The sequence below is a fragment of the Teleopsis dalmanni genome, chromosome 2 (assembly GCF_002237135.1).
Source record: "Teleopsis dalmanni isolate 2A chromosome 2, ASM223713v2, whole genome shotgun sequence".
Taxonomy (NCBI): domain Eukaryota; kingdom Metazoa; phylum Arthropoda; class Insecta; order Diptera; family Diopsidae; genus Teleopsis; species Teleopsis dalmanni.
In genome coordinates, this window is record NC_051847.1 from 75960868 (window position 1) to 76099155 (window position 138288).

A 138288-nucleotide genomic window follows, 5' to 3' on the forward strand; every position below is an offset into this window, starting at 1 on the left:
AGACATTGTTTCTTCCATGCACTATTCGTAATTACTTCAACGGAATTTCCTTTAAGCAACTTAATCTAGTCCAATTCTTAATAGCAAAGTATTTTTTCTGTTGTGGTAATTTTGCCTTCATATGTGGTAAGTTTCTTCTATAAGGTAACACCCAACATCCTCTGAATCCGCCCCAGCTATTGAGGGGTGGATTGATTCTTGGATTCTTTTGGGCTATTAAAGTAACGACAACTATATAAGATTGTTTTATTAAAATACTCATTAACTTATATCTGCCTTTTTAGTATTTTTTTGTTGGATTAGGCTCTTTAAAGAGGAGACGGAAATGCCTATATTTATTTATATTGTTCAAAATGTATGCCGCGCCTGACCAGTATATTGACAGTATAGTTCTTTTCAATATAAAACTGAATCTAAAATCAGATTAAATAATCTTTGAGACAAGATAATAATTGCTTTCGTTAACTATCACCTCTTATAAACAGAATTAAAGAATATAAACCCTTACCTATGTTGTGTAATGTACAGTGCATTATCCACCCACTTAATTTCATCACTCTATCCAGTTTTAATAGAAGCGAATGATTTTTTAGTAATCTTAAGTTATTTAGAAAAACTAAAGATACTTCTTATAGGGTTTTAACAATAGATTTAAAATATTTTCGTTCCGATTTTGTTTTAAATCATTTATATTTAATACAATTTGAATTTAAGTAAAAACTGAATTTTAAGTAATGTACTTCAATTCTTAATTGTGTTTTCTTTGATTTTCTAAGCCTAAATGTGATCTCAGGGAAAACTAATATAAAAATACTAAAACTTTATATATTTTTGCACTTGAGCAATTAATTTTAGTAAATATGTAGATGATATCTCCTACAAATAGCCGAAATCGGCTACAAATATATTTAGTCGTGGAAAAAATATTTTGAAAACAAAAAGCACATTAAAGGCCGACATTTATATAAAATTAAACATTTGTTTCTACTTAATAAACTTTTAAATGAATAAGTTAATGTCTAAGGGTAATTGTAATATATCATAGATGTTGAAAAGAACAGTCCTATGATAATAAACATATACTTTTATGTACTTCCACGCAGTCTACTATATTGATTAAAATTATCTAATTTTGCATGAGAGCGATTTCCGACCTGGCCTTCGCCGAGTTACTTCTTTTAGTGAAATAAAATTTTTATCATGATTCCAGAGCACTAATAATCTATTGATATACTTTGTTCTGTTAATTCCATAAATTCATGAGTGATTTTTAATGGTCGTTATAAATCCAAATTTACCAATGAGCAATAACAATGATGAAACTTACTTCATATTTATTAATATCATATCTCCATAAAGGGCTATATCCACTATCGTTAATGATCATGTTGTATATTAAGTGCTTATTTATTTTAGAAACACCATAATAAACAGTATCCTTCTTTCTTAATGTTAATTTTTTTTTTTCGAAACTGACGCGTCTTATGACGAAAAGAAACTATTTAAAAGTTAGAAGGGTTCGAATAGGAATGAAAAGACAACAAAAATTTTCGTTAATCTATTGAAAATTGGTCAACCCTACAACGTTGTTTCGAGTATTGATAAGTACTCATCGTCGATGGTCTTAGGAAATATTCGAAATTTTTTTTAATTAGTTTCTAGTCCTGGCACATGCACTCCAAACTGCAGACTTCTTCCTTTCCTTTTTATTTCTCTCCTTTTTATTATATGATATTACGTTAACAATTCTAAGTCTATAGTTTGGATTAAGTACTTTATGTGTGGATAAATTTCAATCATGTATTGTTGACCTAACGATGACATGTTTAACCAGTATATTGTCTGATTTGCAGATTACTTGTTGCTTCTATAGTTTTGTTATTGAAAGACCGTAAATCCGCGTACATAGCCTTAGTTTGTGATCCTTACCATATAAATATTGTGCACCTATATTCATCATATGTAGTATATATGCAGGTATATACATATGTATATGTAATTCGCACATCCATTTTTTATTTATTGAAGAAGTGTATCTTTATCAAAGTCTTTTAAATAACTTGTTATAGAAGATCCATTTTACTATAAACTCGGGGCAATAAACTACATCTATTCAAGTGTTATATGTATATGAATTTAATATACATATGTATGTAAAAGCTTCATTTTTATTCTTACATAAAAATACATATATAATATATGCGTATATATATATTAAAATCATAAAATATTCTGTTTTCGTTAATAATTGAATTTAATTAAATAATTTAAAGAAGCTAATTAATAAATTAATACAACAACAACCATAAGATGTTAGTTTCGAATAAAATTTAGAGAAAAAAAAATTTAGTAATTCTTAACTGGTCTATCTTTTATTATAACTGGTCGAATAACTTTAAAGATAACATGAATCATCGAAACCAGTTGTAGATATTTAATAAAAGCTTTATAAAACAATAAATTGATAAATCCAAAAAATATAAAAATAAAATAAAATTTGAAAATGTAAAAAATTAAATTTCACATTCGGTTGGAAATTAAATTATTGTTAGTTAGTTACAATGTTTGCAATGGAATTATTGTTTATAAACAAAACAAACATTTAGATTTATTGATGACGACAAACCGAATATTCCATTGGAAAAATTTTATCTCACGTCACAACACAAACAAAATTATTAGCGCACGAAAAATTATTTGCTAAAACAATAAATCCGTTTCGATACGGAAGATTTAGTAACAAAAACAGGGATGACTAATTACATATGCTAAATGATGTGGAATATTTAGAAAATAGAGGAAGGAAGAAAGACTGTTTGTTGTTCCATTAATTAAGGCAAGGTTGAATATTTTCCATTAAATGTTATTAAATTCTTAAGCTTATTTACAAATCAATTAATTGTTATTTTTACTTTTCTAAACTAAATATAATAAAAATATTTTTTTTTTAATTTTTTTTTTTAGTTTATCCCAAATAATGTCTGCACAGATACCAGTTTTGATTTAAAATTTTTGTCTGACGTATTAATTATAGCTAAAGATATACTAGAAATTCTTGTTTGGAACGTTTAACGAAATTATAATAAATCCAATTAAAATTAATTTAAATACTTATTTAACAGTTACGGCTAAGATGTTATAACCACGTAGACAATGGTATGAATTTTACATGGGCGTACTTAAAATAGTGAATAAGGGTAACACATAAATACCAGATATGATACCCATTTTGGGGTTCTAGAAGTAAAACGTAAATTAAACATAAATGATCTTAAAATTTCTATTAAATTGTTATTTCAGTATGTTGGTTCCACTGATGCCGTTAGGTATCAAAAACAACACCATTAAAATATTTTTAATAGGATAAAATAGTGTAACAATAATAAGTATACTACATATAATAATATAATATTGTTTAATAATCAAATCCTTTTGAAGTAATTTTTGATGACTTATTGTCAAATAGCTGACATAAACTCTACAATAATACGAGTATTCATTTAACTTGACAGTTGTTCGTATTTCAAGATTCAAGAATTTAAGAATTCTCCATATAAACATGATCCTATGTATGTATAATCCTACATGAAAAGTCCAGTAAGCGAATGATGACAAATCGAATGATTTTCGTGACGAATTCATATAATCAAAACAGTACGTGTTAACCATATCCTACATACCCATATTGTATGTTATATCTCACGAGATTAAAAAATAAGTAACCACGTTTAATACCAAATCCTTCTAATGTTAAAAAAAAGTTATAGGGCTATTACTACATAACACAGTGACTTTTTTATATTTCAGATTATCGAATCATATTTCAGAAATCACGTGTAAGTTATTACTGCCTCAGATTTTATTTGAGTTCTCTTTCGTTGGCTGCTTCTCTTGTGTCAGTAAGTTCTCTCCATATAATTTAGTTGAGGCCTTTTTATATAAATTGCGCAAGCTATTCCTAATTCATTGCAGTCGAAGTTTCTGTACAAGTATACTTGGCCATAGATGTCACATCATCACAGGTTAATGGAACTAGGTTATATGTTAAATGTTCCACATTCAAATTTATGAAAAATAGTTTTCTTCAAAGGTCATTAATTATCTAGATTTAAAGTCTTTTAATAGCCATAAATGATTTCTGGTCTTAAAAGTACATATTATCATTTATTATTTGAAACTTGCTTTTCATTAGAGTACCAATGCTATGGTAGACTTTACGAGCTACTTTTATTCTATCATAAAGCATTAGCTTTACAACACTGTTGTGTATAAACAGAACTTTAAGGTATTTAAAGCTGATTTACTTTCAAGAGTTCATTAATATATAGTGGATAGAGAACTTTTTTTTTGGTATATTTCTTCCTTAAACTAAACTCAGTTACAGTAAATATACTCATCCATTTTAATAACCAGTAAATCTTCATCCATTTTAAAACCAATACTATGATACTGATTGTTTTGTTAGTACTCGTACACTCTATTAAGTAAGTAAGATAAGAAATAGTTCCATTGACTAGTAGAATTTAATTCCATCAAAAATAAGATATTAATATGTTAATTGCTAAATTTTCTACACTGATACAAATCTTTTTTTGAAATAAAAGATATTGTTATGCATCTAAGTTTATGCTTCACTATTTTTAAATTAGATCTTCATTAAACATCGAGGGCAGTAAATATACATACATTCTTACATAGTCTACATATTGTATCATTATTGTTTATAAAGACGGTTTGATACTAGAATTTTACTGACATAAACACCGCTTTATAGAAAGATGATATATTTCTTATATTAATATTAATTATATTTATCTTGTTTTATATTAACTTTTGCTTAAAATTATAATTATTACTTAAACTTTTATAAGTAAATTTGGTATGGTTTAAAATTTCCGTCGTTATAAGGCACCAAAGATATCTCTCATGTCACTCCACTACAGCTTCTATATTCATTCTCCATAATTCTTCCCTTTCAACATTTATTCAGGTATTTCTTGAACTAGATTTTCTTCGACACCTTAAATATTTAAATTTGATTTGGCCAACGTGAGATATCTACATAAAATCTTATTAGTTAAGGTTTAATAAATTATTTTATTGTATCTTGATTGTTTTAACTTGCATATATCTAATTTATCATTATTGCTGACGTCAAGCTATCTTCATTGCGTAAATACTTTACCAATTACTTTTCTTTCCAATAAATTAAGCTATTTTATATCTCTTATATTTACTATCCCTACTGCACATACGTATATAAGAACCGGCCTCTCAATAGTCTTATTTATAGATATTAAATTTAGTACTCATAGAAAGTTGCTTTGATTTAAATAATAATACATTAGAAATAAAATTATACTCTTAATATTAAAAAAATTACTTAAAAAATATATATAGACGTCATAAACAACTTTCATATTTTTAAAACCTGAAGTTATAAAAATTAAATTCTAATAAAATTAATGCAAACTAATCAAAACTACTCTAATATAAATCAAATTATTTAGTTTATAGTTTATTTAATTATAAATATATATAAAAAAAAATGTCCTGAAACTTTCATTTGATTAGTTCTATATCAGTTTCCCAATCAACGCTTTATGCAAAAGTGCAAACTAAGTTTTGGACAGATAATATCAGGAAAATATATATATACTATTAAGCGATCAAATCTTTCTGAAGGTCACTAATGATTGATATTGAACAATGCCGAAGTGCTATATAGTCAACGAAAAAAAAATCATTTAATTCAAAATGAACTTTCATAAATTAAAATTTTTTTTACTAGGAATCACAAAGAGTTTGGTCATATAAACATACATTATTTAAATAATAAAAATTTGAATAAAATAAAGTTTAATAAAAAAAATTATAAATTAATAAATAAATTAATTTTAAAAAATAAAGTATCATTTTACCATATTTACATACGTCATGAACAATTATACTAGAGAAGTTTCATTATTTTCTATTGTTACAAGAGCTGCTCACCCTACTTTGATAGTTAACAGACACCATTGGTGAACTAATTAAAAAAAATGCGATTGAATTACACCTAGAAACATGGACCGTACATAATTATAAATTCAGGTTATCTGTTCCACGAAAGTTTTCTAAGTAAGCCTATATTAAATTAAATAATGCGTTAATGATTTAACCCACTATCTTTGATGGCTCTTCTAATTTAATTGAATAGCTATATAAGAAAAGGCGTCCCTAAACTTTATTTGGGTCTTCTGGCGGGTGCCAGACAATAACCAGTAATAGTGACAGTTGAGTGTCTAATTAAAGGTTAGTAAAGGTTAATTAGGTTTCTATTAACAACATTTTTTTATATTTATAGTTGAAGAGAAAAACAGGTCCAAACAAAGCTTAGCATATAATTTAATTTGTATATTCATAAATTTATTTTGAATTAATGTCTAATAAATAATATTTCTTGATCTATTTCAACCATTTTTTTTTTTTTTGACAATGACACGTGATGAAAAATCCGCTGGATATTAGTTGACTTGCCGCATTGACACTTGGCAAAAATCATAAAACTCGTATTTTTAGTTAAAACAACTCGTTTATGTGATGACAAATATTTTAGTATAATTTTGCATATTCTAAAAACAAATTATTTAATATATTTTTTTTCAAGAATTCAACAAAAAATAATTGACGAGATATTAACGTTCTTAAATCATTTAAAAAATTAAACAGAATTCTTTAATTGCTTTTGAGATTTTTAGAAACCAAAGCCTCTGAGCTATGGGCAAATTTTCATTTTTTCCAGTTTTAACCAACATAAAAATGAGGCTTATCGTTAGGAAAATATTTTAAATATTTAAATAAATTTATTCTGAAAATTATTTGAAATAGCGTCATTCTTCTTATCAACAATTTAGTTTTTTTCTTTTTTAATTTTAAGTTTTTATAAGTTTTTTTTTTAATTAAATATTGTTAAATATGTACTATGTAGTACTATGTAGTAAACAACACAAACTCTAGCACATTTATATAAAATATTATATTTACATTGTGAAATTCTTGCAGTAAATAACTACGAATGATGTGAATTTTATTAAAATTTTGAAAATTATTTAAAATAATTTTAATTATCACATTAATAATGAATTTTCTTAGAAGATTGATATAAAAACTAATATTAGTCATATTACTTCTTTCATCAATTTGATAACCTAATACTAAACTAAAAAAACGGAGACGATTTAACATATCACATCTGGTATAATATCCTTGCTTCCTTCGAATACAATCACATATCTTGGCATTGTTTTCTCATCCAAGCATAACTTTATACCACATGTTGACTATGCCATCCGTAATGCCCGGTTTAGGCATACTCAACTTAAAACTGCACTTCGAAGACATAACCAGCTTAACTGCAAAGTTAGTCACAAAGTCACAAAGTATATTGTTGATTCAACCCCCGCTAGATAGCCGTAACCCATTTCCCTTCTATACCCCCCTTCCTACCTAGTTCATGCCCTTGCTTTCTGATTTAGATGAGCCTAGTTCACTAGCTAACTAGCGTTTTTCAATTATTTTTTTTTATTATTTTATTTTCTTTTACCTTTTTTTAGATAATCAATCAATAAAACTGCTTTAGCATCCCAGAAAACTGTTTCTGACTTCATCGGTTTTGGAGCTGAACAACCAACTTTAGTCCACTGCAAATATTCTTATTTCAGTTTATTATCATAATGGTAAATCTAGGTCTAATCCATAGTTATAAAACGACGACCAAAATGAGTTTCATTCTGGTCAACAGAATATCTGGTCTTCTGATTTTCATTTGAAAGGTTGAGTGTCTTTATAAGTAAGTGTTAGTTGGTGTACAAAAGATCTACTATTGTGGCTATAGTAGATCTTTTGTTCTTCTCATCTGAGAGCCATTCACAAAATATTAGAAAAAAATTATGATTAAAGCTCTTTCTTATCAAATGAGGAAGTTAATAAAAGTTACTGGTAATAAGATTTTATTGGTCTTAAACTATTTGGGATAGTAAATATACTTAATGAAATTTGTTATTCAATCTCATAAAATTTATAGACTCATAAATACTTTACACATTATGAATTAGCATTACGTTAAAAATTTCCTAGAAAATGTATTGATTTTCGTTTTAAATTTGCTTGATGAATTATTTTGAAACATGAATTATTTCCGTTTAAAGTTATTTCACAAAAGTGCTAAAAAATGACGTATTCCCAATCTTATGAACTTATATTGTTTCGCTAATTGAGGCGCAGCTTTCCAAGACCTTAAATCTGAATCAGTTTTCTTATAATTGAAATACATGCTTACATTTACAATGCGTGCCTATATATAGTATGAAAGAGGGTTCTGTAAAAGATCTAATGAATTTATTTTTATTAAATGTTAATTTAATTGTATTTTAATTATTTTGTTAAAAAATTCGAATTTTTCATTATAACATAATGTTTAATTATTTACTAAAGATTAATTAATTAACTTCATAAGATGAGCAGACAAAGATTTTTATCTCCCTATCTATATTATAATTAATTGTATAAGTCAGTATATAACTAACTCTTTTGCATAAACTATATCCTATTTCAGCCAGAAAACCGACATGATCAAAATGTTTTCATTATTCATTTACATATCTTTTTGATTAGTGAAAATAATATTTAATAAATGTATATACCCTTTTTTGATCATATATGAACACAGCTAACCACCTTACAAACTGGCGATATAAATCCACGTAAAAATAGAAAAATCTCCTTTATATATTCACTTGTTATCATACCATAAATATTATAACTTAAATATTGGATATTCCAATATTCAATATTGGACTATAAATCTTCAACTATTTTACTTTAGTCGCATAGTTAATAAGTTAAAGATTTAAATCCAAGATCTTATATGGAAACATGATTTTCTCAAAATATATTTAAGTAAAAAATGAATTTTTTAACAAATCTTGTTATTTTGAATATTCCGAGATATTTTTCATTTATAGCCTTTAGAAATATTTTATGGTTTAGTACCTTTTATATTCAGGTTTATGAAAACCCTAATATGATCGATAAAATCAACTAGTATTAACACAATAGATCACCTGAACGCAGTGTATAGTATTCCTCACTTAATAATTCAGTTATTTCTTTAGACTCATAGGACCAGACTTAAAACTTTGAATCTATGAAATTTATAACATTTATTTTTATATTAACCCCTTATATGTGCCACTTAATCCAATTGGTGTTAATTTAATTTGAGCTAATTTACATTGCTCACATTTCAAGTTCTGCCAAATATACTTCTATTAAAAATCAAATCGCTTGATATGTTATTATTAAACCAAGCACAGAAACCACAGCTATATATAAATCCAATTAAAAATTATAAGTGTTATAAACATTTTCTACAAAAATTTTTACTTGCTATATAAAGGTCATTCAATTTTATCAGTCGTATTTATTATTTTTATCATTATTATTAGTTATATTAATTATAGTTTTACATCGTGGGAGAACACAGGATATTTTAACTCTAGTGCACATTAATCATTATATCTTAACATAAAGGAATTATTATTTTCTCATACCGATCCCAAAATTTATCTCATCATTATCCCATTAAAAGGATATGTCTAGTTTTAATTAATAGATATTGTACTGTCGAGATGTTTACATCGTATACAAAATCAAATGTGTTAATTAGAATAAATAATATTATAAATAGAATGCTTATCTAAATGATAAGCAGAAACTTTACCATGACCGTTTTTGCTTGTAGTTGTCGCCTTAGAAATGAGTCGATGTTGTTGCGACTCAGCAGTGATTCGCAAATTCAGTCCATGAGGTTTTTTTTTGCGTTGGATAGTGTGACAGCCATACATCGCTTCAAACTTCTTCTTACATTAAGCCTTATTCGAATGGTTCCAAATGGTTTATTTTTGTAATCTTTAGCTCATGGGGAATTGAAACAGTGCTTACATGACGATCGATTTCCACAATTGGTCTTCTACTGCGCGGTGCATCTTTGACATCGAAATTGCCGGAATGAAAACAACGAAACCAAAATGGCAACCATAACCAATAATCACATTTTCAGCCACCTGGCTTGCGTTTTCATCTTAACGAAAGAAAGACTGTAAAATATGGCTAGTGTCCATCTTTGCGAGCTGAGTCAACCAGTTACCAAACTATGAAAAGTTTTTTGAATACTAAATCTCATTTTTTTTCGTGCTAACGCCATCTAGCGTAACCCATCGGACTTATACAATGCAGGATACAGATAACTAAAGTCATCTATTGGGAAAATAATTGATTTCTTTTTACTGCACTTAATTAAAATGCACTAATAACACGCGGGTCCTTCATGATGCACACTATCGCTAAAAATTAAGACTCTGATCTAGTAGGACCTGATGTATGCGTGGCCTTTTTGGTCTTTTCAGCGTAACCTAACCTAATCTACTACATCTAATATTAGTAAACATATGCTTGTGTAATCATGCTGAATTAGATTCATCTAAAGGTCTTTCGCTGTTATTCTACATAAGTTGTTTATTTTTGAAGGTAATGACTCAGTGGTGTGTATATATTATGAGAAAAGATTCTGTCAATTAAGTAAATGCCAATTTTTTTAAATAAATGAATTGATTGTGTATATCATTCAAAATTTCATCATATCCGATTGTGCATGCTTTTGTTAAAACCGCAAATAAATTGGAAATGAAAAGTTCATATTCAACCAGAAATTTATTGTTTATAAAACAGCTTGTATAATTTTCAAAACCACAAAGTAGGTCATTCAAGTCCATTAAATCTGCGAAATTAATAAAAAAAATTTATTGATTGTTTTTAAATCAGCTTTTTATATTAGTGTCTGGAACAATATATGTGGATTTGTTTTATATTCCAACAAATTTGAAAGCAGTACTTCTATTCTATTATGGGTTTGTTAATAACAATTAATACACTTAAATATCAAAACTTATCTACCACCTTTTATAGTTGAACTCAATTATTTCTTCAGAATGTTGAAAAAATCTGGAGTTTTATCTTCAAGAAACTGGTGCAGGTATTATTCATAACCCTCCTTTGCGATCGATTTTATGCCAACAAGAAAATATTACCGAGTGTGAAAAAAATTACGAACTAAGAGTAAAAAATCAGAATAATGTAGTGATTGCATTAAAGCTTAATAGTCATAATAGACCTTTGTCTTGATATTGATCCAATCACGCCTATTGCATATCACAGCTCGAGATTGGATCACGGATCGAGATTGTGTCACGACACATAATCATCTTACCCACAGGAGTTTTTATATATTTCAAATCCTCAATCCCCAATTCTGAGCTATATTCCAAAACTTATGTTTCGTATCTGCTCATATTTAAGCTCGTATTATAAGTCGAGATTAGCGCAAAATCTAAAGTACCAATTTTTTTCCTGATTGTTTCTGAATTTTCTGTTAAGCAGCATTATAATTGTATAATTAAAATTAATAGCAAAAATCGCGCACTAATCTATTCAATATCTTCTCTTAACTTTTCATATTAGTCATATTAATAATAATAATAGTCAAAAGCTACCTGACATTTTTAGATATTTTCTTTGGACCCAAAAAAATATTTCTTTAAAACTTTTATAATTTAAAAAATAAATTTTAAATGACAAGAGAACAATGCAAAATGGAGTCTGATGGGGATGTGAGAAGCGAGAATTTTCAAATCTCATGGTATCAACAATAGACTTCAGAATCTAGGTTTTTATGAGACACCAAACTAATAACTATCTAATCTAGTGTCTAATATATACAAGGCCAAGTCTTTAAATTATTCTGTGTTATTTCTACTATAAGTTAGTTATTGACTAACAAGAATCTATTATAATATAACTTTATTGCACTAAAGTTGAAATGATGCTTCCATGGGGTCTTATTGGCACAAGATCCCTAAAACTTATCTGCATTTATGAGATCATCAATATGCAAAAAACGTATACGACTACTTATAACTTTTATGACCAACACCTGGCACCGATTGTCTTTCATTTTAGTGTCATAAAAATATCTTATTTAATTCCTTTCAAAACATTCCTCTTATGAAAATAAATTAATTTGTGAAATTTGTTAAATAATTAACACTAATTAAATTTAAAAATTAAAATGGAAAAGTATTGTGCGTAATACTTAAAATTATTTTCCATAATTAAGATGAATAAGGATTTGATATTGTTTTAAATATCTCAAAATTAACAACATTAAATATGAAACAAAAATTTTTTTTGATTAGATTAATTATCGCGAAATTAATTTAAAAATTAGCAAAATTAAAAATTTGTTGTTTTGTTTATATAATGAAAAACCAGAGACTTTTTAGCAAGCAATTCATTTCAAAAACAAACACTATATGTAATCCGATATAGTATTTCTCAATTCCATTAAAAAAATTTTAAATTAAAATTTAGAATTAATTCTTTCAAATATTTATGACTAAAACTTAATTTAATATGACCGGGTTGCCAACTACCTCTTTAATTTACCAGTATTCTAATAAATTAATACTTACTACTAAATCATTTGGCTAAAATCAGTTTAATCGAACTATACTTCTGGATGTCTTGAATAGATCCTTTGCCAGAGTGTTTAGTTAATATTAAAAACGAATGGAATAACGTATATCTCCAGATTTAATACTAAAGTTCTGATGGAGAAAAATATTAGTGATATACCAATGTGCTTTTGTTATTATTCTAAGAACTTTTAACTACAGACGTTGAATAATGTCTTAATTTGACTCAACAGCTGAATACCACAATTGAATCCCATACATCTATATAGGTTTCATAATAGCTTTATGGAAAATGCAATACTTATCAATAGCAATGCTTATCAAACAGAGATCTTATTAATCAACGATGTAGCCGTTTACTTAAATAAACATGGGATAACTAATACTATTATGAATAAATATAAACCATGATAAATAAATATAAACCATGTTAAATATAGGATAGTCAGGCAGCCATCAAATCAAAAATCTCGATTGTACTAAAATCAAAGATTACCGGAACACAATGACATCGAATATAACTGTAGAGCTACTGAATTGGCCAGAAGTGTAGTGTTGTTCAGGAGACCAATAGATCTTAAATAAACTAAAATGCTTGTGTAACATAGTTTGCAACCATGGTCAGTACCTTAGTACCAAAATTGGTACTTTTTTTCCGTATTCGTTTAGAAAATAGTACTTTTTTGAGACGCGAACATTATTGTACATATTATTATATTATCCAATTAAATTTACTTATAGATTCAACTATGCACTAAGTAAATAATTTAATTTTATGTATTGATTTAGCAAAAAGTAAAACAAAATTTAGATAGGAATGGATTTTAAGACCTTAAATAATATTATGCTATGCAAAGAACTATTTGATAAAAAGATATGCATTATGTATGTCAGAAAAAGATAGTTCGATTATTTAGTTAATAAAATTGTTATGGATGAAAAGACTTCTAATGTTCTATATCATCCCACCATATAATATATGTTCTATTTTCTTATTAAAAGATAATAGAAAAAAAAGTGGACCTTTTTAAACCAATTTTGGTACAGAAAAAAAAAATTTTAAAGGGACAACCGTATATACATACAACAGTAAAAATTCTAAAATAATATTCCCTTTACAAATCAGTTTTTATAACTCTTTAATTCAACGAAAGCAAGCAGTTATATGACTTAAATATGTTTTATTTAGAATTCCATTTCGAACGCAACGAAACTTTTATGAAACTAATTTCGTATATTAAAAATACCTCAAATATTTAATGTGTACTTGTGGACAGAAATATTAAAAAATCATTAAACTAAATGAGAATTATAAAAACTTAATTGAATTAAAGTAATTTAACACTATAACCAGTGAAGAATGTGAGATTTGATTGTTTTTTTTTTTTGTTAATTTGAAGTTACAAATTTGGCACCTAATCCAATTCATTCAAGGTTATTTAGGCACTTTTACTGAAGAACACACTTATATAAAATATGATTTCATTTAAATCTTCATTAAAATATATCAAGCTACATTTGTACAGAAATCCTAGCATTATACTTATGCTAAGCAGTTTACGGTTTATATATATTTTAGACTATTTAGTACTTCGTAGTATTAATATAATAAATACTATTTTAGCAAACTTTTTTAATTTTTAAAATGCATATAACAATTGATTTTGAAATGTTTTGTTTTTCCTTAACCGGTGTTGATAGTAACATCCATTTCTTATTGTTATTTTACTCGATATTATCCAATACTTGCATATATAACAAAGAAATAATTCTTTATCAAAATATGTCTATATTAACCTAATATAACAGAGGTTATAATAATCCCCAAATTCGCAACTAAATAAATGGACTAAGCTTTTGTCATTTTGCTGTTGTGATTTTTGTTTAAATGTAGAAAGGATATACTCATATCCTTAATAAACTCATAGAGAGAATATGGCAGTTGTGTTTCAGGTTTACACAGAAGGCCATAGTGGCGGACTGCTCTTCATTCCATGAATTTCTTTTAATTCTGTTTATTAACAATATTTACAAAAGTTTGTGCCCAGATCATTTTGGCTTACTAGTCTAGTATATTGTAAGTATATTTTATTTGCAATCTGGTATTAAAGGTATTTTATATTAATAGTTCTTTAAAACACCTTCAGTACCCTGAATATAGATTCTAAAAGAACTTATCATTATCACATCTCAAATTCTTTTTCCACCGACTTTTTCGTTTTGCTCTGTACTTCTGTGTAAGGATTTGTAAAAGTATCCCGTATGGCAAACTCTCTCCCCATGTTCATGAACTTTCTTTTATAATCAGGCGTAAACAATTATGGAGTAAAAATTATACAGACAATCCCGAAATAGTATTTTTTATAATCCTCACTGCACAAGTTATGGAAATCCGCAGGAAAAAGAAACCATAATATATTTTCTCCATAAATGCCCTGGTTTGGCGTCCAGAAGAAATAGGTTTTTAGGAAGATACTACTTTGACAGTCTATCAGGCTGTTCATCGGTGATAAAGAGAGACCTATTAAATTAACTAAATTCGACGGGATGAATTTAGTGTCTACTTGTTTATACTAGGGGTTCTTGCTGGCAAAACGGCGGAAAATCGCTAATTGAGGTACATGGAAGTTATCCAATGTTCTACCGCTGCAATCAACCAACCATCCCGATTTAGAAAAATATGTGACTAAAAATATTTTAGTTTACAGGTGTTTTTGTCAAGACGGATATAAGGTACCAAGCAATTAACGAATATGTGCACTTAAGTACTTAATTAACTGACAGAGAATCGTATAAATTTTTTTTGTTGTAAAGCTAAAATTACAGCTTTGATAAAAACGTTAAGAGTCGTTTCCAGTCATAAAAAAACTGCTGAAAGAGTTCAAGGCATATCTAAACCAGCCTATATAATTTTTATACTATAAATTTTGTTCGATATCTCTTTAAGTTATTTTTAATAAGTACACGGCTATAGCTTTGTGTAATGAAATTGTGGAATTTATTTAGGAAATTTCTTAAATAAGAGAAATATAAAAAACTATATAGAGTTATCTTCCAACAAACTGCATATCTTGAAAGCTACTACCTAATAAATTAAAAACACTGTATTAATATTATACGGAATCTGAACATTTATTACAATATTTGCTAAAATATAATTTTGAATTTTTTCTAAATATATTAAAAATTTTTCCAAAACTTTTGCCAAATATTTCATCCAAAATAATTTTCATGATCAGATTGGTATACATCCGGATAAATTGAAAGCATGTAATTCATTAAAACTTTCTATACCATATTTTTTCATGCATAAAAATAGGTTTCTGCACACTAACATTAGTCAAAATCAAGGAAAGTAAAACATTTAATATGCCAAATTAAATCATGCTCAAGGTATAAAAGGAATCTTCATTATGTGAAATTTACAAAAAATCCAAATTAACTGCATCTGTTCATAATTTTTTTAAATGTATCTGGAACCTCTATATTCATCCAAGTTTACTTAAAAACATATTATACCACTAATCGAAATGGTTTTTCCACACATAATCAACTAACCCACTAAAGTTGTCTTATGTTTCCAGTCCTCAACTTTAATGAACTTTGAGCTGAAATTCAAAACTAATGCATCATCTTTTCTTATGCTTAGGATGACATTATAAGTGAGATTGGTGCAAAATCCAAAGTACTAATTTTTCTTCCCGAATTTTTTCGATCGTTCTGTTAGGCAGTATTATTATTGTAACCATAATGAACTGCGTTTTTTAACATCTTCTCGCTATTCTTCTTTAATATCAGTCGACTATTATTTAGCGATTAACAAAAAGTCAAAGAACTCTTTAAACATTTTAAACACGTAGCATTTGTTAAGTGATCGGTACTCCGAACCGCAAAGTAGAAATGTATATATTTCAGAATTTTACACCATCAGTACTAAGATGAATTTTACAGAACCCAAAATCAATCCGATTATTTACTTTTGCAAACATGTAGTGCCAGTAAAAAAACCTCTCCAGTACTAATATTACGTTTCAGGTTCTGAAACCGGTTTTCTACATATTGCAAAAGTATCGAATCAGACAAGATCGAGTGCTTTAAAATCCAAAAGTTCATATACAATTGTTCAATGCTTACAAGCAGTAGTACCGAAATGTGTTATCCCGAATACATATTTTATACACTGCAAGCATTTAGAAGTAAGCCCATGGGATTGCATTAAGATCCAAATACAAACATCGTATTTTCCAGCACTTTAAATCAGTGACATCGTTATCGATTGGTCAGGATCTAGAGTGGAAACATATTTTAATTATTCCAATATAAGATATTAATTTAAATTGAAATAATACCAACTAAATTTTACTTCTAGATCCCTGCTTTATTGATAGCTCAGAGACTGCAGTCTTCTTTTTTAACTCCGCAGCAGCAGTCATATTTTTGTATTCATTGTATTTTGAGATATTTTCAATAGTTAATGGTTTCTTTCTTGTACTTGGTTCCAATTCTTTAATTGACAAGTAGCTACCGTCAGCAAATGGCCTACATTTCCAAATGCTAATCATCGATTTGAAACACTTACGAAAATCGAAATCGCACAAACCAGGAGAATACTGAGCATAGTCAGGTTGATAAATATGCAGACCATGGCCGGTGTTTATTAAATATCCATTACTTAGCAAGATTTTGGCGTCTTTCAAATTATCTTCGAAACGATAACTGAAATCAATATTTTTCCTCTCCATGTCCAAGCAAACTTGGTTCAATATATTTAATTGTGTTGTTGGTAGTTCGCCATTTTTATTTGTAACCAAGCGAATGCAACTAACATTTGCGCAATTTTTCAATATCATCTCGAAGAAATTAATCAAATTTTTTATATGACAACCCTTACTAAGTTCTGGTTCAAAGATAAGAATATCTTTGACAGCACCAGTTAAATAACGACCAAATAAGTTTTGATAACTATACCCGACTTCATCCTCTTTTATAAAAATTTGATCAACCATTTTACTTTGTGTAATATGCCCATGCAATTGATCACTCAGATTTTCCATATATCCCTCAAAGTGTTTCAAATGAAAAGTCCACCTCTTAAGTAATTCACCTTTGAGTGGATGTCTTTTATCATCAAGAATGGCACGTAACTTCTCTGTTGCTTGTTTATAGAGATCGTAGGCTTCCAAAACACAACCACTAAATTGACGATTTAATCCTTTGCGAAAGAGATCTTTGATTTGCGAAAGAACTTCTTTTAACTGTGAATTTCTTGTAATTTTTGTTTCACTACCCAATATAGACATTTTCTATTGATAAATTTAATACGGTGGATGGACTGAAATTTTGAAAAATTTTTATGGAATAATTTTGCCAAAAAATTACAAACAAAGAAATGAAACGGAAATTGTTGATATACCAAATAATTATGTTGAAATTTTATCTTAATTTTTATGTCATCAATTCAGAATATTATAAAATATTTTTCTATAATATTCTTGACATACTAGATCAGGTTAGATTACCATAACCTGACTAGTCGTAAGCCACACATAGACGTTTTAGTTCGTAATTATCTATCGTGTAGATCTAACAAATGTAAATTTGTAGTAAGCATCATATAAAATATCAACGCTTTGCGAATCTTGGAATAACTTGAAACTTCGTTCCTGAGACATTCACTTAATTGGCAAACTGTTAAACCCCCCAACAATTTTAATCGGGTCCCTGATAAGACGGGACATTAATATAAACAGAGATGTTCTAAAGTCTCTTGTGTTCCGAGGTCTTTTTATTTTCTACATTCAACACTATTGACAATTTCTATCTTAGTTATATGCATATGCCGCTAACAAACAGGGGTCTGTGGGGTCACCAATAATAATTCTGCAAACTTTCGTGTTTGCACTTATACAATTCGAGTGCACTTTTCTTTATTTCACTTCAGACAGTGAAAGGAAACATATGAATCTGTCGTTAAATCTGTTCTCCCTCACCATGAAGAAGAATCAGAGGTTAGATCTCCCCCTAATTATTAACCAAAAAAATATTTCGTGATGTATAAATTCTTGACATAGACCTTGCTACGTTACTGAATTACCGTCAATTTCGTTATATGTTTCCTAAAAAGACTTCTCAAGTAATTCAAATGCATGTGAATACGTTTCTTGTCACTTTCTTCTGCTTCTTCATACTTCATTAAAATCGTTGTACAGATTTTTAGGAAGGCTTAGAGTTTTTATTTCCAGCTAGCTGAGAAGCACTAAAAATCACGGTACATAATTCAAACCCACTACAAACATCTATTAAAAAAACATACTGAATAAACTTTGGCTACCGTTACCAGCAACTAATAACGATCCAATTTCGGTGATCAGAAGGGTGAAGAATAAATTAAAAAGCTAAATATATGTGTATATTAAGGAAATTTATTTAATCTATTAACGACAATAAGGTTTGAGTTTACATTTTAATTTATTTAGTTTAAAGGACGAGACTCTTATTAGGAGTATAATCTTTTACGCCGCATCCTTTTTACTTGATTGCTGCTGCTTTCCAGTTTGCGTACAAACGTCTACAGATTGAATTTCCTTGATTTGTTATAGCCTCCAATCAAAACAAAAGAAGTAAAAAAAATTTATTTAAAAAAAATTTCCGTGGATGTATGATGAATATAACATAAATTATATATACACTATCTTGTGTAAACCAGTAGAACAGCTTGACTATAAGGACCTAAAAAAGTTCAAAACTTAACTTCTCAATTCGAAGTAATTCAAAAACCATGTTGCAGTAACTGTTGCGGACGCGATTCCGATTTTCCGGATGCAGCGCTATAACGGAGGATACTAGTAGAGTTAACTTTTTAAGCTGACGCTGCTACTCAGCTGATATATCAGCTGTATGCTGATGTAGCTAACATTTTAAATATCGAAATTTAAATTAAAAATATAAAAAAATATTAATTAATTCAATTATTCTACAGCTAGTTTATGATTTGGTTCTAATATAACACAGTAAGTGAATTTGTTAATGAACTTTCGCAGCAAATTAATAAATCCCCAAATTCGAACATGCAAATCAAGTAAGGCTTTGGGTCAGTTGGCCAATAAACACTGACTCTGAGCTTCAAATTTGGCAGCATACGAGTTCAACCCTTGGTACCCGTAATCTCAGAAATTATTTACAAATAATTAAATACAAGAAATAATTCCAAGACCACTAATGATGGGTGTTAGGCAATACACGAAAGAGCTGTATGGTCAGTCAAAAATTGATTTAATTAAAAAATAATAAAAAAAATTTTTTGTTGTTGCAATTTCACTACTGTTTGATAACATAAAAACCTTTCTATCAAAAATAATAATATATATTAAGAATTTAGTTTCTTACGTCAAAATTGTAAGTTAAAAAACCATTTAATATAAATTTATAATTGTTAACTTTTAACTTTTATTATACTAACAAAAATCACACATATTATCTAGCGCTAACTATGTGACACGTCTGTTGGTTATGTTCATTTAGAGATTTCCAAATTTAAAGCTCCATATCTCAAAAACTAAGCTATATTGGCATATAGCATTCTAAGAAAAACGATTCAAAGCAGTTATCTTTACTGAAATCCGCTGTTAATCGTGTTCGTAGAATTTAAATCATGTCCTGCCAAGATATCTACTAACAGGAGACATAAAATTATGATCGATGCTATATACTTTTATAGGCTAATAGAGCACAATGTAAGGAAAGTACCGGCCAAAAGATTGGCGCAGCAATTCTTCATCACTCCATTTGGCTAGAACTGGTTAAGAACCCTATGGCGAAAACAGGCAATATTTTTCAAACATAAATTTAAATAATATACAAATATTCTATACGAATCTTCAATGGACTCTATGAGCATACTTTTAGGCATGTTACTTGCTTTACTATAATGAATTTTTCTCAACTCAAAGCTTAACATAATTTTAGGCCAAAATAATAAAATAAATTATTTTGTTTCAAACTCCATACTCTGAGCTTAAACCTGCGCATTAAATTTAAAGCAAATTAATGTGAATTATTGAATTTCTTTTTACTACGGATTTAATATTTATATTATTAATAATATTTGTAGTAAAAAATTTTTGCCTTAATTAGCGAATTTTTTGTTGATTCCTCAATTGCTGCGTGCGAGCACGTACTGCGATATTAGCAGCTGAACAGCTACCCATTTCCTAGCCGAACAAAAGTTCTGAGAGATATCAACAAATATTTTTTTATTTATTATATATAATTTTTTTTAAATTAGCATTTTTATGCCAAATTGAAAATCTAATAAACAATTTAACGTGCTAAATTTATATGAAAATTTTTAATTTACATATTTTTTAAATTTAAATTATTTAAAATGCGTCAAGAGTAAATAATCGAATTACATTAAGGCAAATTAGTATGTGTTAATTGCCGGTGTAGTAGTTGTGGCAAATCTGATTTATTTTACATTTTCATTTATTTAATTAACTCATTAGGAAGCTATTGTAATGTAAATGTTCTAGCATTGACCTCCGAAACCAAAAAAATTGTTATGAAGTATCTGGAAACTATAGAATATTGCACGTCCAAAATCACGTGACTTAATAACTAAAAAACAATATAATTAGAAAATAAATTATTAATTAATTAGAAAACAAAAATTTAATTATGAACTGGATATTTTACAATTTTATTAAAATAGTAATATTATTATAATACTTTAAGGAACATATTTATCATATAATGTGATACATATATGACATCTTTATATCATGCTCTGAGGTCAATGATATCATAAATTATCGTATAAGTCCATTTATAAGTCAACAGCTGATAAATGGAAAATTATAACGCATACTTCCATACAATATATATCAAACTTCTTATCGAAGGGCATTTGTTTAAAGACCAATAAAATAAATCAGCAAAAACTTGAAATGAACGAGGCCTCAAAATCAACAATATGTTTATATGTGAATGGCTCAAGATCTTACAATGATCAGACAATTAAAGCAGGGTAGATCACAGTCTAAGAGACATTCAGATAACAAAATAAAGATTAATATATCTGACCAATTTAGCAAGTGACAGTAACTGCTCGTAATAGTTAAGCGGTATTCAAGTCGATGGACGTGTAATTAACGTAAACATGCTAGTCGCACATTATAGCTTATAGAATACAAGCTATAATACAAACATATAGGTATATGTTGTAGAATATAAGAAACATCATTCAAAATCACATCGAAGTACTTTAAGTACCTTTACTTCTAAAAAAGAAAAAATGCGCATAAACTTTCATCCTCAGGAAATGATTACATGAAATAAGAGAACACCCCCAAAATACTTAAGCCATGCCTTTGGAAACAGTTGAAAGACGACATCAAACGCAATTGTATAGATCGCTCTTTGGATTTATTTTTAAATATTAAGACCGACTCTTTTTCTTACGGCTGCATAACTTATAATAAGCCTACCAAATCATGCCGATTCAAAACGTTCAAAAAGCTTATGAAAGTACCTGGGCTCATCACATTTTCACATTAACATGGAAATCATCATATCGAGAACTTAGCAGAATTCATGTGCAATCTTATTAAGGCTCGCAAAAAGTTCACTCAAACTCCTACAGTCATGCCGATAATATCAATCTCAGAGACTGCGAAGGCTATATCTTTATAGGAAGTCATCGCACTTCGTGAATATAACAAAGTCCTTACCAGTACACAGCGGGGTGCTGTGCGGCTGACACAAACCAAATTTCAAAGAATACGCTTAAGAATAAAATTTCAAAGACTACGCTTAAGGATAAAATTCAAAGACTACGCTTAAGAATAAAATTTCGAAGTCTACGCTTAAGGATAAAATTTTAAAGGTTGCCCATAACTATATTTAAAACTTTATTATGCCATATTTTAACTAAATGTCTTATCAACTAGGGTAAGTACATAATGAAAAATATAGTGCAATTTAAATAGATTACCCACAGTGACAGGATCTAATGCAGTGATTGGAAAATTACACCAGAAAAGTCATTTAAAGTGGTCGTTCCTGATATTATAGTCCCTACATATTTTTAATAACTCTCTCTCACTCTCTCTCTCTTACAAAAGCGCGATGGCCAACTTACATACTATGAGTCCTGATCTGATATGCTGGTTACATATATAAGAACTTCAAATATTTATACATTATTTATGCATTATCGTTCTATGTGAATATAACATACTATAAATAAATAAATTAACAAAAAATTATAACAAATTATAAAACAGTTAGTAAATCGCTAAGAAATTATAGATCAACTTCAATATTCTTACATACTATATCCATAAAGCTAACCATAAGAAATCTCGATGTCTGTATGACTTATAAATTAAATAAAAAAAATTTAATAGATCATGTTTCTATCTAAAAATTGGTATTCTTTCTGCTTAATGAAACGCTAATTAGTGTCCACGTTTACTCAATAGTATCTCTCATCACTTGGTTGATCCCCTGCAATAAGAACTCCGTTAAATTATAATAATAAATAATACCGATGATTTTATGAAAGTATACTTGGAATTAATATTAAAACAGACTTTTTAAAGCATGCAGTGATGTTTAAATAATAGAATAATATTTTTTTTCCTATTTCATAATAATAATATTAAACTTTGTAAAAGATTTTTCCAGTGACACTAATGAAATAAAAATTGTGAGAATGGTATGATTTAAAAGGTTTTGATATTTTTATTTTAAAAGAATTAAATCTACTTTATAACAAATAACTTATTTTGACAACTTATTTAATTAATATGTACATTTTTTTAGTTAACAATATTTAACAAATACCTATTATTTATGATTTTATTGAATATAACTCCTTCTTCTATAAATACTATCATGTCATCATTTCGTCCTATTCATGATGGTGGTTCGTTGACCTCACTGTCCTTTCCTTTCTTTAATGATTAATCATTAATCATTAAGTCTTTAATGACTATGAATTGTCTATTTCATCAATACATCTGCTTTATATTTTTCTCATTTTTCAAAGTCATTTAGATATCACAGATTCATCATATACTCTCGTTGCCAATGTTATCAATTCTGCTTCAACAGTGAAAGTCAGAAGCGTTAACACCTACCTCAGTTAAAATCAGACTGAATTACATCCGTATTGTATTTGCCGGTTTTATGGTGCAGCATATAATCATAGATATTATTTTTCCAAAAACATAATATAACATGTACTATATAATATACCTATAACAATATCTTAATTAAATATTATTCATTTAATATGATGTATTAAATGAATAATTTCTTTATTGAGCTAACATGAAGATTCTCATAAAAGTACTTGGGTATTATAATTTTTTGATTTAAAAAAGCACTTTTGTGAGAACTTAATGTGAAATATGTTATTTTATCTTATTAACTTAAAAATATGCGAAGCCTAAGTTGCTAGGTTTTCAAAAAACCTTTCTACTTCAGCACAAAAGATTTCTTTTGGACGCTAAGTCCCTTACTATACATTAACTGGGTATCAATTATTATCTCTTATGTTGAAATATAATAAAAAATCTATATATTATATTTTTTATTTCTATACTATTAGTTCTAATTCAATAATATTTAATATAACCGGCTATAAATGATTTCCTTTCATGTTTTAGTATAAGTAAAAAAATGTATATATTGTTCTATTTTAATATAAAATAAATGTATTTATTTTTTGTTTTACCGATTTTGGTTACATTAATTGTTTCTTTTTAAATGTATAAAATTTTTTTATGTATGTATATGTAAATACAGGTAGACATGTTTCACTTATAAATTAATTTTTTTGACATCTAATATAAAGGCAGGCACGTGTTTGCTTTGCAGACTTATATAAATAATCTTAAAAATATAAATATTTAAAAATTATATCTAAAAATCACTTTGTACTCTTACAAATACAATCACGTGAACACATAAATTGTTCTATGTTCCCCAGTTCTATGATCCCCCCAGTGCTATGCTTTTGTCACTTTTGATGACTTTTGAGCAGTCATGCTCTTCCATACAAATTTAACCAAAGAAATTTGGTACGAAGAGCTTCTTCTTCTTGGCACGTGTATGCTTGTATTTGACAACAGGAGTGTATTGCAGACTGTTCCGTGTTCTATCCTGACGCCGCTCAGCTGCGCGTTTTGCAGCTTCCGGCACATATGCAACTGGCACCTCATCGACATAGTCGTCGTCCACATAGTAGTAACCACGTCGTAAGCGTGTTAAGCGACTATCAATCTTACTTGAGGTATAGGCTTTATCAAGGCGTTGAACGTTGGATGCTGCAGGTAAGATCACAGTATCTGAAGATGCTGGCTTTGCCTCGATGTGTAGATATTTGATGCTGATCAATGTAAATAAATACATCCAAAACAGGAAATGCTGCAAGTAAAATAAAATACTATAATTAAGTAATGCTTATGCATATATGTAAATATTTATCAAACTATAGCACGAGTATATAAGCACTTAATGGCATAAATATGTTAATTTTTAATACAAATCGTTTGAATGGAACTCCAAAGAATTTGCTAGATTCAAGCGATTTGAGATAAATTTTATGATGAATGCGTTCAACTTACCATTTGCGTCATTTTGTTAGTTGATGCACGATTGACTTTTCTGTTATTTAATCAAAATTTAAATTTATTAAAATTTTGTAAAATAATCCAATGAAGTTCTTGTAGTTATATTCTTCTATATATATAGTTTGTTTAATCCTTTAAATCCTTTTTAAAAACACTTTTGTGGTTTTGGTTTTTGTGACTAATTTTAATCCAATTCTTTCTCACTTTGCGTTGTTAATTCTCTTATAGACAGTTTGATTCTGTTTGGTAAACTCCGAATTTCTCTCCCTTATATACTACCGGAATATTTCATTTATTCGCACCCATTTGCGAAATTATAATGTATATATATTTATTAAGATATGTGCGTGCACAAATTCGAGCCAATAAAAAATTTAAAAATGAAAAGCATTTTTGTTTTTATTTACAAATACAAGATACTAGATACAATATATCGTCATAGTTAATAATACAAATTCGTGTGTAACGTGTTGATGAATCTTGTCCAACTCATAAAATTTTTTTTAACATTTAATTAAATTAATAATTAATTTGTTGAACTGGAATACCGTTTGCAAATGTACGATTAGTTTAAACTAATATAAACAAAGTCTATATACATACACATACAAATATGTAATAAGTAACAACGTCTAATAATGTTAAGGTAACTTCCGTTACAGAAACCTAGATTAATTTAATTAAACTAGTTAAAATTAATAACTCTAATAACATATATTTATGCTAGTTATAGTGAATTGATTTTTAAGCTCCATATTGACGAAAGAAACCAAAGTTTTAATATAAGATATTGTTTTCAATAGAGAGGCATTTTGAACAGTAGTAAATAACAACAACAAAATTTTATTATTTAATTTCTGATAATCATAAAATTAAGATAATCTAATTTTGACTTAAGCAACAACAACTACTTCTCCGAACATGCAGAAACAAAGGGAAATATTTTCAAAAATCGAGGAGCACTTTTTAAAGTTCAACTACGCTCCCAAACGAACTCTTCAGATCCGAGATGCACACTATGCAATATTGGAGAAAAGAAGGATGTTAGTTTGTTATATCGGAATCATAAAGAATTTCTGTCACTAGACCAAATTAAGAACTCTTCTCTAGATTTAGTTCTAGACTTTATTCACAAAGCTTTAACGGGCTTTGTTTAATCAATAGTGACACTGGTACAATAGGACTCTTCTGACTGCAGTACCGGCTGTTGAGCAAGTTTCACGTCTACTCTTCAATAATAAAATAATAGTTATATCGGTAAACAAACGTTAGACCAAAACGAGTCAATAAAGCTGCTGAATGGTGAAAATTGGTATATCTTATCGATTTATATGAAAATGAGAACTATTTATAGAGAAAATATTATATTAGAAGCATTTTAACAACCATAGGTTGAAGCTTTCAATGTTCCATCTATATCAGCAAATAGATTGCAATAAAGAATAATCAATAAGAACGTATTTAAATTTCCGAGTGACGGCGAAAGCCATAATCATATAATAAATAATAAAAAACTATTTATGTGAATTTAGTTAGGTTATATTTATTTATAGTTAATGTATAAAGTAAAATTTGTAAATTTAAATAATCTGTATATAATAAAAGAAAATTCTGCTACTACTATTACCAGCGATTTAGCCAATTCTTCACATATTTTTCACAGATTTATTTTATCGAAGCATTTAAATCGAAAACAAAGTACCTTTCATCGTCAAATACATCTTCCCTATATCTTAAGCTCTACGTTACTGTTAAACCTTTAAAAGAATTTGTCTATCATGATATCAGTACTAACGTGAATCTCGAGATCAACTGAAAATTTACTTATATATAAAAAATTATCAATAAGTACTACTATGGGCTCAGTGGGAAACTGAGACCATAAACAAAACTTATTCTCAAACAGTGGCTCATGTTATCAGTCCACTTATATGGTGAAAAAATGTGAACCATAAATATCAACAATAAACGATCCATTAGAGTTTTTCATTCAGAAATTGTACATAAAATTTTAAGTTCTATCCACGTTAATATTGATCATCTGCAAAAACTGTACTATTATATTTAATTATGTTTACTCATATCATGTAATAATAAAAATAATAATAATAATAATAAAAATAACTTCACACACTTGGCAAGTTTAATAAATACTAAAATTTCTATTAATATTAATATTTGTTTATTTATTTTTTGTTTAGAACAAAAACTTTTTAAAATTTAATTAATATTTCACAAAACTACAATTTTGTATTCAATTTTAGGTATTCGAGTTAAAAATAGTTTGTATTAATAATACATATTTTAAAAAATATATAACTAATAAAATTTAATTTTGTTTAATTTCGTGATAAAATAATTTAGTTTAGATTCAACATAAAATAGAAATTAATGTTAATTTTAATAAACAGAAGTAAAATGAAATAAAAAACTTTTTTTTTTTTAAAAAATGTTTATGCCTATTTATGATATAAGATTTATGTCATATGATTTAAAAATTTCACATGGTTTTGTGACACCCACGCTCCCACATAGCAGACTTCTTTAAGTGTTAATATTACATAAGATATACTTTAAAATATATACGATTTTATAAATTAGATGCTATCTAGTGAGGTTCGATTTGAAGTTAAATCCCATTTCATATACCTAGACCGCCAACAACGGATTCATTGTGTTATCCCAGGATTTTTATTATGAGATGTCCTGTCTAAGGCTGGTTTCTATGATGCATGTATTCCTTATTCTAAACCCATTTTGAGCATCTTATCCAATTAATTTTTTTTTAAAATTTCGTAAGGATTCCTATATCAGTTTTTAATAATACTCCAAAGTTCTTGAGGAAAAATTTTCCAACAATTATATAAGCATAAAATGTGGAAGCTTGATAATTCTTCCTCCTTTTCTTGACAGAACTATCTTAGGATTTTTATTAAGGGATGAATTCTTCATAGTGATTTGGTTTTTCATATATAAAAAAAATTTTTATAATACATATATTCCTATCTATATCACTTTTACCAATTCAAATTTTTTGAGAATTTTATGTTTCCGATATCATATGTAATAATTTTTCAGAAAGGTTTCTCAGGAATTATAGCTCTCCTGCTTGCTAGGATTGGGCAACTGCATGAATCATGAAAGCTTGACTGATTCTAGCCGATTGAAAAACAGATTATGTTACTGATTAATTTTATTATTCCAGTTTTAGTTGGGTCTATTAACGGCTAGAGCTGTTCAGTCTTTTGCACAACTGATCTCATTTTGCCGCCAAGTTTGTGTTTGTTTGAGTAAAAATCCGTATATCCGTATATATTTACTGTTCATTATTGTATATCTTTTTATTATCCAAATGACAGAAATATTATTGTGCCTATTGATTTAGTTCAGATATGCTATATTAATTGCATGGTATTCACTTTGACATGTGCTACTTCGCTATAAGTCAAAAATATTATATCAGTTTCTGTTACTGGCTCCTCGAGGAGATATGCAGATCTGAGGTCAATTATTAGTCTTAGTCTGGTAAAGTGATAAACAATAATCCAGTCAAGGCGTAAAATGGGGTTTTGAAGATACTTCGCAGTTAATATAGAGTAAAAGTGCTCAAGTCAAAAATATTATATCAGTTTCTGTTACAGACTCCTCGAGGAGGTATGCAGATCTGAGGTCAATTATTACTTAGTCTGATAAAGTGATAAACAATAATCCAGTCAAGGCGTAAAGTGGGGTTTTGAAGATACTTCGCAGTTAATAGAGAGTAAAAGTGCTCAAGTGCAGTGGCTTCAACAGAATAAATAAATAAATATATAAGATATTTAATAATATATATAGTATATTAGTGTCGACCTTGAGCCCTTTCACTTCCGCTGAGAATGCATTTGTAAAGCTAAGTATACTCCATTTCTAAGTAAATTCCAAAGCAACCTTTATCATATAGCTTGAACCGTTGAATTAATATTTAAATTAGTATAATTAATGGAATTAATAATTTAATATTTAATATCTTTTTCAACTTAGAAACATAATACGAGTAAAGTTGCTAATAATTTTACAAATGATCTTCTTATACCTACTCGTATATTCGATTCACAGAATAAAAAAACTATATATAAAATATATTTTCACCTGTTTTTATTTTAAGACTTATATGTACATATAAATGTATTTCAATATTTTTTTTATTGCTTTTTTTATATTCTTTTATTATAATTTCGTGTTTAAACAATTTAATTTTTTTATTTCTTTGAGGCTTACGTGCGGAATCCTGTTTCAAAATGTGTACAAAATTCAAATGACGTTTAATAGCAAGTCCCGACTTTTTTAATATTAATATAAAAATATTTATAAACACTTTTGTAAAAAATAATAATAATAATATAAACATATATTTGTTTATAGTTTTATATATGGTATATGTGTGCATATTTCGATTTAACGGTGAAAAAATATAATTACAAACTGGTATTTTAGACTGAAATTAAGCATTCTTAAGTCATTAATGTGGATTGTTTATTTATTGTTGGATATTAATTAAATTATCTTAATTGATTAATTTACACATATGTAATTATTACAATTAATATATTTTAAATAATTAAGGATGTATTGTTTTTGTAAAAGATTTTGTAAAAGTAAAAATAGTTTATATATCACGACTATCTCTGATGATCGGAATATTAGGATAAACAATTTAATTGAAAAATAACTTTATAGTGTTTTGATTATATTTTATTTATACATAAATTAATTTTACAAAAATAAAATTTATAACATAACAACATCATAAATTGTAAAAAATTGAAACCACGTCACAAATTTGTGTCGTTAATTTAACAAAAATTAAAGCCTATCAAAATTAATGTACGCTGATACAAGAGTTCTTAATTTATTTATTTATTTTATTACATGATACTATATGGAAGATAAGGTTAGGTTAATGTTGCTGCGCTATAAGCCACTGATATACCAATTTTCGTGAATTTATGAAGTGCTTAAGATTCTACTGAGACATAACTACCAATTAATTCTTCAAGAATTCTTAAAACCTATTTTTAGATAAGAACTTAGTGCGATCTGAATCCCACAGGAATTTCTCACAAGATCTTGTAATAGAGATCTAAAATTAGTAAACATATTCTGACGAAAATTAAGCTTATAATTAATAAATTTATGTTTTAAACTTTACAAAATTGTTTATATACTTAATATACGAGGATTTTAATTTTTGCTTAATATGAAATTTATTTTTTGACGTACAATCAGAAATAGCACGAAGTCAAGTCATGTGTATACCGTAGATTATTTACCATCGCTTTAGTCGATTCTTTTTTCACAAATTCGCAAATTGTACAGAAACTAGCTACCTACATCTAGATATTCTGGTCATACTCATCGAGTTCTGACCTTTAATATTTGTAAAACTGTCAGAGAACATTCTTTCACTTTGACTTTCTAATCTTCAGGGACGAGGTCACTACAAACAAGTCTCTTTGAATCGAAAAAAACTAATTGTACTGATGGCGTACTCAAACGACTGAACTATATTGTCTAAAAATTAAACTACTTGACATAATCCTCTAATTGTAATTATAAATAATAAAGTAAACTAATTTGATTTTCTTCCCAATACTTTCTAGACCCTAGTTAGCGGAGTCTTCATTTTACTTTTCCAAAATAATGTTCGCTCTTTCTGCGCCTCTGGTCACTTCCATGTAGCATTCTTATGTTTTTCTCTTAAGTCATATTGGGTCATATAAACACACTCTTTATTTGCCAGTTACAATAGCAAACATGTTTGAAAAATTATTTTTAATTTGTCTTTCTAATTCTGGACTCTTCTATTCTGCTAGTCGTCTATCAGATTGTGGCGCACATATAGTGTATAGACTTTCGTTTTGCCAAATGTACGATCAAAATTCGATAGGATTTGCTTTAATTTTCTCTGCTCTTATTCTTATAGACACACATCGGTTACTACGAACAATTTTTTTAACTCTATTAATATTTTGTTAGTAACGGCTGTGCTCATTGTCTTCAAAGTCCTCCTGACTGTCACCAAATCAGCACAAACCAATGGAAAACCAATCTTTCTCTCTCTCTCTCTGTCTTAGTCTCTCTTTCTACTGAATCATCCCTTTCTATGTGAACTTTAAGTTCAAACCATGTCTAGACTATTCATGACAAAACAATGAGTCTATCACTAATTTCGTAATATTAGCAAGTCATCACATAAGGTGGAAAAATACTACAACTCTCATTGCTAATTTTAAAACTTCAACTATTTATATTATAGTTGGAGTTGTCTGAGGTTAGGTTCACTGTCAATGACACAGCTAATGATAATGTAAATATAAAATTTAAATATCTAACTTGTGCTCTTAATTAATTCAATTATCTCAAATGACAAATGCACCTAGCAACTAAACAAATCTGTCACTTCTAACAATAACTGAAGTTCGTGAATATCGGCTTCCCCAACCTTGTTATAATCCATCATATTGATTAAAAAAACAAATATTTCTCGAATCATTTGTAGACAAACAAAATAAGCAATTTTTTTTTTGTTTTTGTAATATATTTTTTATATAATAAAAAAAATTCGTCTGGTTCATAGGTGCTAATAAATTTACTACTCAGGAAGTTTTATTGCCAAACGTCACCTTTGAGACTCTGGAAAATACCAAATTTTTCGCGTGAAAGACTGGAGTCACCTATCGTTTGTAATATAAAGATCTTTGAGTTTATTTAAATAATATAATTTTTTTTATTTATGGGCATTGATTTTAATTCAAATATAATTCTTAAAATATTATAATATTAATATAAATTTTTTTTATTTATATTCATGTTGTTATTCTAATATTTACTTTTGATTTCGCATAACAACAGGTGTGAATAAAATTTCCATCCAGATGAATAAGTAAATTTTATTTATGTTTTATTATTGTTGTAAATATTTACAAGATTTTGTTTATTTATATTATTATATACTGTATTGTTATATATTTTACATATTATCAATTTATTTCCTTAATATTTATTTTATTTTCTGAATTTACTTTCTTTATTAAAGAAAGGTTATTGAGTTTCTGTGCCATGCAAAATACAGGTGGACTGTGAATTAATACTGATTTTATTAAAATTGCTTAGAACCACGGAAACATTAAGATTTTTGGGACAAAATTAAATAATGGGACAAAAGGAAGATAAAACGAACATACATGAATTAAGATATTTCATATCATGTTTCCACTACAAGTAAAACTGCTTATGTTAATGAAACTAAGATTTGATCGTTTCCATTGGAATGAACTGATTTATACATGTGAAATAGCTTGTTTGCTTATATTTTAAATATTTAACATAAGACAAATACATCATATTTTGGCGATTTCTTTTATGGGAAATTTATTTTTAATTGTTGCAGTTGATATTTTTCGCCTTAAATCAATTGATTTATTCATAATGAGCTCATTTATATGAAAGTTAAATTATTATCATTAGCGACCTTAACGGACAAAACTTCCAGTAAAAACATGGTTTTTACTACGTTATTAAGATTCTAATCAATTCATTTCACATACAATTGTAAAACATTTGTACATTTCTTAAATTCACGATAATTTTACGATTTTTTAGTTCATATATTATTTAGTTAATAATAAAATAATAATGAAAAATATTAATAATTGTATTCAAATAATAGAATTATGATTTAAAATTACAATTTTTTTAATTCATAATAATAAAAAATATAATAATAATTGTATTTAAATAATTTAATTATGATGATATAAGTCCCTCATGTTCCATTTAATAGAGTTCATAGAATGTGATAGGGAACACATATTAATAAACTTTAATTTTTTTCATACAATTCGATTATATTTCTAATTATTTTATATAGTATATATAATTATATATATATATATTATATATGTAGTATATATAATTGTTAAATATATTAATAGAAGTTTGTAAAATTACATTTCCTGGCTTTCCAGAAATTAGATCAGGGTATTAGATCGCTTCTAGTTTAACTACACCAAACCTAATACTTAAGGTTAGTAATGAAAAATTGGGTAAATAAGGACTAATCAGATCACAAGATCCATCTTTTTCAAATTGTATTAAACTTACACCAGTTGGTTTATTCCCCAAAATGAAATCAACTTAGTGCTACAGTATCATTACAGAACTGCTTACAGGCCACTGCTTATTAGACAGGCACATTATAAATTGTGGTACATCCTTGACCAAATCTATCTCACTTATAGTGAGGTTTTTAATTCTGCACATAGGAAGGAAACACCATCTCATATCTTGACTACTAGGCCATCATCTTTTAAAATTCAAGACATTAGACCCCATTTTATAGCACCCATTTTTTGACTACTATCGTCATGCCTTAATATTACGCACATAGTCAAATTCATAGACTCAAATTATTTCCTTTCTTACTTAAACAGAGGAGTCAAGACTCGTCTTTGACATATACATTATATTAATAGTTTATTACAAGAAATCACTCAATTAAGAATTTCATGTGTTATAACTAGAAATCTATTTCGAATAGACAGGAGAGATATTAAATTAAATCCTTGTGCTGACCACACAAATGTTTCGGACATCACCAAATATCCATTGTGAGTAGTTTTTAGAAAAATTCGTTGGTTTAATTGTCCATATATGTATAAATTTTGGGCTGCTAGTGTCTGGAATATGAACCCTGTCAACTTTGAACTGTGGACCCATGGACACAAAACTAAAGCACATTTAATAAGCATTATACGCAATAATAAAATTTTAAAAGTGATGAAATAATTTGTGAATATAAGTTGTAATTTAACTTCATTTTTAAGACGCAAATAACTATTATATTTAATAGAAACTAGTATATTTCATAAAGAGGTTTTCAAAAAGTAGTAAACTACAACAACAAAAATTTATTTTTATATTATTTCAATTAATTAAATTTTTGGCTGACCATACTATCTTAGACGATCTTAGAAATAGTTCTTGTATTTAATTAATCCTAAAGTGACCAACGATTTGGGGGCGCTCGGTACTACCAACTGGCGTCAGAAAGCAACTAATCGGGCTGACTGTCAGAGGCTACTCGACGCGGCCAAGGACGTCCCACGTCTGTAATGGCCAACTAAGTAAGTAAGTTATTTTTTTTGAGACTGCATGTACCACCAATCGAACTCGTGCCCTGCCAAATTTGAAGCTCAGTGTCAGCGCCCGTTAACAAATTGACCCAAAGTAATACTTTTATGTTCGCACATTTTTCTTTACGAAAACTTCTTTATGAAATAATTTATATATTATAATTTACTTTAAAATGAATGAATATCAAATCTTGTACATTATTTACTTTCATACACTTATTTCGTTTATTCTAAAATTTCTTTTAATGACTTTACTCATATATAATCGTATGAAGACTGCCTTGAGGTCTTTCGTTTTCAACATTTCTTTAATGAAAAATTTTCCTTAACAAAAGCCTTCTTCAAAGACATCTTAAAACACTTTTCTTTATTAAATTTAAATTCGTAAATTTCTTATATAAACATATATTAATACAACGCTTTGGATCATATTGCATGAAGTGGGTTGAAGAAGGTTCATTGGCGTAATTTTTTCCGCCAGTCACAACTTGATTGCATCCACCAAATAAAACGTTTCCAAAATATTTACGTTTCAAAAAGTTTTCGCTAATGAATTTGCAAATATTTACAACATTTTGCATTTTGACACTTTTTAACTTTTATAAACATATAAGCAATTTTTTACGCATCTTTTGCTATATAAATGGTTATTTATTTTTATTTTTATTTTTATTTTCGCTCTAATTATACTGAACCCAACACGGCACATCTGAGTGAAATATTTTGTTTTCTTCAAACAAAAATTTTGGTAAATTGAAAAAAAAATTATTTTTCGATCATAAGCGTGAACAAAATTATAAACAATAATATTTACTGAAAATGTTCACCACAATCTAGCTGGTCTAGTCTGGTTCAGTATCTAAGTAGTATTTTTCCTTATAAACATCAACAAATGATTCAACTTGGTTGCTCGATTGCAGTTGTTAAAACCTTGACTCATCCACAAAATTTCCAAAGAAATTTTGATAAAATTGGTAAATATAGACTGTGACACCTTTTGTTGTTATGAATAGTATCCAAATAGTAATAGTATCCAAAAATGTTGTTGTTTTATCTCTTGCAATGTGAGATTTGTCATCAAATCGGTGCCTAGCTCAATCTGCGCGCACCGTGGCGTATGAGTTACATCAATGCAAAATGCTTTAGAAATTGGAAATGTGTTAATTTGTCCGTAATTTAATTTTTTACTTTTAGTTGCTGTGAATAACCGATACAGTCTTTTTTTCTTATTTTGAAATTATTTTGTTTTTTAATTAAATATTATTACTTTTTTAATTTTCGAGTATAAAAACTTAAAGCGCATTAAGTTTCGGTTTCGTGGTGAGGCCCGTACAATATAATTTATAGTAATTTGCGGATAATTAATAAAACGTGAGTTTGTAGAATTTAGTAATTTACTTCAGTTAAAATTTGTGTGAAAATCGAACTAAATTAAACTAAAAATGTCATATGAGTAAAACGTAAAGTTGCACGCTTCCGTTTAATTAGAATTTCGCTAATCATTTTAATTAGTGAAGATTGTGTTTCATCATTAAAATGACTACTATTTTTTAGTTTTGTTATAAAAGTATATTTTTGTCGAAATTCCGGGCTGTCCAACCTGTGTATTTTAGCACATATTGTTTTTCACAAACTTCTAATAGACAATTCTAAGTTCTATCTGACAATTTCTCAGTGTGTCTATAAAGTCCAATAACGTCACCCTAGACATTCAATAAAGAAGTACTCTTGCCAACAGCTGTTGCTTTGGCTTAAGTATTCAATTAAGAAGTAAAGCGCTCTCTTGACAAACAAAATAATCGCGCTCTACAAATCTCTTATCATAGTCTGTATTGAGCCAATTAATCCCGAAAATATAGTGAAAAACTTTAAAGCGAACCGAGAGAACTATCGAACGATAAAGACATATGTGATTCAAATCCTCAAAGCAAGGAAATTAGTTCTAGAAAAGAAGAAGCAAAGACTAGGGTAATTTAGTTATTTGCAGACACAAAAACATGCAGTGAAAAAGTGGTGGTCTGAACGCAGACCGAAAATAAAAAGACTAGGGCTACAATATAAAAGTAACGCTCGCCAAAGTAATAAGAAAGCGGCTCCCTGGGAAAATAAGTCTCTCCGAAGCGTGGAAGATTTATTCCGCATACTACATATTAATATGTTGGAAAGTTAGACAAACCATTCCAGCGACAGTCAGTTTAATGGTGCATCAAGCATACCACCTCCTCAAAAAAAAAATCTCTTATAACGCCTGTCCTGTTGTATAATGCAGACGCTTGAACAATAACCAATAGTGATAAGAAAGCATTAGAAGTAGTTGATATAAAAATTCGTCGGAAGATCTATGGTCCTTTACGCGTTGACAATGAGTTTCGAATTATATAGAACTATAAGCTGTATGAGCTGTATCGTGACACTGATGTAGTCAAGTACATACTGACTACATACACACTGGCTTCGATATTGTCTAAGCCACCAGCTTAAACTAATCAAACTTAAATTATTATCATAATATATTTTCCTAACAAAAAAGGTTTGTAACCCAAGATGAAGCGCTGTTATCATATTAGAATATTTTTCATATTCTCGGCCGTTTTTTATAAACCATTCGGAATTATTGCAAACTGTAGAAAATTCGTCAAATCAGCCGTATCTGGCTTTATCAATTTCACAAAATAAAAATCTCTCAAGGAATTAAGTCTTTGTCTAGAGAAAACCTTACTGCGACATAGTAAATTCACGAATGTGTCTTCCATTTCTTTATCTTTCCAGCTTCTGCAGAAGCTTCTGCTAGAAATACCCAATCTAGCTTACCTAACAAACAATCACCAGTTATGACGGACATATACAGATGACTTTAAACAGTCTTTGAAGACTTTTGTTCTTTTGTACCAAATCCTTAGCATGTGAAAGGCTGTATTGGAATTATTACCAAGCAGGTGTATAATCCAAATCCAAAGATAATAAGAATTTCTGACATATATTTGATGTTATATTTCAATACGAATAATAACTAAAAATGTTGATAATGGAACCTTAGAAACATTCTTCAAGTTGTAAGATTTTAAAAAACTTCACGGGAAGAAATATTAGTTTTATAGTTTTTAAGCGAAGTATATGCTCAGAATAAAGCTCTTGAAAATAATACCAATGAGAATATTAGTTTTTACAAATACATATTTATATGTATATTTAATACATATTTACACCTTCTATTTACTCTTGCCACAATCTATTTGATGAACTACAAAAAACACTCAACCAAAAGCATTTTCCAATAAATACTTTAGCTACACCGTTGGACATGCTAGTTCTATTAACCAGTTATTTCTGGTCTATGACTACAATTTTCAAAAGCTATTGAATTGTTATATATATAAGTGCAATATATATGTAGACCTTTGTACGATTTGAACATAATTTAATGTCCTATAAGACAAGACAGACGATTTAGAGTTTTTATCTACTATAGTTTAAATATTTTCATATTTGCTTATTGCCTTTACCCCTAAATCAAAACTGTTACACCAACAGGTTTTAAATTAAAATCTAGTAAAAATTTTAGACCTTCTACACTAATTTTATAAAATAAATATTTTTGTTAGTTACCAATTAACAAATCACTGTTCACACTGTTTGCTTATAAGATAATTACTCTATTCATTACAAATTGGATAATTGTTACTATTATTTAAATCATTATATAGAATATTATGAACTTTTAAGTAAATAATTTTTATACTTTTTTCTGTAGAGGTGGTTTGCTATAACTATTGCTATATTCTCTGCAAGCAAAACAGTTTTAGTCCTCTTTAAAAGTGGTTTTACTGGGTAAATGTCTCATGCTATGACTATTGCTGCTTTACTACCCCAAATAAATAGTTTCGTTATTAACTATAAATTAATTGATGTTTAAACTCGAAGGGAATTAATAACTTACTACGAAAAATAACTTACTACTACTTACTACTAACTTGCTACATATAATTATTTTCATATATTGAAGTCCAGGAACTGTTTCTGTTTATAAAGAACCACCACTTCTTATCCTACCGAATCTCCTATCTCATCAAACTTATATTGCTTTACACATTTTCATAACAACGTACGTATAATTTTAATTTTGTAATTTTCTTTTATTTTTTTATATTTAATTGCCAAGTAATTTACTACAAGTAAGTCTTAATCTTTTTTTAAAAGCAGATGGCCTTTTGGTTTAAGTTTATTTTTTATAATAGACTCTTTTTCAGCACTTTTCTCTGCCTTGAGCCTTGCATGCCTCTCCTTAGCATAATTCAATTCTGAAATCTGTGTTACCATTTTTTCGGCGATCTGATGTTGTCGTTCTAAACGTGCTTTTTGGTTAGACTAAAAGTAAATACATTATATATCGGTACTCTATTAATTAAGATACAATAGCTTACTCCTAATGGTGTAGGACGTCCATCCAAAAATGTGTAGTCAGGTAGATTTGTAAGTGGACCAAAAGCATTAGAATTCATTGGCAATCCTTTATCTTCACGCCACTTTTGATCATAATAGCAACTGGCAGTAAGTGATATATTACGTTTAAGTACGCCTATAAAAGTTTAAATGAATACAAAATATATTTAAAATAATAAATGTAACTAACCACTTGCAATTTGTGTTATATTTCTAAAAGATTTTGTTGTTTTAAGCATATTTGAATAATCACTTTTTTGTTTTGTAATAAATGGCAGAAATAAATTTTAATGTGTATCGAATTGTCAAAATCAGCTGTTAATTTGACTTATGCCGGAAAAATATATACAAAGCTGGCAGCACTCTTGTGTAGAGTTTTAAATTTACAAACATTTGATTTTATTTATCATTTGTAAACAAAAAGTTCGAGGAAATTTAATAAAAATATTTTGGCGAATGTATTAAAACACGTATTTTAAGTGCTGATATTATTTTTTATTAATTGTTTAAATAACATTATTATTTTATTATGTCTTTTGAGTCGCCTGCTGCAAGTGATTTGCCCGCTCAACAACAACGTTTGGAAATTACATTGAAATGTCCAAATCCTTTATTTGAAAAATGGCTGGAAAGCTGGCTACATGATGCCGAACGACGTAATAATAAATCTCAATACAAATTAAGAGAAGCTTTAATAGCTTTGCGTAGTTATCCACTACCATTAGCCTCTGGCCGCGAATGTGCTGTTCTACGCGGCTTCGGCACAACATTGTGTAACTTCATTGATGAAGAACTGCGTCAAGTGCAACGAATACAACCGCAAATTGTAAAAAACCCCATGTCTACATATGAAACAGAAGTCAAGCAAATCGTTGCATCAGTTAAAAAAGCCAAACAGAAAAAGAAGATAACAGAAAAACCAATCAAAATAAGTAAAAAAGTACAAAAGGCTTTAGAGGAGGAGGAAGAGCGCAATCGCCAAGTCTTAATGCAACCAGGTACATTTAAAATTTTACTCTTGGTGGATATACAAGAGACAAATGGTAAAAATAAACGTTTGTTGGATCAAACCCGTAGTTATTTGGAAACACTTAATGTGCAGTATGAAGTGAGGCGCCTGACAGTGGGTGACTTCTTGTGGATAGCACGTGATGCAATAGGAAATGAATTAGTCTTGCCTTATATTGTTGAACGTAAGAGAATGGATGATTTAGCCAGTAGCATAAGAGATGGCAGATTTCATGAGCAAAAACATCGTTTATGTCAATGTGGTTTACAGCATGTTGTTTATTTGGTTGAAGATTATGGTGACAATGAACATGTTGGCTTACCCTTAGACTCTTTAAAGCAAGCCATGACTAATACACAAATTCAATCCAATTTTTTTATTACACACACTGAAAATCATTGGCGTTCCATGTCTTATCTACAAGGCATGACAAAAACACTTATCAAACTATTTAGGAATAAAATACTTAAAAATACCACGAAGGAAAATTTACAAGAGTTCAATGCAAAAGATGATTTAGTTGGGTTACTTAAATTCCGAGCTCTGTATGATGATTCAGCACGTAATGCTCAACTTACTGTTCGTGAAGTGTTCGTCCAACAATTACTACAACTTCATTCATTATCGATGGAAAAAGCTTTGGCAATTGTTGACGTCTACGCCACGCCCAGACAACTTTTCGATGCCTATGAAGCTTGTGCCAGTAATGGGGAAGCACGCTTACTCCTGGCAAATATACGTTGTGGTCAATTACAAAGACCGATTGGAGAAAAATTAAGTCAAACTATATATGACTTTTATTGTACAGAATTTTAAACTTATAATTTACTCTTAACCATAATTTAATAATAGATTCATTTACATTTACATTCATTTACATTAAAACTTTGTGATATATCATAAATGTAATTAATAATATTTTTATAAATTTCTTATTTGAATACGAAAATAAATTTAAATTCTTTGTCATTCCAATTAAATAATTAATATTTTTAAGTTGATAGTACTGCATTTGATAGGAATAAATTACAGTTCTGTATTCTATATATTCTCTATATTCTGTTATCTACTAACAGATTTAGTGATATTTACGAATTTTAAGAAGAAAAGTACATAACTTTTGGGAACGCTAACTCCAGGATACTCACTACCACCAAACCAAATATCCTGGGTGACGTTCCCGATAGTGTGTTAACCTTTTCTTCACATGCAACGGTGATGAGCAGTCGGCTGAAATCCCGCAATTGATTAGTAGTAAAAATTGTTTTTATCTTCATAAACATCCCTCCAATCCTCGAAATTATGTGCATGATGGACGAATGTTCTAAAGTCCATCTAAATTTTAGTTTTCCTCAAATATTAATGGGTTATGTGCGACTTATGTGTCGATTTTATGTGATTATTATAATTTTGTCATTATTATTATTAGATTGTATCATTTATCATTTAGTTTCCAATTTTTAAACATTTTATATATGAGGAGTGATAACTTGCACCGAGAGATATTAAATAAACTCTTCAGTTATGGCTAAATTTATTTTATTTATCTGAATGTACCATTGTCCTTTTCTTGCTAATGATAAATAAATCTCTAATTATGCGTTAGTTAGACTTTAGAGATCAAAACTTTAGACAAGGTATGTCAGTCGTTGTTATATTGGTGTAAGCATTGTGACAGAAAAGTATCTGAAAACGTTTGCTTAATATTAGTAGTTGATATTCGCGTTATATCAGTATGTTTTAATTTCTATAGTAATCGGAAAAATGTTAATCAACTACATATTGTATGTAATGTATATATTAACTACATATTGTATGTTATTCGTGTTAAAACACTGTGTATAGGATTCTAAAGTAGTCGGGCAAATACTATTTAATTATCCAGTAAATTGGCAAATGCAGGTACGATGCATAATTTCGGATCCCATTTTAAATATGGTCTACTAGGTTATGCTACGTGTCGGTGATTTTTGAAGAAAACGTAACTTAAGAAAAAGTAGGATGTAACCACTGAAATCCGTAAACTTAGTTAAAGCAATTATTTTGATCCCGTGATAGTATCTTATTGCCATAGTATCTTATTGTCGTTATAAAAATTTAAACCAATAATAAGTTGATAGATTATACCGACGATTGCAAGGGATCCACCAAGGCTTATAGACCCATTGTGTTACCGTATATTTAAAAACTCACGGGAACCAATAATAGACTCTTCTAACATTTTTCTGGAAATGGAAATCTGGTTTTTTAGGTAATTATTTAATTATTCATATTACGCAGCAGATGTAAGAGGAATAATTTTGTAATAATAATTTTCAAACTTAAGAATTAATTAGCTTAATTCTAAATTATACAATTTTATTATACAATATTGACAATACAAAGCTTGAATATACATAATATATGAACACAGAACTATAAGAACGTGATATGCGTATGACTTCAATTTCTTAAGAGGTGATTGTATATAATATATATAAATATTTTTTTCGAAATTATCTTTGTAATACAATATATAATATTAATATATATTTATAACGCTATGCCAATATTTTGATATTCAGAATGTACTCATATTTGACACTTCATAGTTCAATGCTTTAGGCACATCAATTTGGCTTTGCTTAATCTCTCCAAATATATTTCTCTACACACTTTGATTAGTAGTAATTTGACATTGGGGTCTTAATTAGTATTACACGTCTCAGTGAGTTATCAATTTTTTTTTTGGTATTTAGTGCTTCGTTTTATTTATGTTGAATTAAATTAAAACTATAGTTATAGTTAAATAGGATTGAAAGAAATGACTTCAAGGGTACAAACACATGATCGTAGCGGTAGCACAAAAGCCACTCCACTCAAAGAGATTTGTTCCCGGGCGCTAGCGCCGAAATCAGAATGGCCTGATAAGGTAAGTAAACGAAAATGTGGGTCAATAAATAAAAATACTTTTAAGTAAAAAAACGTGATTTAAAATGCATATATTATATTTAATTTAGGATGAATTTCTGGATGTAATTTATTGGTCGAGACAAATTTTTGGAATATTACTGGGTATAGTATGGGGCATCATACCACTTAAAGGATTTTTAGGTTTAGTGCTGTGAGTATAAAATAAATAAAACAAAATGACGATTAAACTGATAATTATTATATTTTAGTTTTGCTGGTATTAGCTGTGGTGTAGTGTATCTCTACGCCATCAATTTTCAAGCAATAGACGAAGAAGCTTACGGTGGACCATGGGAATTGGTTAAAGAAGGATTTATGACATCATTTGCAGGATTTTTGGTGACGTGGATAATTTTCTACACGGGACTGCACTATGATGCTATAATGGCCGCGAAGGCTTAATAACTAGAAAAAAGTGCCAAATTCCGTTTCGTAGCTGACAATTAAATTTAATTACTATTCTTCTACCCTGTTTGTGAGATTAATGTTAACTTGGCACCCCATTCCTATACTCATTTTTGTTTGATTTATAATTATTCAACTACTACTACTAGCAATAAATATCTGGAAGTTGTGAAGTGTTTAGTCTTTTATGCTGGAGACTATTTTGTACCCCCGACAAATTTTATTGTTGCATTTAGTAATTTTATACATTTAATAATTTAAATTAGTTAAAAATTGTGGAAAACTAAACATTTGAAAATGTTTTCTTTTTCTGTGAAAAATAAGACAATTTTATAATAAAAAACAATTTAAATGGGTTTTACAAATTGCTTCTTTAATTGCATTTTATTACTGTTTGACTTTAGAGCATTAAAAATATAAAATTTACACGAACTATTTATTGTTAAGCGTCTAAATGTTAGTGTTCCATAACTTCGATGCCCCCTCCTCCTTCGCTACCGTTTTGTGTAACACCATTCTGTAAGTCTGTGAAGAAATTCTCTGGTAGCTGACCACTTTGTAATACGTGCGATAATCGCTCTACTTCGAGCAATGAACTGGCACGTTTTATAGCTTCGCGTATACGTTGTAAATCTTCAGGATTTGCCATTCTAGTGCCACTGCTATTGCTTTCTGCTGCAACTGCAGCAGCATTTAGTTTTGTCTTTTTAGCAATTTCCTTTGCAATATCTTTGCCTTGTTTTGTACGGAAGAAATCATGCGCTGCTTGACGATCCTTTTGTTTAATCTTTCTAAAATCCAGCAAACGCAGGTTTGGAAACTTCCAAGCCATATATTCACGATAATACTGTTTAGTCGAAACAGGATTAATTAATAAACAAATTGTGTCTAAATGCTGCAAATATGCTAATGGTTCAAGATCTCCTAATTCTTGTAAGTTATTACCGGTCAAAATAATGGAAGTTAGATTGGGCACAGCCTCGTGCAGACCATCACCGATGCGTAATATGCGGTTATTATTTAAAAGTAAACACTTTAAGCGCGGTAAATATGGCATTCCATCAAGTTTACGCAGATCATTATCAGATAAGTCTATGGTATCAAATTGATCTAGTGTCGCGCCAAGGTTTTCTATTTGAGGTATTTTATAACCACGTAAATCGAGTTCACGTTCCCGGCATGGATTAATGTATTGCATTGACTGATTTATCAGTTCAGGCGTTAGCTTAACCATTTTTACTTAACAAAACTTTAGGAAATTATTTAATTTAAACTTATATCAAGTATTTTTCATTAAAAATCTTCAAAATAAAACACTGAAATAATTTTAAAATAAATATTCAGCCACAAGCGTCGAAAACCAAATAGCAATTTGACAACAAAATGAACTGTCAAAAGCGCAATGTATGCAGTGCTGCCACATAGTTCGGATCTTTATACAGGTTTTACACAATGCATACTTTTGGTGCGTTATAAAACAATTATATAATATATATAAAATTATAATTAATTATTATTTATTTTATAGAATTACATAAAATTATTATAAAACATTTTTTATCTACATTTGCATTGAATTTTATACTACGGCCGTGTACGAGTTCAAATAAATTGAGGTAAAGTAAATTGAAATTTCCTAGAGATTTTTTGCACTGCATTTATGATAATATTTATATTTTATCACTGCATACAGTTAAACTTTTTAAGTTCAAAAATAAATTAAATTATACCGATATAAGGGATAGAGCACTCGTAAATTAATCAATTATAATAATTAACCAACTGTTGAAAAAGTTATTCGGCAATATACATAACCTAAATTCCATTAAATTGCATTAAATCGCCTTAAAAGAAAATCATTTATAAATATGAATATTCCGGTTCAATAGCATATATGTTAGTTTAATATTTGCAAAATTATTGTCAATTTCTATTTAAAAAGATTCAATAAATAAACCAATGTAAAAAATAAAATTACGATAATTTTTGCTCACATTTCAAACGACTAGTCTATTTGTATAATATTTTTCTTAACCTCTGAGCAAATTGTTATTACGACGAATAAAAAATCCTTTCTATAACTTTTACCGCATCTGAATATGAGAAATGTGTTTCTAACTTTCCTTTTCATTATGCTTAAAATAGCAAAGTTTAAACTTCATATCCATTCCTGCAAAAGCATTCATCATAACCTTAAAAAACATATAATTTCTTTTATGCAACTTTTTGACCATAACCTTATAATCGTTTTAATTCTTGTAATGTTTTGTTAAAAGCCACTCAACTTACCTCTCAAATCAAAATTAATACAATTATAAAATAAATAATGTTAATTTTTTTTAATATCTTTATTTTAATTTTCTTCGTTACAACTTTTTTATTTTAACTCGTAAATTTCACACAATTTCGATTTTTAATTTGAATAAGTAACTGTAAATGCAGAAATTTATTTTTGTATTGAAAATTGATATTTAACATTTTGTATTTGTAAATTATTTTCTTCTCTCAAAATGGATGGTGGGGGGCAGTTTGAACCTTTAGCATTTGTTTCGTATTCGTATTTAAATTATTTCAAATATTGAGATTTTTTACTAAACCTACAAAAACCCACAAAATTATTTATTTTATTTTTTATTAAATTTCACTTTTAAGTTTAAGTGTGAATATTTGTTTTTTGTGCATTCGAAAAACTCGTAGTTATTTATTTTTATATACTTAAGTTTCGTTTAAGTTCTTAATTATAAAATTAATTTGGTTTTAATGCATATAATTTATTTTTACTATTACTACAATAATTTAATTATTTATTTTTTTAAAGTAAGTTTTACTACTTTTACATTTTACAAAACATTAAAAATGTAAATTATAAATATTATAATAAATTTGAATTATAATTTTTGCAGAAAAATATTAAATTTATTAATATTATTTATTTTTAAACTTTTCATCAAAAAATATTAATAACAAAATTTTGAACACATTACATTTGTTTAAGTTATTAATTTTAATTAAATTATTATATAAAAATAAAAAATGAACACATTAGTTTTTGGAATATTTTGATTTTATTAATTGCATTAATTTTATTTTAATAGATTGTCATTAAAAATATATATAAAATTAAAAAAAAACAAAGAATTTAAAATTAAAACATCAAATTATTATGGATATCAAAATATCCATTGCAGTCTAAAATGAATCTAAAATAATAATTATATGTAAATATGTAAATAATATATAAAAAACCCTAATTACTATTTATATACATAATATATAGAAATATATATAAATATATGTATGTATATAAATAATAAAAAGATTTATATATTTTTATATATAAGAAAAAATATTAATTTATAGAAATTTAAGATAGAGAATTCTAAAACTGAATGTAGAAGTGAGAGCTTATAATGAAGTCCACTAAAATGTCACATATAAGGCATAGAATCAGGGCTTCAAACTGATCATTTATTCGTTCCGGTTCAATTAAAAAAAATGTATCTGAATTGTATCGGGATTTACTCAAAAATATCAGATTTTGACATTTTTTCGGTAATGGTTCTACCTTAAAAGAAATATATTCAATTTCTTGTCTTCAAACTAAGCTTCAGGGCTTCAAACTGATCATTTATTCAATCCGGTTCAATTAAAAAAAATATATCTGTATTCGGTTTTTACTCAAAAACACAAGAATAGTTCTACGAGTACAATAAACGAAATATATTCAATTTTTCGTTTTATTGCTATAATATCTGTTAGCTCTAGATTAAAACGAACTTCTAATGCTTAGGAAGTTCTAAAATGGAACGTCGTTCCAATCTACAAAGAACGGATCTAAGATAAAATAATAAATTTTAGAGACATTTGAGGACAATATTATTAGTTAATTTTTTTTTTTTTTGCAGTCTTTATTAATCGCCTTTAGAAGTAGATAAATCAAATCCTATAGATACCGATACGAGTACATGGGGTTCGAAATTAATAACGAGAAGAGATATTAAATCTAGTTACATGTTTAGATTCCTTCTCTTTTCACTAATATACATAAACGTAGTTGAATTAAAGTGCACAGGTAAAAACTGAAGGAATAATTCTTTACGAATTGAAGAGCTTAAACGATTTTCTTCATCTAAATAGAATTCAACCATATTCTCACTGACAATGTAGTTCTGTTTTTGTCTTAAATACTGTAGACAATTTTCTGTTTAGAAATATATTACATTAACAAATTCAGTAGCGCGGATGGTACTCCATAAAATTAAAGGTGTATGGAACTTAATCTATAGTTGATAGAAAATAAAATTAAGTACACAGTAGACTAATCTGGTCAAGCGATGAAAGCAGAGAAAAGAGGTTCAGTTAAGAGGGTTTTATAATACTAGTTATTACAACCGGGTGCGATAATGTAAATAACAACAGAGTTTTAAGGGAAAATATTAATATAGGGATTACGTTACATTCACAATTTTTAACTAGAATTTGGGTTTAAAAACATTGTTACCGCTCAATGCAAAATTAAAAATTTTTTTGAAGAAGAATATATTATATATATTATAAAAATCTTTGTAAAATTATATAGATTTTAGATATATTTATGGTATCTATAACAATATTGCAATATGATATTACTCGCAATATTCCTACGTACTAAATTGTATTTCCTTATAATTCCATTATAAATCCTTCAATCTGGCTCCAAATCAATCCGAGGTAACGTTTCTATTTATTCGAAAAAGGATTTTAGCAGACCTTGTGAATACTATGTTTGTTTCTTTTTGTTGTTATGTAAAGTACTTTTTAAATATTAATTGCCTGGCAACTCTGGCCTGTCATTATTCTATATTCCTTTTGTAATTATTATTCATTTTTAGTATAGTTAATAAAGCGAAGTAAAGAACATGTTAAAAATATATCAGACCGTGTGTTTCACTTTTGCTAAAAATATATAATAGGTTATGGGCCCAGCACGCTTCCACTGCGAAGTAAAAAGCACGTGCACATAAAAAGTAGATTTAATACGTGTATAAAAATGTCGGGAACGGTGATTCGAGTTGAACCGCTTAACGCGGAAAACTACGATACATGGAAATTACAAATGAAAGCTATTCTCATAAAAAACGATTTATGGTCATATGTCGAAGGTACTGCGTCGTGTCCAACGGGCGAAGGGGCTGCAAAATGGATCAGCTTTGATCAGAAAGCGTGTGCTGATATAATGTTATCAGTAAGTGCATCAGAATTAAGATTAATTGCAGAATGCACAAATTCAAACGAAATGTGGATGAAACTACAAGCCACATATTCATCAAAAGGGCCTGCGCGCAAGGCGACGTTGCTGAAAAAGGTTGCACTTTCGCGCATGAAGGAGGGTGGAAAGGTTAGAAAGCACCTCAACGATTTTTTTGAAGCCGTGGCAAAATTAAAGGAAATTGACGTCACCATCGGGGATGAGCTTCTGGCCATACTGCTCCTATATAGCCTACCCGACTCTTTTAATACTTTCAGGTGCGCGTTAGAAACGCGCGACGAGCTGCCAAAGCCAGACATACTTCGAGTGAAAATATTAGAAGAAGCTGAATCGCAAAGGACAAAAGAAGACAGACATAGTGATGAAAACTCTCTATACATAAATCGAAATAAAAGCCGAAACGCAAAACAAAACAAACGATACAGTGATTCTAAACGAAACAAACAATGTTTTAATTGTGGCAAAATCGGACATTTTGCACGTGAATGTAAAAATAAAGCAAAAGCTGAAAATAACACGCAATTGAAAAATTCGGAAAAATCTGTAAACAATAATTTTAGCTATCATGTTGAAGATGCATTTATTAGCTCAATAAAAGAAAATTATTGGTGCCTAGATAGTGGATGTACTGCCCATTTAAGTGCAAACCGTGAATATTTTACAGACTTTCAAAAATCGAATAAAGTGCTTAACTTAGCAAACGACAACACAACAAATATAAACGGCGTCGGTAAAATGAAAATAACTGTAGACGTATACGGTCGTGATAATAACATTGATCTTAAAGAAGTTCTATATGTCGAGGACTTGCGTACAAGTCTACTTTCTGTATCAAAAATAGTAGACAGCGGATATGAAGTGCATTTTCGCCCTTCAGATGCAATCGTATTGGACAAATATCAGAAGGTTATAACTCGAGCGAAAAGATGTGGAAATCTTTTTATTGTTGAAAATAAAAATCATTTTGCACAAGTTGTTGAAGAAAAATGTGACATTGAAAAGTGGCACCAGAAAATGGGCCACATAAATGAAAACGATCTTAAAAAATTGGCTAGTAATAACCTAGTACACGGATTAAAATTAAATCCTAAACAAAAACTTCCGACTTGCGAAATTTGTATTAGTGAAAAACAAATACAAAAACCATTTCCTAAGAGTAAAGAAACTAGAACAAGTGATTTATTAGAGATCGTGCATAGTGATGTGTGCGGACCAATGAGAACAGCATCAAATTCGGATGCAAAATATTTCGTAACATTTATTGATGACAAATCACGCTATTGTCAAGTATATTTTATAAAACAAAAATCCGATGTATTAAATGTATTTAAGCAATACAAAAGAGCAGTAGAAACACGGGTAAACGAATTAAGGCTTTACAATCAGACAATGGTAGAGAATACGTTAATTCTGAATTTAATTTATTCTTGAGGAAATTTGGTATACAAAGACGCTTAACTGCTCAATATACACCGGAGCAAAATGGTATTGCTGAACGTAAAAACAGAACTCTAGTTGAAATGGCCCGTTGCATGATGAAACAAGCTGAAGTTCCGCCAAATTTTTGGGCAGAGGCCATAAATACAGCGTGCTATATTCGGAATAGGTGTCCTACAAAAGCATTGAACGGTGTAGTACCGCACAAGTTGTGGACTGGTAAAATGCCAACTATTGTACATTTTCAAGTATTTGGCTGATGGATTTGGAGATCCATCAGATGGATGTCATTACAGCATACCTAAATGGAGAGCTCGAAGAGAGTGTCTTCATGGAAATTCCCGATTATCTTATACCATTCCTGAACAAAGTTGTTTCATTAAAACCAGTGGGAAAAACTTCAACAATATTGTGTGGAAAAGTTAAAGAAACAGCGCAGCATTGGTTAAAGGCGATTAAATCAAGTAAGTCACCTGTATGTTTATTAAAGAAAGCTCTTTATGGACTCCGTCAGTCTGGGCTATCATGGTACATGAAATTGACAAAGAAACTACAGAATATGGGTCTAAGTGCAGTACAACAGGATCCTTGTGTATTCACTAAGCGTGAAGGTAACGACATTGTTTTGATGACAATATATGTAGATGATTTACTAATAGCGTCCAATAATAAGTTTCGTATAAAAGAAATAAAGGCTGCACTTGCGAATGATTTCGAAATGAAGGATTTGGGAATAGTAAGTAATTGTCTTGGCATCGAGTTTCATCAAAATTTAAGCAAGCATCAAGTTTTCCTTTCACAAGAGAAGTATGCAAAAAGCATCATTGAAAAGTTCAATATGAAAGACTGTAAACCAGTGAAGACTCCCATAGAATTGAACATTAAGTTAACGAAACCAACAAAAATTGATGAAGGTGTTATGAAGATGTATCCCTATCAAAGCTTGATAGGAGCATTAATGTACTTAGCTGTTACAACTCGACCTGATATTGCGTTTGCTATAAACTTTCTTAGCCAGTTCAATTCAAATTATAACGTGGAACATTGGAAAGCAGCAAAACGAATTCTAAGATACCTTAAAGGTACAAGCAACTATGGTCTATTGTATGAGAAAAACAATGAAGAATTGTATGGTCTGGTTGACGCTGATTGGGGCGCTGACTTAAACGATAGACGTTCATATTCAGGGTATGCGTTCATTATATCAGGAGCAGCGATATGTTGGGAAGCTCGAAAGCAACGTACAGTAGCGCTTTCAAGCACTGAATCAGAATATATGGCCATATCTGAGGCCACAAAAGAAGCGTTATATCTAAAGGCAATCCTTGATGATGTTGGCATTACAAGTAAGACAATTGAAATCTTTAATGATAATCAAAGCGCTCAAAAATTAACGGAAAGCTTCAGGTATCATCCACGGACAAAGCACATTGATATTCGTTATCACTTTATTCGCAGCAAGGTTAACGACGGCACTGTTAAAATCAAATATATGCCAACAGAAGAAATGCCCGCAGACGTCCTTACCAAAGGACTCACTACAGAAAAGCATGTTAATTGCTTACGGAAATTAGGAATGAAATATTAAAGTCATATTTTATACATAAATAAAAGCACTTTAAGAGGGGGTGTTGTTATGTAAAGTACTTTTTAAATATTAATTGCCTGGCAACTCTGGCCTGTCATTATTCTATATTCCTTTTGTAATTATTATTCATTTTTAGTATAGTTAATAAAGCGAAGTAAAGAACATGTTAAAAATATATCAGACCGTGTGTTTCACTTTTGCTAAAAATATATAATACTTTTTATTGAAACCTTTTTTTCTATAAATATTTTATATTTCTGTAATAAGTGAATAATTCCACCTATTACTTGTTTAAAATAAATATGTTTGTTATGTGCCTTGACTATTTTTTTCCAAAATATTTATTGAATAAAAAAGATTTTGAAAATAAAGTAATTTGAAAAAAGGATAAGTTCTTGGTGTTCCCTTCATTAATATTATAAAATTTTGGTAAACTTCTTTTAAGTTCTCAAATGGGAAAATAAATACTTTCGTATAAAAAAAAATTATTTGATCAGAATATAATGTAAATTCATTTTTGCAAGATTTACAAAAACAAAGAAAAAAATGAAAAGATATATTTAGGTCTAATAAAACAACTTAACAAAACTAGAAACCTAATATTTTACTATTGTAAATATTTTATCAAAATAATTAATTTAATATTTTTTAAGAAAATTAAAATTTCTTATATTAACACATAAAAAGGACCTAGAAAAAAATTATTCAAAATGGAAGCAGTTATAAAAAATATGTTTAACTTTTATATTTTTTTAAATTTTTTATAATTTAAAATATTTATATTTATTTTCACAATAATTTTCGTGTATATAATATATATATATATATATATGTATGTTACAAATAATCATGTTTAATTATTTTAAAATTATGGTGAAGATGTTATAGAATATGATTGGCACTTATTAAATAAATATTTAAAATATATATAGTATATATCTTTAGTATGGTATATAGTATAGTAAAGAAAATATATATATGCTTATAAAAAATAAATACTAAATAGTAATAAAAAAATAATTGATTTATATATTATATAAAAACATTGTGCTAAACAAAATAAAATATACAAGTATGGAATAAGTTTAACAATTAAAAATTTTTTTTTATGTTAAATTTTAAAAAATGAATGCATTCAAATATATTAAAGTTAATAACACATAATGCAAGAGAATATAATTTTTTATAATTAAAAAAACTGCAGTTGTATATTTTAATATAAATAACCGAAAAATTGCACAAAAAATTCCAGTTTTGTTTTTTTTTCTAATTTAAACAATATTATTTTAATCTAAAATGAGTTTTTCTTTTACTTTGAAATTTCAGTACATACTATATAATCTGATGAAAGATTTTATTTCATAATTTTCGTTCTTTGCATACTAATTTAATTGCATTATTTAAATTGGTATCATTTAAATTTTTGTAAATTTTTAACTTTTTATATTTTAAATCTTAACTCTATGTTAATTACTTTTGCATTTTATATATCAACAACATCTTCTTCCGTGTATTGTGTATCCTTAAAGGTGCGACGTATTGAAGATCGTAATAGCCCTTCAACTAATGTCTCCTAAAAAACACATTAATATATATACAATAATTTATACAATAATAAATTGTATATAAAATCTGAACCTTTTTTGCTTTAAAACTAATACAAACATGCAGGAAATAAATTTTTAAAACACAAAGTTAATAAAATAATATTGGCAAAGTAGCGTTAATACAATTATTATGTTATGAGTACGTTACATTAAAAATTAAAGCTCGTTAATCACTTTTTAAAAATATAAATGAATTATTAAATTAGGACAATAACTAAAAACATTATATGAACATAAAATAATGAAATCTTTTTTTTTAACACAAACAATGCTAATTATGATAAATACTTATTGTACATATTACAAAAAGTCATATAAGAAAATTATTTCAAATATAGGTAACAATATAACAATAGTATAAAATTCTTGTTAACAATATTCTTGCTAAAATGATTTGTCCAGAATACTATTTAATATTGATTATTATATATTGTTTTTATTAAGTCAAAAAAGAAAAACAATAGAAATATTGTAAAAAAATTTTAGTTTTAAATTTTAAATTTAAAATGTTAACATGAAATCTCAACTAATATTTGGGATTTAAAAAAATACTATATAAACATTAACATTAACTTTAAATAACAAATAAACATTAATATTAACATAAAATAGTGTTGTAACTAAAATCTGTTTTTATTAAAATCTGTGCTTACTAACATCAATTTTTGTAAAAAAAGAATTGGCGATAATCACAATCTTAACGCAAAATTTCACAGCGTAAAGGCTGAATTGGTTGTGATATAAGAAATCAACTGATCTCTTTTTCATTGCATTCGAATATTCGTGCCGAAGTGAGAATAGGAGAAACCGTATGAAGCAACCATAAGAATTTCAAGAAACCTCTTGACGGGTTTATTCGTAAGAAAAATCTTATGTGATCTGATACAAACAATAAGCAATTGCATTGCATTTCTTTGTGTGCGAAGTATTTTGTGATCTGATTAGACTTGTGTTGTTTGTATTTTTATGTTGTTTTGCACCATGTGTACTTTATCAAAAATAATAACCTTTTCTGCATTTTGCCGTTAACATTTTCTACGTTCCCTACATCTACCACAACTGATTTAGCCTTAACTGTTTACACTGTGTGCTTTTTTTTTTAAATAAAAAAATTTACATATTCATAAACTTACGATAACAAATAAATATAATGAAACAAGATATTAAATGTAAATATAAAATCAAATATTTCAGATTATTATTAATATACTAAGCGTTATTATACTATAAAAAATATTCTGGTATTTCAAAATTTAAAAAAAAAGTGATCAAAAAATAACTCTGGACATAATTCATTTTAACACTGAATTAGCATTTATAGCAACAAATAACGTTGCATGGAAGCACCCTACATAATGATAAATTTAATATTATAATAATAATAATCTTCTTTCACACCAAACGTTATGATAGCTTAAATAAATGGTATAGGAAGAACATTTCACAATACAATGCGTATGCTTTAAAGGCGAAGCAAATTCATATGACATGTTGGGTTTTTGTTAAAACTTCTTCAAACCTCGAATAATGTTGAAATTTCTTTGCCAGCAATACGTTTAACACCATCACTACTACAACTATTTGAACCTATCGCAGAAGTAGAACTACTACTGCTTATACTGCTACTGCTGTTTCTAATGTTGATTATTTCATTTCTGCTACTGCTAGCGTTATGTGTACTGGATGTTACCTTGCTGCTGCTGGAATTACTACTTCCGTTTTCAGTGATAATGGTTTTGGTTAGATTTTCGCTTGTTCGACTACTCAAATTACTGTTGGTGTTTACAATATTAGATCGATTTGCGTTTAATACTGTGTTTATTTTATTTGTGGTCTCTGTAGTACTTGAAGAGGAGATGGAGGAATCGTTAAATGAATGACTTTTTGTTGCAGTAACTGATACTGAATTTGCAGATGTAGTGCCTTTTGATGTTAGTAATGATCTGGGCAGTACTTGCGGTTTAAGTGGTAGATCTATATTAACATTTTGGTAATCAAATGAATGAAATTAAAATTAAAAGAAAAAAATATAAATATTAAAAATTGAAACCAAATGTTTAAACTAAATAATAATGTTAAGAAAGAAATATAGATGTATACAAATAGAAAATTACTACAATAATAAATTTATAAACTAAAAATAAAATTATTAAATATTACACAAATAATAATATAAAATACAAAAAGAAGTTATAATTATTCTTTATATAGCTATTATTGCAATATACTTTACGCGTATGTTTTCACCGAATATTTCAGAATAAAATAATTCGAATTGTTAGGAAGATTTAATGATTTACAATTAATTTTAATTTGATGGTATAAAATGTCAAAGAAAAGCCTGTCCAAACACATACTGGTTTACTCTTCCAATAATCGTTCTTCATTAGCATAATATTGTATACATTCTATATGTAAAATGGTATTTCTAGCTTTTAAATTGAAACACTAAACTATTTTTTTCAATAAAAACGAACAAATCTATAAATTAATGCTCTTACGTCCTAGCATAAATATATAGACATCGAAAATATTCAACGAAATTTAAAAATTATAATTTTATGAAATATCAATGGACGCAATAGAAGATAGCCAAAAAATAATTAATGTAAAATTAAATTTTTAAAATTGTATTAAACTTTTTAACATCACATTTTTCTAAAATAGAAAGGAAGCTTTTAATATAGATATTTGATTGAAAAAATTAAAATGCTATAAAAAAGCACTTACTAGAAACGCTTTTCTAGTACTAGACGTACTAGAAATAGTACAGTGAGACTAGTTTCAGGAAGCATTTTGAAATTTCTTCCATGTGAAAACATTTAATTGAAATAAATTCATTATATTTAGTGTAAAAAAGACCAAAATATTTTAATGGGAAGAAAGTAAGTTCCAACTACAAAACCTTCCTCTAGTATACGACACTACATACTAATGATTGATATTAATTGATAAAAAGTCAAAGTAACAAAAATACAATACAGAATTAAAATTTTAACTAAAACTACAATAAATTTAAAATATTAAAAATTAAAAACTTTATAAATAATTAATATTTAAACAAAAATTAAAAAAAATTAATTTTATAATAAATAAATGAAATAAAAATTTAATTAAGATAATTATATGATAATATGTTAAATAAAAAAATGTTTTAGAAAATTTAGAAATCAACTAAGGTTTGGCTTATAAACCAAGTTCTTTTATTCTCCAAACATAATTATTGAGAACTTTTAAACGTTTTTGGGATTAGACTTTTTAGACATATTTTGTACCAATAAAGTTGCAGTCAGTAACCCAAATTGATAAAATTAAAAAATTAATATAGTAATGAGACTTGAATCGTATAGTCTCAATTGACTATATGATTGACTAAATAATAATCTAAATTAAAATATATCTTTACTATAATTTAACTGATTTCTTAACTTAAGTAACTTAATTTTTGAGATATCAACAAAAATAAAAAATATAATTTGTTATATAGCTTACCATATAAAAAAATCAAATTTATATAAATTTATATATACTTATCTTCTTTATATTATTACTATATAAACAAATTAAATTTTTACTATAGCATCATCAAACAAATGATATATTTTTATGACAAAAGTTCTTATTTTGATTAAATACATAATAAAAAAATTTTAATAATATACTTATAACATGCTAAATGCATTCTCGAAAATATATAATTGAAATTTTTATCTAGTTTAAGATCTAAATATGTTTATATAGAATAATTTGAAATCATAATAATAAAATTGCGCTTTAGAAAATAACAATAAAGCTTTCTGCTTATTATATTTTAATAAAGCAATTATATATTATATTTTATTTTAACGTAGTTATGAATGTAGTGATTATGTTACTTAATAAAAACTATTGTATTTAATAGAGAGGTTTCGAACAGTAAGGAATTGTCACAACGAAATTTTTATTTGTTTGTAATTAATTTAATTCTTAGTTGGCCATACAAAATTTGTAAATAATTATTAATTATTATTGTTATTATTAGTTATTATTACTATTATTAATTATAATTTAATTAATTAATAATAAAAATAATCAATTAATAATAATAATCAGTTAATAATAAAAATAATAAATTAATAATAATAATAATCAATTAATAATAAAAATAATAAATTAATAATAATAATAATTTATTAATAGTAATAATAATCAATTAATAGTAATAATAATCAATTAATATTAATAATAATCAATTATTAATAATAATAATAATCAATTACTAATAAAAATAATCAATTCATAGTAATAATAACAATTAATAATAGTAATAATCAATTAATAATAATAATAATCAATTAATAAAAATAATAATCAATTAATAATAATAATAATCAATTAATAATAATAGTAAGTAAGTATAAAGTATTTGGTAGTACTCGAAACAGCTGTATGGTTGGCAAAAATTCAATTAATAAAAAATAAATAAAATTTTTTTTGTTAAAATTCACTTCTGTTCGACACCTCTATAAACAAATTATATAAACTAAATGAAAATATAATTACAGTTTGAGTATATATAAATAGATTTTTATAAAATAATACGTTTAGTTTCAAGTCATGACAGACTATCACCAGAGACATATATGTCTCTGTTATCATCTTGAATTTATATATCTTACCCATGCGATTCAAACCAGCGGCAAGTTCACGCACGGATTTCTTCTCCAATGCAGCACCTAACAAATTAATATATATTTTTATATTTAGAAAAAAAATACAATAACAATAAAGCTAACCTGGTGTTATACCAACAATACTGCCACCTCCAGTGCCACCAGCTGCAATTGCAATACCGGGTGTTATGCCAACAATAGAACCGCCTGAACTTTGCCCAAAAGGTACAACAATCTCGCAATCTTTAATTAAAACTTTAGTTTTAAATGCTATTATTAATTATTAGCAACTATTTTACTAACCGTCATCTAATTTTTCAGGAGTTGTTTTATTAGAATCATTACCACTGGCTGAGTTATTAGTTTTTTGATCAGTGCCCACAACAGACCAGGGTCTTGGTTTTTGTAGTACAATTGGTGTGCGAAGTATGCCATTGCCAGTCTTTATAATCACACTGCTATCGCCACCAGTATGACTTTTAATAGAATCGCTACTTGGTGAGCGCATTTTATCTTCTCGTACGCCTACTGAAGACGGTGCTTTAAGTAGCCGCTCGTTAGCATTCACTTCATCAACAGCAGCGCCTTCTGTACGCATTTTAACAAGTGGAGATTTACGTCCAATTAGTGGTGAATATTTTTCCAAATTATCAGTAGAACGTGAACGTGTTGCCCATGCTACACCTAAATAGTTAAATAAAATAATTTATTAATATTTAAACAATAAAAAGTGCACAAATAGTCACAAAATTACGGGGAGAAGTACGGAAAAGTATGGCTATGGAAAAGTGAAAACTATCATAAGACAGGTGGTGAAAGTATAAATATGTATGAACACAATACTCTTTAACTATTGTGTTTAATGTATGAAAAATGAATACTTCATACCCCTTAATAATGGTGAACTGCGTTCCAATTTTATAGGCTTACGTTCTTCTAATATAGGCGTAGTTTCCTCGGAAGTCATTTGACCATTACCATCACGACTCATTGTTGGACTATCAACAAAAGATAAAGAACTGCACTCTTCCGATGTGGGCGACACCAATGGAGTGAGAGTTGTTGGTGTTACAGAACCTGGACGAAAGAATTGCTCTAAACCTTCACCAATTTCTTTCGTTGCACTTTCTACACTTGCTAATGGACGTGTGGGTGCACGAGTTTTTGCTCTTTTAGGGCGTCCTTTAACCAAATGCTGTAGTTGAAATGAGGCGCTTGGTAATTCTGTAATTGAATCACAACATTCATCACCAACACCATCATCCAAGCAGCCACCATCAACACCAACACCTATAATACTGCCACCAACCATGTGGCTATTAACTGTAGAGTCACGCGACATTTGCGATGTTGAACGATGCGAGGAGGGTGATTCCAATAAGTCTGGTATATGACCTAAGCTCAAATTCTCCACTACAGACTGCGGGCGAATCTTACGTGCAATAGAACGACGTTTGGTGGGCATATGTGGTGTGGCCTAAAGGAAGTTAGTTATATGGAGGAGAAAAATAAATACAATGACGGTTAAAATATTTCATTTTATATATGGTACGAGTATAAATAATACATTTAAAATAATAATAAGAAGCAAGCAAATGTTAAACTAATAGATTAAAATATTTATTTATTTATTTATTTATTTATTTTTAATGCAAACTTAAAAGTTATTGTTATGACAATATGCAAAATTAAATGATTAATGTGCTTTTATTATAATCGAATCACCAAAATAAACCAAAATATAAAATATAAAGACAACATAAGATAAATATATATAGAACGGTGTTTAGAATGAAAGAAATTAGTATTAAAATAAAAAAATTAAATTAGTAATTATAAATAATCAGTATTACTACAGTATAGAATTAGTATTACTCTATTAAGTTATTAAAAAATTTTAAAATCCCAAATGAATAAAAGGAAAAAGTCAACTTAATATATTATACAAATCAATAGATACTTCAATGAAATAATAGACACACACCTAAGCAGACTACTAAGGATTTTATATATTATTGATAGACATATGATTATTTATGAATAATAATGATATGCGTTCCATGACAACTACTTACAAGGTTCAGATATTCCAATTTCTGGTATATAAATATGTGTAACAATTTGTGATACGTTTGAATTTTTGTATATTTGTACATGAAGAAATTTAACGTATGGGAAGTTTATTTTGTTTTACATATTTTTTGTTTTATATGTTTGCGTTTGCATGATGAAGGAAAAGGGGGAAAGACACAAAATAAATATAAATGATTTAATTTTGTTATTAATAAAAATCAATATTTTATGTATATTTTAAGTGTAGCTAATCAACTAATTTCAATTTAATACACATGTACATAAGACACATACATACATATATACATACATACATATATATATGTATATATACATATATTAATTATATATTATTTATGTTGTAATATAAGCTAAGTGTTTATGTTACTACTAACTATTTTATTTGAGTGTAATGTTTTTTCAGTGCATAATAGCCAATTTATAAGTAATTTAATAATTGTATTTTAAGTTAATTAATTAATTATATTCGTCACTTGTTGTATTTTGTTTAAAAATAATGGTAAAAGCGCCAATTGATTTGATGAATGATTTAAAAATGCGACGTGTTTGTCATAAAATAATTTAAAAATTATTTTCCTATGAGTTAATAAAAATAATTAGCTAATTATGCTTTTGAAAATGTTGTTTATGTATTGCTGATTTAGTGCATCCATTTTGTTGTTTATATTGATAATACACAACTTACAGTGGGTGACTCAAGTCCTAATTTTGGAAGAATAGAGCCTCGGCCTGGTCGTATAATCATACCATCAGAATCCTAAAATCAAAAAATATAGATAAATTTATATTTCATCTTTTATATTAAAAAAAAAACAGAAATATGAATATAAGCAATTTTAAAATTTCAATGTAATAGAGATAAAAACTAAACTGAACTTATTTTTGGTTGTGTTACGTATTGCAATGATACTCTATTCTTCATTAAAAAACATATTTGAATATTGTACTGATATGTATGCGAAAAGCTCAATGATATATCAAAAATAAAGATGTACACATGGACTTGAGCATCTAGAGTGTGCAAAGGTATCTCAAAACTAGAGAATTGAAACTGCTTGATTCTGTGGATGCTCACAGTAACTTAAATCAAATACAAGATATATTTCATCAGAAAGACATGCTGGGCTTCAAACTAAACTATTGTAACTTTATCTGAATAACTCGTTAAAATTATTTAACGGAGCTTTTATTACAGTGAATCAATCAAGTGGTCACAGACTATTGAGTAAAAGTGCTTTAAGCACTTACACGCGTTTCATCAAGCAAAGAAGAGGAAGAAGATAAAAATAAGTAGCATCGGTTCTAATATTCAAGACTATCAAAACCACACTCTAAGAATTCAAAATAATTACCCTATTGGGAATACTTAAAATACCGTAATATATCAAAAACTCATAAAGATCAACTTATAGACACCCTCTCTGTTAATGTTTTTCGAATGTCCACAAGATGTCAAGCATAAGCGCTTGTTAGGGGGGTTTGGGTGGCCGTAATGATCGATAAACACTCTCCTGGTTCCAAAAACGGTTGAGTTCACGTCCTGGAGTCTCTCATCGTTAGTGAAAGACCAAGTTCGTTTCAATATCTTCCAAAAGAACTTCGCAAGCAGGTTCCAGCTGGTTACCATAACAACATAATAAATCTCCGTTAATGTTTTTGGATCGAAATATCAAAGTTAATACAACACTGGTGGACAACGAAATATTTTCATTAAAATTTTGCACTATCACACAATTCACGCGTTAATTAGTAATGGACTGTGGCTTATACAGTATCCAGATGAAATCGTACAAGACTACTCGGTGTGAGACATTTTACAAGCCAACATTAACATCAACCCCAATTCATTAGCACAGCCCCAATTCATGAAATCAGAAAGACTTTAGGTTTTATATAGTTATACTTTATATAGAATGCGACTGCATTGTCGGTCGATTTAGGTAACATCGACTATAGTTCGTGCTTAAGGCGATCATATGGAAAATTCCAATAATTTAATTATTTAAAATTTTTATTATTGCTTTATTAACATTTAATTTTAAATAAAATATAATAGCATTTTAAAAAGTTGCAGTTAAATTGAGCTGTCCTGTCTTCATTTAAATGGACTCGCGTTATTGTTATAGTTTTTGTATTTACTCAAAAATACTTTATGACTGACCGTACACCTTTTTCGGATATTATCAGTAAAAATAGTAATCTTTCACAATATTTATATTTAAAAAAATTCTTTGACCAAAAACATTTCGTTGAACATCATTGTAATTATTATTATTTGTTTTTTTTTTATTATTAATTTTTTTTTCTTTTAATATTAAGTAGTAATAATAAATAATAATAATAAATAATAAAAATAAATAATAATAATCATAATTAATAATAATAAATAATAATAATAAATAATAAATAATAATAATAATAAATAATAATAATAAATAATAATTTGGCAGGTATGAGTTTTAAACCTGGCACTTGCAGTCCAAATTTATTATATACGGATCTATAAATTAATTAAAAAATTCAAATATTTCCTAAGAGCACTGATGATGAGCACTTGGCAATACCCAAAACAGCGTTGTGTGGTCAGTCAAATTTTAATAAATTAAAAATAAAAATTTTTGTTCTTGTCTTCTCTTTGCTATTCGAATCCTATTCGAAAACTTTTAAATAGTTTCTTTTTGTCATAAATACGCGTCACTCTCGGCAAAAAAAACATTGTATTACCGCCTTTTACGTATTATTACTCGTAGTTTACATAAACCACATTGCATTATTTTAGTTACTTTATATCCTACTTAGAAATGCTAGTATTTATTCATTCAAGCAAAATCTCTTCATATATAAAATAATACTTCTATAACCCGATAATAAGATGAAATTTTTAATTGATTTTCAGTAATGAACTGATTGATACTAAATAAGTAACCAAATCAAAAATGTAATTGTGTCTTGAATAAAGGAACAAGAGCTTATTTAGATTAGATACATATTTATAGATCTCTTGAAAATATTTTACTAGACCAAGATAAGAATCGAAAGGGGAAAACCATAGTGAAAGTAAATGTACCATTGGTGTTATATTTCCTTTAGTCGTAAATTCATTAATGACTCGCCGCTATATTCCTTCCTCAACAATTGAAAGTTACTTATGAATTCTGATTAGAAAAGTAAATAGCTTTATTCGTAGAAATATTCTAAAGTATACGCATTATTTCGAAAATCAATTAAAAATTATTACAACAAAACTTAAATGCACAAATATACATATTATATATTATATATAATAAACACAAAAATTAATTTATTCACTTCACATATTCTTTACGAGCAATTTGAAATAATTATTGTAAACTAATTATCGCATCTACGGTTTGCACAAATATTTCAGTGGCGAGTCAAATAGTTAAGATTATTGATAAAAAAAAAATTTCAAACATGACATCATTGATATAAATCAATATATTTGCATTTTTGGCCAACGAATTTTTAATAGAAACCCAAAAGTTGAGAAATCTCATTTGTACAGCTTTTGTTTTTCGTATACTTTCTTGGAGTAAAGATAGTAAAGCAAAGAAAACAAAACAAAAATTGATAAGCGCATTAATTTGTTTTAACAAAAATTAAATAAAAAAAAAAAATAAATATAAAGGAAAATTAAAAAAAATAATAATAAAAAAATAAAGAGAATTAAAAAAAAAATTACACAATAAATATTTATAAAAATGATTATCAACGCGTACGCAAAGTTTATGTATCTACATATGTGCTATATATAATATATATGATGTTTTTAAGTGTAGTTGAATATGTGGACTTTATATATATCCTATAGTTAACATTAAAGCATTTAAATTCAAATAAGGGATATAAAGTACTGAAATCTAAAAAATTGAAGCTTGAATTAAAAAACCTCTTAAGGAGTACGAAAATAAGTTCTTAAAATAGTTTATGATCTACTTTACATCACTGGCCTCAATTTTTAGGCCAACTACTATATTAAAAATTTTTTAAATTATAAAGTCAGTAAATCTAAATCAGTGGTAATCAAATTTTTTCGATGACATGTTTACGCAAGGTTTATATACTACACCTCTTCAAATCAGCATTCAGAATATAGAAGTAGATTAATCAAATATTTAACCCTTTTCACACAGATTTTACAATAAAGCTAAAGTTAAGCAACTTTAATGCGGATAATATTAGACAATTTTTATTACATTATTTCTTTAATGTGTAATTTAAAATTGTTCCTCTTAACAATTAAATTGCCCACATATGGGACTCAAGTCCCACGTTGAGAAACAGTGTTCTAATAATAAATATTATTATAAGTTTAAAAACGATTAAATCATTATCAATCATACATAGCTAAAAATAGTTAAAATATAGCACCGGAAGTAAAAAAAAGTGATGATGACCTCATAGTTGGCAGCATTATGAGCAACAAAAACCTCTATTGATGTATTAATAGTTTGTATTAATTCTAAATGTAAGCAATAAATATTTCCAAGGGCCTTACAAAATAATCTATATTTTGAAGAAAAAATTCAATTATAAGATTGTATATGAGAATTGAAAGAGAGGGGGTGAGATTAACAGAGACTGAGAACAAAAGACAGTGAGATTGATCGAAAGGGAATGGGATTAAAGGACAGATTAAAATAGATATTAAAGAAAAGAAAGTGAAATCAAAAGATGAATAAAAAAAGCGAGTGGGATTAAAAGAATAAAAGTAAGTTAAAAAAGAGAAAGCATCTTTTTCTTTCTTAAATTAAAAGAAAGGTAACCTTTATTGACTTATTAATAATTTGTATTAATTCTAAATGTAAGCAATAAATGTTTTTAAGGGTCTAACAAAGATGTTTATATTTTGAAAAAAAAAAATAATAAAATTTAATTAACAGAGTGTGAGATCAAAAGAGAGTGAAATTGATCGAGAGAGAATGAGATTAAAGGACAGCTTAAAATAGAGATTATAATAGATATTAAAAGGAAGAAAGTGAGATTAAAAAAGGAATTAAAAAGAAAAGAGTGACATCAAAAGAGAGTAAGTTAAAAAACTGAATGTATCTTTTTTTCTTAAGTTAAAAGAGAGACAAGAGAGAGTGAGATTAAGAGCGAAATGAAATACGATTGAAAGGGTGCAAGTGAAAGTAAATAAAATAGCTCAATAGGTCAGGTCAACAGGGTAAAATATAACTATTCAAGTTTTAACAAAATTGCAAAATATGCCCTTGCTTTTATTCATAGCAAGATAATGAGATTTAAAAAAAGGGCGTAACAATATAATTAAATAAAATATGACTATTTTAATTTTAACAAAATTGCAAAATTAATATTTGGTTTTCTTTTGTTTTACGTTTAATAAAATCCATTAAAATTATTACTTCTTTTCACAAAAAACTTTTATTTTGAAGTATATTATTTCTAATATTCAAAATTTCAATGCACTAATTATTGGGTTGAATAAACAAATTACTAACGAATGAAAACGCACATATGTATCAATATACCTATATAAAATATAATTATAAAAACAATCTTCAGTACAAATTCCAAGCTATAAAGTTTTTGTTGTTAACTTAGTAAATATTTAACGAAGATTACACAGTTTATTGCCTAATACTCGTAGTAAAAGGAACATGATTTTTATCAGTAGCTACTTCAGTTAATATTTGTTATGGTTTTATATAAAAAGAGATAAACGACCTTCAGAAATTTGTGACAACTTAAAGGAAGTATTAATATATTAAGATATCACTGACTTTTTAAAAAAATATTTGTGGTGCACTTAATATAAAAATAATATAATAATTAATATAAGAAGTTTCTATGAACCTACATTCTATAAGTAATAATAAAAATCGGAATATACTTACATGACTCGAACGACTGCGTACAATATCAGGAGTTTGTGGTTCATCAAGTAGCACTGAAGGTGAATCGGCAATACCTAAACCACGCCGGTAACGTGTAAGAGCTTCCAGCACCTCATCAGTAGCACGATCTGATATAGCAGCAGCCAAAGATTGTTCAATTTCACTAATTAAAAAAAAATAAATATATATTAAAATTTTATTTAACTTAATTAAATAAAATTAAAGCAACTTTTTATTGATTGTATCATCTGCATTTACTGGTACAACTTCGTTTAATAATTGCAATTTTTCAGATTCCTCTGTTCCATGTTCAAAAGCTTCATTTTTATCTAATGACTGGCTCGCTGGTTTAACTTGAATTTGGGATTTCCGGCTTAATCTAATATTATCGTCATCGTCTTCATTTTCGATTTCTTTTAAACGTTTTTTAGATATTTTTTGATCACCACTAAAACAGGCACATAACGTACGAAACATTGTCTAATATTGATTAAATTTTTCTATATCTTAATCCTCTAAGACCGATTGTTGAATAAACTTGCGAACCGTTTGAAGTCTCTGTCATATCATACTGAATCTGAATGTATCTTTTGTATAAGCGCAGCTTCAGCAAAACATATGTGTTTGCTCTTTTGTTTTTAATTTGAGTGAGTACTAAGAAAAATGTTTTAATCACAATACGAAGCATTCAACGCAGTTCTTAAAACTTTTAAATCACTTGTGTTGTTTTTGTTTTTCTGGTTTTTTTTTGTTTTTGTTTTTGTTTTTGTTTTTGTTTTTATTTTTTGAGAATACTTTTTGCGATATCGCACGAAAATTCATTACGCTTTTGAAACGAGTTCCATTGTGTCTATGCTTGATATTTTCGTCTTATTCCCCATATGCAACGCGTCGTTTCTATTAGTTTTGAGTTTTAATCTTATCTGTGTAAAGCATTTCGCTACTATCTACTCTCGCCTATGATATAAATGTGTACTTGTGCAAAGTTATTAGCACAGTGGAGCAAATTGAGATTTGCATGATAATAATTGTAATTATTTACTATATTTAGGCGTTTCATAATATCATCAAAATTTATGAATGTCATTAGTATGTGACCTTAAATATGTCAAAATTAGGAGTGACTCTATTACATCTCTTGACACACATCTATTTTATCTCTCATAAAAATTTGTTGTAATTATTCCCTGATCAATATATCTTTAGAAATAAACTATGAAGCATTATTTAAAAAAAAAAATTTTAAAAAAAAAATCATACATTACAGAACTACATTTTATACGATTTTTAAAAACATATCTAAACTTTTCATATAAGTCATATTTTTTATCCAAACATTTTGGCTTCTTATGACATCCTAGAAGCGATCGTGACTAAGTCTAGGGACGTTCATCTACACAAACCGTGCAGTACCATCAAACTAACATATATTCAACGGGTATAATATTAGTAGTTCGGGGACAATATTAGCAGGTCGCTCGGGCTAAAACAACATCAATAACAACTAACGCAAATATAATACTGTGAGAAGTCACAATTTTATGACGGTCATATATTTATGATACCATTATGGCGATGTTAAAAAGTCCTTTAATTCAAAATGGTTATATATTATATATATATTATAATATAAACAGAATGGCATGTTAGTTTTCCATTTATTACTCTGCTGCTATATGATCTGTAAACATTATGAAGAAAAAATATAAATGATCGAAATGATCTGATCAACCTTCTATTTCACACACATCATGACAAAAAATGTCAAACATAATCTCTCATAATCTATCAAAACTAAAACCCCATAAATTATTTAAGTACAGGTAACTCACTATACCTCCAATGGAACATTATAAAGAAACGTTGTGAGATATATATATATAGTAGAAAATGGATTTCAAACTACATATGTGTATTAACAAAATTATTATTATTAATAATTTTATTTTTAAAATTCACAAAAAAAAAACCGTTTTTTTTAATTCTGTAAAACTGGAGAATATTTCTAATCATTAGAAACTGATTAGAAAGCATAAGAAAAGACATCAGGAGTATATATGTTAAAAAGTTTATTGATATTAATTTATATCAGAAATATCCTTGACAAATGCTAAGATTGTTTTAATTATCGTAATCCACATCATTCTATTTCTCTTGGGTGAATTTACTGGGTTCATTTTTCTTGCAGACTATGAACTTTGCCATCGTAAACGAGTACTTCTTAGACAAAGAACTGTCATTTGTAAAAACAGCTGAATATTGTTATTTTATGTTATTGTTACTGTGACTCTTTTTAGATATAATAATGACTTTTTTAAATTATTTTTAGAACTTTGCAGATGTCGAGGATTTAGTCTTATTTTTACTTTTTCAGACTTTAATACCAAAAAAATTTTGCAAAATTTTATATAGGACATAAACTAAATTTAAAAAATTATTTTTTTCTTTAATGATTTGAAGACACTTTGATTTACATAACAGAAAGAAGAAATTAAAAATAATTATTATACTTATAAAGTACAGACTTTTAATTATTATCTAGTGATTTTTAAAGACAAAGAAATGATTAAATGGTTATAAAAATTTTTATCACATAAGAACGAACAAAGGCTCTATTAAACTAAGTTATTTATTTGGCAGATAAACGCATTTGTTTTATAACATTCAAATTTTATAACATAATTAAAAGTTATATTTTAGTCATTTCAATCCGGTTGGAATTTTAACGATTATATATTGAAACAATAAGGAATATATATACATATGTATATGAAATGAAAAAAGTAACGTATATTGCGCCAGTATTTAAAATAATATTTAAAAATTAAAATTAAAATTCAGACTGGCTATATAACACACATTGTTGTTGTTTTAACCGAAGTCGACCTGGAAAGCAAGCACACCTGAGGATGACAAAACTTGCACAATATGATGGAATAGAGAAAATGAGTAGGTATAAGTAATCAGAACTAATAGAAATGTAGTTGAATCTAACCAGGATACAAATGAAGAAATCTTGTAAGTGCTCGACACACATTAGGGATAGTCGTATTTATGCGTGAAAAATACCTATTTAGCAAGTGACTATGTCCAGACTGCTCAAATCAGTTCCTTCCACACGTAGTAGACTTCTACCATCTACTGCTACACCAATCAAAAAAAATTTGTATTAGTTTTGTATCCGTAAATAGGTACGTAGGTAAGTTAGAGTGGTGTCTTTGTATCCAAGAAAGCGCACTTGAACTCAAATAATGGCCCATTGCGGTGCTACAAGAATAGCGTTGGTACGTACATAGACTGAGAGGTCAGTATAAAAGCAACGATCCGAAAATACGTTAATATATTATGTAAACACAAATAAAATTTATTTTAAACTGTTACCAGTTGTTAGTGTTCTTTCATCTGTTATTGTATGATTTTATCGTATATAAAAATTTTTTACAGCTTATTTCTTTTTTTGATTGAGAAATAAAATAATAAGGTACACTTAAATGCGTATCCAAAGTACAAAAACATCAATTCACACATATGTTTATCTATTCTAATACGCATACGATTTAAGGTCATATTGATTTTTGAATAGCTCATTTAGGTAGAGCGGTTCGTTTACATCTACCTGTAATATTTTCAATACTATTACACCCACATTCCCACTATCTACTCATCCTATTCTATACATATTTCACCAAAATCTTCTTTCTCCCCATTCCATCTCGTATTTTTGTCTTGCAATTAATTTAAAACTACAAAGCTACCAATTTGGTATAAAATTATTAAATATCGCATAAATATTATTATTTATTTATTAAGTAAGTAACAGTAGCATGTAAAAATTAAGTAAGATATTTCAGTAATATAACATTTTTTTTAGTATTATCAAAGTTTTTTAAAGAATAAAGAACTTTTTTGGAATCTATGGAAGCCATATAAAAAAATTGTATGTAAAATAATTTTAATAAGTATAAGTAAATTTGCTCAAATCACTGAATATTTATAGTTTTTATTAAAAATAATCAATGAGTGCAAGTAAACAAAATAGTGATTTATATTTATGTAGTCGTTATCTGCTTCAGTAGCACTACTAAGCCAAATACCTATACTCAAAATTCATGTAAGCTTTTAATAGTAATTTAAATAAATTACAAGTAAAAGTAATTTAATACTACTGTAAAAGTATACCCTTCTGTCTATCCTTAATTTATACCATACATCTCATCGAAAATAAATATTTATTTAATTTTTTTATCATTCAAAAAATTTTTTTGGCCCACTGTTAAACAGCGCATTGAAATACAATATATACCAACTGTTTATCGTTAGATAAAAAAAATATAAAATATATTGAGTACGCCTGTTTTGCAATCTTAACAAAAAAGAAATAATAAAATAATAATAATTCACACTTACTAGAACAAACAAGCAAATCCAAATTGCAGTTGAGAGTAACACGAAATGTACAACAGCAAATAAATTGCGCATAAACAAAATAAACTGAATGAATGACTGGACTTACCCGACTTTATTCATAATTTCGCTTCCCGCATTATTCAGTAAGCAATTTTGTAAGAAGTCTTCCGGTATAACCAGACGTTCGCTTAATGCTTTTCGCAAATCTTGCACTACTATTTGATTTCCCAAAGTTTTAGGACATTGTTCCACTGCTGTGCGTATCATAGTCTCGAGAGTTTCCTCCAAATAACTTTGAATAGTGTAACTTAAATCACTGGCAATGCGTGTTAACTTTATCTCAACCGGATGTGATTCGCAACGTACAGCTTCCTGCAATTTTGGCATCAACTGTTTACAATTTTCTGCATCATCGATTAGACGTTGTACTGCAGACATAGAATCGCAACCTCTTGCAATTGAAATTGTATCCTGAGTTTCAGCCACTAATTTATCGACCAACTGATGTGTAGAAGACAGCATAAAACCATGTTGTAAACGAAAACCTTGCCCAGCAGCGCGTTTTAAACCATTACAATTACGTTGTAAAAGTTCTTGCATTTTACGCATAATCCCATCGGTTTTTTCGGGATGATTTTTTAAATGTGGTGCTATATCAAACACAGGAAATGGTATGGTGCGCATGCTATGATTATTTTCTAAAGCATATACAATATCTGCATAACCTTGTAACGTTATATTATTTTTATCCATATAAATAGTACGTAATTTATTGTTTATCTGCAGTGCTTTGGCTAAGAGACGTGCACCGACATCGCCCATGTAATTACCGCTAATATCTGTAATTAAGTAATTTATATATTTTAATTATATCATTAGAAAATATTTACATTTTTGCTGTCCTACTTACCCAATTTTTGTAGGCTTTGATTGCTGCCTAAAGCATTTATGAAGTCATGTATATCATTTTTCAGTTTATTCTCAGAGAGCACTAATTCCGCAAGAGGAAAATCATCTTTTTGTATTAAATTGACAAGTGCATCCATTACAGTTGGAATGTGTTTCATTTTCATGCCTGTAAGACTGCGGCACATATATAGTGTTCGTATAGATGGATTTTTTGATATCGCTGTTAAAACTGGAGCTAATTCAGCATCTAAATCTATACAAACAAATAACAGTTATAAGATAATTAAGTCTTAAATCAGAATTAATTAAAATACGGAAAGGAAATTACTTAAGCATTGAACTATGCTAATAAAAACGTGAATTTAATATATTGTTTTTCAAAATAATATGTATTCAAAGTTAGATTTGTGCATTATTTAAATTTATTAATTTTAAAGATCTAAAAACGTCGAATCTGTACAAAATATATATATATGAATTCCAAAAAAAAAATTATCAGAAGTATTCTCAGCAAAAGAACAAATATTAATATATACTAATATTAATATATCCGTGATCATTTTTTTAAAGGAACAATACGTAAATGGAACAATATAATGAAATGAAAAAAAATTTAAACTAAAATAGGCAAGCTACAATTAATCAAGTTTAAAAACCCTACTAGGCAAAATCAAAGTAGAGGCAGCAAATTTCTTGACAGTACTGACAGACCACTGACCGATCAATACTAGAAATTTCAACTAGATATACAGCAGCTGTAGGAAAGAAGAAGAAAAAGAAATAACAGAACAGTTTCTTTGCAATTTTGCAATTGCCTAGGCCTAACAAGACTAAGACTTTATAATATGCAAATCCACAAACTAAGGAGCCTAGCGGTTATCTCAAACATAGATCTTCAAAAAACAAACTACTTTAACAATCGCACATGTTAGTCTTAAAACTGAGATTTTCATAACCGGTTTGTATAACACGATTTTGCGTTCCTTTCACCGAAGAGAGAGCTCTGTCACTACTAAAACCAACCAATCAAGTGAAATCTTTTTACTTTCTGATTCTAGCAAATAAGCTATGGTACATCGTAGCTACATCGAATAAGAGACTAAGAAAGATTTATATTTATATTTTATTCGACGTTCCTTTCATCGATGAGGAAACTCTGCCACTACTATAACCAACAGATCAAGTGAAATCGTTTTAGTTTTCTAGCAAGTTAGAATAAAAATACTTGACTCCGCTTTTCGCAAGGTCATCACACTCTTTTTTGAAATTGATTATTCAAATAAGAAGTCCTTCAAATTCTTGGAAGAAACCATGACTTTTTTCAAAAGAATATGCTATTTTCTTCTAAGAATTTCGACGACTTCTCGTTTGAATTACCTGTGTATTTCAAAAAAGGTTCGATAATCTTACGAGACGGAGTCAAGTATTTTTAACATAATTTGCTAGAAAAGTAAAACGATTTCAATTGATATGTTCGATTTAGTAGCAGAGCTGAAAGGATGAAAGAACGTCGAATAAAACATAAATGTTTTCTTGTTCTATTATTTGATGTAGCTATGACCATAATTATGAAACAAGGCTTTTAAATCAATTGACTAAAACACTTTACATCAAAATTTTTCTTAATTACTGATAACAATTACTAAATTGTTATTTTCACTTATTTGTTAGTACTTACTATTGTCACTAATATCTAAACTTTGAAGAACACGAACACCATGTATGCATGATTCCAAAACGTGTGCGCCCTGGGCACCTAATGTATTGCCACTTAAATCTAAGTACAGCCCAGCTGTTGACTCGTTGCATGCTAAGCCAAGTAGTAAATTTCTGCAAATCACAAATAATATTATTAAATAAAAAAGGAATTAAAATTTATTAATTATTACTTCAATGCCTCCATTGGTAATTTACAACCGGCAATATTTAAATGTTTTAAACTTAATGTACTCGTAAAAAATTGCTTGAACGATGGTGGTATCTCTTTGCCTTTTTTTGTGCTAAATGAATTGTGTGAAACATTTAAGTGAGCTAAATGCGTTGCACAACCACGTAAGAGGGCACCAAATAACTATAATAAAAAAGATTCATAGGTTATAAGTATATTTAAAAAAATTTTAAATTCTAAATACTTACATTCTCTAAAGTTATATCAGTCGAAGAGAGATCCAAATATTCTAAAACATTTGGTTGTGCCAGAAAGTTATGTAGATTCTACAAAACAAAAAAAAAAAAATTTTATTATATTAAATATGTTTATTTAATTAATTAATACTTACAGTAATATCATCCTTGAGACTATTGCCACTTAAATCTAAATATGTGAGCGAATTCGAAATACTTTGATTTAAAGATAACGAATGTGACATTTGATTGACTCCTTTCGATGTTAGACCACAATGTGCAAGTGCTAATTTGCATAAGCCCTTGGATACTTTGGCAATGGGACCGGCAAGGTGTATAGCACCTATTAAAATTTTGCGTACAATTTAATTACATATTTGTTTTTTTATTTAATTTAAAAAATTTAAGGCAAAACATTCAAAAATGTTAAATAATGAATTAAAGAAGAATACTTTATAATGTTGTTAATGGATATATACATATTGAGTTTTAAGTTGTGCCAATGATATGATATCTTCTTAATTTCATTAAAAATAAAAATGAATTTTTAGTTAAAAACGCTATAAAAAAGCATATTTTATCTATAATATATAACATTAAGTTATCAAGCAAAGTTTTAAGCGTTTTGGCATATTTAAATTATCCGTGTTTTATTTGGAACGCATATGCGCTTAATTACGAAAAAAGTTGCCAATTACATTTTCAATTTTTAAAGTGTTTCCACCAAAGTGTATTACAAGCGTTGCCAATATATTTTTTCAAATATAATATGTTTTTTTTTTCAAACAACTATTGCATGATTTTATACAAATATTTAAAGATAATAAGATTTTTAGTCTCAGTTAATTTAAGATATAATAAATTTCAAAAATAAATATATTTTTTATTTCATGTTTAAATTTAGCCAAAACGCTTTTTAATAAAATATTTAGGAACAGCTATTTTATATGCTACATTTTAATTCATTTTTAATCTTCTTATTAGAATTTGCACTAAATTAGTTTTTAGTATTTATTAGTATTGAAATTAATTAGTATTAGTATTAGAATTAGTATTTATTACATAAAATATTACATAAAACGCAGTATTCTAATCAAACTCGTATCTTTGTAATAACACTACCTTTAATAGGACACTACGTATTATCTTTCAGAAAAAAAGACAACAGCCTAGGATAGCAAAAATAGTGCAGTATTCTAATGCAGTATTCTAATCAAACTCGTATCTCTGTAATAACACTATCTTTAATAGGTCACTACGTATTATCTTTCAGGAAAAAAGACAACAGCCTAAATTGTGAATTGTAAAATGTTTCATTACGAATTATAACCAATATTCTATTCATCTGTGACTCCAACTAACCAGATTGGCATTAAACTCTTGTTACAAGTTAGATTTAATCTCTAAATACACTTACACCGAAAAATGGTTGCTTTCTCATTACTTAATTGTATCTAATCCTAAATCTCAACATTTTTCCTTATTCCCAAGTATTGATATAGGGCTTTCTGTTTGCTGCGCCACCACAACATTATGAAATTATATTCATAAGTCTCCAATTACATTTTTTTAAAAATACTTATTAGTCATAGTCTCCAAAAGTTTCTCTACCTAATTAGCTACAATGACAATGCATAAATAAAACTCCACATAAACTCGTCTAGAAGACTTTTCAAGGTACTATGATACAATAGGACGAATGACATCTTCAGGGACCTCAAGATTGATCCGATCAAAAAATACAAAAACGATAGAGCACAGAAATTATTTACGAATACTGACAGATTTACCAACACCGCGTTTTCGAGTCTCAGAAAGATTACAGGCTCCTTGGGGAGATATGCAGATCTGAGGTCAATTATTGCTTAGTCTGATGAAGGAATAAATAATAATCCAGTCAAGGCGTAGAGAGGGGTTATGAAGAAAATCTCGCAGTTAATAGAAAGTAAAAGTGGTCAAGTGCAACTAGCCTCAATGTAATATTATATATTACATATATGTTATATATATATCATTATAAAAAAAATTATACATATATTTTGTAGTACATATTATATATATACTATATATTATATATATATTTCATATTACATATATTCACCTCCAATATATTTATATATGTTATATTTTAACTAATTAATATTTATGGGGAGGAGTTCAAAAACTATACGAATACCGAATAAATCATTATTTATAGTAATGCAATTTACTAATCCCAATTAAAAACTTTTAATAAATAGCTGCCATTACAAATTTATTTAATTGTAGTAGTTCAGATAAAAATGTTTAAGAGCTTAAAATGTAGCATATAAAATTACTAAAATATAAAATCTAAATTATACAATTATACAATCTATATATGAAGCTTTAAAAGAATTGAAATCAAAATTCTATTTAAAAGACTTGAAGCATTGATAATAAGAAATTTAAAATTTGGTAAATTTTTTACAAATATTTCTGATTGATTTCATTTAAATGATTGACACAAAACGATTAAATCAAACCTTGCACAATTTTTCCAAGTAGGGCGCACAATGAGCTTGCTCCTACATTACAAATAAAATTCAATTTAATTGGATTAAATGGATTTAAGGTTAGTAAAAAGTATTTTAACTGTATTTACAAAAGCAAAATTTTATGATAACAAATTATATTTTGGGGCACATACATATAAATTGAATATTAGGTTACTGTATATATTAACTTTGTTATATATTTAGTAATAAAATAAATAGACAATAATAAGTATATAAGCAATTATTTACCTTTGTCTTCGATTAAATTATGACTTAAATCAATAGTACGTATAGCGGGATTGTTGTTCGTAATCACAGAAACAGCTAATTTATGTAGAAAATCCGATCTAAAACAATTATAAAATAATATTAGTATATTTTCTAAATAAATTTAAAATAATAAATAAACAAAGAAATACCTTAAACCTAAGGCTTCCAAATGTAGCTCCTCCAGCCACATTGAACGCTTGAGCACGTGCAGGATTCGTTCTAAAGTTTCGTTTGAGAGTCTCATATGTGATGCTTTTAGGCCACGAAAAAATGTGTTATATTCCAAAGCCGAAACGATGGCCATTAAGTCTCTATGATGATATAAACATTTAATAATTAATTAATTATTTAATTATTTTTAATTATTTATTATAATTACTTTGGTTCCAAATGATCGAAATCACGTAAATTTAGTATGCGCGTATCATGTGACAAATATATCGTATCAATATCCCAGGCAACCTCTTCTCTGTAATATAAAATAAATGATATAATTATTATTATGATATTTCTCAATAGATGCTACACTTATAGATACTAACCTATAGGGCACACCATGGAAATCACACATGCAGGCATATTGTGTGCTAAAACCTCCGCAAGGACCAACATTACGCGGATCTGAGGGTCGAAATTCTTCTGAAAATATTGTTTCCCGTTCAGGTGGTTGTATATCAATCTATAAAATAAAGAAAAGTAAAAATTATTTTTCGTTTTGGTTTAAATTATTTTTTTTATAAATAATTAAACTTTTAAATTATTTTTTTAAATTTAAAATAATTGAAATATTTATATTTAACTTTAAATATGTATTAGAATTTCTTCTTAAATTTTAAGACTTCATAGTAAAAATTTGTTTAAAAATTCCATTCGTATAAAAACCTATAATTGAAGAACACTGTTAAAAAGCTAAAAAGAAGAATATAGTATAACTGATTAACCTTCTTTATAGAGCTATTAGGTAAATTTTTTAATTTTATTAGGTGACATAAATGGTCATTTAAGTTTTTTTTTATATATTAGTATATAAATATACAAACATTTATTTGTTTCAAAAACATCGATTTCATTTTTGGAAGAAACCATTATCTTTTCCCTCAATCCCTAAAGTATTCCCTTTCTAAATATGCAATTACACGATTGTAGTTTCCAGTTTAAGAAATATTGTTGGATCACCCTATGAAGAATAATCTGAAACTCTGTGATTTCATCGTTGTTGCATCTATTATTAAAAAATTTTGTTCTTAGAATGTCTTTTTGAATTTGGAAAAGTCGCCGGGTGCTATGTCTAAAGTACAGAGTGTTTGCGGGATTTTGGTAATGTTCTGCTTTGGCACGAAATGCTAAACAAGCCAAGCGAGATATACAGCAACTCCAAAACAAGTTTTACTGTTACTCACTTCATATGCAAAACATTCGTAAAAATGATTTCGCTTAAGTAGACATTCCTATTTTTCTAGCAACTTATTTTTTTTAAAGATCATTATTCTATTTACAGGTATAAATTTTATTAAATTTTTTATTAGTTAACATATTAGGTTGCCGATATTATTGTACTCACTTTCAACTTAGTAGATTTTTTAATAAGAAAAAATCCAAAATCTTTTGATTTTGTTATAAAGATTCAAACGCAATCGGACTATCAGATACCAATAGACTCTGGAAAATGCGATTTGATGCTGTTTATGGACTTGTACTTATAAAAAATGAAGAAAATCGTAATATCGCCGTCAATGGTAACTGAACAGAGCATCTTTGGAACAGAGCCAACGATTTCACAGGTTTCAAGAGACTGAGCTATAAGATATTGTCAGAGAAATCTATGAAAATTAAAGTAAGTATTCGATAACTATAGTATCTCCAAAAATGGAGTTTTTTGGGGTTAAATGTCTCTAGAAATATTTGAAATCATTGATGCATGCGAACGATATTTGTTAAATAGTTGCAATTATAGTTATTAAATAGTTGCAAGCAGACATTAAGTGCATACTTCGAAAACACAAGGGTATCTTTGAAAAAATTATAAAAAACTATGGCTCCATAACGCAGAGTCTAAGAAAGATATCTCATCGATAATTTACCGAACTTATTTTTAATGACAAAAATTATATATCGAATAAAAATATACAACTCGTTTGCGTATTTGCATATTTATAAACAATGATAGTTCACCACTGTTCGAAAAATCTCTTTATGAAATATACTAGTTTCTATTAAATATAATGGTCACGTCCGTCAGAAAAATATGATGTTAAATTTACACTTATATTCATAAAATTTTGGTCTCGCCCGTGCGACTCGTGGAGTAACATTAATATGGCTTTCTCCGTATTTCGTTCCTAGATTAGGTTCATTAATATGAGAGAATATATAAATCATGCCACAAATAATGCCCCTACAAACAGAATAGTATTGACATTTAATAATTAAAAATAAACATATAATTAATTAAATTAATTATTCTACAGCTGGTTTATGATTTCGTTCTAATATAAACACAGCAAGTAAAATTGTTAATAAAACTTTCACAGCACATTAACAAAACTTCAGAAGAATGTGCGAACATAAAAGTGAAGTACGGCTTTGAGTCAGTTGGGTAAGGAGCGCTGACTCTGAGCTTCAAATTTGGCAGGGCACGAGTTCGATTCTTGGTACTTCCAGTCTCAAAAAATTATTAACAAATAACTAAATGTAAGTATCATTTTGGAATAGCACTGCGAACACTTGGGATTAATTAAATTTTTTTTAAATGCATTATTAGGTTTACCCATATACGAGTAATATTTAAATGCAAATATTCTCTTAAGTAGGGTGTAGTGTGCATTTACAAAGTTATTGCATGTACAAAACTATTTTGATGTTATTGTGTACAACTGACAAGAAAACTTTTAAGGCATTATTTTACTAGACACCAATTGACTTTTTAAGTAACTAAAACTTTTAGATATCAAAAACTTAGAGTTTCATGTTATAGCTTAGATGTTATACAATCGTTAGCAGAAAAAATTGTTGACTTAGTAAAACAGTATAAAGTTTTTCGATAAATCGCAATATTAGACACAAACACAAAAAACATTAAATATAAAAAAAAAAAAATTGTAAACAAGTAGTTAAAATATATTAAATTACTTAGCGAATACTTGTGCTCACAATTGCACTTAGATTAAATCAAGTATAAAATATCTCTACATGCCACTAATTAAAAATATATTCTGCTTGTATATAAGACGATAAAGTTATATATAGAAATTCCTAAAACAAAATATGGATGGAATTACACACATACACTGCATGCCCTTAGCTCTAATACTACGAATTTTGTGAGTCAAAGTCAAGTCAACATTTGTGCAAAGTTTTATTATAATTGGTTTCTAAGGACATTATTTCTCATTTGTGGATATGTGCAAATTTGACCTTTGTGTATATTTGCGTATTTGTATTGGTAGGACTACAATAATAAGATTGAATAGCCTCAAGTCAATTTCCAAGCAATAGATAAAAGTATGTTAAACTAAACTTATAAAAGTTATTATTGTTACAAATATACGAAAATAGAACACTGCAGAAAAACATATACTTTAAATATACATAAATATGCGGAAGCGATAGAAATTTGTTACAAAAAAAATTAAAAATTTATCAAAGTATTTTTTTAATTTTGACATATATAAGTACTTTTACGCCACCAACTATACAGTTGATTAATGGGTAGAGTTTAGATGATATCGAAAACTTTACTTGGTTTGAAACTGTCCCCTATTTGGAAGGAGGTACAAATAAAGACATATTTAGTAAAATTAAGAAAATGCGATATGAATTTAAAAAAGTTTAGAATATTTGAACCGTTAGCTTGCCATCACCATTACGAAATATAAAGCTTTTGACGCATACATAAAATCTATTTCGATATATGGTTTACAAACTTGTTTGAAGATTACCATAACATAATCAATCAATACCCACTAACACCCACTCATCCTACAGATTTTATTAACAATAACTAATGAAGAGCTGCGAGTACTTGTTTATGAATTATGCATGCTAAATATTCTATAGGTTTCGACCTATACCACTAATTAGCCGTGAAGATTCTTTTATTAATCAATGCCAGCCAAATAATCTACAGATCCAGAGGCAAACAACAATAACTACTGAATAGCTATGAACGCTCTTTTATTAATTGACACCTACTAAATATTCTGCAAATTTATTAAAGTTATTGGTCAGTGAGATGGATAGACACACTGGATTAAGTTTTGAGACAAGGTTTCTGCGAATTAGTTTGCGCTTAGGGCCACACTCTATAATTTTTGCATATTGGTAAGAAAATGAAAGATCAAGTAATTTTTGAATGTAATTGTGCAAACTCTTTTTCAACCGTTTGAAAATTTTAAGCAAAAATATAGTTTAATATATTATAAAAATTGATTAATTTTCAGAAGTAATTCAATAAGCCTACAATAGAAATAATAATAATTCTGTCTAGTTCTGTTAATGATTTCTCAAAAATAAGCAAAACTTCTCAGATCATAGCAAATTATTTTATCAATAGGTTTCGCGTTATAGACTAAAATGTGTACTACAACAAAAAAATACTACTACTATATAATAATACATAACTATACAACCGACATTCTTGGAAAAAGACTCGATGAGCGCAAATAAAACATGTAGTAGAGATAGCAACAAAAAGAAATGCTGCCTTAAGCAAACTAATGGCTAATACAACAGGACCCGTTGCGGAAAAACGAAAATTGCTGATGGCAACAGAATCGCCATCCTGCTATATGGTAGCGAAATCTGAGCAGACGCACTCGATATCGAAACACGTAGAAAAAAAATAATAGCGTAGCATAGAAGGGCGGCTCTACGTATCACATCAGCGTATTGCACTGTCTCGTCGGAAACAGTTTTTGTAATAGCAAGTGTAACTCCAACTGGTCTTCAAGGGAGTGCCAAGGACTATACAACAACAAAATATACCATAATATAATAATATAATATAATACTGTAATATAATACTATAATATACTATACTCAACAATTAGCAAGAGAAGATCAGGAGCAAATCATCGAGATGTGTAAACAAAAATGGAACTCAAAGAAGATGAACAGCTAGATTGATACCAAATATAGTCATCTGGCTCAAACGAAAATCGGGAGGCACAAATTACTATTTCATTCAGATACTGACCAGACTTGGATATTTTTGTAAGTACCTAGAAGGCCGACTGCATTTATGACGACGTAGACTGTGACACCTTCTTTTACAGTAATAGATGGCTCATCTAGTAAAAAATAAGACGAGAGCGAACTCAGAGAGCTGGCGAAGAATATGTGACATTGCAGATACCAAGAAATTGCAGTGAAAAAGTGGAGGTGTGGATGCAGATCGAAAATCATAAGAGCATGACATTAAAGAAACCCTCCTCGAACTAATGCGTAAGTCTTACGTGGTGCGAATCTTAAAAAGGGTTAGAAAACACTATTTTACCAACTTGTTGTCTTGTGTTAAGTTGTTAGGCCTGTGAAAGGAGTATAGATATTAATTATTATAATAAAAAAATGAAAATGTCATAAGTTGACCATTATTAGACCATTAACAAATCAAAATCTTTCTTAGTAAACTCTTACTTATACTAAATATTAGTACATAATATGTTAATTTTTATATTATATGAAGATATATAAAAAGTTTTCAACTGAACTACTTTTATTAAACCCACCAATAGTAGCAAAAACTTATTTTTAATTATAAACAAATAAAATTGTATCTCCGTTTAATGCTTGAATACATACGTGATGATATTCGACCTAACTTTCATAATAATATCTTTTTTATTTAGTTGCTATTACTTTTGTTAAAATAAGTATCTATAAATTTGAAAGCTAACAAAGGGGTTTACCTTTATTAGCTCGTACTTCCATATGACGTCATATATGTATAGACGTCTGTTTCTATGAAAATATATTTTAATATTTTGTTTTCATAATGGAAAATCGAAATAAAAGCTCTAAGCTAAGTTCTCTTAATATCTAAATAAATGTGCGAACGAACCATTGTTGATTGTTTTTTGTACTCATGGCAAAAATACAATAATGCGCCGTCTAGAGTACCATATGTATGGGTATGAGGTTGCTATTGTTGGTTGTCGCTGTTGTTTATTTGTTTATCTGAATGTTGTTGCAATTGCCATTGTTTTCATGTTTATGTTAAGCTATTTAAAAAGCCTCAACACCTTTGGAATAATTAGCGTTTGCGTGGGTTAAGCATTAACGTTACAAGTTGCTTTGTAAGTTAATGGGTTAAGTGGGAAAAATGTAAGCATATTTACATATTTGTTTACATTTATTAGTTGTTAAAAATATTTAAAAGAATACTTAGAAAACGTTAAGAAAACAGATTAAGCTAAGAAGACATTGCAGATAATCATGAATAATTCATTTTTTGTAATGAAATACTTTTCGCTTTTAACATAGATCGAGACAACTTTGAGCAACTACTTAAATAGAGGTTGCTACTACTATATACTAATAGTTTTTATCTTCATATTTAAAAGTGTTATATTTTAATTCAATTATATTTTGATGTTAACTTCATCTGATTCATTAATAAATTTTAAACAAATTTGTCTGACAAACACAGATGTTTTAACTATTTATTAAAACAAACATAAAAAACATCTTCATAGAAAATTTAAGATGCGATTTGTCATTACAGATTAGCTGAATCAAATAAGGTATCCATATCTTAGAACAAACGAAATATACCTATATATGTATTAGAGTATAAACACTAAGTAAAACAGGAAATAAAAAGCATAATAACACAAATGGCAAAAGACCACAAATGCCCATACTATAAACGATTAGATCGTTACCTCTATAAACCATTTGACGTGCTGTTGTAATAGTTCAAACAGATAGAATGACATCGTTAATAGAGTGTTATCTCTTTTTAAAGATTTATATGTAATAACAAATATAATAATCAAACTAATGCCTGAAGAAAAAATAATCAATCACGAATCATTTTTTAATCTATATATATATATATATACATATATAAAATAAATAAATAAAGACCTAGCTACTCCTAGATGTATTAGACTTAAATTCGAGAGCACGGTTGCATTGCAGCAAAATTCTAAACAGACCTTCATCTGATATCTCCAGTGATCAGCGAAGCCTTCCTCGTACAGGAAGAACTGCCCCAATTGAGGCCAAAATATAGACATATGTAAAACAGGTACCTGTCAAGCAAAAATGCGTCAATTGCCAATGTGCACCGAAAATGCAAACCAACCTCCAACAATGCAACCCAATTATTGTCATACTTCAATGAAACATCTCTCAATTGATCACCACTTTGAGTTCAATTGATGTTTGACGCCGTCACATCAAATTGGCTACATTTCTTTACTTCGACCTAGACTAATCACAATAAAAATTCCACTCACTCCTTTACCTTACTAACATATTTCCTGAGCTGTGTTCGTATTTGTACACAGAATTTTTATTCACAGCTTATTTTATCCAAATTATCATTTACACTTAGTCGCCAGTACATAAGAAAAAAAAATCAAAGAAGTCGACTTGCTTATGCTAAGGAGGATGTCCACAAAAAATTAGACTTCTGGAACAGCGTCATATTCTCAAACGAGTCTAAATTCAATATTTCTAGCTTAGATGGCATGACTTACGTGCGGCGGAAACCTAATACTGAGCTCAAAACAAAAAATTTAAAAGCTATAGTAAAGCATGGCGTTAGAAGGGTTATAGTTTGGGCCTATATGTCAGCCGCTGGCGTTGGGAATCTGGAGTTTATTGACGGTAACATGAACAAACCAATGTACCACAACGTTTTGAAAAAAAATTTACTCCAGAGTGCCGTGAAACTGGGAATTCTTGAAACATTTAGCTTCTACCAAGACAACGACTCAAAATATAAGGCCGGCATCATACAGTCTTGGTTGATTTGGAACTGCCCACATATAATGAAACCGCCGGCGCAGAGTCTAGACATGAATGTCATTGAAAATTTATGGGCAATATTAGAACAAAACATTCGGTAATATACTATTTCCAACAAAGAAGACTTAAAAAAGGCAATTATACAAGAGTGGATGAAAATTACTCCAGAAACAACCCAAAAACTTGTAGGTGCAATGGCGAAGAGACTTGACGAAGTGATAAGAGCGAATGGGTATCATACCAAGTATTGACTTTGGCACCAAATTAAATTTCTTTTTGTGGATGAAATAAGCTGAAGCATGTAAAAATAGGAGTAGTTTTATAGTTTATGTTTATTATTTATTAAAAGAACATTTTCGGTATTTTTGAAGTCTCTAAATTAATAATAAATATTTTTCCTTAAAAATGGCATTTAAATATTTTTAATCGATGATATAGTTTTTCAGTAATAGCGTAAAAAATTTTAAAATTGGCATTGGATGAAGTAAGCTGAGAGCCACTGTAGATCTTTCCTGCATATTTTAAGTTATCCAACCTTCTTTTTTCTTCCAATCAAAGATTTAAAAAAAAGGCTCGGTCTAAATTATTATATTTACCAAATTAATATAAGGAATCTTAAGCTAGTATGTGAAGTAGGTGAAACACTATGTTAAACCCATATTAATTGGCGATAATCAATAAGATGATTTATATCAAATTAACAGCAAAAATGATAATAGATATCAGATTAATTGATGACGCAGTATGTGAAGTATGTGGACGATAAATTGTGACAAGATCCAAACCAAATTAATACTAGAAATTATCCCAATTCTTAGATGAATTCATCACGCAATATGTTAACTATGTCAAAGACTTTGTGTACGAAGTGAGTAGAAAGATTCAGACTAGTTTAATTCTATAAATTATATTAAATATTAGTGTAAGAGTCTTGTTATGGAGACAGTTATGGGTACTGCATATGTAAAATAGGTATTGCCTGCATAATGAGTTAAAAATTTAAAAAAATTGGATTATATGGAGCCACAATGACAGCTCTTTCGGCACCTCTTTAATTTATTCAAAACAGTGTTTATTACTAACAAATGTCACAATTCATGCTTTTAAGAAGTAAGTTATTATAAATGTGAGTATATCTACATAAAAAATATATTCTTGATGAAGATTTGTGTTGATGGAGATTTGATTCTCTACATAATATCCCTTCATACTCTCGATTAGCAAAATTGTCAAACTGCAGTGACTGTTCTTTATGAGACTGTCTGAAGTTTGACTTTATATGAAGCTTGAAAGACTTCAAACTAGGCAATAATCAGTAGAAATATTCAGACCAAATTAATGTCAAAAATTATAAAAAAATTTCAAAAAAGATACGTTGTGGATGAAATTTCATACCAAGTTTTAATAAATTTAGAGCACTTAATATAAAAAATATATAATTTGTTTATATAAAATATAAAAGAATTTATAAGAAAACTATAAATTCGTAAAATCATTTTGTATTTTTTTGGTGAAAGAAAGAAAGAAATAAAGTTTGAACCACTTTTTAATTAAAAACTGAAATACTTTTATATAATATTTAACCTATATTATATCAGTTACATAAAGGTAGAGTATGACACCATTTTAAATTGAATATTATTCCATTTTTATTTATTCTTTCATTGAATGACTTATATAAACGGCCATATATACATATGTGTAATTACATATATATTTTATCATAATTTAGTATGACCTATCATTCGTTACAAATATTGGGTGAAAAGCCGTTGAACTTTTTAAACATTGAATTAAACTTTAATTAAACTACAGACTTTTAGTGCACATGAATTTGTATGTACGCATTTGTACTGGTATCGGCATGGGCTTTATGCATTACTTAATGCTCGAAATTATGTGCGGAAATCTACTTTTATGCCGCTCATAGTACTTCATAGCCGAGGATGTATGTAAATGGAATTTTGTGCTCCCTGGGCGCAAAACATGCAGAACATGTTTTATATTTATATTGCGATACTTAAAGAGCTACTACAACATATATTACTAAATACTTAAATATGCATATTTTGCGTTACATGCTTGTGTGAAATGAGCTTTGAGTAGAGGAAAAGGTTCTTTCAGGATAAAAATTAACATTATATGAAGTTTGTTCAAACTTAAGGCACTATGTTAGTTGCAAAGGTAGTTCATGTCTTGTAAAATAATACAATTAGGAATTAAATAAAGTTTTTAAACATATAAGAAAGACAAATATATGTAGAAAAATTGACTTAAGAACCTGAAGGCACTTTCTTAATTAAATATTTAAATTTACGACAATGTGATTATACCATACTTAAGGGGAAAAAATTTTATATAATTTTTATTATAAATTGCAAAACTTTAAAAAAATTACACAGTATATAAACTTACTTTTCTTATTATGTACTTCAAAGGAACTGTGGGAAATATTTGTTTTATTGCCGATGCTAAATCTGTTAAAATGACATCAGCATTCTGTGAAAATTAAATAAAATATACATTAATATAAAATAAAAAGGGTATAATAATAAATAAAAATTCTAAAAAAATTATTATTACAAAGTTTTAGCAATAAAACGTACCGAACTAAAATTCCCCGCATCTCCTGTTGTGGCAAATGAATATGGTCGATCATTTGTAATGATGGAAAAATGTGTGGGTTTCTTACTCTCTACCGCTTGTATGTCTAAATAGTGAAAATGACACTCGATCTAAAAAATAAATAAAAACAATTTCAATCTAATATATATCTTTTTATTGACATGTGTATTAACTTACTTTTGTGGGCACTTTCGCTACTAGTAAATATATGCGTACTGGTGTGAAAACCTGCAATGAAAATATTAAATAAATTATTAGCAATTTTCGTAAAATATTAATTAAATATGCATAATTATAAATAATTTATTCTGCATAGAATATAAAAATATTTTAATATTCAATATATGTAGGTAGTAAGTAATACCAAATTAATTAAATTTTGTGTAGACAAAAATACATTTTATTAAGTGCAGCATATACAACAACAAAATTACTGTACTACACCGTACATATAGTCCTAATATAGTAATTCTAGTACAACAAAAACGATTATGGCTCGTATTAATAATCATATCATATAAAAAATAAAGTGTTAATCGAAAAAAAACACTTTTTTTCGTATATATCTGAACTATACACATAGTACCTAGTGCGTATTAGGTCTTATATATTTAAAAGTCTAAAAATATAATACAAAAAATTAATTTGTTAATGAACTTTCATAGTAAATTAACAAAAACCTTAGAGTGCCAACATACAAGTCAAGTACACTGACTCTGAGCTTCAAATTTGGCAGGGCACGATTTTAATGAAATGGACATCAGTATATTTTGAAGAGTTTTAAATAAAGGTTGGCTTTCTCAAATAAAAAATGAATATCATTGTTATATAATCGTATATATAAAAATATCACTGCATCTAACCAATTAAAAGCCTTTAGTAATATATGTATGTATAAGATTTTCTATTTAAATAAAAGTCTAGGCATAGAAATAGTCTATACTCTCAAAATGTGACTGAATTTTTAAAATTTAATATACGAGTAAGCTCAAAGTTTTAATTAATTTAGAATTTTTAATGTGGATTTAAAAACTTTCAGCAGAAATATATAGTACAGATTTTAATGAAGTTTAAAAAATATAGATGAGCTATTGACAACTTTAAATTAAATAAAAGTTGCTAAATTGCTCATATACATTTATTTTTTTAAAAAATAACATTAATTATAAATATCAATTAATTAAGAATTGATCCTTATTAATTATAGAATTATATTTACTTACTTAGTAAGTAAGTAAGTAAGTAAGTATTATAGAATTATAAGAATTTTAAAAAGAATTCAACTCGTCAAATTAACTAAACATATGTTTTCTTTATCAAAGAAATAAAAATTTAAATATATTAACTTAATTCGTAGCGAAATAGAAGTCTATTTAATATTCCTAGCTCACTCCCAGTTCAACCTTTGACACTGACATTGTACGTTTAAGAACAGTGTAGACAGACAGCTACTTATTTAAAAGATAAATAAAAGATTTACTGATTAGAGGGTGATATCCTTTGACTTGCGTGCTGAGGATTAAATACACTACAGTAATAATAATTAACCATTAATACAGCCCATCAATGGCAACGCTTTCTTGCACTTAATGTTGCAGTAACTTCAATCCATGTGAACACATAAGACTTTCAAGTGTTTGTTGTATATATGAGGGTTTAATACTATCAATTACCAATTTACTTTTTTAACCAATCAAGCATTAAATTCCTTAATCTTTTGTTAAAAAATGAAGCATAGTATAAAAAAAAAGCAAACGCATGTTTGTAAACTCGAAGGATATTCTTACATTATGTTTTCTCAAGTAGAAAACTAACTCAAAATATCAAATTACCGATTCAACATTATTCAAGGGAAGTAGAATATTTGGAACAATAAAAACAATGGAAATTGAGTTAAAGTTTTTGTAAAAGTAAGACATTAAAAATTTAATTAATTTTCTACAATTGAATTATTAAGGAAATAGGAGTGAGAAATTTAGAAAGTTTCAAAAGGCTTTTATCGTCACTAACAAGAGCAAACGTTTGCTTGACAGAAGTTGTTGACTCCATTGCCTTAAATGCACGAATAGAATCAAAAGCCTTACTAAATTATATTTCTATTTTTTGGAGTATAAGAAAACATAAGGTGCATTAGTACGTTATGAACTAAATAAGTGCCTTTTGGGAAAAAGACAAATTACTACTTGAGGAAGTGTTCTCTGAGTGTAAATATCAATTAAAACATTGATGAACTATATGAAATGCGAAAGTTAATTTAATAATTGATTCTATTATAAAACAAGTAAGCTATAATTTTGTCGTAGTTTCATTACATTTAACAATGAATAGTTTCATTACTAATAAATTATTTTATTTATTTACAATATTTTTTATCTATATTTCTAAATTTGCATAAAATACAATTATTCAGATTGTTAATTGAAATCGTGCCACTGGGATCCATTTTCAATATGCACTCTACGAAAACAATCAACATCGCAAAAAGGGTGTATTCAAATAACTTAAAGATCAATATCAGCAAAACAAAATACATGTGTTATCATTAGTCATAAAAATGTTTACAATAATTCCACACTGATAATAAATAACAATCTGTCGGAAAAAGTCAATAAAAGAAAATATCAACAGAACAAATGTTTCACATAGATATGGTTAAAGCTGTATTAACAGTTCCAAGAAGCCATGATTTTAATTTGAATTTATTAACATCCTTTAATAAATTATATGTGAAGACAGACACTTGGCACAAGTACATACAAGTCAAAAGAAGTAGTTGTGCAAAAACACTATAATGCTTACAACCACTTTTCAAACACAACAACCTTAGTGCAAAGAACAGAAAGCTGATCTACAGCCAGATAATTAGACCAGCACTACTTTATGGGTGTGTCGCGTATAGCAAAGCTGCCAACTCTACTATCCAGAAGTTGCTTAAAGCCATGCTCTCCAAAGACTCTTTAAAGTGCCATGGTACATCCGCACGAATGACATGCTAAGAGATCTTAGAATAGATCCGGTTAAAAAATACATAAGGGACAAAGCCCTGAAGCTATATGAGAAAACCAACAGGCTGCCCTACTTAGCGCTATCTAATTTTAGAGTAATCACTAACCGCACGAGGCGGTACGCAGATCTTAGATCAATCATTGAATAATCACAAAGCTTATGAGGAATACACAAATTAGTCAGTGAGATGGGTGGACTCTGCAGAAACCCCACAGCTATCAAAGAGTAAAAGTGCCCAAATGCATTAAGTCGGAAGAGGCTCAACATTAGACATTAGACAGTCTTATTGTATGCCATGAAAAATTGGGCGATCAAAATTTCTGAAAGTGGATACATAGAAATCTATTTAAAATGACATGAACCAATCATATATTAAACAGCAAAGCATTACGAAGATTTAATGCGGATAAAAATTTCTGAGATATATCAAACAGAGAATATTATACGTTTAATACCTTAATTTTTTGTAACCCTTATTATCACCTGTGAACTTATATTGTATGAAAATATTTTAGATAAAGAAAGGAAGTTATCATGACTCAGAAATATAAGGCAAAATGGATTGGAGTGTGAAATAGATTGGAGTGTAAAATGGATTGAAAAGAGATATCTTTTAAAATATTATTGAAAACACATAAGATTATATTTTTTATGTATGAATTTGTTCTATATGACCATTAACATTTGCTAACGAATTAGAAATAAAGAAGAAATATACTTTATATATACAAATTTATATATATATTTATATATAAAAAATAAAATCATATATAATATGAATAATGATGTTAGGCCAAGTAAATTAAATGTAGTAACCAAAATTCATGCAATTCCTATGCGTCCAGAAGAACGATAATACTTTATTACACCACGGTATAGTAATAAATAATACTATTGGTAAATATTTTTTTCAATATAGCGGCACTTGAAGAGCAAAGACTTAAATCCGTGCAGCTCTCATAAATTATTTATGTAGGTATTTAAAATATAAATGTTTAATAAAAACTGTTTATAGAACACTACACACTGATTTTTTTTCACTCATTACCTACCTTTATTAATAAAATAAATTGCTATATTGAAAATTAAAAAGACTCAAAGGTCATCGGTCCATCAGCTACTCAGGTGCATTCAGAAAATACGTTAAGTTATGCTGTTGATAAACTAGTGCCATGATTAAAACATACTTGTCAAAAAGGGAAGAAACTCGGAAAGAAAACTATCAATGGACTATCCATGGAACAGAGTCATGAACAATGATATATTTCTTTTCTTTGTGTCGATGAACATGCGGTTGAGAGATTCTTGTGATACCAACAAATTATTAAGAAAAGTTGTTTTCAGCAATGAGTAAATGGTGTGATCTTCCAAATCTTCTAACTTGACGCTTGTAGAGCATTTTTATGAAAGTATTGAAAACCATTGATCTATGCGGAAAAGACAGTAACCATTATTTTTTCTTTCAGAATTGTGAAAAAACAGCATTAGTCTGATTAAAACAAATTGACATTACTTTTAAAATATGTTAAGTGCATATTTTTGACATATGTTTTTTGTTATTTTGTGTACAACATGAAATATAAAAATTGTAAAAAAAAATTACGACTAATAATGATTTCAGCTACGAAAATAAATATGAAGTACGTCTTAAATACAGCTTTAAGGTTCAGCATTAAATATACAAAATAGTTATAGAACATTACAGTTTCAAAGATGCAGTTGCTAAAATGAATGTACTACTGATAATTGAAAACCCCAAAACTGCAAAGCTTTAACAACAGATGTCTTCGGTTAATTTTGCGCATTTGTTGGCCGAGTATGACCTCTAATGTGCGACTATGGCATGTAATTATTTAGGAGCCCCTCAAGAAAGAGAGTCAACAACGAAAATATATATATATATACACGTTAAGCAAAAGCAGAAATAACGTAGCACATGCAGCACTAACCTGGAATCTGCAAGACAGTAGAACACGACGACGACCACGCAATACTTGGCGTAGAACCGTAAACAATGAAACAAATAAATCGATAGGTTAAATGAGATATATCGCTCGAAATAGGCAAAATTGGAAAACTTTTGTACAAACTCTTTGTGAATAGGCTAAGTTTATACAATCAAATATTGTACAGAACATGCCATAATAATAATATTACTGATATATTTTATTAAATACTTAATAAAATATATATATATGTTTGGCTCATTTGTTTAAATTTTTTGTTTTTTTTTTGTATATTTAAATCCTATTTCTATGAAGACACGCCTTATAAATCTTAGAAATGTAAAACTGAGTGATTTGAAATTACTGTATCATATCTATGTACAAACTAAAGTATACTGAAAGTGTACTTATAGAATATAATTAAGTTTTTATTAGGTAGTCTTTCAGTCATTAATATCAGCGGGTACCTACTTGTAAAAACATTTGTTCTATAATAATTTTGAATTATCAATACATGAGACATCATCAATTTTTGCTAGTAACACTTAAACGTTTAGTTACTCACATGTATGCAAAAATATAGTATTTAACAAAACAGCTTTGAATTAAGTGAAAAACAAAGAACAAGAGTTCAACTATATACTTCAAAAATTCAATAGCAACACAATTACTCACTCCACCCTATTAACATATGAAAAAAATATTTAATGTATCATGGCAAGCTTAATTGGTGACACAATTAGCGAGAATTGAAATGGTATCATATTTCTTGAGAGGTATTTATTAAGCTATTGTATGTGGTGCACTATGACCAAAAGACATGCTATCCAAAAAAAATAAATCATGTTATTATGATATGATAAATATTGTATATTATGTACATATATCATATATACATGTAAGTATAACATATATAAAATTGTGTACATTTGCTGTTTTGGTCATCATATATAACAGTGCAGACAACACAGCGAAAGTAATTACATTATCTTTCATCTTTCAGTTTTTTCATTTTAATTTTTTGGATGAACTGGCACTCAAGTGTTAATAATATAATTATGAATCCTCTTATATCTTTTGATACTTTTGAATTTTCAATCAAATTAACTGTTGCAATATAAAAATTATGAAAAAGAAATTTTATTTTATTATTATTTATCTTCATGATTTTGTTTTTTTTTTTTTTTGGTATCGGCTAATGATTGGTACTATGGCTATTTTTTCGAAGTAAGACCAAAAGCTCGGATAATGCAAATTAAAAATTAATTAACAAAAATACAGTTTTTATTTAAATAAATATAAATCTAAAGTAAAGCACAAAATGCAAATAATTGAGGCATATTAATATTGTAACAGTAAAATTAAGAAAAATATTTGCCGTCTGCGGCTCTGTACTTCTGCACATCACTCCCCGTACTATCATTAATTAACACCAGCGCATTTGATTAGTGCCACTGAATATTCGTGTCGAACATCAGAAGTGGCTTTATTCATTTATAATTTGTGCATACCAAGTGTTAAATTTCAGCAACATGAGCTCTGGCGCATTTTACAATAACTTAATTTTTTAACAAATATTAACGCAAAGCAGGGGGAAAGCAGCTCACAACATTTTCATTTCATCAAAGGAATTTAATAGCCTGTGTTGGGCCATAGTCTCCGGCGTTGGTTTGGCATGAATTCAGAGTACACCGGTGGCATGGTGGTTATGTTTTGAACGCCTCAACATGCATTAGTCTTAATAATTAACCACAATAAAAATTATGTAAAGTTTTATTTTGTAAATAAGTATGTTAATCTATATCTAACATACATGATTTTTACAAATAGCTTCTCAAACGTATAATTTGTATCTTAAACAGAGCTTAGTGCATTTTATAATTAATACGTACGGAACGTATCTAATGGTGTAAGGTGCTAATATTTACAGATCTGTTCATCTGAAATTTAATATGCAATATAATATCAAATAACTAAAATATAAACTGTAGATTATTTTATTTTAAATTTTGATTTTCAACAATTTCTTTTCTATTAAATTTATTTTAATTAAATTTGTACCAGACAAGTTTAAGGCAATTTCAAAGTTTAAATTTACATTTTAATATATATAATTAATATTAACAACTTAGTTGCATGTTATACAGATATGTTCATTATATTGTTTACAAAGTGTTTGAATTTTAACAGTAAAAGTAGCTAAAACATTTTCAAATGTTTAATTACAGCATCATAAAAATTAATATTGCAACTTTCAACATAAATTAGCTGAATGGAAAAAAATCAGTATTATGACCAATAATGATCAGGCAAGATAGAATGTGTCGAACACCGGAGTAACTATGTCAAAAAACTGTAGAGTTAAATTTCCACTACTTTTACATAGTCAATTAATGAGTACAAAGACAGAATGTGAATAAAATACGATACTTATACACTTCAATGCTTTTTGAAGTAGCTATCTATGATATGGATAGATATGGAAATGAGAATATGCCAATAAATGTGTTACCTTAAGTGTAATTAAAGCATTTGTTTTTCAGTTAACCGGTGTAAGTTTAAAATAGATTTTTTTTACATCTTCTAAATAAAAGACTAAACTCCAAAAATCATATGCATTTAGTGTATAAATTATCTAGTATAATTCAATAAAAAGTAAAATAATAATAGAAATGAATGGAAAAGGAAAAATTTCGAAGCAAACTACGATATCTCAATATATACAGATGGCACGAAAATGAGGTGTGGGGCAGGAGCAGAAATCTTCGTACCATCTGAAAACTTCACTTAGGCCACTTAGTCTACCTAATGAGGCTACTGTTTTTCAGGCTGAAATCCTAGCAATTAGAGAAGCCTGTCAACAAATTGCAAGTCACATCGAGGACAGATGTAGTGTTGCTATTTTCATTGACAGCCAGGCAGCAATTAAAGCCCTTGAATCTTTTATAATAAACCCAAAAATAGTAAAGGAATGTGGAGAAGCAATCGACGAGCTAAATCGGTTGGCTGATATCACACTCATCTGGGTTCCTGGACATAGGAACATCGTAGGGAACGAGAAAGCTGAGCCCGCTCTGGTGTCTTCCTAGATGCGTCACTGGCGGTACCAGTTTATATTACCCTGAAAACCATCAAAAGAAGTACCTTCCTTTACTTTCTGTAACTTGCCAATAACAGATGGAAAGCACTTAAGTCATGTGCAACTTCCAGGCTAACATGGCCCACCTATAATAAAAATAAATCCTATTAAAAGAGATCGCGTGAACACTCCAAGGCTTACTGCAGTTCTTACTGGTCATTGGTGTGTAGGAACTCACACATTTTCAATAATACATTTTCTCTGTGAATGCCCGGCTTTAGCGTCCAAAAGATATAGGTTCTTAGGAAAATACTTCTTTGATAGTCTATCAGACTGCTCAACGGTGAAAATGAAAGACCTGTTAAATTACCTAAATTCGGCGGGATGGATTTAGTCTCTACTCTTCTATACTAGAGTTCTTGCGAGGAATGTGGTAGCAAAATGGCGAAAAATCGCCAATTGAGGTACATGGAAGTTATCTAATGGCCTGCCACTGCAACCAACCAACCAAATTAATAATAAATCTAAATTTATTCTGTTTATTATTTTTAATAATTTTATAAAAAGATTTTTATTGTGTTAATTTTAAATATTATATATAATCAAAATTTCAGATACCCCTAAAGGGGCAAAAATCAACGAAACATTGCGTAAATGTTAAATTAAAAAAATATTTATTTTTGTTTGTAACGCAAGAAAAAGCCTAAATAAATATTAACAATTAATTAATTAAATATAAAATATTAAATGTAAGCTTCGACTTAACGTCTCTGACCCCTGAACGCTGTAGCACTGAACAGAAAAGGGCGTGTTGACAGTGACATGTAATACAACACTCGTAGCTTTAACAATTACCTCTGTCTGTGTTATATCATATCGGACATATTGATGTTCAGTTCTGATTAGTTCGATTGTCGTAAGTGACAGGTTGTCATCAAACAAATTTTATTGTAAGGACCTTGGCAACGGCTGAGTAAACCCCAGCTTTAAACGAACCATAGACAAAGGTTCATAACAAACTGATGAAAAATAACAATAATTAATTTATTTTGCTATGTTTAAAACAAGTCCTATCGAGTATAATATAATTAAGCCAAAACTTTATTTAATAAATCATATTTTACTGTAGCTTGAGTTATGGCTTCATTTCTCTTTCTGAGAATTTTTTTAAATAATTACAAAATATAATCTTCCTCGGGAACATGAAAATTCACATGAGGCCATCTCATTTGAGAACGATCAATAACATTCATTAAACTATTGTATTAAAACTAAGGATTATTTTGTTTCATTCAATTTAATTAATTATTAATTATTTAACAATTTTATTATTAATTTAATAATTTATTTATTAATTATATTATTTACTCTTTATTACTATTTAATTATACTCTAATTATTTAAGAGTAGTTTTTAAAATTATTAATTTCAAATATCTGGAAATTTGAATAAATAATCGTAAAAAATATACATTGAAATTAACATTTTAAGTCAGACTGCTCAAAATCCTTCTTCTGATGTTGATCGAAATATATGCAAGTAAATATATTCAAGGTCAAAATCATGAAAATCGGTTTTCAGAAAACATGATGTCGTTGTTTTTGCGTCCATTGATTATAAACTTTGTAGAGCATAAAAATATCTACAGAAACACTTTAAAAATATTGGCGTTTTGATGTCAATAATTGGTGTAATAATTTATATTGGTGTATTAATCTTTAATACAGTTTAGTTATTATGAAAAAACTAGTTAATAATATTTATAGATATTATCCAATTTGCAGCCATACAATTCCTTATACCAGAGCCTTTTTGTGTAATAAAAAAGTCTGTGATCGAAAAGTGGCTTGTAACTGGAACAAACGATACTCCAGGTAACTGCTTGACTAAAATGGTGGTAAGCTCATACAACTACGGTAGCGCTTGGATGCAGATGAGATTCTATTTCCATTTGATGTCGGAATATGCCTTGCAGTTGATTTCTGGCTTCCATTTGAAGGGCGGAACCAATAATTCAGACATCTGTTTATTATATTACCTTAATTTATATTTATTATAAGCTGTACATAAATATCTTCCAGAATTCTTTAAAATTCTATTAAACTAAAAATTATTAAAGAACTAATTGCGATTTTTAAAAAGTGATGATTAACTAAATTAATTAAAAAATTTTTTTATAAAAAACAATGTACCTAATAATCAATTGCATGAATGCGTTACAATATAGAATACAGTTTCCAAAGTCATCATATCACTCTTTTAACGTTAAAAATAATTTTATAATGTTTTTCTATTTTTTTGTAAAATATTTTTGCTTGCTTTTAGTGCACTTTACTGTCACTTGGGCTGGCTATTTTTTTTTTTTTAGTACAATTATTTAACAATTTGATAGTTGTTTATATTTATGTTGAAATTCAAACTAAGTTAAGTTCTGAGTAGATGTTTAAATATAATGGAAAGGTATAATTAGTATATAGTTTTTGCTAATTTTAATATGAATCACGAAGTTAATACTATTATTACGAATACGTAAACGTTTTGTTTAACGGTTGGTTTGTTTTGAAAGTATAAATATATATCAAAGTTAGCAGTAAAATAATTATTAGTTATTATTTTTTAATTTAATTGCATCAATTAAAAAATTAAAATAAATACTCCATTTTTTTGTTTAATTTAATAATTAAAAAATGTAAAAATAAATTAAAACAATATACCTATATAATATATAATAACTTTACCCAAGATTGAATTCGAACCTCAAACTTTAGCTGTTAGCGCTTAACCTTACATGGAATGCACCTTTTCGTTATTAAAGTAAAACAACTTAATTTTTAGTGTTTTTTTAAGTGTATTTCATTGAAACATAAAAATATGCATAAGGAAATCTACTTTGTACTGAGAATATTTTCAATATTTTACTTTAGTATTTAATAATTATCACTTCAACTTTAAAAACAGAAAGTTACTTTATAGTAATTAGTAATTAGCAAGTAATTAGACCAGCACTACTGTACGGATGTGTTACATATAGCAAAGCCTCAAATACTACCTTAAGGCAATTACAGTTAGCACAAAACCTGGCTTTAAGAAGACTGTTCAAGATTCCAGGGTATATTAGATCAACAAACATACATAGAGATCTTAGGATTGATCAGTGAAAAAATATATCAGAGACAGAGCTCTAAAATTATTCACTAAAGTTGATACGCTACTTAACCCCGCCCTAATAATCCTGAAGTCCACTTCTGGACTCTCAGGAAGAGATGCTGATTTAAGGTCCGTCATCAACTAAAAGACAAATAAATGATATGATTTCTTAGCCTAGTTAAAGCCTAGTGTGGGGTAGAGGTAAGCCCCCTAGCCATTATAGAGTAAAAGTGCGTAATAACACTAACTCAAGAAGAAGAATCAAGAGAGAGAATCAAGAATATGAAATTTTGAAGTATACGAAGTTTTTTTATTTTGTTAAGTGATAAGAAATTACTTCATTTTATGAATATATATAATTAAAAGGTTAGTTATTATACAAATAATCGAAATCATCTTTTATAATTACTTACCAAAACTCGATTTTCAGTTTTGTCTCCTTTTGTTTCCAATTTAACCATATACTTTACTAGAATTTTTGTATGACGGCCCAGTATAGATTTAACACTTTCTGTAAATAGAAAAATGGAAATGATTACAATTATATGAATAATTTGAAATATTTTATTTAAAAAATATTTTTTGTTGCAAAAAGAGCAAACATTTAAAGTAAATTTTGCACACACTTGAAATAAATTAATATGGTACTTATTCAATTAAAACAATAAAGACTTTTTCCCAGAAAAATAATCGGATGTATATCATAAACTTAAAAACAAATAAAAATATAAATATAAACTTTTTATATTACATTTATCATATACATATATATAGTATGTATTATTATGATTCATATTTTCAAATTGAAAGCCCAATATATTGTAACTACGCTATATGCCCATATAGGGTCATTTGCTCAACGAGCTGTCTTCACTAAGATATCGAAGATATCAGAATTATCAAAAAAGAAACTTCTAAATATCTAATCTTTGTAATTGTACACATAGGAATAGCTTCCAATTTTGGCATACTTGACGTATATTCATTTATCTTTCAAGAGAAATTGGTATATGTTACTACCTTAAATAAGGATATATTCCGCGTAACCACTACTTAGTTACGCCACTGGTATTAGTAAGTTAAAACTAGGACTTGTAGAAATTTGATTTTTTTTGTAGTTGCAGGTTTTAGTATTTGGTAATTTAAAGATTAACTATAAATCGTTCTAAAATGGTCGCCCACATGTACGATGGGTGTATACTTAAACTGCGGCACACAGGATCTGGGATCAAATTCCACTAAGGTCTGGTTAAAAAACACATTTTTAATTATTTTTAAAAGAATGAACAGAATACAGCGTCTGGGTTCTAATCAAAGTAAGGTCTAGTCTAAAGATATATATTTCAAATATAAAATAATATTTGATAACTTTGTTTCAAGTATAAAGTTTCAAGCACTACCTCAGATTTAAACTCTATCTGGTATCGCTAAATAAAAATAGTTTAATGTATGGCTTTCAGATTAATCTAACCTTTAGTGTTAAGGTCGTGTTCTTATTGGGAGTATCTTACTTGTATTACGGAATGATTTTAATATAGCCGCTCACAATTTTATTTACTTCTTAATATAAAATTTTGATTCTTAAATATTTATATAGCTTTAACGAAGCATTTTTATCTTAAGTTTTTAATAATATAAATATTTAGCTGTTATTTTATTTACTCACATAAATTTTATCACAATAATATAAAGAATTAGTTTTAGCGCGAATACTTTACGACGGGCCAGTCATAAACTTAAATTTATTTCAGTTTTTTTATAGTCCATATAATTTATGCTGAGCAGCAAACAAAACAAATATTAATTAAAAATAAAGTTAAAAAAATAAAATTAAATCAACTGACAATATATGAATCACTTAAAAGTTTAATAATTGTTTTGTTTTGATTTTGCGAACAATATTTAAAGCACGTTTAGAAATGACAGTATCAACAGCACATCTTGAGCATATCAAATCATTAACGATATTTTACTATATAAATAAAAAAGCAAGAGTGTTTATAAATATCGTAAATCTCTATATATGCTAACAAAAATAGAAGAAGGGTGTCGAGACACAAAAAAAAAAGCCTCAGTCTGTTCTCATGGAAACACGAAGTTCTAGTGAAATACGTATTATGTCATTTTTGCCAGGCAAGGAAATCAAGTAATTTTTGTTCCATAAAAATCTAAAGTATCTCTTGTCTGACAATTTGTCTGTGGGCAATTGTAAAATTGATGTTATGATGTCTGTGATTTTTTTAAAACTTATATAAAAATGCTGTAACTATCACAATTAGTTCATAAAAAAGACTTACTTTATGAAAAACAAATACCACAGAGAGCCTTACTTCAAATTATTTTTTTTATATGATTATTTATTCCACTAACAGTCTTACTGTTAATAAAGCAAAAAATAATATATAATAGAAAAAGCTATTGTAAAAGACTATTTATTAAAGTTTTTTTTAAATTTATTTTAAAAATGCAAAATGTGTTTTATTACTGCGGTTTAATTTAAGTATCACGATAACAAATTGGCAAACCCGTAATTGATTTTCACTTTCTTAAAAATTTATTATAGCTTAATTTATTTAATTACTATTTTTTAATTTTTCCAATGCCAAAATCTATTTCACGCAACAGAATAATAATTTCTTTAACTTTTATTTTTATAAATATGTTAATTATTATTTTATTTATATAAATAAAGAGTACAAATATTAAAAAAATCTTTATATAATGTTGAAATTAATTAATGCCATAAAATTTATATTTTTCATATAATATTGAAACTACGTTTTTAATAGTAAAAAAAAATATTTTCAGATTAACAAACTATTACACAAATTATAACTTATTTTAATGCTTATATATGATTTTTTTATTGTGATTGATTTTTTTATTTGATTTATTTTTAAACTATTAATCGACAATTAGTAAATTATTTATTATTATGGATAGGCTATGTATGCACTGCGACCTGAAAGATCTTTTGTGCAGCCTTTCGCCCAACTTGTCCAATTGCAAACTTTTGAACAATTGTGGGTCGTATTTTAACTAGGTGTTTACGGTTCAAAAGTCCACTGCCTACATAGTTAAGTCAACGTCTTTTTCAAATGTTATAGCAGTCTACAGTGGCCTGTTAGCAGTTTCGTGTAGAGTCTGATATCTGTTCTGCTTTAGTTTAGAACAGCTTCAGCCTTTATATGTTCAGAGATAAAAAGCCATTTTACTGCCACGTGTCTTTTAGGGCTTTCCAGAAGTCAGTAATTTTTGTTTTTCCCTTTCGCTTACTAGGCTGGTTTTGAAGCTGTTGTTGACATCATAGAAGAGTTCTGGGCCTACAAAAGGTGTTTTTGCTTCGTTTTAAGTCAGGGCATTCACACTTTCATTGCCTTCATGGCCCTCATATCTCGATATCTATAGCATAGTCAAAGAACTTCACGTCTCTAAGATGTTGAGTAGATTGAAACATACCCAAACCAACTTCGATTGGAATGTGAATGTCATACGTGATTTCAGATCTACTTGACTGTCTGAGAGGATGCATATTTTAGCATATTTTAATATACGGATAGCTCTAGGGCGTGCACCTCTACTTTAAAAATGGAAGCCACTTGGCCCATTGCTACATTTAGTAAATTAAATTTTACATAGCAACTTATTTATAATAGCATACTAATACAAACAAGTATAGTTTATTCTAAATAATATTTAAATAATTTTGCGTGTGCTCTATAATAAAGTATAGAAATAATTTATTCTAAAAATTAGAGAACGCAATTAAATTTGACAGAGTTCAATATTTGATACAGAAAATTAAATCAAAAACCCCTTATGACAGATATTTGGAGGAATCTGAAGCAGATTCAAAATAGATTTCTTGTCATAGAATATAAAATGTTTAATTACAATTATTTATTAAAATAATAATTATTATATTAAATTTTTATTGAGTATGATACTATTAATACAATTAATAAAATAATTTGTATCAAATTTGATTTTTAGGGTCAACTATGAAGTAAAAACTGTTAGAAATTTTTGGATGATAAAATAAAACTGCATGATAGAAATTATTTTTTAATAGAAATAATTTTTTTAATAGAAATATTTTTGAATAATACTGAAACATAAATTTTAATTTTAACTGTTTTAAGTAATGCCAAAAACCCATTGTTGGTTTTATAAATATTTAAATAGTAAATTATATTACATTTACGAATTTCAAATGTCAAAGTATGCAAATATGTTATGTTTTATAAAGGTTGAAAATACATGCCAAAAGCATCACACAAATTTAATTGAGTTTTTATATTTGTTTACTATATTTTTTTTTAATATTAATTTATTATATTTATATTTCAAATAACCTCAAATATCGCACGAAATCCGCAATATTATTGAATATGTAATTAAGTCAAATTTTGAAAATGATTTCAAGTTCAAATAATATCAATCACTATTTACATAAGCTGAACTGAATTAAAATGTTTTTGAGATTGGTTTTATATACTATTTAAAATTATATTAAAAATAATACATTTTGTTTGATTGGAACTTATTATTTACTTATAGTCATAGTAGCGCAGCAGTTCAAAAAAGCTTAAAGTAAAAATACCAGTAGTCAAGAAAAGAAAAAATTAAAGGACAAATAAGAAGAAACATTTTTATAGAAAACTTAAGATAAAACATGAGCAATATTAAAAAACGTCGTTTTTTTGTTAAATAATGAGAGAATATATATTGTTTATATGCTTAAAATAAATATAGTATTTATTTTAATTAACGACATGTTAGTCAAGGATAAATTTTTAAAGCAAATAAAAAAACTACAGACCATAATTCACTAATTTAGATGAAATAATAATAATAAATTATATGTAAATAATTTTAAATTCATATATAAAAGTAACATAATTAAAGAAATTTACAAGTATTATTATTATTATTATTTTTTTTTTGTTTATAAACTAGGTAAAAAATCTTTGTTCTCTTTGTCTTTGTTTGGGAAGAACAGACCTATAATACTCGTACACATTTTATGTATGAAATTTGCTTGAATTTTCTTAATAAAAAAATAAACAATTAATTATTTTATCAATATTATTTATTGCATTACCATATAGAACTAATAAAATTATTATTTTATCAATATTTTTGACTAAGTAAGATATGATTTTCATTTCAATATTCATTTGAAAAAAAATTAATTAAATAAGCAATTTAAATATTTATACATTTTCGCGCAAGGTATATTAAACAGCTTCTGGAATTGAATTTAAACAAAATATTGTTATTAACAAAAAACAAAAATGTAAACCAGAATAATAACAAATAAATTATCATTAACAAATTGTTTGAATGCATAACAGATACTCGTATATATACACAAAAAATTTAATGAGATGAGTTGTTTCGAGAAAATAATTGTAAAATGCATACAAATAGTAGAAAAATGAAAATATTTTTGGAAATTAAAACATGAAACGGAAATGTATATATAATAGTTACCTCGAAAACTATAATAAAAGATATAATTAAAATTTGAAAACAAAACTCAAAACAATTATATTTAAAATTTACATCAAAATTTCTGTTTAATTAAGAAATAATTATGTTAACATCAGAAATAAAGTTATGTGTTAATAAATGAACAAAATTAATTAAAGAAAGTAAAGTTACTTATAAGTGTATTACATTATTTTAATAAAATTTAAAATAATTATTTTTTTTGGCAGGACCAGAGTCCGATTCTTGGTACTTGCAGTCTCAAAAATAATTATTTACGAATAATTAAATACAAGAATTATTTCCAAGACCACTGATCATGGGTATTTGGCAATACTCGAAACAGCTGTATGGTCAGCCAAAAATTCAATTAATTAAAATAATAAAAAAAAATAAATTTTTATTGTTATAGTTCACTACTGTTCGAAAAACCTCTTTATTATTTTTTTTTACAATTACATAAAATTTTAATATTTTGTAATATAAGCTTGTAAAATATTAAAGAAATAACATTTCTATTATCAATAGTATCAACGATCTGTAAAAACAACTCGATTTAAAAAATTACCTATAAGAGATATCCATTTTCAGTTCCGAAAGCAAACGTAAATAAAACACACTTAGTATGACATCTTAAAATTCTATTAATAAAGAAAATTCCATGATAAAAATCATCATTCAAATACTGATGTTTAAGCACCTATCAAGCAAATGCACCGTATTATAAAATCAATATCTGATCTGTCGGATTCAGTTTATATAATCCAAATGCAAATTATACCATAGTGTGCTGTACGTTAGGCCCGTGTGTTGTACGAACTGTGTAATTGTAACATTTAACATTTAAATCCATTTAAACACTTTCACAACTATATTTTTAGTCAATCATGTGTTTCGATCATCTCTAGGTCTTAGCATATATAACCTTAAGAATCGCTATGTTTAAATCGCTACTTTTGTAGTACGATATCATAATTTCAACATATTCAGTGGTTGTTAGACGATACATATTGTAAAATGGCAAGCCTTAATCTAATGATCTAATGATATGATCACTTAAAGAACAATTCTGTTTGACACAGTCACTAAGGCCAGTAACGCCAAAAATATTATTTACAATTATATTTATATTTATAAACAAATTAATTTTTTAATTAAATTTAACAAAAAAAACTTAACTGATAAACAGGCATAAAGCGTTTTTTATATAAAAGTTATCTATCAATTAATTTTGGGTAAATTTTGTACAATTTTAGTCATTTATCAGTAGATATTACAAACTACTGCTAATAATAAAAAATATATTTAATATACATATATATATATATACTTTAAATGTTATATTTATATATAAACATTTGAAAAAATTATAAAAAAATTGTAATTAAAATTTAATAAAATGATATCATTAATCACTACGGGTAGTATATTACGAATATAACTTTTAACGGATATTTTTGTATATATAGACTTTAATAGAATTAGCTGGCCATCAAACAGTAACAGTTTTGTTAAATAAAAGCACTCAAAAATCCAAAAAAAAACAGTGTCAATAAAATCTAATGACTTAACATTTATTGGTTTAACAAAGCTAAAAGGTGTTAAACATGTTTATAATTAATCTCTTACAATTTTCGTCCTTAAACTAGAAACCATTTAATTATTTTTGTAAATCATTCAAATCATTCAAACTCTAATGCCATTTTAACTACTAGTTTATATCGATATCTATATCCATTAAAATATCCAATTTCCTTTAACCATCCTTTAAGCTGGATCTAGTATTTCACCATTATCTGCCTATCTTGTAAATAAGTGAAGAAAATTATTATTTAATTGTCTGGTTAACCCATCAAACCTCATATAAGAGTTTAAGAAATTAAAAAATTGTCTAGACAGTGGTTACGAAAGGTTTTTGGTTTATTTCTTTTACATAGATATCTAAAATACATTAATATATATTCTGAGAACACTGTAAATTGGAAAGAACGTAATAAAGTTAAATTAAAAACAATAGAACCAATGCTATTTTTAATTCTGAGAAAATTCAAGCTACTACGCTTAGCCAATTTACAGTTCAATTATTTAACAATAATTGGTTTTGTGGTTTTTCTGCATTACACTGTCCTACTTTAGGTAAAATGAAGTATGCCTTAACAAATCCTCAACGTAAAGGAAAAAGGATACTTCAAACACACTCACAATTTATGCAAGAATGAGTTTATATTTGTAAAGTAACAATGCAATTTCAACCTGCAGTTGTGAAAAACCTTAACTGTATTATACCTGTGGTATATTGTATCTGAGTTAAACTTCCTGTAATTGAAAGGTAAATAGAAGTTAGAATTTATGAAATGTAAAAACTAAATTGAATGAACGAACATGTGTACGTGCAAGAATAAGGTAAGAATTAACAGGATGCAAGTGCAAATTTACACACGCTGTATTACAAATGCAATTCCGGGATAATACTTGAAACTATGTCAGCTAAAAGGTATTACGATAAATATCTACTAGCTCTGCTTTGACGTATATTCAACTATAAACCATAAAATGAACAAATAGTAGAAGAAAATTCGTTCTAACGAAGTTGATACACACACGTTCGGTTCATTTAACAACTAGGTTACTTATATTTTTGTACAATTGTATTGTATGAGAACATGAAAGATATGAATTATTTGAGAACATGAAATAGATTTTATCATTGTATTTGATTAACAATGGTAATTTAGAATTTATTTTTAACAAAATCCCATTATAAACAAAATTTTTTCTGCTTTTCTCTTTTTAATTTGATTTTAAATTCAAAATTTCAGTTGAATTTTTTTAGTTAATTATAGACCTAAAAACTAATTGGTAATGTATGTATATTTTCATTTATCTGACATAATCATATTTGTATAGTTAAACGCCTGTTACTATTCACACTCTATCTCAAAAATGACACAGTTTTTAACTTTTGTAATAACTTTCAAAGTCAATTGATGCTACAGATATAACATAATTAAAATTAACCGATTTTCACGACCTTTGACATTGCATATCTTAATTTGCATACACGATATTCCTGCAAATTTTTGGCCAACATATAATATATCAAAAAAAAATCTTATAGAAATTTATTGTCTATTGCTTTTTATTCCGAGATTTACCACTTTCTTTACCTAATATTACAGTACTATATGAGCAGTTCAATGAACATATCAACCAAGCTGCGAACTTGAACCTCAAATAATTTCAATGCATTAGAATTGTTCAATTGAAATAAATAAAATAAAGGTCTTGGACCTTACTTAGAACCTGAGTCTTCGACCCTTAGTGTGCCACAGAAATGTATGTTCATGTATGCCATATCGTAACCATGACACATATGACCATATGACTATTTTAAAAGATGTTATATGTAAGAACTTTACATTTCAAATATGTGATCTGCATAGCGTTTGGCATTAAGTATTATTAGGTACTTTTAAACTTTTAAAAGTTCTAAATCTAACAGAATGAATATAATGAATACAGCTTCAATGTAAATGGTACTGTAAAATTATTCTTGCATATATTCATATTGTAACTAAATTTATAATTTTCAGTTGGTTTGAATGTTTTATACTATTTGTATAAAATTGTACCTCTATACCTACATAAAAGTATAAGAGTGAAACTTTTGGGGAATTGATACGTGAAGGATGAATCTATCTTTTTAAAGCAAATTTAAAAAAATTTTTGTGAACTGGTTCTTGCTAATCTAAATACGCCAAAATTAATAGAACATAATAAATATTTAAACTAGCTTCAAATGTCTTATTCACAATGGATTATTTTAAAGTATTTTTACCGCCCATTCTCATTTTGTAAAACAGCTGATTTATAAAAGTATATTTATTTATACTTTGACACTAGCTGGAGAAATAATATAAAGAAATATATATATATTACAAGCGATTAAATCAAATGTAGAAAGCTATAAGCAATCAGAGAAAACCTTCCTCAATCACAATCAATTTAATGCACCTTACAAATATCAATCTTATAGTCCGTATACTGGCGGAACAGTGCCGAAATCATGGTAGGACGTTGAATTGGCTCTTCAATGATATTTATTGCTGTGAGAAAGACGGAAAAAGTGCTTCATATCTGTTTACTTAGTCACTGTTCAGCACAGACACTAATATAAAATATTAGAGATTTATATTCTATAGAATTCAGTTGAAGTACGTTTCCTTAAAAAGCAAATTGAATCTTACTAAAGATTATTATATAGTACCATAATATGGAATAAGATTAGTAGATTCCTATGATTCTAGATTCCATGTGTTTTTAGGACATTCCCTCTAACGACTGTCTTGAGGATTCCAAACAAGACCTTCTCGACAAATTTCCGTGGTGTACTTTTGCAATGTGTGACCTAGCCACCAATATTTTCGTGGTTTTATGTAATTGGCGATGGGTCTAATTTACATTTTTCATTTTTCGAAGTTACTGATGACATTTGGCCAACACACCTTGAAAATACGTCGACGACATCTGTTGACGTAACATCAAATTTTTCCAGTAAAAAAGTCGGTTACAAGTCAGGTCTCACAACCATAGAGTAATACTGAGATGATGTTTGACTTAAATAGTCTCATTTTTGTGAAGAGCAATAATGTAATGTAATAATAATAATGTAATATATGTAATATATAATAATATAGTGTAATAAAAATAATAATAATAATAATATAATAATAATATAATAATAATAACAATATAATAATAATAATAATATAATAATTATAATAATATAATAATAATATAATAATAATAATATAACAATAATAACATAATAAAAATAATAACATATTAAAAATAATATAATAATAATAATAAAATAATAATAATAATATTTTTCAATATTTTATTAAGAGGTTTTCGAAAAGTAGTTAACGACAACAATAAAAATTTTTTTTATATTATTTTAATTAATAGAATTTTTGGCTGACCATACATCTGTTTCGGGAATTGCCAAATACCCATCATCAATGGTCTTGGAAATAAATCTTGTAATTATTCGTAAATGATTTTTTGAGAGTGCAAGTACCATGAACAGAACTCGTGTTCTGCTAAATTTTATATTTTATTAATATAAAAGAATATTGGTATAGAAGTCAAAAATAACTTCACTAATGATTTCATATTAATTAAACATGTATGTATATTAATTTTCTTTTTTATAACATCAAGTTTTGTTAAATTAAAACCAATATTCTATTAACATTTATAACATTTTTCATGTTATCATATTCATATTTCATACGATTTATTTCATATTTTATAAGATGTAATAGCGAAAATATTGTGAATTAAACACTTGACGAAATTCATGAAAAATATTAAATAGCATGAAATACTTACGTTGCATCAAAGCAACAAATTATGCATAACATAAAGTTGACTGATTTGTCTAAGGTTTAAATCAACAATTTATTAAATATAAATATATGCAAGCATCATATATCACTTGTAACGAATTTAACATTGATATTTAATTTGTATCTTTGCAAGACGCGCATAAAAAGATGCTAGATACATGGCAAAAAAAAAGGCTATAATATCGAGAGATAAAAAACTAAAAAGAATCGCAAAAAAAAATTAAGTAAACATTTATTTTGAGTATAAGATGTATACAATTTTATATGATAAACAAAAACAATATTTATTTCTATTTAACTTCAGAATGGCAAGCAATTGCAAAAGATAAAGATTATGCATACTTTGACCTATTTAGATTTTGTGTTTTCTATAGCTCTGAAATATACAATTTGCAAACCTTTTTGTCTGCAATGAAAAGTGCTACATTTGCTGATATTATAAAGTTGAGTATAGCATAAAAAAGAGAAGAACAGATACAAGTGCTACATACAAGTTTGATGAACCTGGAGTATAATAATAACAATAAAAGATACACAAATAAACAAAAAATATATATACATATATTTGAAGTCATCGCAGTAATGTTTAACTTTTGTATAAATTTTAAATGAACATTCTCTTATAGTAGCATAGATGAGGTTTATAAATACATATATGTATATTCGTGTATGTTAGTATATATATATATATAACAAAGAGATGCTCATAAATAAATATACACACAAGACAAAACTAATGCATAATAACAGTAAAACATGTTATCAAAGGCGTCAATGAATATACATTACGAATTTGAAATGTAACGGACGGAAATGTCATAATCCCTAAAGGAGGTTTTTACTCCTATATTGGTAACAGTGGAAAGGCTAAAATCATAAAAGCGGATAATGTGAAAAAATAGGAAGGAACTAAGGCGTATTAAATCCGCAATTTTGAATTTTGATAGTACGCAGCACCGCACTGTTACAATGTTTCTATGACTTTGACAGCAAAATTGCTTACTAAGCTACTTCAAACGATTATTACAACGTATAGATATAGATACACATACTTTCAATTAAAGAGAAATTTACACAAATGTAGTTAGTTACATTTCAACATAACGAAATACTTATATACTTATAATATATAACAGCTTTGGTGATATATACAAAAATGTATAAAATGCTTTATTTTAAATTAGTTTTAAATTTATCAAAACGTACTTTAATTTATACATCAAGAAATAAAGAGGTTTTTTTCGAACAGTAGTAAACTACAACAACAAAAATTCATTTTATATTATTTTAATTAATTAAATTTTTGGCTGACTTGGAAATAATTCTTGTATTTAATTATACGTAAATATTTTTTTGAGACTGTAAGTACCATCAATCGAACTCGTGTTCTGCCAAATTTGAAGCTCAGAGTCAGCGCTCCTTAACCAACTGACCCAAAGTCATACTTGACTTTTTATGTTCGCTCATTTTTCTGGAGTTTTGTTACTTTGTTGCGAAAGTTTTATAACCAAGAAATTATTATTATCAAGAAATGGTATATTATTAACAAAAGACTGCAATCTTAACAAAGTAGATAACTTTACTTTCACACATATATAGCATTTTAATATTATTATTAAATATTTTTTAAATCAACATTTTATTTTATCAAACTCTAAGACGTATTTCTCTTACTTTAACGTCAACGTATCTTAAAATTTCATATTAGAGTTGGAATAAACAGACTAACTGTCGACAAATTCTCATAAAATATGATATGAAAGTATAAAGTTAGAAGAAAAAAAGTTTAATGTGACAACAGTTAACGAATACAGAAAGCATAAAATAAATATATTTACAAATAAAAATAAAAATATCAAAAAATATCTGAAATACATGTGCAAAAAGGCACAAAATTATGTCAAAATCTGTGCAAAAATTTGAAGCATTTTCAAGCTTTTGGGTAAAACCGAGCGAAACCAACAAAGTTACTAGCATAGTTTGTTATTTGTAGTTGGTTTTCTTTTTTAAGGGATTAAGTTCAACAAATAATCTTTTATTTCTGAAATATTTTGAAATATATTTCATGAACTTAGAATAAAATTTGGTATAAATTTCAACTATTCAGCAAAAATGAAAGAAACATAAAATAAACTTTTTATAAGCAGAGTCAGTAACTTGTGTAACGAACTGTAAGAAGTTCGAAATACACATGCCCATTCAGAATCAACGATCCATGCTCTGTCCGTACTAATTGAAAAGAACTTTTGAAAAGTATAAATTTGTATGCCATCAATCTAAGTCATATCTATATTCATAAAGTAATTAATCTTAAGTAGACCAATATACAAATATAGTAATATGAGCTACACAAATGATTTTTTGTAGGTTGTTTATGTCCGAAAATAGTAAATAGTAAATAAATATATTTATTTTCAAATAATTATAGTAAATTAGATTTTAATTTATGATTTTTAAAATTTATATTTATTATCTCTTTATTTTTTGTTGCTTTAATAAAAAAAATTAATTTAATCGTATTAATAAATTATCTGCACAAAAAGTATTTATCAACTTATTTTTTTTTTATTTGATATTGCGACATTTCAGTCATAATACTTTGCTTTTAATAACAAATTCAAATTATCTATATAACTGGAGATACAAAAATTTTATAGAAATTTTTATAATCGTTGTCTACGACTTTTGAATTTCAATAAGATTAAATAAATTATCAACGTCGTATTCAATAGTCACTGGAATCGTTTATATAAAAATCATATTATCTGAAGGTGACAATTTATACATGGTTTTAAGTAGAATTTATGTTTGCACCTATTTTTATTTATCTTTTATTGAGTACGTTGAATTTTATTATATATAGGAGGTGATTATAATAAACAGAATGATCAAATAATTTAATATACCATATCATCTCATACTTACTGAAGTTTGCATATAAATAATATTCATTGAGAATATATGTTCTTCAGTGCAATCTCGATATCAACTGATAGTTATACACGTAAAAAATTAAATAAATTGATGAAGAAAATATAAGAAACATTCTTAAGAAATTTTATTAAATTATGTATAACGCCAGACAAGCAGAGCTATAAGTTTTTACAAATCAAGCAGCTATTATTCATAACTAATTTCAATCATTAGTTAAGTTTTTTTAAGGTAGACGGTATATTTGACACTATATCTTGGTAAATATTGTATATGAACCTCTTCGTATGTTAATTTGTCTTTATTGTTTGAATTATGATCATTATTTCTAATTGTACAGGACCTTCTCAAGAAATTTCTGGTATATTGATGTCTTCAGAACATAAAGGTGACAAGAAGCAAAACATATAAATAATATTTTTTTATGACACTACTAGATTTAGCGGTTCATAATATGTTAATATGCGACCTATTTGAATATGTAGGATAAAAAAAATGATTTTTAAACATGAACAAAATAAAAATTTAAGTATACAAGTGTCCTCAAAACCATTTACAAAAAATTACTTCAGATATTAAAAATGTTTTCTTTGCAAAGTCAAAGTCAATTTATGTATTAATGAAATAAAATTTAAAAAATCAATTAAAATGCAAATACTGTGACTCACTTACACACAAGCAGTCAGTGCTTAACTTAGCTTAAATGTATAAATTAAAACAAGCAACTTTAAAGTGCTAACTAACTGCACTAAGTAAAAAACAACAAAAACATAGATAAAATATATCAAATATAGGTAATGGACTTAGTTAATGCTAAATCCATAAAGGATTATTGAGTGATTGTATGAATCGAAAAGTGGGTTTAATTATGCATTTCAAAAATAGTTGTTTCTGCTATACTTCTGTTCTGATTAAATATAATCAGAGTAAGCAACTAAAATTAAGTATTATTGAATATAACATAAATAAAAATAAAAAAGAAGTTAAAGTAGCAGTTGCTTGCTAAAGATTTCTGACCAAAATCAAGACAAAAGACAAGTGGCAAAATTAAGCGATTATTTTATAAAAGGAATGATATATGAAAGTTAGGCTAGTTTTTAAGCTTAGTCTGGTAGATATCGAAATATCCAAATGCAAATATTATTGAGTATATTTTAAACTTCAACATTCGTATTGGTTTTTATTTTTCCATAAATGGCACAATTTTCTCGAAGATTAAATTAAATTAATTTTAAACTATTCTCTTCAAAGTAATAAGTTTACTATTTTTTGACAAAGTATTTGTAGGACTACTTAAAGTCACACATATATATCCAGTAACTCTATTACATACAATATACATTATCTATAAAAAAAAACTGTATCCAACTTCTCATTTAACAATGACTATTCTTTATGTACATTGAATAATTGCCATCAATTGACTTAATGAATAATAATTGTATGCAACGCATTTATTGAACTTTTTCTTCTATATTATTTTTTGCAATACTTTTAATTATTCAACAAAATTTTTTTCACATAATTTAATAATTATAAAGTTAAAAAAAGATGACATTAAATTATAGTTAATAAAATACATTCGAACTACGGAATGGACAAACATTTTGACCTCAAGTTAAAAGATTTTAAAAATTAGCTTTAGGTTCAATTATACAATTATTCAAATTTATATAGAAATATTTTATTTCTAAACAAAATTTATATCTTATAAATCTTCTTTATCACTTTTACTTTCACAAATTTATTTTCTAAGATAATTTAATAAAAATAAACACAAGTTTTCTGAAAAAATTTAAGAGTAGCGAAATTGAAAGAAAAAAAATTTGTTTGCAAACATTTTTTTATAGTTTTAAAATAATAATTTTTATATTTTATGATATTTTGTTGTTTATGTTTTTATATACTAACATACCTTATATATTAACATACTTCAGTATATGAAAAACGAATGTATTATAACCCACCGCTCTTTGGAACTTTACAAACCTTCTCAAGTAAAATTAGACTCTGATGCCAAGAGGGTAATTCTTTCGAATGTGTATTAGATTAACTCCTTTAGCATTGAATTACTTAAACATGATGTGGAATACGTATTAAGAATCTACATAACTTATAAACTGCAGAACAGAAGATCGAAAACACACCAGCGACATGGATTACTCATAAAACATTTTCGCGGAATACAACCTTCTTCTACGAAGAAAACAAAGGTTTGTGGAGAGTAGATTAGTGTCAGTGTTAGCACTTCTTTAATAAGTAAGCAAAATATATATCCTTGCTTTGTCACTTTGTATGGAACATATTTCTTTTCATCTACAGGTATATAAACGTTAACGTACTGAAATAATCAATAAAGTTTTTAATAGCTATTATTCTAACACTAAAAAAAAGTAGTCTTGACAGTAAAATCATTCGTTATTGCTAGACATATATATGTCCATACCCAAATGATAGATGACATGTGGAAGAGTTGGAAATAAAAATTTCATTATTAAATTTCCACAACGAAAGTGAAATTCAACTTTATTCAGTAAGACAGTCCTCTACAAGAATGATACTGCATTCATTCCAACGCTTCTCCAATATTTCGACGTTATTTTTGAAGGTTTCTTTTTCTATAGAGATCTATTTATTTAGTTACACAAAAAGGCGCATAGCGAGCGCCAGTTTTGTGGAATATGGTGAACCATATTAGTAGTGGATAGTCTAAGTGCAATTTGACAATTTAACGATTGTTGTGATTGATTTGTTACGTGGTGTATTATTCTTGTGAAAGAACACTTTTTTCTTTTAATTTAGCAAAGTTTTATTATTAATTTCTTTCTGCTTTCATCAATATAATCGATAAATGAAAAAGTGTCCCAAAATACAAAGGCCAAGATCTTACAGGCTGTCATTAGAGTTTTTAAATCACTTTTGGTGACTTTTATCGGTTGGTCTATGTACTCTGTTGATTATATAGTGCAATAATAATTCTGCATTTCTTTCAATGCCATATACCACATAAAAAAAAATATTTTTAAATCACTGATATAGCCACTCCGAACAGCACTCGGAGTTCTCAACACGTTGTTATAAACCCATTCGTACTCGTTGAGTTGATTTTTTATATTTCGTTTTGATATCCTTAAACCTGATACTTATTTTAAACACACTTTCTACAACATCAAATGTACATGAAAACTAATTTTTATATTTCGTTCTGATATTCTAAAGTTGTAGATATAGAGTGACTTCTCCCGAAGCAGCTTCAAACTTTTAAGATATATTTGCCGTGTTATTTCTTTTAATAAATTATAATAATTTGTGGTTTGCAATATGCATACATTTTTATAAAATATTCACCAACAATAAACTATTCTATGATATGTTGAACAAAACATATAATATCATGATTTTCCACATACAATTAACCCTTTAAAAAGGATTGAAACTCAATCATCATAGAGGAACGCCGAATACTTTTTGTCCAAACTAATATAACTAATTTCTCTTATGGTACCAGAATTATTTTATACGTTTAATTAATCTAAAATATCACTGAAAATCAGTTTATACAAATAAAACGCATACAATCATTTTTATATTTAATTTAACATTATAATTTCACACTCCAAAGGTCTAAGTATGACATACTAAAGAAAGATATTCATTTAATGATGTCTTAATTGTTTACCCTTGACATAAGTCATAACTTCACACATTAAATACAGACTTCATTTGTAATCATGAAAAGAAATAAAAATAAAAATTGCACTAAATTGCGGTCGCAAAAAGTGAACAAATGCTAAAATAGAAACTACCGACTACGTAGAATTATAAAACCCACGCGTTCCACTTTATATACGTATTATATGAAATCATGTATTTGCTGGATGTGCGAAATGGTGTACTACTCGCGTGTCAACGGGCACTAATTTAGGGTTACCGGTCATAGTCTCTTACTCTTAGTACGCTTTTTCTAGTCATTTTTTCTGCTTTCTAATTGTTTAATAAAAAAAAAACAACACAATTGCTAAATTATTTAAACAACTGAAGTTCAATTTTTTTTTTTTTAATTTAGTGAAACTTATAGGACAAGGGGACTTTGCTGGGAGATCCCTTGTTTTCTTGTACAAAATCAAACATAAAAAATTCCCGTAAATTTGTGGATTTTTTATAGAAAATCACAACGCAGTTAGGTGTTAAAAGTGGGTACAGCGACAGTGCCAACAGCTTAATACTATGGTACATAAAAAAATTCTTTCATACTTAGAAAAGATAATGACTACAAACGTTAGAGTGAAACTGTGTCACAACTGTGTCACTGACAATATTACAACAAAACCGTAAGCACATCAGATGCATTTGTTTAGCGCACGCATGAATGCATGTGCGGATGCAACACTGAACGCATATCAAGCTGGTGGGCTGTGCACGAATGGAGTTACCAAAGCAACCTGTTTATTCTGGTGGTTGCTTTAATGGAACTATTTTTCTGGTTGTTATTTTAAGTGTCATATTATGGTATCTTTAAAAAATAGCTTGTTTAAATATACAAAAAAAGTAAATAAAACAAAAGCGTTAAGGATATTTATATGTGACGATACTTGTATAAAGTTTGTTTCATATAAACATAAAAATGCTTCTTGAAATTTTTAGAAACATATAAACATTTTAGCATATTCATTCAAAATTAATTAGACGATATTATTATTTCATGTTAATGTTATGAAGATTAGATGAAAGAATCGGCAGTAGTATATTTTCCCTATAAACTGGATCTTAACATCTCGCTTCAACAACCGAACTATTTCAGTATGTTTCAAGCAGCAAGAATGTCAATTCACTACGCAACAAAATGGGTTCCAAACCGTAAGATCCCTAATATAAATATCGTAATCTGCTCATATCTACCCGATGATAGGCGCTAAATCAGTTGTGGTTCCACAGATCGTTAACAATTGCTTGGATAACTGTGGTAATTGTAGAACTAATACATGCAAATAAGGTTAAAACCAAGCGATCCATTGGATTGTTATAATTGTGGAATTTTAGATAACATATTCTAGATCGTATGGTCCTGTACCGACGACAGATCTTTCAAATCTCTGTCCTATAACTTTTGATGGTAGTATTTAGGACTACCATAGTTGCTCGGGTAACAGAAAATCCGGGTTCGATACCGAAGAGGGAACCTGAGAAACGGCTACCACATCTTAGAAAGGCAGCAGGCGCGCAAATCACCTGCTCCCATTTCAGGACGATAGAGACAAAAAATAACAATACAGGACTCATGAATACACTTTAAATCTTTTAACAAGAACCTTTTGGCGACCAAGTCTTCTACCAGCACCCGCGATAATTTTAGCTTCAATAGCATATATTAAAGTTATTTCGATTAAAACGTTCATAGTTGAACTTCTGTTTCATACTGGTAGTACAATTATAATTGTAATATGTATCTTAAGTATGCAAACGGTAAAGTTCTTATATATATATTAAATATTTATATTTTTTATACAAACTAACCGGAGCTAGCTAGACATATTAATGTCCAGCGCACATGGGTAACTTTTCTTGAAAAGAAGCTCACCACACAGCTGCTTCAACTAATATATAACCTGCTCAGCTTTACAGTATCGATGCTGACGGGTTACTGCGTACTAGGAAGATATGCTATAAGAAGGAGATCATTGAGCTATAACACTGATTAAGGTGAAACCTGTACTCGACCTTATGTGTCAATTTCTATCATTGGCTAAACGTAGATTCAAAATCTTTGGTGCTCCTTTTCTTAATAATTCGAGAGTTATGTCATCCTACAAAATGAGGGACTTTTTCAAGTTTATAGATTTGTCAGGTTGAATCACTTTCACGTGAAGGTGGGAGCTGTGCCTTTCAACGTTATTTGTACACTGAACTGTACTTAGCGAATGATAACACCGTAATAATAAGATTCAAACAATGTATTAAATATACTGAAATAAAAATTTGATTGAAATCTCAATCATATATGATTATCTGTAAATGGAATAAACTTTTACTTTCGGAACAACGAAATGGATAATTCTGCATGATATAATATATATATAATTTTTAATACAAAATATTTATTAATATATTTTCACAAAGTATTTAGTCTAAAATTGATTTTGTAATTTACTAATCCCAATAAAGTCATAACAGATTCATGTTCACTTTTAACTAAAATAAATTTCAAAGAAAAAAAGAAAAATTTCTAGGTCATCACAGAAGCTGAGAGAGAAATTCAGTTAGACAAGAGAAGCTCATCATTTTGTACATAAAACCTGGTAATAAATAATTGCAAATTGATATTTATTGCAAATATTTTTATGATTATTATGAACTGTGCCGGTACTAAGAACTAAAAGCAAAACATAGATAGTTAAACTGTTAACTATGATCCGCTTTATGAAAAGGGAAATAAACTTTGCTGGTGTTTTTGCTATGGTTAATACCGCATTTACTGTAAACAGAAAAATTAACAATAATAGCGAAAAGCAAATATCTTTACTTTCATCGTATTATGTGCTTCATGTTCGTTGTAGATACTTTGTATATTGAATTGCGAATCACAGTTTAAACGCTAAAAAAGAAGCAAAGAGCTTACATTGAATTGATTTGTATATTCTTTCTGTTTTTCACCCAATTTCAAGGCCTCGTCATGTCATTTGCACTCATTTGATTTTCACATTGGATTTTACTCTGCCAGCCACATTTGTGCCAATTTCTAAAGAACTGGGCCAAATCGAAGCAAATCGAAATCGCTACAATGTGAAGTTATTCGATGGCGTTTGGCTTGAGTACATTTATTTTCAGTTAAGATAGCTACGACTATTTGTATCTGTTAGAGGTTTGCGTTAGCGAGTTGGTGAAATGTTGTACTAATTAAAACTTTTTTCAGTTTGTTTTCTGTTTTTTTCATAATTTTATTTCTTTGTTCAGTTTTTACTACTCAAACAGCACATTTTTGAAAGAGTTAATTGATTTTAAGTTTTGTTTTCTTTTGTATAAATTAATCGAAATCGTGTTGTTCGATCGTTTAAATATTTAATGCCTTGTATGTGCTCTTGTCTTACATGAAATACCTCAGCCAAAACTGTCAATCTCAGATTAAATTGTATAACACGAATTGTGAAATGTTTATTTGTTTTTTATTTATTTATATACAAACATATATATTTAATTAGATTTATATTTATTTATGTTTTATATTGTGGGAATGTTCTCAGGTAGTGAGATGAAAACTGGTTTTTCAATTTACCTTTAAGAATAATATGTGAGAAATTTTTATTATTTATGAAAGCTAATCAAATTAATTAAAAAATATATATTTGTAATATAAATGTCTGTTTTTCATACTACAATATATATAGATAAGTCATCTATTATAAGCAACAATTATGTTTAGAGTAGTTTATAGTTGAAACAATTGCGAACTTGAAGTGCAGAGAAGGCTCAATAGCTGTAAGAAACTTAGAAGTGATGCTAATCATCGCATTGCTTATGCCAAACCCAGGTTTACAGGTAAGAATCTGTAGAATCCCCCGAAATTCTTACTTCTAGGCAGGGCTTCGAACCGGAACCGAACCGAAACCGAACCGAAAAACAAAAAAACCGATTTTTTTGCTAGAACGAAAACCAGAACTGAACCAAAATATAGCAGTTTATTTAGGTTTAATAACATACGATATAGCTTGGTATCTGTGCATTCACGCAAATTTCCCTTTAGTTGTTGATTTTTTATTCATTTATTTTTTTTAAATAAAACTTAAATTGACTCAAATTACACGAAACATGTTAACTAAACTATTAAATTTAGAACTAAAATGCAACAGACTATTGAACGAAATAGAACAGAAATGTATACACTTCAAGTAGTATATGATAGAGAATTTTTTTAAGATTTAGCCAAAGTCGTTCATCTTCAGTGTACAATGATGGACCGAAATATTTGTAATATAAATAATTTTGTATAAAAATTAATATATAATTTAATACTTAACACAATTTAATAAGTGTAATTTTTTATTTAAAAAACATTTATAATTTTATATGACCTAAACCCAGTAACAATAAAAAAAACTAAGTGAAATATTTATATTAAAAAAATATACAAAAATAAGTCATGGATAACTTCACTAAGAATACGGAATACAAATTTAGAAAATATTTGTATAGAAAACTATTATCAAATATATTATATAAAAATATTATATCAAAAATCTTCTGTGTAAATAATGTAAAAAACACTCACAAACCGCAATAAAAAAATGGAAAGCAAATTTAGAAAATAATTTTATAAAAAATCACTACATTATTGTTAAAAATTTTAAATGAGATAAAATCTCTGTATAAATATATTTAAAAACGCTAGGTACCTACACTAAAAACACCAAATGTAAATTAAGAAATATTTCTATAGAAAACCTTTGTATAAACATATTTAATATTAAAGAATGCTAGCAAACTGCACTAAAAACAGATATAGAAAATTTACACATTTTAGAAAGTTTTATAGTTAATTAATAAAATAATATTAAAATTTTTAAGTTTATTTACATATTCCAATGGATCGTAGAGTCTAAATTGGACCAAGTTAAAGTTTAAGGAAAAGGCTTAAAATAAGTGACGAATTTTTAATTTATTCGTCACTTATTATTAATATAATTTATTATTAATATAATAACCTATTAATTGAATATAATTGAATTATAATAATTTATAAATATATGAATAAAATAAATAAATAATTATTATTAATGCTTTAATAAAAATAATATTGCATTATTATATTCAAATATTTTTTTAATATAGAGCATGTTTAAAATTTTAAAACCAATTTATTATTAATATAATAACCTATTAATTGAATATAATTGTGTAATAATTATAATAATTTATAAATATATGAATAAAATAAAATAAATAACTAATTAATATTAATGCTTTATTAAAAATAATATTGCATTATAAATATTATTTTATTATAGAGCATGTTTAAAATTTTAAAACCAATCATATTACAAAATAAGTTTATCTTTAATGTATAATAATTTTAGTAACTTCGTTTCGTAGAAACTGTTATCTTTAAGTACTATTTTACCATATCAAAGTCTGACACATAATAAGTTTACAAAATATGGAGAATATTTTTTTTAATTGAAAATATAAATATGTACGTGTATATATAATAAAATAAATAATTTATAAATATTAACAAGTAAATAAAAATTTAAAAAAAAATACTTAACATATTGGCGCATATATGCAAATAAAAATAGAAGAATTATTCAAGGTTAAAACGTTTGAAAACCCATTTAACCATAAAATATATAATCTGTTAGTGTTTTGTTTGTAAATAGAAAACCATTAAACATTATCAGTTGTGAAGTTAGCAAATTTCATTATATATTCTGCAGAAATTTAAGTCAGATAAGAGTTTTTTATAAATACATCAGGTGCGCCAATTGTTTTTAATACGAAAAGTAACAAGTTCATATAAAAATACGATTGTTATTAGGAAATCTGGCGCCATAAATACTAAAGAATTAATCACAAAGAAAGGATTTAATTAAACGCAACGCAGACCATATTTTTTATGGATTATAATTAAATTATCGCGTTTAAATTTTGAAATTCAGTTGATTCATAAATAATTTTGGTTAATCATGTGGCCCGGTCCCTTATTATTCTCACCTGCTTCTGAGGTTTTCACAGTGGCGAGCACTTGTAATTGTATAATTCGCCTTAAATAGTCCTCAACATGATTCATCAATTCTTTTGTATACATTTTTTTTTATACGAAAAATGTCCCGGTAATATAAAAATTTCTAGTATTTAATTGGATTTTATGCAGAAATATTTTATATTTTTATTTCTTTCGTGTTTTTGTTTTTTTTTGTTTTTTTTTTTTTTTGCACTATGAACACAATTGTGAAAATTTTGTATATTTTGTATTAATTAAAATGTTAACCATTTTCTCGTGCTACGCCTTTAAGTGTACGTGTTCATTACCCGTTTACAAATGAGTCAGTTTTGTTCATTTTTAGTTTGAGAAATTATTATCAGTAATGTAAATACTTGATAAAAAAAGTTGATGATTAAAGCGAAACAAACAATGAAAACTGCTTTGAGTTAAACGACGGAACAGAACAAGCAATAGGCAACTTGGAGAGCTTGAAATTGTTCTACAAATAACAGCTGAAATATTATTTCTTTATTGAAACTTGAGTACAGTGATAAGTTAAAAACATTAAACTTATGTGTAAACATTATATATATATACAAATATAAATAAATAAAAAGAATAGTGAGTGAAAATTTTATATATTTTGGGGTTCCACAGCGTAAACATAACACGGATTGTAAATCAACTAAGCATGTTGAAGTTCCAAATAAACGTAAGCAATACATAATGTTCATTAACGTTGACATTTACTTGTTAAAAGTTATTTACTGTGAACGTAGCGTTAAGTTACTACACAACTTTTAGTTTAATGAAGATAAATAGACATAAGAAAACACTGATATAGGTGAAGTAGAACAAGTTACAGATATCCTAAACTTTATCGTGTAACATGGACCTGGAATAAAGGAATTAGGACGTAAAGAAACTTTACTTACTTACTGTAGTCCTTTTCTCCTTGTGTAGCATAAGCCCATAAGGAGGTGCCAAATTCACGCTAAAACATTACCAAGATGAATGAAAACTCTAATAAAACTTTGCGTGATATTAATTTGAATCTATCAATTAACATATTATTATGTTAGTGCGTCTGACCACTTCAACTCTTTGATAGCTGAGGGAGCCCCACTCATCTCACCTCATAAGCTTCATGATTATTCAACGACTGATCTAAGATCTGCGTATTGCCTTGTGCGATTAGTGATTACTCTAAAATTAGTTAGTGCTAAGTAGGACAGCATTTCGGGTTTCGCATATAGCTTCAGCGCTCTGTCCCTAATGTATTTTTGACCGAATCTATTTTAAGGTCTCTTAGCAGATCTCTCGTGCAGATGTACCATAGCATTTTCAAGAGTCTTCAGAGAGCCTGACTTTGAGCAACTTGTAGCTTCTGGATGAGACGTTTAGTAATTGTAGTAATCTTAAAGTGATTACTCTTCAATATTTCTCATAAATTGGGCTCCTCTTCTATTATTCGCCTATTTGTTTTTTGTTAACAAAAATAAGTTTTATTTGCTTTATAAGTTGAGTTTAGTGACTCTATATTTGTTAATTTTACATTTAAATTTAATAAAGTTTAATGGATGAATATCAGAATATACTTTTTATATCCGCACACACACACACACTACCTTACTAATACTATCTTTTAACACTGACCAGCAATAAAGCAATTAGAACATAAAGAAACTTCTTGATCCACCCATCCATTAATTAACATATAAATTATTTTATGTACTAAAACTAATATAATACATAATGTTACATATACAAATTATGCAAATATAAACAAAAACATTTGAATACCAATAATCAGCCATATTGAAATCTCAATGTTATCCTCAAATATTATTTACATTTTTTTATTTTCTTTTCAAAATAAGGATCATCAGCCGGTTTTAAAGACTCACTATAAATTTTCTTAAGAAGTCGATATGATTTTGCGGCACTTTACTTTGAAATAAAATAATGCAATAAAACATTTTTAAGAAAATAAATAAATTAATTACAAAGTAAATGAATGACTTTACTATGTTTGACAGCACAAACATAGTAAATGTATAAAGGTGTCAAGCGCCAGTATTATCAGATATATATAAATGTTACAAATACAAGATTGGCCGGAAATTATTAAAGGCCGTAAATTATTTTACATAATGCAAAAATGTGCTATTTGCATTTTCTTAGTAAACAAATAATACCATAATTGATCAAGAAGACAGTTGTCCTTTTTTATTATGACACCAGTTTACATATTATTTTCGTAAGCCGTCAAAAATGCTGAGCCTTTGAGACTTGACTTAGTGTAAAAAGAATATAATAAGGTTTTTCGAGATATTTTTTAAACAGTAAACGTAATATAGGTGATATGTTGTAGTTTATATAATCTAAATGACCAGTTATTTCAATAAAAGATACACAATCCAAACAATCAGCAGCCTAGTAACTAATTTTACATTTGACATGATAATGACTGTCTATATAACATGTATAGTTTTCCAATATAAAACTATACATTTGATTCACAGTACCGATATGAAACTTTTTAAAATAATAATAACTTTTACGGGAAACTGAGCTATGATTTAGTATAATGCTTGGCTTGATTTGCCCCTTGATGTGGATCATATCGCTAATGTTGAGAAAAGGACACCTAAGTACCTTTCATACCACTGTCCACAAGTACATAATCAATAAATTTAGCATCATCTATGAAACTGACTGGCTACACAACATCCAACCCTCTCTCTTAAATTTATGAGAAAAATGCAATTAAAAGGAACATGCTATGATTTAGTATAATGCTTGGCTTGATTTTCCCCTTGATGTGGATCATATCGCTAATGTTGAGAAAAGGACACCTAAGTACCTTTCATACCACTGTCCACAAGTACATAATCAATAGCATCATCTATGCAACTGACTGGCTACAAAACATCCAAGCCTCTCTCTTAAATTTATGAGGAACATGCAATTAAAAAGGAGGGTGAATTTCCTTTCGGATTATCTTTCTTTCTTTTTTCTATACTTGATATTTTTACGGATTTGAAGGGTATTATTTGAGAGCGGCATCGGTACAGCAATATGCCTAGAACTCAACTAGAAAACATTTTATCAATTTGTTTTGTTAGATTACGTATCAATTGATTCCGTTTATTTCAACAAATCTCAAGACATGCACATTGGAACTAAATGTCTTAATCAAAATAAACTCCGAAGACTATGATTTTTAAGAACTTATCATATTATTTCAATGGAACTTCTACAATCAACTTATAAAAGGTATTAGATATAATATAAAACACAATCTTAAATTTCTCTAAATTAAGAAATAAATTTAAAATAATTAATCTTTAAATACGAATAAATAATTTTTCAAATCACTTAATATTTAATTGACTCCTATGTGACATTTTAGAATTTTATTGTTACTTAATTTTTCGGAGCTGCGATGAAGATGCTCGTTAGTTGAAGAGATAACGATTTCATTGAAATTGAATATGTAACATCCACAACTATACAAACTAGTGATAATTCTATAAATAAAATTATGACATTATAATAGAATAATTAAGTGTTGAATTGGTTGCTGCTCCCGTTGTCATTGATATTATTGTTGGTGGTATCGGACTGTTGCTGTTGCATCACATCATACAGTTTGGTCCGCTCCATTGACCCAATTTACTTGCAGTTGTAAAATGCGCGGGCGCTAAACAAAACGCACCATCGGAAAAATCTATTAATTTAATTTATGCGTTTTATTTTTAGTTCCAGTTTGTTGAGATGCAGCTACCATGTAGCCAGCCGATGCATATGTAAACTTTTACAAAGAAACCATAGCAGTCATGAGAAAATCAGGAATCCAGTTTTTTTTTTGTAGTAACAAGTTGTGTTTTTATTTTTGATTAAATTATATAAATTTTTAGTAGTCATCAATATACATAAAAATATCTATAAAAGATAATTTGATTGTATAATTTTTAACAAAGGAAATATATATAAAATTGTTAAAAAAATATATTTTATATCTTTTGACACATAAACCTTAAAAAATAATTTCAAAATTTACATGCAAATAGTAATTTTTATTATCTCATTTTTAAAATTATTTAATTATAACACAATACAGTTATAATTAATTAAAATTTATTAAATAATTAATTAAGACTAATTATATTTGATTAATAATAATTATTTTTTATTATAATATAATCATCATTAAATATATTTAATTATGACTAACGAAAACTTCCGAGCATCGTGCAAGATAATTATCAAATACTATTTTAATAACCTTATCGAAGTAATATATTTTAAATGTATCAAGGACCACATTTAAAAAAATAAACCTTTACCATAAAAACATTTTCAGTTTACTACATTTTTTTATAAGGTAATAAGATAGATCTATAGAAATATCTACTAAGCAATGATAGTTATTTCTAGATATAGCACTTATTTCTTTTATAATAGGTATATGATGCCAGATATAAGGCTTTGATGTCTAACCCTGCTATATAAATTTTGCAGAACGTTGGAACAGCGCACCGTCCAACAAGTGGCCGCACTGAAGTGAAGGATTAGCCGAAGTATACCACGAAACGACTTGCATCCTTTTTCGTTCTTCGATTCTCGGATGTCGTTATTGAGGTAAAGCTAGAGTGACTTCCGTTCGCATCACTACATCTCTTGTTATTGCAAGCAGCTAATTTCGCTTGAGGTTGTCTGCTAAGTCATCACCAACCCAATGGTGTCCCAAGACAGTCATCCTCCTATTTGTCCGCTCTCTCATTTTCTTCTAGATAGACTTTGCAAGTCTCTTCCTCAACAAGAGTTATCTTTTTGAGGTGATACTTGAAGTTGCCATGTGCAGTAATCAATGAGGCCAGCCAATGAGGCCATAAAAATAATGTTTTTATGTATATGTTTTACTGTTAATGTTTTGGTAGTTCGCTTTATAGATAAACATCCTCTGCCTACTTGATCATTGGTCATATCATGTTGTGAACTACAAGAACAAAGATATGTTATAATATGCTTCCCTTGTAAAATGACAGCACATATTAACAGCTACATAATGGGATGACATCTGTTAATTATAATGCTCTGGACACTGAATTCATCATATGTTACATTATTTTAAGTAGGTTTTTGATTTTTTATGGCATATTTCATAGATAGCATTTATTGATGCTATTAACTGTCTATTTAAAGATAATAAACGGTATATATATATATGTGGGAACTTGTTAATTTATTCTAAAATGATCAGGACAGTACTGTAGAGATCTAAATATGAGCGGTTTTCTTTTAAAATTAATTCTCGCAATAGTGGTCGTGACAGCAATTCACAATCATCTTAACATCATGCAGCTGAGACTTTTGTCATACTAATCAAGAATATATATACAGTCAAATTTTCATAACTCGAAGTACCATTTTGCAAAGAAAAGGTTCGACTTATGGAGACTTCGAGTTAAAGAATTTTTTTGTAATTGTGTGTAATTTGTTCTCTAAACCCTAAATAGAGTGCATTTAGTTCTAATTATAGATAATTCGAGTTATAGATAATTAGAGTTATAGAAGTTCGAGTTATGGTAGTTTGACTGTATGTACTTTATATAGTGTCCGACGAAGCTTTTGTAACGTTACAATCATTTTCATTAATTTACTATACTTTTTTCATAATCATACACAATGACAAGTGAAAAATATTATATATTAAGTTAAAGACACTATAGTCAATAATTATATATATTATTACAGTAAAAATAAATGAAATTGTAAGCAATTTGTGTATATATACTATGTGTTACTTCTGGCTCCTGAGTAAAGCATATTGCGTTTGTTATAAGTTAAATCGAAATCTGTTATGATATTAAGTATGACTGTTCCATAAATAATTTGTAATCTTTAAATTTCTGTTCCACTGTTTTCTTCTAAGATATGGCTAGGCTACAAGGGCCCCTAGAATCTTGCTTATTCCACCTCAGTGCTCGTCAAACAGTATTGATGTTTGAACTTTTGAAAGTGTGCCCTTATAAATCTCATTTGCGTGCAGGATATCTTCTCTTGCTCTAATTTGGCTTGCCTAAACCCCAATCAATTTCAAATATTTTCTGGAGGCACCGGATGCACAGAACTCTTCATAGACTTTGGTTGATAAAAATCTAAATTTTTGATTTAATTGCGGTGGTATACCATAATGTTGTTATTGTTGTTATTGCATTTATATTGTTATTGCATATGCAAAGTTTTATTAAACTATTTTAATTACTAAACAAATTGCAAATTTGTTTCATTGCTTGCACTAATAAACAATAATAATTTCAAATATTTCAATTTCGTGATCATTTTGTAAATAAATTTTTAATGCTAATGTGTATATTAAATTGGAATTCAAATAAAAAATCATATTCAAATATTTTTGAAAAAGTTGGCATTTATTTTATAGAAAAACGTTGCATTACTAAAATTTTATTTACAATAAATATTTATTTGTTTTTTAAATTATTATTAAATTATTATATATAATAATCACATATATTATATATGTGAATTCATATAAACAATAATAAATTTCAGTATAAATTTTTTATTTTATTTATTTAGGGGCAACAATAAGTGAATCATAACTTCATGAATAAACGCAGATGCGATTGCTTAAAGTAAATAATTGCAGCAATTTCATGTTATTTGCACAGATAACTTTTTTATTATATTTTTTTTAACAATTAACTTAAAAAAAATTTCCCTTCAAATTTGTTTACGTTGAAGTTTAAACAATAGTTTTTATAATAAAAAAAAATCAAAAGAAAAGTTAATAAAACACAGTATAAAATACGAAGCCATTGACCGTTTCAGATGAGTAGCATTATTAGTACCCCGAAGCCAGCGCCAAAGCCCAAACCCAAGCCCTCTGTAGCTACTAAGGTCCTTGTGGGTCCCAATCCTCCCACTCCCTCTACAGTTCCGTTGGCTTCGGCCACTAAGTCTTCCAAGCCACCAGCCATTACGGCCCGTGGCGTCAATGTCAAGGAGCTTGGCTCCTCCATCAAATCAGCCTTTCCTAATGCCTCTTATGAGTTTAAGTGCATAAATGGCACGACCACTCGTATCCTAACTAAGAGTAAGGATACCTTTTATAACATCAACTCCCTGCTCCGCGAGCAGAAAGTTGAGAGTTTTGCCTCCATTCCTTTTGAGGACCGAGTCACTCCTGTCCTCCTTAAGAACTTCCCCTCATCCTATGATGAGGATGACTTGAAGTCGGCCTTGGCGACTGACTTACCTGAGTTCACCTTCTCGAAGGTCTCCAAGGTCACTCCACCTGCGCGCTTCACAAAGCGTAACCCCTCTAGGTATGCCAATTCTTGTATTTGGGAGCTCCATCCTATCCCTTCTACAGACTTAAAGTCCCTTCTCAATGTTAAGCGACTTCCATCGCTTAACATCATCATTTCACTCGAGCAGAAATCTCGTAATGAGATCCCTCAATGCTCAAATTGTCAACGCTATTTTCACACAGCTAAGCTGTGTAATTACCCCCACCGTTGTGTACGCTGTGGTGAGTCTCATCTACGTGGCGAGTGTCAACTTCCTCCTCCAGCTTTTGATCCAGTTACTCAGGAGCAACTTGCAGCCACTATCCCCAAGTGCTGCAACTGCGGTCAGACTGGTCATCCGGCCAATTACCGCTGCTCCAAATATAAGGAGCTGCGTTCTCTTCGCGCCAATAAATCTCGTGCGCAAAAAATCCCCCCCCTCATGTCTATTGACTTGAGGACTCCGTCAAATTTCGTGAGACCTGGTGTCTCATTTGCCTCTGCGGCTAAAGCCGCAACCCCTAAACCCATTTCGCTGCCTAAGACAGCTAATCCTTCTCCTATTCGTGCTCCTGAGTCAGACTCTTTTCTCCCTGATATTCAGGGTATCTTCGCCTTTGCTGCTGGCATTAAACAGCAGTACAGCCTTCTGCCCCATTCTGACAAGAAAGCCTTTCTTGTCCAGAAAGTCCTCGAATTGGCACTGAGATGAATGATCTAAGGATCATTCTCATAAATGTCAATTCGATACACTCCAATCTTAGGCGTGCTCTTTTCGCGGATTTTGCTGAACGCAACAACCCTCATATCATCCTTGTGACTGAAACACGGCTCAATATCAGGAACGTTGTTGATGTCAGAGGATATAATTTTATCCGGTTCGATAGGGACGGCGTCGGCGGGGGAGTCGCCATCTTGGTAAAAGACTCTCTCAAGTGTTCTAGGATTCACATCCCCTCACTTGTTTCTCTTGAGGCGGTTGGTATTACTCTTTCTCTCTCCAATCGCCCTGATCTCAATATCTTTTGCATCTACCACACATACTCTATTGTTTCTTCCATTGACCCACATGATCTGGGCACTCTTGCTTCCTTGTCTCCTAACCCCTTTCTTATCGGTGGTGACTTTAATAGTAAGCACCCCTTTTGGAATAATGCTGCCTCTTGTTTCAATGGCACCAGGCTATTCAACTGGCTAACTAGTAGCCCAGTCAGTCCTATTCTAAGTGTGGTAGCTCCTTCGGTTCCGACTCATGTCAATAGTATCATTGACTTTTTTTTAGCGGATAATCGCCTTCTTCCCAGCCTCGGTGACCCACGAGTCATAGACGGCATTTCTGACCACCAAGCCGTAAAGCTTGCGCTTCACGACTGCAGAGCTGCTCGTGCCTGTCCTCGCACTTTTTTTAATTTTCCCAGCACCAACTGGTCAGAGTTCAATCTCACTCTTGACCAGCTCCTTCTCAATTTGAGCATTCCCGAACACAGGAACATGACTCCGGTGGAGATTGATTTTGCTGCCCTTACTCTTGAAAGCATCTTCGCCTCCACAATTGATGAGCATGTTCCGAAGGTGCATGTTCGCAAATTTTATCAAGTTCCACTTGATACTACTACCCTTCACCTCATTAAACTGAGGAAATCGCTTCGCCGCAGATATTATCGCCTTAGACAGGTTGCATCCACGCAAGCTCATGCGTTCCAAGCTATCCTTAAGAACCTGGACACCATAATTGCCCAGAGGGTCAACCAAGCCAGGTTCAATTCCCTTAGTGCCAAACTTCGGGCCACCCAGTGCCGGCCTGACGTCTTCAGCACGATCAGGCAAATCTGCGGATCAAATAGGTCCATTTCTGATCTCCGCTATGGCAACACCATAGCATATGATGACTTCGATAAAGCCAACGTCTTTGGTGAAGTCTTTGTGACTAATCACCGTCTTACGGCTGGCCTAGGCGAGCGCCACTTTATGTCCACTACAAATTCTGTAGTGCATGGGCTTTTTGATGCTTTTAATGAAAGCATTGTTACTTTCTCCCCGCAGTTTCCCGCTCACTGCATCAATGTTGAAGACACTCAAGGGTTTCTCACCCCAATTGATCTTACTAACATACTTCGGCTTAAAGCCCCTAAAAAGTCATCTGGCACTGATTGCGTGTCTTTTTACGCTATGAGGCGTTTCTCACCACTCTTTTTTAAAAAGTGCGCCATGCTCTTCAACCATGCGTACAACACTGGTTCCTTCCCCCAGCCATGGAGGAAGGCCATAGTTTGTCCCATTGCCAAGAGTGGCAAACCTAAATGTGACCCCTTCAGCTATCGTCCCATTTCTCTCCTCAACTCCGTCAGTAAGCTCTATGAGACTTTCATAGCAAGCAAGCTGAAGTCCTTCTCCTCAAGGAATAATATTATTCCTTCTTATCAGTTTGGCTTCAGAAGCCAAACCTCCACTCTTCATGCCCTGCATCATCTCCAAAATGAGATATGCATAGGCTTTTTCAATAAGCAGCCCACTGTGGCATTAAGTCTTGACATTGAAAAAGCCTTTGATACTGTCTGGTTTGAAGGTTTAATTTTAAAGCTTCACCAGTTCGGCTTCTCCCCTGCGCTCTGTAGTGTGGTCCACAATTTTCTGTCCAGCAGAACCTTTCAGGTTCGAGTCGGTTCCTCTCTGTCTCGAGATTTCCCCATCGACGCCGGTGTCCCTCAGGGCTCGGTTCTTGGACCCCTTCTTTTTAACCTGTTTATAGCAGACATTCCTTTTCCGCGGGCCCCTGTTAAGCAAATCTGCTTCGCCGATGACTGCCTTGTCTTCATGCGGTCATCTAATCCTCACCGCCTTTCCAATGAGCTTAATACCCACCTTGGAGCCCTCTTCGACTATTACACCAAGTGGAAGATTAAACTCAATCCCTCTAAGATCTCTGCCATTGCCTTTCTTGGCCAGCAGCGTGATCGTCCTAGAGGTTTTAGCACCTCTAATATTCAGCTCAGGCTCAACAATTCTCCAATTCAGCTTGTCCCCAAGCTGAAATATCTTGGTATTGTCTTCTCATCTCAACACAATTTTATATCACATGTTGACTATGCCATCCGTAACGCCCGGTTCAGGCACACTCAACTCAAAACTGCACTTCGAAGACACAACCAGCTTAACTGTAAAGTTAAGCTACTCTGCTATAAGCAGCTTATTCGTCCTCTCCTCACTTATGCCTTTCCTATTTGGTCTGCCATCACCTCTGCTCAGATGGAAAGAATCCGCCTGTTTGAGCGGAAACTTCTCCGTGATTGCACCAACTATAAACGCAAGCCCAACGGCAAGCACTTTCCTATCTCCACTCTGTACCACAATGCCAAGATTACTCGTGTTGATGAGTACCTTTTGACACTTGCCCGTAGGTATCTCACCCGGCTCCACGACCTCCCTCCTGATGTCTCTTGTCCAGATACTCTCCCAGTAGACCTTGTTCTAGCTTTACGTTTTAAACCTCCACAGTACCTTCTCCACTATTTTGACGAGCTGGGCCAAAATCCTCTCGCTATTCCTCTCTTTAACCGCGGCTTTCGTGACCCTGGTCACAAAGTTTATCACTAGCCACACCCCCGCTAACTAGCCGTAACCCCACTACCTTCATTATCATCCTTTCTTCTTAATTCATGCCCTTGCTTTCTGACTTAGATGAACCTAGTTCACCTAGGTATTAAGTCTATCTACTTTCTCTCTCCCCTGATTACTGGAATGAAGTTCCCACATTGCTGTGGGAATCTTCTCCATTCATTCCTAAGAGGTGGTTTTAGTGGGTTCAAGTCTCACACTGCGGCTTTCGATGCTTTCCACCTACCGCAAAAAAAAAAAAAAAAAAAAAGTTTCAGATGAGTACTTGAAAGGCTACGAATTCAGCTAAATAATTTGAATATAGAAGCAAAACAAAGTAATTACAGTTAAACAATTATTATTAATTATTATTGTGGTAGGCAATTATTTCAGATAAATTTTATATTAAGTGTACTTTATAAAAATTAAAATAAATAAAAACGTTATTTAGAAAATATTTTTATTTCTATATAAAACTACTTAAAAAGTTGAATATACTCAATAGCACTTATAAGCAGACATTATAATGTTTAAAGAAAATTGAGTCTAATAGGTATATAAATCTTATTTGTATATTTAATACTACTATAAAGAAATTTTTTATTACTAATTAAAATTTAAGTTAATGATTCGTATTCGCAGAACCAGACTTTTAATTGAAGTTTTTACAAGAAATAATCATTTTTATTACTCAATTATAATAATTTTTATTGTTGTAAAATATTCAAACCGAAATTAATAAAAATCGCAAAATAAAAATTCAAACAAACTATATATGTACAACTATTTTTAAAACCCTTTTGTGACTGAGATTACTATAAAACCTTTATTTCAGTGTATCGAAAAGGAATTTGCAAAAATGGGCTTAGCGGTGAATGAGGGCAAAACGAAGCATATGTCGGCTACTTGTAGAAATGTGCGTCATTTGGACGCCGACTAGTGGCTGGCGACTATACTTTCGAATCTGTAAAGGATTTAATCTACCTGGGGATGATGCGAAGGATCACCTTTGCTAATAGGTGCTACTATGGCCTCAGTGAATAAATTTGATGTAGAGCTCTATTTCGACAAACGAATCTTACGCTCTATAATTGGCTCACCCTTCCTGTGCTTCTGTATGGCGCAGAAGCATAGACGTTATCACAGAATGATGAAGCAGTACTGGGAGTGTTCGAGAGAAAAGTTTTTCGTAAGATCTTTGTTACTACCGCATACGAATGAACTACGAACTGTACGAGCTTTATCACGACATTGATATAATTCTACAAATAGATGAAGATATGAAGAATATATGAAGATGCTCCAGCGAAAAAGTGTGGAAGAAGGCGTATGGGTAGACCGGGTCTCCGGGGAAGTGATCGATTATAACTTGATAGATATTCGTTTTCAAAACGTCGAGATTTTTAGAATTATCAGCATAAACACAAACATTTCCGTATACGTACTAAAAATTTTTAGTAGTTAAGTAGTATTAAGTTCACATGATAAAACGTAAAATTAGGGAAATCTCCTACATAGCAAGGCCAAAACAAGAAGTTTTCTATATTTATATCTTCAACCCAACGCAATAAAAATTGGTAATCATATAGCTGCAGCAATCATAATTATTGGTTTGTATCACATCTTCGTTAATTTTGATTATATACATGACGACCCTTTCATATCTCTAGATTAAATGCCGCACTATACAAAAAGATTTGATGAATGCAAGGTTATTTTAAATGTTAATAGCTGATTTCACTGCTTCAAATGCAACAACTTTATATGTGTATATTATATACATATAAACCAAGTCAAAAATGAGTGCCATCCCTTAATTATAAAATCAAAAACCTTTTGAGAAAAAAATTTTCACAAAATTGTTAAACGATCCATGTTGTAAAATGGATCATTAAAACTACTCATAGCATGACATAGACGAGAGTTCTGTTAAGCATATATTACTGAATTAGTGCTGCCAAATCACAAAATACATAACACAATATAGTTAATACCTTAAAGGAATTATTCGTTCCTGAAACTGAAAAGATACTTTTTAAATTTATTGGCCGCTTCTTCCTAAATGTATTAGCCTATCTTTTGTACCCTGTATACTCATCTTCTTTATTAACAATTTACCCTAAACAATTTTGATTAATTTTTTTTTATAATTTTTTCAATTTTTAATCTAATTAATATATTCTTATCTGTAAAAATAAAAAAAATTGCAGCAATGTAATTTAATTCCGAGTTTTAGAACTCGTTTCACATGAATAATTTTTAATTTACTTTTTAATAAAAAATAATAAAAATATTATTTTTCTATATTTAAAAAATAGCTTTTGAAAAAATACTGTACTATGGGTAAAAACTTTATCTCATTATTAATCAATTTCCAGTTGAATGAAGCTTTTAGATTTGTCAAATAATTATTAAATTTTAATGTTTCCATTGCAAAAATTTATATTGACCAACTAACTGTTTTTAATGGCTATATAATAAGAGCAGTGAATAAAATGTGAATACCATTTGAGTTAGTGCTTGAACCTAAAAGCGAATGGGTATAAACACTTCAATTAAGGAATAAACTTCAATTAAGGACACTGCTGCAACAACAAAATACATTGTAAAACCAGTTGCAGTTATCTTTTTAATAGTTATGAATTGTACAGCCGTATAAACCGCCAGGACGGATCTTTGATATTTTTCTTTGATATAGCCAATTTTGACGAACCCAATTTCTGTGATGCATTTTCGTCATTGCCCAAAAGAATCAATTTTGATGAGCTCATGACACTCTACATAACATGGCCCTAAGCCTCTCAATATATACAAAAAAAACTTAAAATCTTTCCACCTTTTACCTGACTTGCAAATAGATCTTTAAGGAACAATTTAATACCTCAAATCGTATCGTTTACTGTCATTGCCCAAAAGAGTCAATTTTGACGAGACCATGACACTGTACATAACATGGCCCTAAGCCTCTCAATATATACAAAAAAAACTTAAAATCTTTCCACCTTTTACCTGACTTGCAAATAGATCTTTAAAGAACAACTTAATACCTCAAATCGTATCGTATCTTGTCATTGCCCAAAAGAGTCAATTTTGACGAGCCCATGACACTCTACATAACATGGCCCTAAGCCACTCAATATATACAAACAAAACTTAAAATCGTTCTACCTTTTAGCTGCCTTGCAAATAGATCTTTAAGAAACAATTTAATACGTCAAATCGTATCGTATCCCGACATTGCCGAAAAGAGCCAATTTCGACGTGCCCATGACACTCTACATAACATGGCCTTAAGCCATTCAATATATCCAAACAAAACCGAAAATCCTTCTGGCTCTTATCAATCTTACAAATAGATCTTTAAGGAACAACTTAATAGCTCAAATCGTACCGTATCCTGTCACCATCAAAGAATCAAAATATATATGGTACAATAAATACATTTTGGAAAGCAGTAGAAGAGTGTGTTATACCTTATAATAATGCCATAAAACCAGGAAAAAAAAGCATTCAATAAAGTATTTTTAAATATATGTATATGTACTTATATGAATAATTTATTTACATATTATTTTCACTGAGATTTAGCAACATCTTAAATTCCTCAAATAAAAAGTACTCGTATTTATTTACAGCTTCTTCATAAGTGACTTCTTCATCTTTCTGTTGACATCGCTTCACAATGACTCAAATCAAAGTGTTCCAAGGTGTTTGCTACTCTGTCATCTCACATACTAACAAGTGTATTTGTATATGTTCCCATTTCATACATGCTTAGTACAACAACCTGTTTTTGTTTGTTTTTTTTTTCTTCTTTTTCCTCTTTTTTTGCTCCTATTTCCTGCGCTCTTACTGCAATCCAGCAATCTGCATACCATACTACTTCCTCCAACGCCTTACTTAAGACAAATTTTTTCGTTGCATCTTTTTTGATATTAAATTTCTGTTTATGCTTTATGCTTCTCCTACAATCTACACTTTATGTTGATATTATTCTTATTGTAATTGTTGTTATTGTTGTTTTTGCCAGCGTTGTTGTCGTTATTATGTTTGTTGTTATTGTTGTATAAACTCAGGTGGCTTTGTTGATTTTTTCACAGTTCAAGCATTTCTTATTTCGTTCAAACGGAAATTATTATTTGAACTGCATTGGGGAGGAAAACTGCCGACATCGTCTGTGCAGTGCAGGACGACAACAGAACCGTCAAACGTTGTTGCACTGAACACTGAAATCTAACCATTTTGGAATGTTAGGAGTAAAAATATTTACATTTTAAATTTGACGCCTACTTTAAATTGCATTTCTGTTTTAATTTGTTTTTTTTTTATTTAATTTTTTTTTTGTTATTTTTGATCTTGCCTTGCTGTCGGAGAGCAATCAAAACAGTACTAGAATTTGGGTGCAGTCACCTCGCAACTGTCAAATGTTATTTCCACTTTAATTAACATATTAGTAAGCTGCATATTAGTAACGTGCCAACAATAAATTTTAATATACATTTCGAAACTATGAGTCATAGATTTCATTAACGCAAATGTAGTAGTAAAATCGTTCAAAAAGACTTTATTGGCACAATAAAAAAAATTTAATATTACAAAATTAAATTGAAGGATAGCAGAAGAGTATAGAGAGTTTGAAGAGAGCAACTGAAATAAAGCTAAAGCAATAGAGAGCTATATAACCCTCATAAAATAGGTGTACATAATTAAAGAATCGTCACACTATATTTGGAAGAATAAAATGCATTGATAAGAAAATATTGAACTGTAGCGCAATAGTTACAGAGATACAGACTAGGGAACCGTAGCATCAGATTTCAAAAATAAGACGCATTAATAAGAAAGTATTGAACTGTAGCGCTATAATAACACAGTTACAGAAGAGCATACAGAGATTGAAGAGAGCAACTGAAATAAAGCCGGAGCAATAATGTAATAGATGACCTTCACAAAATAGATAAGATTAGAGAACCGTAGCATCAGATTTGGAAAAATGAGGCACATTGATAAGAAAATTTAGAACTATAGCGCTAAAATTATAGGGTTACAGAAGTATGAGCAAATATTGAAAAGCACAATCCAAATAAAGCTAGAGCCTTAACAAGATGTGTATCTATAATTGAAGAGCTGTCGTATCAGATTTTGAAGAATAAAACGCATTGATAAGAAAATATTGGACTGTAGTGCTAAAATTACAAGTTTAAATAGGAGCATAAAGAGATTAAAGACAACAATCGCAATAAAACTAGAACAATAATGTAATAGATGACCTTCACAAATTGGGTGTATATAATTGAAGAACTGCTGTATCAGATTTGAAGGAATGAAACTTATTGATAAGAAAATGTTAGAATGTAGCGCTAAAATTACAGGGTTACGGAAGTATGTGCAGAGATTGAAAGGAGCAATCGAAATAAAGCTAGAGAAATAATGTAATAAATGAGCTTTACAATATGGGTATATATAACTGGAAAGCTGCCGTATCAATTTTGGAAGAATGATAAGAAAATATTTGACTAAATTATTAAGGAATATCAAATAATACAAGATTGATAAAATAAAAAAAAATTACAAAGTATACTAATAGTATAATATAGAGTAACTTGGATTCTTATAATTCATTTCTGATTTTGCTATTTTTAGAGTACAAAACAGAACAAATATCAATTTATTAAAAAATCATTAATAGCAACTCTACAACGCGTTGTGTTAAGTACATACTCAATTTTTCCTACAACAGTAATTGCATCCCAATTGATTTATAGAACCGTCTTATTAAAATCAACTCTATCACTCTGACAACTAGGGTGAAAACTTCGACTCCTTTTTTTACACACTGATTAAGAATAAGAATTTGATGAATCTATTATTTTATTACTAATACTCATCATTTCTACTAACACTCATTCATAAGTACTTCTATTTGTTAATCTACACAGAATTGATGGGATCTCATGACGTATTACAACAAGAAATACCTAGAAAGCAAAACTCATAGATCAACTGCTTTAACCAATCGCTGAAAATGTGAAAGATTTTTAGTCGATCTATATATGAAACATAGTAACTAAAAAATTCTCAATTTATTCAATTCTATGTTGAATTCCAATACTTTATGGTTAATGAATGACTAGTAGAGA

The 138288-nt window shown here is 28.3% G+C and overlaps 7 protein-coding genes across 16 annotated transcripts; 2 read left to right on the forward strand and 5 right to left on the reverse strand.

Moving 5' to 3' along the window:
• Window positions 1-15776: 15776 nt before the first annotated feature.
• LOC119684401 (MIT domain-containing protein 1-like) lies at window positions 15777-17985 on the reverse strand. 2 transcript variants are annotated; one of them, XM_038098440.1, is made up of 2 exons: window positions 16926-17985; window positions 15777-16859 (listed from the first exon to the last, which is right to left on the reverse strand). In XM_038098440.1, coding segments are annotated over exons 1-2 (948 nt in total). In that variant the 5' UTR covers window positions 17873-17985; the 3' UTR covers window positions 15777-16858. The 2 variants fall into 2 exon arrangements, with proteins under 2 accessions (XP_037954368.1, XP_037954367.1); XM_038098439.1 differs by having other exon boundaries at window positions 16922-17982.
• Window positions 17986-24386: 6401 nt separating this feature from the next.
• Window positions 24387-25435, reverse strand: LOC119685664. 2 transcript variants are annotated; one of them, XR_005252815.1, is made up of 3 exons: window positions 25205-25435; window positions 24525-25004; window positions 24398-24470 (listed from the first exon to the last, which is right to left on the reverse strand). XR_005252815.1 is itself a non-coding variant. In XM_038100015.1 (2 exons), exons 1-2 carry the CDS (start codon window positions 25214-25216, stop codon window positions 24642-24644), a joined length of 375 nt encoding a protein of 124 aa, XP_037955943.1. In that variant the 5' UTR covers window positions 25217-25435; the 3' UTR covers window positions 24387-24641. The 2 variants fall into 2 exon arrangements, 1 of the variants encoding a protein (XP_037955943.1); XM_038100015.1 differs by having other exon boundaries at window positions 24387-25004.
• Window positions 25436-38504: 13069 nt separating this feature from the next.
• Window positions 38505-39124, reverse strand: LOC119684480 (39S ribosomal protein L52, mitochondrial-like). The gene is made up of 3 exons (XM_038098525.1): window positions 39014-39124; window positions 38805-38959; window positions 38505-38748 (listed from the first exon to the last, which is right to left on the reverse strand). The coding sequence occupies exons 1-3, from the start codon at window positions 39060-39062 to the stop codon at window positions 38563-38565; spliced, it is 390 nt and encodes a 129-aa protein (XP_037954453.1). The 5' UTR covers window positions 39063-39124; the 3' UTR covers window positions 38505-38562.
• A 110-nt stretch (window positions 39125-39234) lies between these two features.
• On the forward strand, window positions 39235-40662 carry LOC119684479 (crossover junction endonuclease MUS81-like). Its single transcript, XM_038098524.1, has one exon. The coding sequence runs from the start codon at window positions 39353-39355 to the stop codon at window positions 40646-40648; it is 1296 nt and encodes a 431-aa protein (XP_037954452.1). The 5' UTR covers window positions 39235-39352; the 3' UTR covers window positions 40649-40662.
• A 1807-nt stretch (window positions 40663-42469) lies between these two features.
• Window positions 42470-43448, forward strand: LOC119680981 (respirasome Complex Assembly Factor 1-like). Of its 3 annotated transcripts, none has more exons than XM_038094033.1 (4): window positions 42470-42539; window positions 42617-42743; window positions 42832-42935; window positions 42994-43448. In XM_038094033.1, the coding sequence occupies exons 2-4, from the start codon at window positions 42636-42638 to the stop codon at window positions 43184-43186; spliced, it is 405 nt and encodes a 134-aa protein (XP_037949961.1). In that variant the 5' UTR covers window positions 42470-42539; window positions 42617-42635; the 3' UTR covers window positions 43187-43448. The 3 variants fall into 3 exon arrangements, with proteins under 3 accessions (XP_037949961.1, XP_037949962.1, XP_037949960.1); XM_038094034.1 differs by having other exon boundaries at window positions 42476-42539; window positions 42611-42743; XM_038094032.1 differs by lacking the exon at window positions 42470-42539 and having other exon boundaries at window positions 42546-42743; window positions 42994-43447.
• Window positions 43449-43548: 100 nt separating this feature from the next.
• On the reverse strand, window positions 43549-44498 carry LOC119680091 (probable U2 small nuclear ribonucleoprotein A'). Its single transcript, XM_038092734.1, has one exon. The coding sequence runs from the start codon at window positions 44421-44423 to the stop codon at window positions 43647-43649; it is 777 nt and encodes a 258-aa protein (XP_037948662.1). The 5' UTR covers window positions 44424-44498; the 3' UTR covers window positions 43549-43646.
• A 1120-nt stretch (window positions 44499-45618) lies between these two features.
• LOC119685022 (F-actin-uncapping protein LRRC16A) lies at window positions 45619-121377 on the reverse strand. 6 transcript variants are annotated; one of them, XM_038099190.1, is made up of 23 exons: window positions 121241-121377; window positions 98111-98208; window positions 86697-86747; window positions 86501-86629; window positions 86310-86393; window positions 76463-76599; window positions 76300-76389; window positions 76070-76231; window positions 75900-75997; window positions 73290-73477; window positions 73147-73224; window positions 72900-73081; window positions 72689-72840; window positions 71012-71263; window positions 70208-70940; window positions 65695-65857; window positions 60501-60572; window positions 58652-59198; window positions 58025-58405; window positions 57845-57964; window positions 57728-57784; window positions 54589-55043; window positions 52881-53035 (listed from the first exon to the last, which is right to left on the reverse strand). In XM_038099190.1, exons 1-23 carry the CDS (start codon window positions 121332-121334, stop codon window positions 52946-52948), a joined length of 4413 nt encoding a protein of 1470 aa, XP_037955118.1. In that variant the 5' UTR covers window positions 121335-121377; the 3' UTR covers window positions 52881-52945. The 6 variants fall into 6 exon arrangements, with proteins under 6 accessions (XP_037955120.1, XP_037955118.1, XP_037955119.1 ...); XM_038099191.1 differs by having other exon boundaries at window positions 54760-55043; window positions 58610-59198; XM_038099189.1 differs by having other exon boundaries at window positions 58610-59198.
• Between the last annotated feature and the right edge of the window lie 16911 nt (window positions 121378-138288).

Coding starts and splice junctions, on each gene's coding strand:
- LOC119684401 (XM_038098440.1), bottom strand. CDS start 17,872: ATGTCTATATTGGGTAGTGAAACAAAAATTACAAGAAATTCACAGTTA.
- LOC119684480 (XM_038098525.1), bottom strand. CDS start 39,062: ATGCTTAAAACAACAAAATCTTTTAGAAATATAACACAAATTGCAAGT. Junction 38,960..39,013: donor TATAACACAAATTGCAAGTG/GTTAGTTACATT, acceptor AAACTTTTATAG/GCGTACTTAAACGTAATATA. Junction 38,749..38,804: donor GACGTCCTACACCATTAGGA/GTAAGCTATTGT, acceptor ATTTACTTTTAG/TCTAACCAAAAAGCACGTTT.
- LOC119684479 (XM_038098524.1), top strand. CDS start 39,353: ATGTCTTTTGAGTCGCCTGCTGCAAGTGATTTGCCCGCTCAACAACAA.
- LOC119680981 (XM_038094033.1), top strand. CDS start 42,636: ATGACTTCAAGGGTACAAACACATGATCGTAGCGGTAGCACAAAAGCC. Junction 42,744..42,831: donor AATCAGAATGGCCTGATAAG/GTAAGTAAACGA, acceptor TATTTAATTTAG/GATGAATTTCTGGATGTAAT. Junction 42,936..42,993: donor GGATTTTTAGGTTTAGTGCT/GTGAGTATAAAA, acceptor ATTATATTTTAG/TTTTGCTGGTATTAGCTGTG.
- LOC119680091 (XM_038092734.1), bottom strand. CDS start 44,423: ATGGTTAAGCTAACGCCTGAACTGATAAATCAGTCAATGCAATACATT.
- LOC119685022 (XM_038099189.1), bottom strand. CDS start 121,334: ATGTATACAAAAGAATTGATGAATCATGTTGAGGACTATTTAAGGCGA. Junction 98,209..121,240: donor TGTGAAAACCTCAGAAGCAG/GTGAGAATAATA, acceptor TTCTATTTACAG/AAAGTGTTAAATCTATACTG. Junction 72,841..72,899: donor TTACCAATGGAGGCATTGAA/GTAATAATTAAT, acceptor TGTGATTTGCAG/AAATTTACTACTTGGCTTAG.